Here is a 144,179-nt window from a genome sequence, read left to right on the forward strand (position 1 = left end):
TCTCTAAAGACAGTCGGCACGCCAACGCTTCAACCCCGGATAACTATTTTCTAACCCTGCTCTTTTATTTATCTGTTTATTGCATGCTAGCTATTTTTGTGCAAATACATTACTGTATTATTGCTTATAGAATATAACATTTTTAGAGAAATTTATCGCCTAGCATCGATAGACATGATGAATGATAGGGTAACGGGACCTGATGAGGCTAGTGCCAGACCCGAGAGATTTTTCGGGCAAAACTTCAGACGTTGGCAACAACGGATGAAATTTTGGCTTACTACACTAGGGCTATTCTCCGTTAGAAACAGACCCTCCTTCACCTAATGAAGAGGAACCTGCCCGTAGTGCTGCCTTAGAGAGGTTTAAGCAAAGAGATTATCTCTACCATGGGAGAATCCTGTCTACCCTCTCAGATGAACTATTTGATGTGTACTGCTCAACATCTTCGGCTAAAGAGTTGTGGAAATCTTTGGATAAAAAATACAACTCCGAAGATTCTGGATTAGAAAAGTATACTGTGGCAAAATTCCTAAAGAGCAATGATATGCACAAGGAAAAAAACTCAATGAAAACCTCAAGGATAGACACATAAAGTCATGGCCCACCATTTCACTTTTTGTGGGCCCCATGACTTTATGTGTCTATCCTTGAGGTTTTCATTGAGTTTTTTTCCTTGTGCATATCATTTTTCATTCCTAAACTTCAAAATGATTGAAGGCAAATTAGTGGTCGAGCAAACACATGAATTCCAAGTTCAAATTCATGGTCTTACTGAAGGAGATATGTCATTACCCGAAAAATTTCAGGTCTTGTCTATCATCGAAAAATTGCCTCCGAGTTGGGAAGATTTTGGCATGACTTTTAAACATCAGAGAGGTAAAATCTCTCTAGAAGATTTGATGATTGCCTTAAATATCGAAGAAGAACATCGGAAGCAACATAAAAATGATGATACAAGAATGCATATGGACTTTATTCCAAAGGCAAATGTAGTAGTCTCATCTGACAAGAAGAAATTCAAAAATCAGAAAATGAAGAACTAGATGAAACCCAAGCCAAAGGTTCAAAAGAAAAATGGAACCAAGCCGTGCTGGGCATGTGGGCAAATTGGACATTATGCCAAATTCTTCCCTAAGAAGAAAAACCAAAGCAATACGTCCAACACCAAGGCACAAGCAAATGTCGTGACTGCTAGTGACGACACCAGCAATAGGTTTGTTACCTTCAAACCCGAATTAAACTTGATCTATCAACCTAATGAATGGTTAGTTGATACAGGTGCTAATGTGCACTGTTGTGCTGATCGCTCTGCCTTCCTTACTTATCAGGTAATTGAAGGCACTTCCGTGACCATGGGGAACCATTCTGCAGCCAGGGTGTTTGGGATAGGACAAGTTGACCTGAGGTTCACCTCTGGAAAAGTCCTGTCACTACATGAGGTGCATCATGTTCCAGCGGTCCGTCGAAATTTGATTAGCGGGTCAAAGTTAGTTCATGCTGGTTATGAGCTGAACTTTAAATATAATAAAGTTGTAATATTACATTTAGGAACCTTTATTGAAAAAGGTTACCTTAATGAAGGTTTATTTAAACTCAATGTAAAAAATGTTACCTTAAATAAATTTACTGATATTGGTTGTTCATATAACATTGAGTCTTATGATATATGACATGACAGATTAGGACATGTCAATTTTAATACCGTGAAAAAGATGATGAACCTTGACATGATTCCTAAGTATGCTATAAATGATAAGAAAAAATGTGAAGTTTGTGTGCAATATAAACAAACCCGAAACCCTTCAAATCAGTTGGTAGAAATTCTGATATTTTAGAATTGATCCATACTAATTGTTGTGAGTTTAACGGTGTAATAACGAGAGATCATAAAAGGTATTTCATTGCCTTCATTGATGATTACTCTCGTTATTGTTATGTTTATTTGCTGAAAACTAAGGATGAAACTATAGATAAATTTATGATTTTTAAATCTGAAGCTGAGAATCAAACAAATAAAACTATTAAGAGGTTAAGGTCTGATAGGGGTGGAGAGTTTACCTCGAACCTGTTTCAAAAATTTTGTCAAGATACAGGTATAATTCACGAAGTAACTGCTCTATATAGTCCTCAATCTAACGGTATAGAAGAACGAAAAAATCGAACCCTTGAAGATATGATTAATTCCATGTTAGGCAGTTCTGGGTTACCCAACTTCATGTGGGGGGAGGCTCTATATACTGCATGCCATGTGTTAAATAGAGTCCCCATGAAGTCAAAGGATAAAAACCCATATAAGCTTTGGAAAGGCCGAAGGACAAGTTTGAAATACCTTAAAGTGCGGGGGTGTCTTGCAAAGGTACTAGTACCTGAACACAAAAGGAAAAAACTTGGTCCAAAGACCGTAGATGGTATCTTCTTGGGTTATGCTCAAAATAGTATTGCATATAGGTTTCTGATTATTAAATCTGAAATTTCTGGAATAGATGCAAATACTATTGTAGAACTTCATGATGCTACATTTTTTGAGGATATATTTCCTATGAAGACGAGAACACCTCAGTCTATATCTGGTAATCCAACTAGAGATATACCTACTTCCATAGAGGCCCCATTATCCGTAGAAGGTACACCGTCCTCAAGTCACTCTAGACTAGATGAATCTAGTAAGCATACAGAACTGAGAAGGAGCAAGAGGCAACGTGTGTCTACGGATTTAGGCCAGGACTTTATCACCTATAATATAGAAGGTGACCCTGTGACATATAGAGATGCTATGGCTTCTCCTGAAGCTAAACACTGGAAAGAGGCTATTAAAAGTGAAATGGACTCTATTATCTCTAATGTCATTTGGGAGTTGGTAGATTTACCTCCTGGGTGTAACACCATAGGATGTAAATGAGTGTTTAAGAGAAAACTAAAACCTGATGGGTCAGTAGATAAATTCAAAGCCCGCCTAGTTGCTATGAGATTCAAACAGAAAGAAGGGATTGACTATTTTGACACTTATTCTCCTGTTACCAGAATTACTACAATCCGAGTGTTAATAGCATTGGCATCCATATATCATCTTGAGGTCCATCAAATGGATGTCAAAATGACATTCCTTATGGAGATCTTGAAGAAGAGATATATATGGATCAACCTGAGGGACATGTAGTTTCTGGAAATGAGAATAAAGTCTGTAGGTTAGTCAAATCTCTTTATGATTTGAAGCAAACCCCAAAGCAGTGGCACGAAAAATTTGATAGAGTTATGCTATCGTTTGGCTTTGAAATGAATGACTCTGATAAATGTGTGTATGCTAAAATGAAAGGTGATAATTGTATTATCTTATGCTTATATGTAGATGATATTCTACTTTTTAGTTCTAACCTTTCTATTATTAATGAGACTAAGGCCCTCTTAATTGGTAAATTTGATATGAAGGATATGGGTTGTGCTGACATGATTTTAGGGTTAAAGTTGACTCGTTCAACTGATGGAATAGCAATTTCTCAGTCACTCTATGTTGAGAGAGTATTAGAGAAATATGGCTATAGCCAAGTTAAATCTGTAGTCACACCCTATGATCCTTCAAAAACTCTCCACAAGAATAAGAGTGGTGTGGCAGTATCTCAATTAAGATACTCACAAATAATAGGTAGTCTAATGTATTTAGCAAATTGTTCTAGACCTGATATTTCTTTTGCTATATCGAAATTGAGCAGGTTTACCAGCTGTCCGGATAGAACACATTGGGATACATTAGATAGAGTACTCAAATACCTAAAAGACATTATATCCTTGGGCTTGTGGTATGAGAGATTCCCTGCAGTCCTGGAGGGATATAGTGATGCTAGTTGGATAGCTGACATTGCTGAGTGTAAAGGCGTTACTGGTTATGTCTTTACACTTGGAGGCGGTGCAGTTGCTTGGAGGTATGTTAAACAGACAATTATAACCCGTTCTACATCTGAGGCAGAATTGTGTGCTTTGGATACCACAGTAACTGAAGTTGATTGGCTTAAGGGTCTTCTTTCTGAAATTCCCTTGATGGTGAAGCCAATACCTTCTATTTCAGTACACTGTGATAATCAAACAACAATAGCTCAGATTAGAAGCTCCAAGTATAACCAGAAACAGAAGAGACATGTACGAATAAGATTAAAGTCTATTCGTGAGCTAGTGTCTCTTGGAGTGGTGTCATTGGACTTTGTAAGTTCAAAAGACAATATTGCTCATCCACTCACTAAAGCACTTGATTATGAGAAAATCAAGAGATCTAGTAAGGGAATGGGACTGAGGCCTGTCCTGGTTTCATCTATAACGGCAACCCAACCTATCTGATTGGAGATCCCAAGAAGTAGGTTCAATGTGGTATAAACAAGTTATAAGGGTGAAACGTAAGCATCAAATTGATTGAGATGTAATCTCATAGTCTCTTCCCTGGATAGATGCTTTGTTGGTGCAATATCCCTTAGGTCAAGGTTGACTGGTTTGACCAAGCTTGAGTCTTGGTCATAGTTTCGATGTTTGACAATACATGTAGACACATGGACAATGCAGGTGTAGTTGTTCATATGGGGAGATTCTAATCAAGGACTGATCAATGTGAATGAAGAAGAGTCAAGTAGGTATACCTGACTGGAAGGAAACCCTGGTGAGTGAAGCCAGGTGAAAGTCCTAGTGAGTGAAGCTAGGCAGTATGGAAATCCTGGTGAGTGAAGCCAGGTGAAAGTCCTAGTGAGTGAAGCTAGGCAGATTGAAAACCCTAGTGAGTGAAGCTAGGTAAAAGTCCAAGTAGGTCAAGAGAGTGACCGGATACTTGGCATGAAAGAAAAGTCCAAGTAGGTCAAGAGAGTGACCGGATACTTGGCATGAAAGAAAAGTCCAAGTGGGTCAAAGGGATTGACCGGACACTTGGTGAGGGAGTCCTAGCAGGTCAAGGGAGTGACTAGATGCTAGGCATGACGTACCAACAGGTTAATGTTGACCGGATATTGGTTTGGGATGTTTGGGACTTGGTTTTGGGCAAAAACCAAGTGCTGGATCGATCAGTGGATCGATCCAGGCTCTGGATCGATCAGTAGATCGATCCAGACCTTTCCCAGCGAACAGAAAGCTTCTAGATCGATCAGTGGATCGATCCAGAGGTCTCAATCGATCAGTGGATCGATTGGGACGCTGCTGCTTCGCGCGATAAGCGATGATCGATCCGTGGATCGATCCAGGCGCTTTCACGGAGGCGCTCGGATCGATCCGTGATCGATCCAAAGCCTCCCGATCGATTGGGAAAAATCGAATCGATCGGAATCCCACCGCTGAGTCGTATTTGAGCCGCAGCAGCGTTGTCTTCGGCACTTCTTCACCGATTCATTTCAGATCTTCACCAGCTCCTCCACAGCTCTTCTCAAGCTCGAGATCGCCAGTTCTTGAAGGTTCTTGGAGGCTCTTCCAAGTCAAGAGGCGGATTAAAGCAAGAAGGAGAAACTAGGGTTAGGGTTTGTGCACTCATTGTAAGCTTGTAAGCTTGTATTTCTTTACTACCCTTTCTTCTTCTTGTATTGAGTCTTGTAGGGCTTCTCCGCCCTTGGTAGTTACCATAAAGGAGAGTTTCATTAGTAGAGGGTGTGTGTGTTGGTGTGGATCCTTGGACTAGTCACCTCTTGTGAGGTGGATACCAAGTAAACCAACCGTGTTAGCGTTGTGTGAGTTGTTTCTGTATTTTCCGCTACACATCTTCGAAGAAACAAGCAACGCCGAACAACGGGCACGCGACGAGCTATTCCCCCCCCCCCCCCCCCCTCTAGCTACTTTTGGTCCTAACATGCTTGACTGCTAGTAAGGATGAGCTTAGAAGCTCTTAATAAGTTCAAGGTCTTAATGACAGAATGCTCGCAGTACATCCTTGGAGAACTCACCTATGTAAGTGTAACTGTGTGGTCGCAGTGTGGGGGGTCTAGGCAACTCTCCTTAGCACTTATGAAACAAGATTCGGTGGCATGACCGTAATGCACCAACCCAGAAGAATTCAACCGTCGCCCATAATGAGTTGTTACCAATTGACTTTCACATATAAAAAGGTTTAAGTTCAAGACTTAGTTCACTTCAAACCTATGTGAATAAGATTAGTGTACTTAGGTGAAAATTCAAAGTGGAAGGTATTTTTCACTAAAAGCTCATTGCAACCAAATTTCAGGACATATTTTTGTTTTCGACCGAAATGATTTGAATTTGTGGGGGATTGTTGAATTTTGTTTTAAAAAAAAATATTTTCTTTTGAAAATTCAAATTATTTCTTTGTTTTTTATAATGCATATGTGTATGCATTTAGTCCCACATTGCTAAACAAAGAAGGTTGGAATGACCTTATATATGGAGTCATTCCATCCTTGCTTAGCAAAGTTGGGTGGACCTACACGCATGCGCGGGTCAAGCCCAATTCAAGTGGGTTTGGGGGATTCGAGCCGGAAATCCATAAACCGGGCGCGACACACGCGATTATCGCGCGCAGGGGGGGTGCAAATCTCCAGCTCGTGGGCCTCGCACTTGCAGGCGGCCTGGTCCGTTTTTGCCAGTCTCTGGTATGGTTCGATGAAACAGCGACGCGTTTGTTCGCTGGCGAAGTAGTGCTTCGAGTCTCTTCATAGTGAATAAAAGGGGAGGCGCTGTGCCTCTCTTATTCACTCAAGCTATTCCTGCTTTCTTTTCCTCTCTTCTCTGCGATCTGAGATCTTTTTCTGATTCCCGAGTTTTACAGTCCTGAGGCTTGGTCTGTGCGATCTGAGGTTGGGTTCGAGTGTGACGATCGTCTTGGAGTGCACCTACGATCGTCACAAGTGGTTGTCGGATCTTGGGAGGATTTTGCCAGAAAGCCTTTGCACCGTGAGGCAGCGATAAATTCTCTAAAGACAGTCGGCACGCCGACGCTTCAACCCCGGATAACTATTTTCTAACCCTGCTCTTTTATTTATCTGTTTATTGCATGCTAGCTGTTTTTGTGCAAATACATTACTGTATTATTGCTTATAGAATACAACAATTATCACTACTCATTGCACTCTGCGGCCTAGTTGGCCATCCAAGGTCGATCGGTCGCTCGAGCACCGATCGTCCATATGGCCCATTCAGGTGTGTCCTTGCTCCGGTTGGTGACTATGAAGTTGACCACTTTTTAACTTTAACGGCCTTGTCAGTCGATCTTCCCGACCTTAACCTGCCTTTTGGGTATTCCACCCTAATCACGGTATGACAGATCAAATGCTCGTTCTCCATCTCCAAGTTCTGAACACCGTATGATCTTTGATTTCCATCGCTTTCAATTCTATGTATTCATTAAACTGAAATGGTAAAATATAGCAAATCATGCACGGATAATTTGTCTTTTTGGAACTCTGGCTTCAATTAATTATTTCTGCTACTCTCTTTCTGCCGATTAACATGTTTGAGTGATGATGGTTCCCAATTCTTTGGAGTTTGGATAGATTTTGAACCGGAAGCCAATGCATGTGGATTGTGGATGAGATCACCTTGAAGGAGAAGCTTTCTCGAGGATTTTGTAACCAATCTCTTAACTATCTTTTCTTGTTCTTCTTCATGTTGTTTCTCTTTTGTTTTCGGTTATACCGGTTTTACTTGTTTGTGTTCTCTTTATTATCATCTGGGAACAGTCCTTTTTTTTTAACATTTATAATTCGATTCTTCCAGCTCTTTGTAAGCTATATCACCTTGACTGATCTATAACTTCACATGATCTCGGCTTATTTCATTGTGTTATCGCGTGTCAGGTCTACAGAAACAGAAATGTAGTCGTACAACTTGTGAGAAAAGCAGAACGAGCTGGGTTCAAGGCCATAGCCCTCACTATTGATACTCCAAGACTTGGCCTAAGGGAAGCTGATATCAAGAACAGGCACAGTTTCTAATATCGATTCACAGTTCTTATTTCAGTTTACAAAGTACACAAACAAACATTCTTAATATATTACTTAAATTGCAGATTCGTCCTGCCTCCATTTGTTGGGTGTGTTGTTGCAAATGCCTCTTTGCTGCAAACGCCAAGGAGACAAAGGGGCGTCCTTTCCCCTTCGTCTTCCTCAATCTTCCTATAAAAGGAACATCCAAGCAATGAAATTAAATACGCAGCAGAAGGTGATGCGAAGGTGATCAAAGATGGGCAAGCGAAGCTGTGAGATGATTTGGTCGAGCAAAGGAGAACGTCCAGAGGCTGAGATTTGGCTCGTGAATCATGAAACAATTTTCAGTTACTCGTGATCGTGTTTCCGACAACAGCGACATTCGGCGATTCTTCTGCGATTCCTTCAGGAGATCACTGTGAGTGGTTACCGCTTTGTTTTGTTTCTGTCACCTACTCTCAAATATACAACAATGGTATCAGAGCATAGTTTTGAAAGCATGAAAATCCTTGCAGCTGAGAAATCGATCGCTCGTGAAGAAATCGTGAAGTTGCGATTTCTGGGATCTTCTAGATCCCGTTTCTGCAATTTCCACCTGGAATCACGTAGTCCACGGCGGCATTGAGTCTCGACAGAGGAGTGCCGACGACCATGTTTTAGTACTGGTGAAAATCGACGTGAGAAAAGCTAGCATTTTTTTTTTATCACGAATAAGAGTACTGTTCTTCAATTAAATCGATTAATCAATCGGTTCAATTGAATTGAATCGATTGAAGTTTCATTTCAATTGATTCAAAATTACACAGAGTTCTTCAATTGATTCATGGAACCATTGAAGAGAAATTCAAAAATACAAATAGTGCAGTTTTTGACGAAGTCAGTGAATCAAAGTTTTTTTTTCTGGCATGCGAAACAAAGAAACATGAACAATTGTTAAAATTTAATTAATAATATATTTTTTTCTTGCCTGCGGGAAAAAAAACGTGAACTTTTGTTAAAATTTAATTCAATATATTTATTAATTAATTAAATACATAATGAAATGTATTATTAATAAATAAATAAATATTTAATTAATTTATTATTCAATTGACTAAAATAGAACCATACCAATTTGTCCGATCAAATTTAGATCTGGTTTAAATTATTAATTAATTTAAGCAGACCAGTTTGATTCGATGATACCTAGATCTAGTTCAAATTATTTGTTGGTTTAACCAGTTCGATTTATTATTGAATCAATTGGGGTGATCTTGATTACAAAAGTTGGGTTGATCAAATATGATCAGATTAGTTCTGTTGTGTCAGATTTGATAATAAAGATTATATTTGTTCTAATGAGTCAGACTTAATCAATGGGCAATTGGACGAATCAAACGGACCTAAGTTTGATAAATAAGTCTGAGATTGGCTCAAATGAGCTTAAACAATAACATAACATAGGTCAGAAATCCCTGTCCAATTAGATTAGTTCTAATGAGGATGATAGATTAAGTTTAAGATTAGGACTCCTGATTGACCGGTCCAATGGGTCAGTCGACTTAAACTCCTGGAAATCAAGAAGATTTGTTTTTCTTGATTTATAATGATGGTTTTACATCTGTATAAATTGAATTAAACTGGTTTTGTACTGGTTAGTCGGTTTTGTACTGACTTATTTAAATTCAATTTTTCAAATGGCACAAACTATTACCACATTGACTCGTCGCGAAGTGCGGCGAAACCAGCTCCGAGAGGAGATTCAGGAGATAGAGTATAAGTTTACTTATGGAGTCAACGGGCATGTTAGACGGTTTGATAGACTATTTTGGAAACTTGAGCAAGAAGAGTTTCCAGTCCTGGACAGTTATAAGATCTGAGCATTGATGCATTCATTGCCAGAGTATCCTAGGGTAATAGCAGACTATGTATGGGGACGTCATGAAGGGCATGTCACATATTCTGTGTGAGGAACTGCTTCACCATATGGGTGAAGAAGAGTCTGAAGAGGCTCAGGAAATATTCAAGGAAGATCTAGAAATGGATCCGATGGAGAATCCTGAAGCTGCCCCATCTGAGATTATCCTAAATGAGTCCAGGTTAATAGGGATAATGTTGGCCGCTACACTAGCATTTGTCCTAGTGGGAGCAGTATTGACCTATCTAGTTTATTAGTGTTCTGTTTACTGTCGTTATGTACGAACAGTGTTATCTCATTTAGTTTTTTAGTCATGTAATAATTTCTGTCGTTATGTACGAACAGAATTATATAATGAAAAGTTATGTTATATGTTAACAAACTTGGAAATGATTAGTTCATTTCATGACATGATTAGTTCATGTGAATATGATTCGTTCATATATCCATATTATTAGTTCATATGAAAAATGATTAGTTCATTTTAATAATGATTCGTTCATTAGATAGGATGTGTGTAATAAAATTGATCAATGTTGATTAGATTAGAACGAACGAATGATGAGTGGAAACAAGTTATCACTTGATTTTGTAAACTAATTCTAATTTACACTGAATCAATAATTAATTGCACATATATGAATTACACTGAAATAATAAATAATGTGTTTATTTATGTAGATCATGGCAACTAAAAACATCATAGCTGAACTCAATAAGGTTGAGAAATTATATGGGGATAATTATAAAATCTGGCACCTCAAGATACAATATGTTCTTGAGTAACAAGAAGTTCCAGAGGCTGTAAATCAATTCATGGAGGAACCGGTTGATCGTTCTACAGCACAGCACAGATGTGACCTTGATGTCTATAAGGCATAGAAAAGGAAGGACTTCATTGCTAAGGGAATATTGATTAGTTCAATGGTGGATGACATGGTATTTGAGTATGAGCCATTACCATCTGCTCATGTTGTCTGGGTAACCCTTAGAGAGAAGTACAATGGAGTAAGTCTGAGTAAGCTCCGTCAGCTAACAATTAAGTTTAATAGCTATAAAAAACGCTCGAATGTTACCATGGCCCAACATCTCAAGGAGATGGGTAACATGATTCAAGAGCTTAAGACTGCTGGTCATGCATTGACTGATGAACAACAGGTTCAAGCAGTCATCCGTTCCCTTCCTGATTCTTGGGAAACGATGAAACAGAATCTGATCCACAGTGAGAGTATCAAGACTTTTACCGATGTCTCACGCCATGTTGAACTTGAGGAGGAGAGGATTGAATCCGTAAGGATTTCTGGTCAAGATTTTATGGCTGAAGGTTCTGGTTCCAGGAATAAGAAAAGATGGTTTAAGAAAGGAAAGGAAAAAGAAGGAGGCTAGTGCTGTTGCTGTTAAAAACCAAATCAAGAAGAAAGGAAAGAGATATGGACAAAGAGCTATGAGCAAGTTGACTTGCTTCAACTGTGGTAAGAAGGGTCATTTTGCTCGGGATTGTACTGAGTCTAAAAAGGTAGATTCATTATTATCTTCTTTCCACGAGCAATATGTTGCAAGTACAGTGTTGTTAGTAGATTCGTATCCTTTGTGGATTGTGGATTGTGGATTCAGGAGCAGCGAACCACGTAACACGTGATCGAGCTACATATGTAGAGTACCGTCGGGTACCAACTGACAATAAGTGGATATATGTAGGAAACAATGCAAGAATTGAAGTCAAATGAATTGGCACTTGCAAGCTCAACCTACGTGGTGGACGCACCTTATTTCTACATAATGCCTTGTATGTCCTGAGATTCGACGGAATCTGGTTTCCGTCATTTGTCTTCTTGATTTAGGTTATAATGTAAATTTTTATAACCGTTGTGTGGAACTTCGAATTAACTCTGTGTTAATTGGTCATGGTTATGTAACAAATGGTTTTATGGTTCTTTATGTAGAACCAAATAATAATGATGGTTGTTTTTTAAATATTTCTCTTACTAGTAATGCTTATGTTAATGATGAAATTTGGCATGCTAGGCTAGGACATATAGGACAAGAACGAATGAATAGATAAGGTAAGGAGGACCTTTTGGGCGCTATTGCTAAGATTAACTTGTCTATATATGAGCATTATCTTGCTGGAAAGATGACAAGAAAATCATTTGATAAGGCTATTAGGGTTGAGTCACCATTGCAATTAATTCATTCGGATATTTGTGGTTCAATGAATATGAAGGCTAGAAATGGGAGTTCTTATTTCATTACATTTATTGATGACTTCACACGTTTTGGTCATGTGTATTTGATTTCTCACAAATCTGAAGCATTGGATTGCTTTATTCAGTACTTGAATAAAGTTGAGAATCAATTGGAACGTAAGATTAAAACCTTGCGCACTGACCGTGGAGGTGAATATTTGTCTGATCAGTTCAAGACAATATGTAATGAGAAATGGATTATTAGATAGCTAACTATCCCTGGAACTCCACAGCAAAATGGGGTTGCTGAAAGAAGAAATAGGACTCTTCTTGAAATGGTTAGGTCTATGATGGCGCAGGCTAATTTGCCAATCTCCTATTGGGGAGATGCATTATCAGTTGTGGCCTATATATTTAACAAAGTGCCTTTAAATTAAAGTCAGCTCCATTTACCCCACATGAACGTTGGACATACATAAAGTCAAATTTGAATAATCTAAGACCTTGGGGGCAGCTGCCTCCGTTCATGATAAGACTCACAAACATGAAAAATTAGGACTCAGATGTAAGAAGTGTATCTTTATAAGGTATTCTGAGACTTCTAAGGGTTATGTTTTTATTGGTGAGCGACAAGATGGAACCATCTCTGAAATAGAGTCAAGAGATGCTACTTTTCTTGAAACTGAGTTCCCAACACGAGGTGAAGTTGATAAGATAATTCTTCTATATGAGATAGAGGAGGAGGATAATCTTCCTTTATCAACAAATCAGGAGATGCCTGAATCTAGTCAACCTAGTGAGAGTAATTTGCCACTGAGTGAGTCAGTTTCTCAACAGTCTAACCTTCAAAAAATTAATCGTCAGATTATTCCTAGGAGAAGGTTTGATATTGAGAATGAGGCATTGATGATTCTCCCGATTGATGATGAGGAACCTCGAACAGTTGAGGAAGCTTTGAGAAGCTCAGCTAAAAAAGAATGGAAAATTGCAATGGATGAGGAAATGGAGTCAATGAGAAAGAATCAAGTTTGGGATTTAGTCGATCTTCCTTCGGGCCGAAGGGCTATTGGGAATAAGAGGATTCTCAAAGTAAGAGGAAAGCAGATGGATCGATTAATCAATACAAAGCTCGATTAGTTGCAAAAAGATATACCCAAATGGAGGGTATTGACTTTGAAGAGACATTCTCCCAATTGTGAAGTTTGTGTCAATACGTGTCATCCTAGCTATAGTAGCACAATTTGACATGGAATTACATCAGATGGATGTAAAAATAACTTTCCTTAATGGTAATCTTGACGAAGAAATCTATATGATACAACCAGAAGGTTATGTTGTTGAAGGCCAAGAGAAAAGAGTATGTAGACTTAGGAAGTCTATATATGGGTTAAATCAAACGTCAAGACAATGAAACATAAGATTTAATGAAGTCATTTTGCCTTATGGTTTCGAAATGATCAATCAGGATCATTGTGCTTACCTAAGAAAGGAAAAAAGAAAGTTTGTTATTTTATCATTATATGTTGATGATATACTAATAGCTAAAAGCGACATAAAGTGTATGATAGAAGTCAAAAGTTGGCTTTCATCGCAATTTGACATAATATATATGGGAGAAGCAGAGTACATCTTAGGAGTGAAGATCGTTAGAGACCGATCAAAAAGACTTTTGGGTTTGTCTCAAGAAGCTTATATAACTAAGATGCTACAACACTTCAATATATCAGATTACAACATTGAACAGATGCCTATAGCGAGAGGTACTGTCTTGAGCAAAAGTATGTATCCCATGACTCCTGAGGGAATAGCTGAAATGAAGAAAAAACCATATGCCAGTGCTATTGGTAATTTGATGTACACTATGTTGTGTACTCGTCCTGCTATAAGCTATGATGTTGGCTTAGTTAGTCGTTTCCAGTCAAACCCAGGATCGAGACATTAGAAAGCGGTGAAGAGGATATTCAGATATCTCAAAGGAACAACGGATTATTGCTTCTGCTTCCAAGGATCAGATATGAGCCTAAGTGGCTACACAGATGCAGATTGAGCAGGGGACCTTGATGATATAAAATCCACATCTGGCTATGCCTTCTTGCTGAATGGTGGCGCCATCTCATGGAACAGCAAGAAGCAGGCTTGTGTAACATTGTCAACAATGGATGCTGAGTATGTGGCTTGTGTCGCGACTGTGCAAAAGGTTGTCTAACTAAGAAGGTTCCTGAAGCATCTGAAGATTGCTGATGACAGTGAGAGTCATGTTACAGTGTACTGTGATAGTCAAGCTGCAATAGTTTTTCCCAAGGATCCCAAATATCACAGCAAAGGCAAGCATATAGAAATTAAGTATAATTTTGTAAGGGATATTGTTGACAAGAAAAAGGTGATTCTTGAGTACATCCCTACACGAAATATGCTTGCTGATCTTTTTACTAAGCCATTGACTAAAGAGTCATTTTATGGACATGTGAAGTCTTTGGGACTTCGAAGAATATAACTAATTGTAAAGACATTTTGATAAACGAAAAATATCATGATTTATTCAGTGTATATGTCTTTGTTACATTCGAATAAAAGTCTCGATAAGCATGTTGGCAGATTGAGATTGGTCCACTCACATGGGCAATCATCTCTATTTGTTAAGTACAAATAGATGTAAGACCGTTTCTTATGGGACAGTTTATGTAGTTGTGAATAGAGACATACTCATAAGTTAAGGTCGCCTTGATAAGTGTGTCAAGATGAGATCATTCGTGTAATGATTGGAGTAAATGCACCCACCATTTACTGAATCTGCTTAAAGGCCAGATTAGAATTCATATGTTGAATTCAGAATTAGACATTAGGTATGTCTAGATCAAAATCTGTACGATGTTAAATTTGGAAAAAACATACGCTCTTTTTAGTAAAGAGAATAACATCGTAGCATGTGATTCATACCTTACCACATGTGTTATGGCGACAAGTAGGGTAGTAAGAGAATGAATCTCTGTTCTCTACTATGTGAGACCCTTGAGATTATAAGTTAATCTCGATCTTACCCTAAGTGACTGTTTAGCTGTCTACTTGAAGTTCTGATCAGTGTCTGCTACTTTAGCATGTTTCCTATTGGTTATGGATGATTCGGTCTATGGAACATAACTAGGAAAACGACTGATTAGAATGAATAGATTTTATCTAAAAAGGAAGATTAAGATTGATTTACATCTGTGACTTTTATTCACTGGTACCAATTACATTTTTAGTTCAGTACATAAAATGTAATTGTGAATAATTTGTTTGGTTGGAGATGTTGAACATGCTCTTGACATATAGTCAATATGAGGGATTAAAGATGTTCATAATGATGTAAATAATTTAATCTAGGGTAAAGGCAAGTCATTTATGTCTCTGATTTGTTCTATGGACATTTATGTCTCCGATTCATTCTATGGAGCAGCTAAGTAAAGTGTGACAATCTTCTTAGCAGTTGAATGCTCAATGTGCTTGCTGTCGCACGAACCATTTTCTCTAATGTATGGAATGGATGTTCTTAGTTGGTCTTTATGACTAATTAATTTTGCTCTGGTCTTCGTGACTTGATCCTCATAAAGTCTACGTGACTTATTTGATCTTTGTGACTAATTTTGCTCTGGTCTTCGTGACATGATCACCTTGAAATCTATGTGACTGACATGATCTATGTGATCTTATGGATTGACTTGGACGAGTGGGAGATGTTGGGCGTTACAGGAGACGAAGGGGTTCGTCTCTCTCGTTGCTGCAAACGCCTCTTTGCTGCAAATGCCAAGGAGACGAAGGGGCGTCCTTTCCCCTTCATCTTCCTCGACCTTCCTATAAAAGGAGCATCCAAGCAATGAAATTAAAGACGCAACAGAAGGTGATGTGAAGGTGATCAAAGAGGGGCAAGCGAAGCTATGAGGTGATTTGGTCGAGCAAAGGAGAACGTCCAGAGGCTGGGATTTGGATCGTGTACCTTGAAACACTTTCCGGTTACTCGTGATCGTGTTTCCGACAGCAGCGACATCCGGCGGTTCTTCTGCGATTCCTTAGGAGATCACTGTGAGTGGTTACCGCTTTATTTTGTTTCTGTCTCATGCTCTCAAATATACAACACCATTTTTCACCTTGAAAAACTTTGAGGGCTTGGACCTTGGGAAGATGGATCAGGTGACTTATAAGTTATATAATCTTGTGTTCTTGGAAGAGTTTGATATCCATATTTCTTGTTCACAATGTCTCTAGTTGACCGCAGGCTACTGGAGTTTTTGAAGTAGAAGATGGCCAGGAAAAAAAACCTAGAAAATTACTGCATAAAACTGCATGTCTTCAGATTTCATCTACATATAATATGATACATGATTTCCCTACACAATAGGAAATTGCTCTTAAACTATCTACCTTTCTTGTGATCTGACAACTAGATTGGGAGGCCAGTGGTGTTTTCTTTGGCTGTTGAAGGTGAGGTTGGAGTAAGGAGAGTTCTGCAGATGCTTCACGACGAATTCGAACTTTACCATAGCATTAAGTGGTTGCACCTCACTCAAGGAAATCACACGCAACCACATTGTGACTGAAACAGACAATGGTCGTCCCTTCCCCAGATTATGAACGGTTTAGAAGACAGAGAGACCTGTCGCTCTATGAACTCGTGAGTCTAGATGAACCCGTTCATCTTGGGATGGTTTAAATTAAGAAACAAGTGTGAGAAAGCCATCAAACATGGGGCAAAGTTCTCCATTTAGATACGTTTGGAGCTTTAACTCGATCGAAGGTGGAATATGTTCAGATGAAGGTTATGTATTCTACATCTGTGGCGTCAAATTTATACACGCATGTATTGACTTAATGGTTCATATAGTTGTTTTTTTTGACAAAGAAAAGAATTGGTTCGTATAGCAATTAGACCTGACCCAGGACCGCGCCCCCAGGTTTGAACCGGACCTAGCTCAGGCTCGTAACCAAGTTAACGGGCCGAGTACTCATTGATCCGGTTCTAAATCAGAAACCATAACCAGCCTGACCCCGTCAGGCCCAATTACGGTTCTAGCCTAAAATATATTTATTATTTTGCATAAAATATTAATAATATTAATATATATTTATTTTCACAATAATAAAATATTTATATTAATATTTATGAAATTTTAAAAATATTTGATAACGTAACCCAACAACTTTTCAATTTTTTTATCCTACTTCTCATTTAATTTTAAGAAATTTTTATAGTGTAGTATTAGTTATAAATGAAAATAGTACCAATAATTTTTTATCTTCTTGTGTATTAGTAATGAAAACGAAATAGAAAATAGTATTTCATATTTCTAAAATTTATTTAGTTGTATTTACTTTAGACCTTAGATATATATTAGAAAATTTTACAAGAAATGTTAGATTTGCATCATGACACTTTAATTTCATTTAAATATTCTTCTCCTCCGGATCCTAATAATATTGTATATAATATTTAAAATGATTTATATGATATTTATATAGAATATAGTATAGAATATGGAATATAAACTAATATTGTTGAAACACAAAATACTCGTAGTAATTTAAAATTACAAATGGATAAATTTATTAAAAAAAAGATAGATCCGCTACCTTAGCGGCTCCCCTAGTGCCGGCCCCACGGATATGAAGGGAGGTTCATGCAGGTACACAGGCCATAGGCGCATGGCGGGATAAACCCCAGGTCGTCAGTTCCTGAGAATCGACCCCTGACCATTACGTCAAAGATACCATGCGCCCACCGTCTGCGCTACGCCCTGGGGGCAAGGATAAATTTATTAAAAGAATGAATAAAACGTACACAAGAATCTTCAAGTTCCACACAGGAATTTGAAAATTATTTTATAACTTCTTTTAATTTTAATAAAGCAGATACTAGTGATATCTTAAAATAGTGATCACAGAAGACTTAAAACTTTTCCATTTTATCCATGATCAACAAAAGAAATTTAGATTGTTTAGTGTCAACAGTTGCTATGGAACATATGTTCAATGCCGACGATAACATATTGGATGGATGACGATCGACTGTCTCCCGACTTGTTGGAAGACCAAGCATTACTTGACAGTTGGACCAAAGTCGAAAAAAAAAATCAAAGGAATGTAACTTTCAAATAACAAAATCAAAGAATTTGATACTGAATGAACAAATACTATGGGAACGAAAAATGAAAGTGAGTAACAACATCACTTCATAAAATAAAAGGATAAAAAAGTAAGAGAGCTATGTAAGCTTTGATTCTCCTATACTCTAAGGGAATAAGTAGACAACTTAAATAAGCATCAATTTTTTTTTTTATGAATTTATAATTTTATTTTATTTTTAATATAATAATTTTGAACTGTGAGCTAGTGGTTCTGAATCATGAATTGAAATTATCTTGGAGCATTAAAATTAAGGGTTAACCTCATGGACCGTCAAACTGATGATTCTAAACAATTGAATCATCAGTTCTAAACTACGATTGGGTCTAATACAACCAAGACAAGTTGGAAGACCTTGATAGTTGAGCTATTCGATCACATTTTGATTCAGACTAAACTAGCAACATACAATTATAATTTCATATGGGTTTTTTTATTTATAGCTCACCGTTTATAAAGATCATCTTAATATCTATCTAGCCCCCTCGGATGGGTCTAGTGGATAGCACATGAAGTATTGTCATCATGAGGTCTGGGGTTCAGTAAATGTCTCCCTTATGTGCTAGTTTTTATTCCAACGGCTAATAGTCACCCGTGATTTACCTCTTCCATGCTGACCCTGGGTCATATTAGCCCTGGACGGATTGACAGGGGCACTGGGGACAAACGTATTTACCTTTTGCCACCATCTTAATATCTATATGGTAAATCTCAAAATTGTATTTCTAACATAGTTGAAAGATTTGACTATGTAAGATTCTTGTTAGATCTTGGACCATATGTTTAATATTTACAATTTTATAAGTTCTTTTCTTAAAACTTATAATCTTCCTCTAATGATTATTATTCAGTTAACAAAATTTTGCATGCGATAACATTTAATATACAAGTTCCAATTAATCGATCAACAGTCAGTATTTTTTTTTAAGAAAACAAACTGTGCATACAAGAAAATGAAGTTCCTTTCCCAATTCTCTTCAAAATCAAATTATCCTAATAAAAACTATGAAATCTGGTCTGTACTATTTTTGTCGGATAGAATGATCCAACACTTTCTCATCTCCCTGGACTTCCTCCTTTACATCTGGTAAATCAATATCTGAATCTAATTGACAATATTTGACACCATCATCATCGTCTATATTCTCATACTCATTTTCCAAGCCACCATTTGCATCCTGTTCAACTACTGTATCAATGATAGATGGCTGATTGTTCTCGGAAACCCGGACACGATTGGCATCATAGCTGAGTGATTGCTTGTTGATCGATAACCGAGTGCTACTTTTGGCCTGAACCAAGTCAGTCACCCTAACCTGTTTAGGCAAAGTTCAGTTCAAGTTGTTATTATACACAAGTGGAGTGGACAACATGGTAAGAATGCAATCACCTGCATTGGCTTCATGATATCAAGATCACGATCTTCATTTCTGTTCAACTCTTCTTGGGCTTGTAACTCCATCGAATCCCTCAGGAGTTGACTCACGAAAGTCACATCATCCGACATGACACCAAACCCTCTCAGTAGCTTTGAGCCAAGCTGCAAACTTGTCTGTATTACAAGGATAACCATCAGAAGAATTTAGTTAGCATAATGCCTAACCATCAGAAGAATTTATCACAATGCCAACCACTAGTTATGTGGTCAGAACAAGGTGTTGCTACTTCTTTTGTATACCTCAGCATTCTCAAGAATAGCATCAGTAGCACCAGCTTTCTTTAGATCCAATAGATGAGAAACATCCTGAGCCCTTGCGTAGATTGGAATCTGTAAAAGCATGCACCATGAAGCTTGATAAACATGAGAAGCTGCAGCTTGTATTTTTTTACAATGGAAATAAAATACAAGTCCTCCTCTTTGAAATTATGAAAATGTGCATGCTCTAATCAAATAGGAAAAAAAATCACCGCAGGAAAAGCAAGTCTTATTCTTTGAACTGCATCAAGTGCCCTACTTCTTCCTGCATACATAACCATGACAGCTTTTGGGGAGGATATACCAGCAGATTGCAAAACTGCTGGTCGGGAACCATCTCCATACAGTATGGGGAAACCCAGCTTCCTAGCTTCCTGGTCGGCAGAATAAGATCATATTTGGTTTTCAACAATTAGATGCTAATTAGATGCGTATAAATGTCAACTATTACAATTGTGGGAATCATTGTTAGTGGAGATGGAAGACTAAGACCGCTTTGTACCTTAACAACCCTTAGATTAAGATCAAATGCAACATATGGCATACCCTCCTCTCCAGCCAAAGGGGTTGATAAAAAATTGGCCAGAACCTGCATAACTTGACGTTGAGTGTTTAGTGAAAAAGAAAACTGCATTTTGATACAAGTTTGGAACCAGTAGCTAGTAGAAACATTGTGATACCTGGCCCATTTGCTCAAACCCTAGAATAACTATTGGTTCACTTGCATCAAAGCTCACCATGTCAGCAACTTTCTGTAAAGTTTATAGCACTAAATTGAGAAGAGGCATATATATATATAATATAATATAATATTGTGCTAGCCCCAAGGACTTACCTCTGTTGCTTGAAGCTTCTCATCAATGATTTCAGCAGCTTTTCTTCCCATTTCATTTAGCAAAGGTGTTAATGCCATAGACAAGACGACGACTATTATGAGAAGTTTGTTCAACTCAAGTGGTAGAACTCCAAGCCTTTTAAAAAGAAATTTCTCTCAATCAGAAAATCTAAAGCAAAAGAAAACACCAAGCAAAGGTATTAATTGTATATCTTGCTGACAGCTGACCTGTTCGCTAAAGAAAACACCACAAACCCAAACTCCCCTCCTTGTGAAAGAAGTAGTCCTATTCTTACACTCTCTTGTAAGGTTAATCCAACACGAGGACCTATTGCAGTTATTATCAAGGTCTTGATAACAATTAAGCCTGATAAGAGGGAAAGTACATTCGGCCATTCTCGGAAAAGGAGCTGCATAACAAAAATTCAAAAAAAAGAAGGATTAATATTCATAGAGAAGTATCTGATACTCGTACATATAGAACAATGAGACAACGTGCACATATATGTAACCTTTTGATGATAGAAGCTGCTGGTGACAGTCTGGAATGTAACATCAATCTCCGAAATCAATAGAGGTGACAAGATTTATAACTTACTACTACATAGTTAGGCTATATTGCTCTCCTGAATTCAATTGAAATATCAATCATTGGATAGTTATGTTTCTAGAAGTAATTGTTAGAAATAATTTATTTTCTTATTATTAATTGTATTATTCATAGTGATGAATGTAAAAACAAAGCTCACTTTCATGGAATGTGAGAACGAAAGGCCCATTGGAGCAAAAGATGATATCACTCACTCCAATCGGTCTCCCGAGCCCCATGGCAAGATACAGGCAGGTCAATCACAAAGGGCATTTTGCCCTAGTGCGCATGGGGGAGGTTAGGCACCCAACAAGGCATTTTGCACTCGTTGAGAATTGACCTCAAGACCTATTGAAGCAAACACTCATGCAAATACCAATTGCGCCAACCAGTGGGGGCAAGAATGAAAGGCCCAATTGAGAATAAAGAGACAATTAAATGCATATATTGATGGAATGTGAAATGAAAGGTTGAAAAATTAGTATCTTTCTATCCATTAAATAGATCTTTTTCTCCATCAAAAAGATTAATGAAGAGGGAGAAACATCTTGAGAAGTTCTATTATTTTCTGTATAGTTGAAGATCAAGGTATCGTTTCTCCTAACATATTGTGTTGCGAAAATTTTGGGTATTAAAGCTTATGCAAATGTAAGACTTGATTCTCATATTCATGAAGCAAGTTTTAACACATATGTCATAGTGTCCAGGCATTCTAATTTTTGTTCAATTAGTTATTCCATATTAGATATTTCCATCTAGAACAAGCATAAAATCTTGAGGGATGTAAAATCAGTGTGAATTCATGATCCATCATTCAGAATTTCAGTTCAAAATAGTTTTTTTTTAATCTATTAAAGTAAATATATATATTCAACTGTGGAATATACATGACTGACTATAAGCCAACCCCAGTTAACCAAACAAAACAATTATAACTATTCACTTGGATAATTATATTTTGCATATAGAGCAAACCAAAAGCAGCACTTGTGAATCTACAACGTTCTTAGTGAATTGAAGGAAATAGATTTTTTTGAAAGTTAATGCAATCGTGGTTCATTGAGAATATGCAAAATTCAATTACATCTATCAATTAGCAATACTTCGCATGTTTATAAGAACTTCTGAACAAGCAGAAATCACATACAATCAAAAAGAATAGAATATGAATGTTTTGTCACTGGGTCAATCTTTATGGCTCATGGCTAAGTTGGAAGTTTGATTTTATTTTTCATCAATAATGATATGCAGTCTGTTTAAGAAAGTCTATTAGAGAATTGTGAAAGTTGACAATTTATACACTAAGAGCATTTGATTTGCATGAGGCTCCGTCATTACCAAGGGCATGTGAAAAAATCTACAATTATAGACTTTATCCTCAGCAAAGAGCCCATGCTGAGTGAATTCCCCTCGACAGCAATTGATCAGCAATGTGTGAGCTCAAGAAGTTAAAATTTTGTAACTTAACACAAAAGTGTACCAATATATTCAGTTAAAATTATTGATGGTCCATAAGTAACTAAAAATTTACTGAACTGAAACAACTTTTGCACATGCTAGACATAATTCAAACATTTGCAAGCACCTGCATGTCAATGGATGTCCCAGTGGTGACAAAAAATAGCCCAAGCAGTAAGCCTCTGAAAGGTCTTATGTCAGCTTCAATTTGTGTCCGGAAATTTGTTTCTGCTAGGAGTGCTCCAGCCAGAAATGCTCCTAGCTACATGAGACAATGAGAATAGTATTTGCAGACAAATGAATTCAGATAACTATAAATTATTCATAACCTACTGTGTCGCTGAAGCCTAACATTTGGGTAAGAAGAGAAGTCCCTGACACTGTAAGCAAACACAGAGCAACAAAAGCTTCTGAGCTCCTTGACTCAGCAACAACCTGTATCAATTAACTAGTCTGTGGAAGTATCCTGTTGACATGATTGGATTAACAAGAAAAAGTTGTGTATATCAATATTCATACTTCAAATATTCGCCTGAGAAGATATTTCCCACCAAGGGAAAGAAGACCAAGACCACCTAAAGCTTTCAAGCTCTCAGCTGCTAAAACTGGCCAAATACTTTCAGTTGCAAGGTTCTGAAATTAAATATCAAAAGAATACTTATGATGTGCATGTACTTTTATAGAATCATGTCAAATGAGCACTCAGTTTCCATTAGACAATATGAAAGAGATGACAATGATACACGATCAAACCAGGTATATAACAGGAAATTTACACAAGAGACAGCCTAAAGCTGAATAGATAATTTTTCTTTAAAAAAAGAACAGAATAACAGAACTCAATCTCAATATTGAAATTAAGATAAAATGAAATGTATGGGCAAGAGATGGCATTCGCCCATTTGAAAGTGAAGTAAATAATTGAAAAAAAATGGACTAGGTGAAGAAATAGATAAAAACTGAAAGGGACCAATTTGATAGAATACAATGGAGCAAATCATGTGGACAGGTTTATATTAGCAACATGAGAACAATATTTGGACAGAAAATCATCATCATCCAGCCAGTTTAGTCCCAACTATTTGGAATTAGTGATGCAACAGGAATAGATCGTGCTGCCAACAACTCAACTCTTGACAAATGAAGAGTGAAAATAATATTATTTAACATAAAAATTATCTTAACCCCTTTTAGAGGTAGAAAATATAACATATTTGTAAACTCACGACTAGGTTACTAAAAATAAAGCTAAACAACTATTTAAAAAAATTAGATAACAGAATCTATAAAAAAAACCAAGTGACTTATTAAATACTCTAATTACATTTTTCTCCTCATGAAGAAAAAGTAAACTCCATCGAGCAAAGGAGCAGGATATTTTGTCAAGTCATATGATGCCTCAGAGTGGAAGTTAGATGATGATCAAGGTTATCTCTATGGAAGATGGTTGTGGTACCTCTTGTTGAATCTCAACAAATAAGTCAGGATCACGTGCTATAGTTCTTCTTTGATCCATGCGCCTTCTATATCTAGGAGTTGTTTCTAGCAAACTAATTGTCTTTAGTGCTCTGATGAGGAGCTAGCACTATATGCATATCAATGACTCTCTCAAAAAAATTGGTCGACAATGACGAGGAAGAGCCGACACCAAAGTGGTCAGAGCACAACTTGTGCACAAATGATCAAACAAAAAACGGGATGTCGATTGATAAGAAATTAGATTCATCATATTAAAAATTGGACTAACGTTTAATTCAAGTGGTAAATCAACAACGTAAGCATTAGGATCTATTTTTCTCTCACAATACAGAAATGACCAAGAAATTGAGCATGAAGTTATCTATGGGAGTTTTTAGAAAATTGCTCAGGGTGAACGCAAATAAGGACATAATCTCCTATATGTATTTGTCTACAATGTGTATCTACTTGAATTTTATAAAGTTCATTACACATTAAAAGTTTCTCCTGATATGGATGTGTTTTTTTTAAGGACGTTCAAAAAATCTCACAGTTGACTCAAAAGAGTAGCAGGTAATGAAAGCAAATCGATGTCGCTTACTGGATTTTACCCATAGAACTATTTACAAACTCAACAATGGGTAAGATAGAATCCCAAATCTCTAGTTTTTCCCAATCGTGCATCTAAGAAGATTCTCTATAAGTTTGTGAGTGAAAGGCATATGAAAATTTGAGTTATGTTTTAGTCAATTCCTGAAGGGTATTTCAAAACTAATTTATCAAAATGATACATTTTGGCTATGTTGCCCAACATTGCACGAGATTTCAAAACATGACAATATAAAATACATATGGTTGTCAATTTTTTTGTGCCTTTGATCTACTTTTTTTCAATTGGCATGATAAGCTGATGGAAATAGCTACCCTTTTATATTGAAGAGGGGCTGCATGTTGATGAAAGTCGGAACACTAAGCATAGCCCCAATGATACAAGAGCTTTGCATCAGTAGTTCCTTTTTACCAAAACAACAGTAGTCACTCAAGAAAGCATGCATGTTAGATTGGTATGATCATTAAAGAGATCCAAGTTATATGTTTGAAGGGAAATCATAACTTAGCAAGATATGCTAATTTTATAACCATGACATGCATAGTTGACTACATGAAGTTGCTTATCCCAATAGCTGCAAGTCTTTTGGCAATTCAAAATTTAGCCACTAAGCTTTTTTACATTCAGTCAATAATCATAAATGATCAACCAACCCTTCACTAAAAGCCAAATAGAGTTTGGTGCAAAAGAGAACTTCATTTTCTTATAACGGTCCTTGGTAAAGTATGAAGAAGATAACAGCTAGAACATTAATATTGCTCATCTTATGGACATCTCCATGTAGCAGTTCTTAATCCTACATGAATATTAAGTATACCTGGCTCTCAAGCACCGGTAGAATCACCAGTAGAGGAACAACTGCAATGTCCTGAAATAATTGACAAAATGTAACATCAATTGAAACTGTCACCACATGATAAATAATAATGTTTTCCAAAAAGAGTAGATAGCCAAAACATTCATGAGAAGCATACTAAACCAAGGAAATGAATACAAGATAAGTTATACAACAGGAAGAATATGAACCTGCAGTAGAAGAATGCCTAAAGTTGCAGAACCAAAACGGGTTGGGAGCTCTCCTTTCTCTGCAAGAAGCTATGCAAATGAATTGCAAGATTAGAGAGATGAAAATATCTTAAGTATGCTAGCTTACATATAGAAATAGAATAATGTAATCTTTTATACATGCATTGTTATGCTTTTGTCGGGAAGCCAAAGGTGAGGTGCTTCAACAAGCATCATGTCAGAGGAGGAGAGTGAAAGAGGAAAGTTTTCGATGATTGGGGGGGAGGGACAGCGAGGTAATCAGACAATCATCTTGTTCTTATGCTTAGCTATGTTGTCCAAGTGGGAAGGAGAAAGAGGAAAGAGAGAGATTGGATTCATTAAGTGGACCACAAATCGCACATTAACTTACAGGTACTCTTTTTGGGTGCTCCAACTACAACAAATCACCCTCTTTATCTATGTACAATAGAGGGGAGAGAACTTCATAACTTGCTCAACCCAATGCTAGTGACCTATGCATACTTACTGCTCGTTTAACCCGAAGACCATTCCTGAGGTTCACCTCCTTGATCGTGCCTCTAGTCAACTCAGTCTTGGTATTTGATTTGCATGAAAGATATTTAGAACTCTTATCCCTGCATTCTCAACATACAATTTCATTCTTGTAGTTTGATGTGTCATCTTCCTTCGTAACGCTTTCTTTGTGATCTCCTTTTGACTTCTACCTTTAATTGATGTGGCATTGTCATATGCTAAACCCTAAAATTACTCCTGTTGGGGAAAGTGAACCTCTGTGAGCATGAAGGTAGAAAATTTGGACGAAGCTCAAGTATTCGTACCATGAGGCTCTTGTAGGAGATTGGTTTGACTACAACAACAACAACAACAACCAAGCCTTTTCCCACTAGGTGGGGTCGGCTGTATGAATCCTTTTACGCCATTGAGCTCTATCTCCTATTATATCATCATCTATATTTAAATAAATTTTATCTTGTTTTATTGTTGCTAACCAAGTCTTTTTTGGTCTTCCTCTTCCTCGTTTTATATGCATGTTTATCATAGTTTCACATCGCCTAACTGGAGCATTTATTGGTCGTCTAAGTACATGTCCGTACCATCTTAAACGTGTCTCTCTGAGTTTTTCCTCAATAGATGCAACTCCTACTTTCTCTCTAATGCTCTCATTTTTTATTTTGTCCATCCTCGTATGTCCACACATCTACCTTAATATCCTCATCTCTGCAACTCTCATCTTCTGCTCATGTGCTCGAGTCATAGCCCAACATTCAGCTCCATATAACATAGCAAGTCTAATTGTGATTTTATAAAACTTACCTTTAAGTTTAAGAGGTACTTTACGGTCACATAATACACTCGACGCTCCCCTCGATTTCACCCATCCTGCTTGTATTCTATGTAAGACATCTCTCTCAATCCCTCCATCATTTTGTAAAAATGATCCTAAATATTTAAATCTCTCGGTTCCGGACAACTCGTCTTCTCCTATCTTAACAATTGTTATTCATTACTTCTAATATTACTAAACTTAAATTCCATATATTCTGTCTTTAATCTACTAAGCTTAAAACATTTCCCTTCTAGTGTTTTCCTCCAAGATTCTAGCTTAGCATTTACTCTTTCACGTGTCTCATCTACCAAAATAATATCATCTGCAAACAACATGCACCACGGTACAGTGAGTTCGTCCATAATTAATGTAAAAAGATAGGGACTTAGAGCCGATCCTTGATGTAACTCTATCTTTATTGGAAATGCTTCAGTTACTCCCCCTGAAGTCTTTACTCTGGTCATTACATCCTCATACATATCCTTAATTAGTTCAATATATGTTACGCTAACACCTCTCTTTTCTAAAATTCTCCATATAATTTCTCTTGGGACTCTATCATATGCCTTTTCTAAGTCAATGAATACCATGTGTAGATCTTGTTTTTGCTCTCGATATTTTTCAATTAATTGTCTAAGAAGATGTATAGCTTCTATTGTCGACCTTCCAGGCATGAACCCAAATTGATTTTCTGTCACTATGGTCTCCTTCCTTAATCTTTTTTCTATTACTTTTTCCCAAAGTTTCATAGTATGACTCATTAGTTTAATACCCCTATAGTTTGCACAATTTTGTACGTCTCCCTTATTCTTATATAAGGGAACTAGAGTACTTATCCTCCATTGATCAGGCATTTTTTTCGTTTTCAATATCATGTTAAAAACTTTTGACTACTTGACTAAAAACTTTTGGTGTCTTTGGACCAATGGTAGATCCAAGAAGTCAAGGTAGTGCAAGAAGGATTGGATCGGTTAACTCCTTGAGCCATGGAACTTTTTGAGGATCTAGATGTGAAAGATGGCATGAATTTTAGAGCTTGGTGGTAGCTTGAAATCATAACTAACTACACCAATGAGTGGTGTAGAATGGCCTACAAAAGCAAACCATAACTTTGTGTTTGAATGATCTTGAATAGACTATTCGATTTTATAGTGCCTATTGACCACTGTCAAAGTGTGGTACCTAGATGTGCTGTAAAATACCGGAAAATAGGCGAATATTAATAAGGAAATTTTCCGGAATTTTTGGAAATTTTTCGGGAATTTTTCGGAGCTCGTACGGACGAGTTGACGGGAATAAAAACGGGGTCCGGAAAAGCCTGTTTAGGCTACCCCATTTAAATGAGGAAAAGTTGAATTTCTAAATTCCTTTTTCTTTATTTATTTTTCTTTTCTTTTCTTTATGTCGCCGTTCACTCCTTTTCCTCTCCCGCGAGCCGAGCCTTCCCCGACGCCGATTTCCTCTCAGCCTTTCTCCTTGCCCTAACCGCCGGCCAGCGGTTTCTTCCTCGCCGCCCTTCCTTTTCTTCTCCACAGCAGCGACGTCAAGCACAGCGCCGTGCCCTAGTTCCGGTCGACGCCTCCTCACCGGCAACCGAGTCCCTTTCACTTTCGGCTGCTACTTTTGCTGCCCTAGCCGACGCCTTCTCACTTCTGTGTTGCCACCGCCTGAAGCCAGGCCGGCCGGCCAACGGCCAACGTCACTGCTTCTCCTACAAGGCTTCTTCTAGATTCAACGAGGGACGAACCTTTGAGACACCCTCTCCTCTTCGGTATCAAGAGGAAGAGTTTTGTGTTCACTAAAACAGTACTTGGATCTAGTTCATTCTGGAGGAATTTCAGATTAGGGTAAGTTGTTTGAATTATGGGTGTGATCCTTGAGGAATTGGGTCTGATATTAATTTTGGTCGTGATAATTGTGATTTAGGTTTATCTGTTTGGGATATTGGCAATTTAACCTTGCTCCGACTGTTGATTTACAGAAACAACGTTTCCAATCAGATTTGGACAAGTTGTAGAGGTAATTTTGTATATGTACTATATTTCATTTTTGTTGTGGACTGGTTAGGGTGCCCTAATTCTACATAATCGTGATATGATATGTGGTTTGAGTGAATTTGGGTTTTGATCATTTGTTGATGATTGATAAATAGGTTAATAACTAATGTTAACCTAGGTATACGTGTTGAATTAAGGAATGGATAAGATTATTAAATAGGTTTGGAGATTTTTATTTAGCTATATAGCTAAATACCTTATCTGTTTGATATCACAGGACTTTGACTCGAGACGGTGTCTCGACGAGGGATCTATTTTGGATACGACCTTTCTATTTTATCGGAGGCGGGTACTTTTGACTTTTTGTCTTTGATATGCTTAGTAATGAAATTAACATATTGCATCAATTGTGTTTCTTATCTGTTTCGGTTAATCACTACCCAAATCTTGATATATGTTTGATTGATTGATTTGTTTTGCATCCCATGTATACTTTACCTGTCTATTACGGGTAGTGATATACCATGCTCACCGTTCGGGACCTAGGTTTTTATACCTTCGTACCTTTGATTCGATATGATTCGTTGACGAGGGTGCACTTTTCTATATATATGGATTAGGTCGATGTTTATATGGTTATTACCATGCATCATTTATGTTGCGCGATAGTCCGCTCCATTATTGTTGAGCACATCGCCATTTATGCACACACCACCACTTATGGGTTAGTGGTCGATTCAGTCAGTGTGTGTTGCAGTAGTGCTCCGCTGGTCCGCTCCTGGGTAGTGTGACACAACGTGTTATCCGTCAGGGATTCCTCCCGTCGGTTGAGAGCATTGAGCGCCCCCATTTATGATTTGGGGTAGGAGGATAGGTGTACTCGACAAAGATCCCGTCCACTCGGTCACTCATCGAGTAGTGACGACAGTGCAACCCCTATTCGGCCTCACTTTTGTAGATGATCGATCGCGCCGGGGTGACCATCATCGCATCATACGCATGATGCATTTATTGTTTGTTGTGCTGCATATTGTTTGGATACCTATGTTTGACATGATTCCTATACCACTTGTTTGACCTTATACTCGGGACTGTTAGTACTGATTCTCCTTTACTCGTATTTATATCTTTCTTATATCAGAGGTACGCATGATTAGTGTTAGGTGTTATTTCTTTACTTTGCATATCAATTGTACTGCCGAGTGTTAGACTCACCCGCCCATTGTTGTTATTTTCGTTGATCTTTGTCGAGAGAGTTCCGGTCCCCACCGCACGTAGTCTTCTCCTCCTGGTTTTGAGTTGTTGTTTCATTCTAGCTTTTCGCTATCGGACTTTGTGTTAGTTTTGTTTGGACTTACATATGGATATTGATGGAATCTTTCCGTTGGATGGACTTTTAGTATGATTTGGATTTACTCTACTACACGGCAGAAGAGGTAAGAAAAATCGGATTTGGGCTTTACGAGTGTAGTTGAGTAGGGTTGATTTCGAGTCAGAGTATTACTATGTTGTTTATTTTTATTAACTGCGTGGTTGTGACAGCCAGAGGCTGAATACATATATAAACTGCGTGGTGATTGATTTTATTTACTGTTGTTATTCCAGCCGCCTGTGGCTGAGGTATTTGTGAGATGTAGAAAAGTTTCAGATTGTCCACCGTACAGGGGAGATGCTGCCGAAATTTTCTCGGACAGGGACTCCTCTGGGGCGTGACATGTGCCAACCTTGTATTGGTTGGCATGAGTTGCACAACCCATGTTTCTATCGGCATAGATAGCAGTTTGCCAATTTCAATGATTCTAAGTCTATAAAGATGGAATATGGACTACCTTCTAGACTGTTAAAGTTAAGCACAAGCCTGGCTTGATTTTCCTACTAGAATCCGAACCTACCTATCTTGCCACAGTTGTGGATGGAATGACATTATTTTGTGCCAAGGCAATAAATGCGAAGCTAAGGAATGGAAGAAGAAAGAAATAAAAGAAAATATAGATTATTGACTTAAGATAAACCAAGATATAATTGAAATTTTTGACCTAACCACTAGATAGGTCAGATCACATATTAACACATCAAGTTGTGTTGTCAACGCAACAGACATTTTTTATTCCGTTCCCTCATTGAGAGGCGGAACGGTGTTGTTGTGTCCAAAGAATATGCACATATCTCCATAATGACATGATATTATCCACTTTGGGCCTAAGCTCTCATGGTTTTGCTCTTGGGCTCTACCCAAAAGGCCTCATGCCAATAGAAATATGTGCATATCCTTTGGACACAATAAATGGTATTAGAGTCATGGTCCAGACTAGATGACATGTGGGGTGACCTTGAACGATGTTGCAGGGAGACCTAGAGCAGGTCAGGGTGATCGAATGCTCGCGGGGAAGGCCCTGGTAGGTCATGGTGATCGAATGCTAGACAATTGGTATCAGAGCAAAGTCATGAGGGCTTAGGCCCAAAGTGGACAATATCATATCATTGGGGAGATATGTGAACATCCTTTGGGCACAACAAACGTCAACATAAAAATGTGTGATAAGCTTGTTTGCAAGCCTTGAAACTATAGTGGCCAAAGGTCCTTCGTGAGCATGAAGTTTTATTCCACGTGTTGTAGAGGCAAAACCCTAATTCTCTTTCGCTCCTTAACAATCGAAGGCTTCTACGGAGCAATTTCTCTTCTTCTCTAGCATTTGCAACACCTCAAATTAAGCTTCCGCTCCTCCTCCTCGCCCCCTCCTCTTCCTCCTTATTGGAAAAATTGGCATCCTCTTCTTCCTCGTCTAGTCAGTGTACTCTTATTCCACATTGAAACATCTTACACTCACTGTCGAAATGCCCTCTTTTTCTTCATTCTCCTCCTCTTCCTCCTCACTAGATCTTTGAAACAAGGGGCAAAAGGCACAAAACTATGAAACTATGTCTTGTTCTGTCCAGGGACCAAACCCCGGCTTAAACCATGGCCCAGATAACATTTTCCCAAAAGCATATATGTTTCGTCCAAAGTATACCGTTGTACACCAATACTACAACAACTTCTAAGCTAAATTACAACCATCCAAACTTTTCCCTCCTAAAATGTATCAAGGAGGAAAACCGAAGTTTGGAATGGGGCATGGAGGCTATGATAAAGAAGATAATTATTCAATAGCAATCCATCAAAATTCAGGCTATTAGAAAACAGAACATTATTAGCACTGCAATAAGTAACATGGCAAGTTGCATAAGTTTTATTTTATATGATTTCTTCGAACTAGTTTCCTAATGATAAGAAGGTCATCAACTCATCATCATCATCAAGCCATATTTATCTCAACTATTTAGGTGGGCTATGTGGAACTTATCCCTCCATTGAGCTTTATACGAGGTTTTATCTCCAATGTTGTGTTTACTTTTTGGTTGAAAGAAAAGAAAAAGAAGGGAATTAAAGGGAAAAGGGGAGGAAACCAATTCCTTTCACAGGCTTTGTATTCATAGCTTTTGCTTATTTTTGTGTTGAGTAAACAAGGGGAGTATTGTAGGCATGAAAATTGTGTTTCTCGTTTGGAAGTCATGCTCTTTTGCTAATTTTAAATTCATCTGCTTAAGTAAACACAACATAATACCAGCCATTTTCATTTTTATTACATTGATTGTTTTCTTTGTTGCCCTTCTAATCCTTTCATTTTTCCACTCTTAAGTATTGTCTTATACTTATAAAGCCCAATTTTCGTCTTTGAATGTACTCATATCATCTCAAACTATTTTCTCTCATTTTATTATTTATTAGATTTTATCATTTATTAAGTCTACAAGTAACTAATATCAAATATTAATATTTTTATTTAGCATTTTCTGTAACTTTTCATATAACATATTAGCATTCTTATCGTAGATTATCTTTTCCAATATCTGAAAGTAAAATGGCAGGCCTCTGATGACATAATTTATAGCTAAGGCATAAACCAACAAAAACAACAAAATATACATCCATGAGTTATAGAATTAATATGTCATTATAGCAATCCATATAGATAACTATGGTGATATTGCTCAACAACCATTGAATTTTTCCTATATTTGATTTAGGATTCACACATATGATGATGCATTAGTTTACCTCAACAAACTTATAAGCACACCTGTAGTACAAAGGCAGAAGAGGATAGTGAAAGGGCAGCTCCAATCACAATCGCTTCATCAATGCTTCGGATATTGACCTGCATTGGAAAAGAAATTTAGGGACCATAGAAAATCAAAGAAAAAGTAAAGCTAGTTGATTATGAATTACTAAATTCAATTACTGTTATATTCCACAAATTAATTAAGAATCAAACAAATATAATTAGTGATTAACTAGAATTTTGTGAGATTAAATTATAGTTTTACATCTGAACCAGGTGATATCAGAAGCCAATTTTTAGTGGCCTTTAGTGTAATTTTTGCATTTAGATGGGTTGATTCATGTGGGGATCAATTTTATTTTGCTTCAAGCTCAAACTATAATTGCATCAGGTTTAAATCAAAGGTTTTACTTTTATAGTTGACCACTAGTGAATCAAGAAAATATCCTTTATTTTCCTCGTCCTAATCCCAAGAAAAGTCTCGAACCCTCCCTCCTCTCTATTCATGCGACACAAGGTGGTTGATTTTTTAATATTATGATTTTAATTATTTTAAATATCCCTTTATTTCTCCTCTTCCTAATCCATGAAAAGTCAGGAAGCCACCCTTATCTTCTATGTTCACATGACATAAGGTGGCTTTCAACACCTTCTTTGCCCCTTTCTTGATTATTTTCGCTCGACCACCAGCATTGTCATGTAGGGCCATCATTCACATAGCAGTTTGTGTTATGGTTTGCCAGTCGCATTGATGCATGATTGTGAACTTTGATGTTTTTGAGTCTTATTATATACAACTCATGTTGCCCTTTATGTCTGCTTTGCACATTTGTGCTCAATTTTCTAATATTGCCTCCAGTTTCAAGTTATCATCCAAGTTAGTTGTGCTGGGTATTCTTAGATGATTGTTGCTTCTTGATCAAGATATTGATTTCTTACTTTGACATGGATTTAAATCACTTGGACCAAGGGAAGTCTATACTTTGATGGATTGACCTCGGACGGGGAGTAACATTTACTTTCAAAGTTGTTTTGGCTATAGTTTGTACTTTATACCATCAAAGCAGGTGAATTATATAAAAAAAATCACAATCAAGAAGACAACCATAATATGACTAAAAAAATAGAACATTATTTACAGAGGACTAATATTTGTACTTCAAAAAGAAATGTAGAGCTTTGTAGTATTCTTATGAATCCTTATCATATTTATGGTCATTTTTATATCAAAAGCAGCATGAAAGTAGCAACAATAGTTTTCATCAGAGATTAAAGAAATGATAATCAGTAATTTATTTACATAAATCATCTTAAAATGTCAGTTTACATTGAAAACCTATGACTGTCATGAGAAACAAGCTGTTCCAAGTTCAAGAACATGATCTAACTCAGAAAAGAAAGAAAGAGAGAATCCTCAAAGTAGTTTTTTTTTTCAAATTTCTCCCCGGTTGAATTCATCAAAAGTAGAAATACTCTGTTTTCCAAAAAAAACAAGTACAAAAAATCCCATTTCCTCTTTTATTCAGCTTAGAAGGAAAGTGATGCAGTTCAAATTTAGGGATAAAATTTAGGGCTCATTTCAAAATTTACAAGTTTGTTAAATCTTTAAAGTTCATTATATCAGTTAGGGTATGTTAGACCATTTCTTAGGAAAATTAGTCTTTATAAAAGGGCTTTGGATGCTTTTGTAATTCATCCTTCTTATGTTATGAAAATTTTCCCACTTTGTAAGTTTCTCTGCATGAGGTTATTGCTAGTGCTACATCAGAAAGTTTGGGCAATGTGCTCTTTCCGACAAAAGGAACTAAAGCATGATAATTCAAAAAAATTGCAAAATGGTCTTCATTAAACAATTTTATCTAAGGATATCTGAAAAGGACACCTCACCAGATCCGGCCGTGAATTGAAAAGAAACTGCAAAATCTTTGTTCCAACAGCTCCATTAGGAGGAAGCTCAAAAGCTGTAAATGCAAGCGTTGATAGTACAACCTTCAAGATATAGGATGGGAAATATGTTGGTCATCAGTACATGTTGATCTCCTTAGCTAATATTGATTTTCGAGTAATAGCATAAGAAAGCAATAAGAAACTATCATGAAACTAAAAAAGACCTGTCATAAGGACCATCTTACAATATGCTAACAACTAAAAAACAAATCACGACTCGAAAAGAATTTTAAATACAAATTTTCATAGCATTTAATACTTGAGGGGACTTAAGAAATGATGTCTTGAATATGATAGGAATAGTCTATTTCTAATAGGATTCAAACAAACCTGAACCAACTCAGCAGCTACAGAAACCTAAGTCCAGGAAGAGAAGTAGAGGAGAGAGATTTAGGAATTGTTCAAGGATGAGACCTTTTCTCCAAAACTTTCCTAGTTTTTCTAAATAAGTCATGCAAAATAGTGAAACCAAAATTCATTGCAATATTCCAAAATCACAGAAACCTCATGATCTTGAATGGACAAGCAAAACTTCCAAAATCAAATGAAGGCATCTTACAAAGGAACATTCCTCCCGATCAGTTCAAAAGAAAACAAAGACACAAAAGACTCATTCATTTACGGATAATTTCCAATGAAAGAAACGACTATATATTCAGGCTAAAACAAGACTACACCAGTGGCAAATACAAGTGACAAAGGTCTGATGCTCAGCCATGGTTTAAAATCTTATTCTACTTGGTGAAATAATTGAAATGTATTGTTGTGTCAATCATGTCGATGACTATTGTATTATGCCAACACTACTACGATACAAGCCAAGATAATTTGAGATAAATTTTTTTTGTAAATTGTCTTCATATAAGATAATGTTAAAATTGTACCATTCCCTAATTGTATTATCTTTTTTTTTCCATCTCCTTCCTCCTTCACATCACCGACACCATATATCAGAATGTCGGCACGATACCGAAACATTATTGTTCCCGTCAAAGACTTAAACTCCAGTACGGCTCGACATTTTGAACCTTGCAATCGACACATATTTTATGATATTTGATATTATTAATACACTTGTGTGGTTATCTCAAACCTCTGTACATATGCTAATTGATACACTCAAATAGACATGCTTTTAATTTATTTTAAGAGAAAAAACATTGAAATAAAAATAAAAATATCAAACTTTTATCTAGTAGAAATTTCCATTAACAACATTAATACTATACTTGGAAGGGGATAGGGAGGTGGAAGGACAATAAAATGAAGATATCAAAAAGTAGTTATTTTGTAGGAAATGAGAAAGGCCGGTGAGCTTACCATAGATGTATTAAGAGCTATGTACAAGGCCACTATTAAATCATCACCAACTCATGGAAGGGTCTAAAATTTTCTAGAGTTTACTAGAATTTTCCACAACCTTCTAGAGTATTGTAGGTTTCACTTGAAGACCTAGAAGAGTCTAGGTAATCCTAGGACAGGACTAAAGAAAAAAGAAAATATCTAGACATCTAGCTAGAATGATTCTCTAGAATGTTGTATAAAGTATCTAGCCACCATCCACTCCTATAAATAGGGATGGTAGATATGATTTGTAACCATGAAAAGAAGAACAAAGAAAGAAGAATAAAGAGAAGAGAAGAAGAAAGGCAAGTGAAAGTGTGTCAGATGCGGGAGTAGAGCTAGTGTGTAGATTCATCTTTATAAGCAATCCAATTTTATCAATAAAGTGATTCCAATTTAAAATCTTCCACTTCCAGTTTCCCGAGAGTCTCATGTTAGGCAATATGTACAAGGTTGAAAATGGGAACAAACTATTTAAAAGAATAAGAAATATGTCAATCTCTCCAAAGATTAAAAAATTAACATTAGCAATAGAAAGAGCTCCCCTTGTCAATGTTGACAACAGGATATTTGATTGTTTATTCTATTCAAATAGCCCAGCCTAGTAAGAAGCTTCTACTTATTATGACTGCCCTTAGCATGAGCAAACATTAAATTTGTGTGGTCTTCCACTATCAAGGTTGTCTAGTAAGATAGTAACATTTTACTGAATTTGTAACCCCATGCCCAGCCCCCCATTTTGAACTCACCAAAAAGATATATTTGATTTCAAATTTTAGATTGACTGAAAGATGTCTCCATTTCACGGTTCAGACATGATTGCTACATCTTAATTTTTCTTACTCCCGCAATTTCCTGCATGTAGTTGAATTTCTTCACTTTTACAATCAGAGGATTGGACAAAAATCGAACTATGTAAGCATCCACCAGAACCATCACAATACTTTGTTTTAATCAAATAATCAAATCCTCCTGGTTTGTATCAGTTCTGAATTGATCGTTCGACGCCCAAGGAAGTCCCCCTGAGAGGAACAATTCCCAGTTCGTCCCTCAGCCAACATGTAATGGCTCACTCTTTCTGCAAGAGAAGCTTGAGCAATTCACTAACAACCATGAGTTTGGGGTTGGAATCTGCATGCCTAATCCTTAGAGTCAATTCTTCTCAAAATTATAGATTCATTTTCCTAACCTCCCTTCCTATATTGTTCCACAGGCCAGAGATTGTCCACCCAGGAGACTTGATGTGGTTATCAGATATCTTATTGAATATTTAGCCTTAGTTTGTTTGGTCAATAGTCTATATAAACAAAAATTCACTTCTGACTTATTTAAGCTTCTTGATCTATCCTATTTATTTCCATTTTTGAGGCATTCTAGTTTAGGCATACAATTGTGTGAATAACTCTAAAATATAATCTCAGACTTTTCTATTTATATTTTTCACTTGCGTTTTATTAGTAGAGAACAAAAACACTAATGGATCAAATGCTAAAATAAATATGACTAATTCATAGAGATACAAATGTTTTCTTTCTAAGATATTGGCAAGCAATTTTCCATCCTTTCCCTTGGAAAAAAAGGAATATATGGATTGGTGGCTTAGTAAAATATCAAACATTAAAACTCGAAAAGAAATAACACACTATAAATTTTCATCAATATTAAATAGTGAAAAGTAGTACCCCACCTGTGTCAACCCCATTCCAAAAGCAAATTTTGCAAGAGCTTTCAGGCGTGCAAGTGAAAGTTCAAGGCCCATCTCAAACAACTGTAGGTACATGGAAAATAATAGATCACTATGCAGTAATGAATTCTTAATGATGAATTGAACATCAATACGGTGGAAATGGACTCTCCATGACTTGCTTAAATTCACTTTATTAACTATATATGTTCCTTAGTATGGCAATCACAACCTGAAAAAACACACTCCAAAACTGATGAGCCTAAGCAGGCAACTTATATCTTGTTTCCTAGGTACCTAAGCTAGTCAAGAACTTATATCAGGCATCTTTAGGTTCTCCATGCAAACATATTTTCCCTTAGAAAGACAATAAGTTCAGATATAAGTTTATATTCAAGAAAAGGAATGGGCATACCAGGAAGAGAATCCCCCATTCTGATAAAAGTTTAACATCCAGGAGATTTCTAATGAGACCAAATTGGTTAAGTACTACACCAGCACAAAAAAATCCAAGTATCTGCACATAGACACAAAGAACAATATTAAATATCTTGAACGTAAAGAACTAGTTGTATTTTTCAATAAGAATAGAAAATGAACAGGCATTTGATGATAGTCTTGCTGACCCTAATTAACCATTATTCCTTATTAATCAGGAAAAACTAATAACTAGAGAACAAACTCAGAAATCCTCTTGAAAAATGGTAGATAAAAACCTGTTAATAATCTTTTTAGTGTTTCCTGATTAACAAGGATGAAAAATCATCATCGAGAGAACATAAAGCAACAAAGATATGCATCTGGAAGTAAATGAGATTTTGAAAATAATTCTTACCGGACTAGCTTTAATGATCCTGAATGCAGGTACAACCAGAACAGTAACAGCCAAAAATGTGAGAGTATCAAAACCTAAATCATTTATAACATCAATAGCATTAGCAACCTCAAGCTGTGCTTGTATTTGAAATCTTAGGCTATAAGATTTTCTCCCAATGTAGTTGTAAAATCCTCCTAGGTTATCACTTTTTTGCAATGACAAGAAGTGGGAGCCCTGGGTTACATCCCTTTGTGTCAACCCTAGATGGCAATATGTGCGGAAAAATCTTGAGGACTGAACATCCCATTGTTTCTTGCAGTAGAGTGTATTCAGTCGGATATTGTAACTAGAGAAAGCTTTTATTGGATTTTTCCAAGATCCAAGCAAACTTCCCTACAAAATTAGGAGCAGATAGCATCAGAACAGTACATTTGAGGAAAAGTTTTATCTACACCATTACTGTAAAATGAAATTAAGATCCACAAAAAAGGAAGACAAACAAGCTCATTCATGGGAACCAAGAGCTAGTGTTAATTGTCACATAGACCAGTAGACAAACATAACCCCAACAGAACATGGACCATAAAAGAATTTGATTGCCTTCCAAATTTCAGCCATGGATGAACATCTTTCTGAACCATTTCTGAAAGTTAAGGATGAATGACCTGTTTGGACTCAGTTTTATGGCAATCAATAATTCAACAAAACCATAAAATAAACTTAAGCTTCTGGGTATCTAAGAATTATAACTAATAATTGTAAATGAAAACCTCCTAGGGAATAAACTTCTCAAACAATCTGTTAAATAGTACTAATCTTGCTCCAACAATGGTTGATTCATGCTATAACTGGTTCAGATCTCCAAATTATTTTCAACAAAATGCAGAGACCAAAGTGGTAACTTCTCAACTTATTAAAATTTTATGCTCATCTAACTTAATTATAGTTTGAGAAATTACTCGTATAGAACATCTAATACTGGGAATTGCCCAAATCTGGTCCTTGTGTTCCAAAATTCAAATGAGACCCCTCTGTTTCTGGACCAAATTTCCCTCTCTTCTTTCACCAAACATCTTGATTCCTTCAAAGCCATTTAAAAGTTGACAACTGTACTTAGTCAAAATAGGAGCTGATTAAAGAGTTGCAGAGAAAAAGAAATAGCTAAGGATTTTAATAATCTATTCTTGTGAGGAGGACTTGGTATCAAGAAAGAGAAAGACACTGAGTAAAGATTGACATTACCTTGAGAGGAAAGGAGAAAATGTTAGAGAAGGGACTGAAAAAAAAGTTCTAATATCTAGTCATCGAGTGAAGTACTATGTTTGGTTTGCTATGTGAGAGATAAGTTGGCAATATGAAAGAACAAGAATAGAATATTGTAGCTTGTTTTAATGTCGAAGTCGAATATAGCACATGAAGCTTGTGAGATGATATGGATCAAGACTCTTCTCAGCAATCTCAAGTATACAACTCTTCATGATGGTCACGCACTATGATAATCAAATTGATAATGTGCAAGTAGCTAAATTTTTTATGAACGCACTAAACGTACCAAAGTTTATAGTCATTTCATCAAATATGTTCAAGGAAATTAGTATTTCATACACCACTTCTTAGGAATGTTTCATCGAACCTATTAGTGGGATTGATCCTCTATTTTGTGCAACAACTAATGCATGATAGATATCTATGCTCAAGCTTTAGGGGAGAGAATAAATGATCTCATTATTCATATTATTTATTTACTTATTTAGGGCAATGCTTGGGACTTCATATAAATAGCAACAAGAAATTGACTGTGAATCCTAAGCATTTCAGATCAGGTCATATTTATTAAAGTTATATACTTATTGTTATCTGAATCTTTTAACTTTCAATCGTGCTATGTAGAGTTTGTTTTTTCTCCCTCTACCACTCAGCCTTCCTTATTCAACTTATCTACTTATAGAATTTATCAGCCTTTATGTTTGTACCATATTAATATGTTTTCTCATCGGGCATTCTATGTGTTTTAATTGTATTATTCTAATAATTCAAGTGCAACTTTCTTCTAGACTAAATCAAAGATCATAGCTGATTTAAAAGTAGCATCCTCCATTGAAGTAGAAACATACCGTGATGGTGTGATAGCATAAATGGTATACATGGAACAGAAGAACAAATGAGATGGAAAATAACCATCAGTTAGGATCAAAGTAGATAGTTGAATATTTTAATCAGGATGCTTGACATTAATTAGTACTTAGCACAGAGACAATCAGAATCACAGTAGTTATCTCTATGGATCGTTGTGTGCGTACGCATTCAACAAGTATTATATCTTAAACCAACAAAGAACTCAAACCTGTGCACCACTACTCAAAAGCATTATTCAGCTACACACACTAGAGAAACGTAACTAAGTGGGCATGCTAAAAGAAAGAAGTCTTGCATTCACCTTAATGTATTTAGGTTTCCATGTGATCATTCGCAGTACAAAACCTATCCTATCAAGAAAAACTCATGCAAACAACAATAAAGCGGCGAGAAACTTATCGAGGTTGGTACAAATTCATGCCTTCGCACATAGTTGTGAAAAGCGTGCGCCTGACTGCGCCTAGGCGCAAGGCGCAGCCAGCCGCGCCATTTGTGCCTGGGCAGTGACCCAAACGTAGTACTTGAATGAAGCGCGTGCCTTTTGAGAGGTTAAGGCGTGCTTAAGGAGAAATTTTCCTAGCCTTATTGAAGTTTTAATTTTTTTTTAAAGCCCAACTCATACCTTTAATTATCCTTTAAATTAATTAGGTTGTTTGCATGCATGCGACACATTTTTCTTGTGTGATTCTTCCTCTCCCCTAGAAAATGAACATCAACCTCCCTTAGTTCCTTGCAAACTTATTTCACTATTTTATCTCTATGTGATTCTTCCTCTCCCCTAAAAAATAAGCATTAACATCCCCTCCCCTCCCCTCCCCTCCCACTTATTCCACTGATTTTCTCTATGGTGTTGATTTTCAAAAATCAACACCACTGTGGCAATGGATATCAACACTACTTTGATGTTGTATTTTGAAAATTAGCACCACTGAGAAAATCAGTGAAATAGTTAGTGAATTTTATTTACATTATTGTTTACTAGTTTATGAAATTTTTGAATTTTGTTAGTGAAATGTTTTGACAATAATTTCTCATATATGTTTGAATTGTAAAAAATTATACTCAAAGTGCGCCTAGCACCTCAGGCCCAACAGCACCTATATGTGCTTTTGGGCGCCTCACGCCTTAAATAACTATGCCTTCACGTAACCAGCCAACAAACTCGAAAATGCTAAATAAAGGGAAAAAAAACAAATAAGTAATCAGAATGACCTTAAGGAAGTGGCAGTCGGTCATGGCTTCGAAGACTTGGCTGAAATCCAATCGAGAAAGAACAAGAAATTATCTCCGTTTAATCTTTTCGAAGAAGAATCAGTAGTAAGAAGAGGAGACGTCCTAGCGCTGCGGCACCATCTTCTCATGATTAGTGTGGCCGGAGGGAGGATATCTGACGCCTCCGTGGCTTCTCGGCCTCCGGTTCAAATAATCTGGCAGCGGGGGAAGAAGAGGACAAGAGGAGGAGGGAGAGGTGAGCAGAGAGCCGCGCCGCCATTTGATTGGTCGACTGTCACAACCAGCACGCGTCGATATGGGGTTCGTGGCTGAGGGCTCTTCTCGCCTCCAATTGATTTTTTTCAGTGCTATATCATTTATCCATTTATTATAGTACACTTATTTTTCAGAGCTATAAATAATTATCAGAAACAAATACTCAGATAATTAAAATTGTACAATAATAAATTAAAAGAATAAGGCCATTTTATATGATTTTTTCTAAAAAATAATTATTCAAAACATTCCAGTGATCTTAGAAAGAAGGTTTTTGTGTGCGTTTGCAAACCCAGATACAAATTGAAGGGTCTGAACTAAGGCTTCAAACATTACAATCAACGCTCGGATGTAGTTTATTGTCTGAAGCAAAATTATGTGTTTAATGAGTGCCGACTGAATCTATCAATTTACTGAAGTTGAGGACAGAGCGACTGCTGTGCTAGCAAAGGCGACAGTGGGAGCTTCACGAGGATGGTGCTATGTCAATGGTGGCTGTGACACTGGACAGAGAGGAGGAGCAAGTGGCAACTTACGGGAGAATCGCTGCTGAAGGTAAAGCAAATGGGCAGGGCAACACATGCATGAGGGAAGGCACCACGAGTGGATAAGACAACAATGTAGAACCCTTAGGACTGGGTGTGATGATAAACGGACAGCTGGCGGTTAACTATAAATTCATTCTGAATTTATTTTCCTTCCTATAATTTTGGGACGGATTACGAAGGATATTTGAGATGAGTATATTCATCTTTTATTTCTGTAATAAATTGATAAACAAATTTCCTAAGCAATAAAAAATTAATTTCCACCCATCGTAAAATAATGTTGGCACTCAAATTACTCGTGATACTAGACCTTTCCTATGGCTTATCTATACTCCTCAAATTTATGTTATGGTTGGCGAAAAAATCCAATGGGAACTAAGAGAAGTTTATTAAAAAAAGCATCAAAAGAGAAGTAAATTACAATATCAAACATTTTCAGTAGATATGCCTACAAGGGATGGCCGCGAGAGAGTTTAGCAATTACACATTGAGTTAGTAGGTTCAATTAGGGGTGTAATCGAACCGAGTTCTTGGATGTTTGAATGTTTGAGTTTGACTCATTTATAATCGAGCCAAGCTCGAGTTTTATTTAATGAATATATTTATAACTCACGAGTTTATTCAAGCTTTTATCGAGTCTAAACGAGCTTAATAAATATAAATTATAAATTTAAATATTCATTAAAAACTAAATTATATATTTTTAAAAAATTATAAAATTCTTGTTAAAATTTATAATTTTATTCTAATAAATAAATTTAATATATTTGTCTATGTTTTTCATAAGTAAAGTGTAAAATCTACAAATACAATATCAAAATTATTTTTTTTTTAATTTAAAGTTGATTCATAAACTTAACGAACATGTTCACGAACTAACGAGCCGAATATTGTGAAGGTTAAACTTGATTTGTTTATCTTAACGAGCCTCATTAAACTAACTCAAACGAACTTTTATCGAATCGAACTTCGAATAGCTCACGAGCAGCTTGACACATTTACACCCCTAGGTCCAATGAACATTAAGAAAATATATGAAATGTCTAGTGGAATTTTTTGCAACTTCACATGCGTAAAATAAAAATTTTACCAACAAATTAAGCACAAAAATGTAAAAGCTACCACTGTACCAAATTGCCAGAAAGAATATTAGTACAATTTGCAATAGCTAAGACTTGCAATTTGAAATGTGAAACTAAATAGCAAATAACCCACACACAATTATAATCACAGGCATAGTTACATCTCTAATAGAGTTAGCTCTACATCTTATGATCTGTGGCAATGTAGATGAGAACTAAATCCACCACACGGAGGCAGTAGAAAACATAATCTTATTGATGTTTGACGCACACAAACTCTTGTTGCATATGGATTGTCACTTCCAGCGTCTGTATTCTGTCTAATGTCACGGGACTTATTCTCATCGATTCTATTTCTTCCCTTGTCACAATGATCTGGAGGCCACAATATCACATTATATAAACTTTATCAATGATTCGTGTGTGACATTTGCTGACAATAAGTCATCTCCATTAGGAAGCTGAAACATAATTTCTACCCACTGCAGGCTCCAATATTTACCAAGTTAACGGCTGGCTTTTGGAACATTCAAACAACAGGCATTCAAACGTCATCGTGATTCACTACCCTCCAGGTGTATCTTTTACTTTCTGAGGCTTCTTATGGTGCTTAGTAGTTAGGCCGAATCTTTCTTTTTCACAAAGGCTGTGCTTTTAGATGTTGATGTACTGTTTAACTCAAATGAATCAAGGTCTTCGAGAAGATGACTTAGAGAATGTTGTTTGAAACCATCTTCAACAGTCATGCACTTGGCTTCAAAATCACAAGCATTTGGTTCATCATTGTCCAAGGAAGAATTTGGATCGACCATGTCACCTATTCTATTCGTAAATATATCTTCTTTTTCTCCAGGTGGCATTTCATAATGGGGAAGTTTCCCATCCACAAAATCTTTCAAGATTATTCGTGCAGCTCTAGTCTCATCTGGCAACCCACTTGAGGTAAAATAGCCACGAGATGTGCAATATGCTCTGAGCAACTCAGGAGACAAGGGTGGCCTTGATTTTTGCTCATATGCCTTTGGCTTTGGCAAGGTGATGTTGTATGTGCTTTCAATGACAGTTCTAGGAACTCTGTTAGCCACAACTTGCACTGCTTCTCGGTGTTCAGTCATCCGATCAATGGGAAGAACTCCTAATGCTATCATTTCATACCTAGAACTGGAAAAAGAAGGAAACACCAGACCAGGGCAGTCACAGAGCATAAGCTCATCTGAGATGATTAATGTCTGGAAATGCTTCGTTTTACCAGGGGTAGAGGTAACCCCGGTGCGCTTTTGTCCAACCAAAGCATTTATCGTAGAGCTTTTTCCAACATTTGGATAGCCAACAAAGCCCACAATAACTTGCTTAGATATGGGATTCATAGAACTAGTTTCCGAATATCTGCCTTCAGGAGTTTCATGGTTTTTGGACCTATATGCTCTTATAGCCTCTGCTTCAGACTGCAAACGAGCCAAAAGCTCTTCCCTGCCATATATTTTTGTATCCAACTCTGCCTGGATGGGTTCTTTCAGCACTTTCTCTTCTCTTAATTGGCCCACAAATAGTTTGCCGTCTAAAGCAGCAGAAGCAGCTTTAGCAGACCAAAATACAAAGAGAATCCCATGGCAATGAAAGTATTCTGCCCACCGATATCTGCAGAATTCAAATTAAACAGAAGAGAGAAAATACTTCAGTTTGATATCCCTGCAAGTATCTACAAAAATAAGGTCACCAAATCTCACCTTATACTGATTGGTAGAAGATCTGCTTTATTGACAAGCAACAGTGTTTTCTTGTGCTCATCCAGCTCCCGTGCATATTCCTGATCATTTAGAGGGGCAAAAAAATATATTGTACATCCGATTTAAAATTTAAAACATAGGTTTAAACTTTAAGCCTGTTTAGACCTATTGCATCAATCTGATAAGGAATGTTAACATAGCAAGACTGAAGCTATTGGTTGGTGGATAATAGGTGATATCAACCATCTAACAGTACCATAATTGTTTGAAATTGAATGGTATCTTCCATGTCTTAAGTATCTAATACTAATTAAATTATATCACAAAAAAATACTTTTAGTCTAGCAGAAGTATTGTTCACATTCACAAGATTCCAAGGGCAAGAATACAAAGAAAATTTCATCTTGAACGTGTAGTGATTTGAAGATCCATACATAAAAAAACCTGTAAAGTGGGAATAATTCAAATCCTCAGAGTCATTCAAGCTCAAGTGAGTATGAAAACTACTTCCATCTTACAACTTAGGAATTACCATTTCAAAAGGGGGAATGGCACACCTATATAGTGTGGACAGACCACTCTTCACATCCCTTTGTAATATTTTGATTGCTTTTTCTTACTTTTCAATTGCAATCTTACTGTAAACATCCATGATTATTAAACCAACTAAATATTCCTAGTTATTGTCATGGAGAGTCCTACCTTACAATGGCATAACCTTGCAGAATCGAGTCAACAAGCTTGAGACATCGGGTAAATTTTATTCTTAACAAAAGAACTCATTGGAGCCATACAAGCTAATTGAAACAAGAACAACGTGAAGCTTCAGGACTGAGATGTACATTAACCTTTGAACATTTGGAATAACTAGTTGCAGAGACGCTGCATTGTGGAAGAATATATTCCAAACAATTTTCTGTTTGATGCAGAATATCCTCTTTGGAAGATTGCACGTTGAAGGTGAATGTTTGGGGTTGAATGAGCTGATTAAAAGTCAGCGAATGATTATTGATGGATGGCTTTAGGTAAACAGAAAAAAAGTAAAATCGTTGGAGTACCAATTGCACAACCCATTGACTAATCTCCCTGTAAGTATAGTGTAGTTCATGGGTAAACTTTAGTGACCATGTCTGAGGTCAAGCAGCAATTTAGTATTCTTCACCTACCATCATTTATTGATTAAGGTATTTTTTAATCACTTCATTTAGAGCTAAGAATGCATCTCATGATCTGTCCAAAGTTGTGGCTTAATTTGATGTTTGCCGATGATGGATGTTTCAAAGACATGAGTAGATATTCTTGCTAACTTGAGAGGATTCCTGATAATCTGCATCCCAAGGAATGGTGTGGTTTTCTTTACAATTTTCAAGGAAAGAGCTAGTGTCTCACTCATGCAATGTACCACATACATGTTACAATGTGGGTCTCATTGTACCTCACACATCATTTGGTTTTAAACCATATGACAGAAGAATAACAGGTAATACTAAGAAATATCCTAATTACATTGAGATCCAAGGCAATAAATGAGATGGTTACTGAAGTAGACTTGCACTTGGAGTACAAAAATTTACATAACAAAGCCACATATGCATATAGTTTATCAAAAAATGATAAGAAATATGGTACTAAAGGATGGAAAATACCTCAAGGTCTGGACACCGATAAAATAGTGGATCCCGAGCATCAACCACCATGACTAGCTAATCAAATGTATTCATCTCCTTCAGACAACTCATGAAATATAATAACACTGGAAATAGATTCTAGAAAGTTGAAAATGTAATTGATTAACAAAATTCAACAGGATCTTTATAGATAAAATATAAAAATTGCAATAGTGCATAGTTAAAAAAACACCCAAACTTTCACTTTCCTAGCATACTTACACCAATTAATGAATTGTTCAGTGATAATTAAGTAACATGAGGATCATATTTTTCAGGAAACAGAAAGCAGAATCAAGAGTGCATGCTTAATATACCATCGGTCCCTCTCCTGGATTACTTAGTCAGCATGAAGTTTACTATAGAATACTTCTCACATATAAAGTGATTGTTTTAGAGATCCAAGTCCATTCTCTTTGATGTAGATGGTTAACAATATGCTTGAATGTTACTCATGGTATGAAGAAGATATACAACAACAACAACAACAACAACAACAAAGCCTTATCCCACTAGGTGGGGTCGGCCGGTATGAGGAAGATATAGAAACAATAAAAAAGTAGTGACCACACACATATGAGAAAGTGTGCATGTTCGACATGCTAGTCTGTTCACACTTCATATGAGGAGAAACATCATTACCTATAAAATTACAAAAAGAACTTAAGCTTTAGGGATAAGTGTTTACCCAATCAAATTTTACAAAAGAAATACCTTTAAGACCATCTTAAACTTATGTGAGAATGGCATAAAACTATGTGGGAAGCTTGTTATGATGAAGCATGTATATCATCCCAAAGAAGCAAAGCTTGTTATGATGAAGCATGTATATCATCTCAAAGAAGCATAGAACGGCTGGGATGTGATAACCACTGTTGGTAGCTTGAGATGTTTCAAACACATTGGAAGCCTTAATGAGTAGTTTGCACCAATGAGTATATGTGCATGTAATAATCAGTCTAGCAATGCTATGATGCCTTTGTAAATTTTAGCAAGGAAACTCAGTCTGCCAATTAAGAAATAAAAGCTAAACAACATAACTAATTATTTGATAATACATAAAGCTGCAATTCAATTCAAGGTAGGGTCACATTGTATGACACGTGACTGATGTCAAAAGGAAGTGACTTGTAAAATGATTAATAAACAAATTCTAATAACATATTAATAATGAAAATTGTTCAGAATTGTGTTTCCAGTGTTTCATCAATGATATTGTCAAAATCTATGAATTTCAAGACAAATTTTGACTACAAGCATAGGAGCTCACATGATCTGAGCAGAGAACCAGTACAATATAATGCTAAATTATCATTGATTAATCAAAGCACATTCTCTAATCAAATACACTTATGACACTCACTGCAACTTGATATTTGAATAATAAGTAAATAGTCAATTATCATTTAATTCTAGTCTTCAGTCACAGACCAGCATCACATGAATGGCATATATTCAGATGCAAAATAAAGCAGTTTTTGTCTTTATTAAAGGAAAATTTTGTCAAAAAAGTGAAACTGCAATAAAAGCCATATCAAGCACTGCCAATTATGCTATTAAATGTCAATTGAATGCAAAAAGGGCACACCAGATCACTTCTTTCAAGAACTCTCCATAGTTGTCTCCAGATGTCCAGGTTTTTCTCAAAAGGAGTAAGTACAAGTTTCCCATTCTCTTCTAGCCTGAAAAAAAAAATGCAAAGTGAGATAATAAAAGCAACTAAACAAAAACAAGCAAATTTCAAGGTCACCAAAGAAATGAGATATAACTAGGAAAATTTCATGCAAGGTTGAAAAGTCCATCTGGCATCTGTGGTACATTAAGCCTTGTCACTAGGTTCTATCGGTTGAAACAGAACTTTAAACCCTACTGCTTTTGTCAGACTAGTGCAGTAATGTGATTGGAGATAGGAGTGGCAACTTATGAAACAATGCTTGATCGGCTGTTTTTCCAAACCACTAAAATGGTAGGAAAGACTAGCCTTCTAAGATAAAACCACAGTATAATTCAAAATATATTCAATTATTCAACTTATCTAGAAGATGAAAAAAAAAAACGTAGGCAATACTGTGTTATAATTCTATAAAAATATAACCTGGCAAGATTTCTCCGCCACTCCAGAAAAGCCTGTTTTTCATTAGCATCAAGCTCCTCAATTGACATATGAGCACTCCATGGTGGCCTACAACCGACACCAACATTGAACATAAGCATACGCGTGGTTCAACCAAACATCACGAGAAACAAATAAAATCAAGCAACTGCACCTGCGAGGAACCCGAAGACTCCTAGCGTGCAAGGCTTCCTCCTCTTTCCGCAGCTTCCGCTTCTCCTCCTCCGTCATGCCATCCATGTCAGAACTAGGGTCCCTGTTCCGCATGATTGAACAAATAGTAAGTTGTAAGCAAAGAATAACAGGAAATTGAACTATCAGACAGAGATGCAAATCAAAATATAGACGGATACATCGAGATGAATAAAAACTGTGTTATTTGTTAAACTCTTATTTTTCCAAAAACAAAGAAGCGAAAATAATTAATGTAAATATCGAACAGTCAAAAATCTAAAGAAGGAAAAAGCGTACAGATTGATGAGGAGATTGGCGGAGGGATTATCGAAGGAGTAGATGTGATCTGCCTCCGCGGCCTTCTCGAGGATGGCGTCTATGTCACTGACGTCGATGACGGACTCAAGAACACGCCGCTGCTGGAGGTGGAGGGCGAGGCCCTTCTCCTTGGACTCCCGCACCATCCGTTTGTGTTTCTTGATAAGAGCACGCCCCAATCCATCCGATGGCCCCTTATTCCCTCCCATCTTCCTGCTACTCCCGTTTCGATCGACGCGTCGCCGGAGGTGTCCCGGAAGAGGAAGGTGCTAAGAAAACCCTAGAATTTCTTTTTAGTCGGTCGGACGGCAAACACGAAATGGTAACTGTGGTGAGATCGGTCTTTTCCTCTTATGACGCGCGGAGTGTTCTTTTCTTCGCATGAAATCAGCTTTGAAAATTTTTTAAGATACAAGAATTTTAAATGCCTATTTTAGGTCAAATAAAATAAATTATAAATAAGATTTTAAGTGAAAATATCGCCATAATTTTTTTTTCCCATTCTCTCGAATAATGCCAAAGCCAAGGGCAACAAGGCTTTCGCCGATGGCTGCTTCGACGGCCGTCACTTTTTCGAGGCCATCGATGTCGCTACTGGCAACCACGTCCTCTGTTCCAATCGGTTCGGTTGCATACGCCTCTCTGCTTCAAGGTCATCGCCATGGAGGTCTCTCTCTTTTTCTGGAGAGAGGCGTATGCAGCCGACCGATTGGAATAGAGGACGAGCAAGGTCGATGGCCTCGGATAAGTGACGGATGCGGCCATCGGCGAAGGCCTTGGTGCCCTTTGCTTCGGCGTCCTCGGCCATGGTGAGGGGGAGAAGAGTCGGGCAGATCGCCAAGTAAAAGCAAAATTCTGGCAAGGAGTTGAGAATCATAAAGAAAAAGTAGAAAGAAGGGGATTAACGAACTTCTATCTGTCAATAATCTAAAGCCGTGTAATAGAGCAAGGTTACAAAAGAGTGTTACTCCAGCGTCATGTCAGGGAGGATACCTTGGAGTACAATTTGGAGAGAGAGAGAGCCCTGCCTCAGATTGCACACCTCGTACCATGAATTGAGAAGAGTATTTTTCTTGAGTACGATCTAGTGGTTAATGTATAAGATATTTATAGTAAAATTTGAGATTCAAATTTTGATATAGTCGAAGTAAATGTTCTCCTCATGCGTTAGTTACTAGTACAACATTGTATAAAAAAATTATAGTGCTAAACATGCAGAAAGTACAGCGAAAAAACAAGTTCCTTTCTATAAGATTCATGCGAAAGGAAATCATATACTAAGTATTTGTTAAAGGAAGTTATCTTTGTTGCATAAACATGAACTCCCCGATAGTTTGGATCTCAGTACGATCAAGTGTTCGCGCCTCTTTCAGTATCCACATGAACAAGCCTTCCGTTCGTCTCACGAACTCACCAAGTGGAGAAGAAAAACAACTAAAGGTGCTAGCAACCCCTTTTGGTGGATTTCGACCAAGAGCGGAAGAAGGAAGAAAAGGAGCAAGAACACAAAAGTCTCTTCGTAAAAATGAATCAAAACCCCTTTTGTACTCATTCATGAAATTATCTTAATGTCAATTGTCTTAATTAACATTAATATTTGTTTTCATCCAATGCATCCAATACATGAGCAATTTAAAATTGATCATTCTTCCTCCAATGCATGATCAATTTTAAATTGAACACTTCTCTTCCTTCATGAATTCAAATTTATCAAATCATTCAATGAGTCTAACTCATTAATCACCAATCCAAATTGACTCAATGAGTCTAATTCGAATTGGACTAAATTCAATAGTGAGTCTAATTCAATAAGTCCAATTCAAATTAGACTTGATCCAATTATTCATCATATGAACATATCTTCAAATCAACTTGTTCTTTGTGTGTGACCCAATAGGTTCTCATAATGTTGACAATATCTCTAAAACTATTTTACATACATAAACAATAAGTAACATCTAGCAAGACATCATTGGTACCCAAGTGGCGAGAATGTCGAGATCCGACTTAACTTTTCCGTGTCTATTATCTTATATGACTCTATCCTTCTATTCTAGATATCTAGATTAATCAATAAGACATAGATCGTACATCCTCTTATCAATTTTATATTTCTTGATCTCTAAGTAGACACACTCCATCAAATAATCTCAATATCGCATATTGACTCATTTGAACATGACCATGCATTCTTGTGTCCTATTAATCAAAGCGCCCACAAATATCACTTCCGTCATATGGAAGGGATAGATCTCATCTACATCACTCACATCCCTTCTCATAACTTATTGCATACCAGTGATCGACTTTATAGTTCACCTTGTTATAGGTGACGTTTATCAATACCAAAATATACAACTCCTTATGTAGGAAACTGTAGTGACTTCAGGTCTAAGAATAATTCATACTAATAGTCACTTTGTGAATGTTTATAACACTTATATAACGATCCATGAAACATCTCATGGTGGGTCAATTCAGTACATATTCTCTAATATATACTCACGTGTCAACCTGATATTGCATATTCATGATTTATGAGATTAAGTCATCTATTGACCTACATGCTAGTCTCAATGCATTAATATTGTCCTTGTATATTAATGTTTGACTAGGAATTATTAAGAGTAGTATTTTATATATCCACAATATTTCACTATTAATTCAACCAATTGATATGTTGTAGACTAAAACATTCTACTCTATGACATTATTATACTTATTCATTCAATGCTGAACTAAAGTAAATATAATAACAAATTTTGTCTTTTATTAATAAATAAAATATGATAAAAAAATACCCTTGTTAATCATCTCATAATTAGTACATTCTTCTTATTACAAACTTGATTGTTGAGGCAAACAAAAGCTTGACTTTCCACACAAAAATGAAGAGCAATCATCTCTCTTCCAGTACAAGTTCTGGAGTGTGGCCTTATGGAATTCAAGAACCTATATATATATATGTGTGTGTGTGTGTGTGTGTGTGTGTGTGTGTGTGTGACACAGAGAGTTGCATCACAGATCACTGGGCTAGATATTGTCATGTTTCAATATTTTAGAAGTGGAAACATACCAGAGTAAAGCTGGTTACTGCAAATATACTGTTACCCATGAATATGGGAAAGGAATGACAGTGTATTTACGGCCAGCAAATGCAACTATGAATCCTCCACTATTAACCTATAATAGGTAAACTTCTTGGCTGATAACTGCACATCAATTCGCTCTGGAACTTATCAAAGAAATTTCTCCAGCTAAATCAAGAGGATTCAATTTTCTCTAATTTATTCTTTCCTATTTAATGTTTGATCTCGTCCAAAAATGAAAGGGTGGATATAGATCGCATCTCGCTCTACAAAACAAGCAATGTCAATGTCGAACCAGGGAAAGGATTCCCAGAGTTGGTCCTCTGACACTCAAGTCAGTCACCGGAAGTGTAGAAGAAAGCAGAGCAACAATAACGCAAGAGCAACAGTGAATAATGCATACCTCTGTCGATGCTTGAACCCCTTTTAAAGCATCTGCAATGCTGTTAAAGCTTCAACGTTAATATCTACGTGGTTGTACTGTTCACGTACTGTAGCATTACGTGGTTGTACTGTTCACGCACTGTAGCATTAACGCGTTCAACGAATTGAACGCGTTAAAATGGTTACAACGCTGAAAAATTATATATATATAATAATATATTGTCATTAACGCATCACGCGTTAATGGCGTTGTAGATGCTCTTATATAGAGCCCAGATGGGTGACGTGCACATTCCTTGAGGTATAAATAAGTTCTCTAATGTGTCATATGAAAATACCTGTTAGGAAAGTACCTCTGACACCATACCTTAACAGGGTATGCATATCCCTGATAGAACAGTAGAAGCTTCCACCGTACAATTTGCCTGTTGACCATATCTCATGTCAGCAGCACTATCTCCCAAAAGGATATCGAGAGATATAAAAATGATCCCGCTGCTTGGCCTAGGGGTAGCCGCTCGGCTCGGACTCCTCCGCTCTGTTAGTCTCAGTTGTTCTTCCTTGAGATGACTGGGCATAGTAGCTTGTCCCTCCTGATCGGATAAGCTCTTCAGTCTTCCCAACGTCTTGTCGCTCTACACTGAGCATCTAGTTGTCTCATCGTATTATTCCAAGTTGGTTGTGTGAGTCAGCTTTGACAAGTCTCTTGCCGATCGGACATTGATAGGCCTGATCGGTCGTTGTAGTCGTCCTCTGCTTGACCGCCGTGGGCGAGTCTTTTGACACCTTAGCATTGACCACCTTGACTTTGACATCCACCTTGGCATCTGACCCACGTCATACGGACCCTCCTTTATTGCCGCTATCACGCCCCGGGAAAGTCCCTGTCCGAAGAAATTTCGATAGCACCTCCCCTGTACGGGTGACAATCTGAAGCATTTCTACAGACACAATATACATCAGCCACATGCGGCTGGAATATATACACAACCACGCAGTTAATAATCTCAGCCTACACGGCTGGACAAATATAACAATAACCACGTAGTTATATATATTTTTATCAGCCCACTCGGCTGAAATCAAAACCAACACAGCGGAAAAACATAAATACAAACTCATACAAAACAAAACAAAACACTGCTAGCCGGCTAGGCTTACACCACACATCAACACAACACTCCGAAAATAAAATCGAAACACAAAGTCAAATACACACATATCATATACCAAGATAAAATAAACAAAAAGGCGGAGATATGTCTTCTGATGTGACGTGGGGACCGGCAGATAGGATACTCCAAGCGACTCTATAACGACCTAGTACCTGAAAAAAATAGTATCCACGGGGGTGAGTTCAACAACTCAGCAGATATCAGTTGACATGTATAGTAAGCTATAACAGACAGTAATAACTATGGAGTACAGTCTCCTGGACAAAAGCCAGACGATGCACAATAGGAAAAGGCTGAAGAGAACTGTACTCACCAGGGCCTCCTATCAGAATAGTCAGGTCGTTAGACCGAGAGTCTCATAAATCCTGTATGCATGTCAAACATATGCATCGATCCAAATGCAGCATATAAATGCAACAAACACAATCAGTAAATGCATAAATGCATATGATGCCAATGACATGGTCACCCCTGACGCCAGTCAGCCATGTCACACACAATGGTGAGACCGAGTGGGTATGGCTGTGACAACCGTGCACTCTGACATCACTACTCCTGATGAGTGACCGAGTGGACGGGATGCTGTAGGAGTACATCTATCCTCCTACCCCAAATCACAAATGGGGGAGCTCAATGCTCTCATCTCTCGGTACACGATGACGGAGAGGAAATCTCTGTCGGCTACCACGCTGCGTCACACTACCCATGAGCAGACCAACGGAGCCAAATAGAGTCCAACCGCCTGCCGCTACCACGCTGCTATACTAAACCAGCAGAGCCAAACAGAGCAGAACTGTCTGCCGGCTACCATGCTGAGTCACCAGACCAACGGAGCCAAACAGTAGAACTGTCATACACCTGTCTGATATACCACTAACCCATAAGTGGTGGTGTGTACGGATACATGTAACTGGCGATGTGCTCGACAATAATGGAGTGGACTATCGCACAGCATGCAATCATGCGAGATGATGCATGACACTAAACATGAAAATATCCTGAACAGCATAGCAATATCCATATATAAATATAAAATGTGTACCATAGGTCAATGAACCAAATCAAATGTACACAGATCAGATAAGGTATCAAAAACCTAGGTCCTGAGCACAATAAGGCATGGTATGTCACTACCTCTATGAGCATATATACAATCATGTGGGTACTAGCATAAAATGCATAACAGAGGAGCAAACAAGCATGTAACAGATTAGGTAGTGATCAACCGAAACAAGGATGAATATAATTATTACTAAAGGCTATAACCTACTAAACATATCAACATGACTTAATCAAAGATAAGTCAAGGTACCCGCCTCAAATAGCAGATCCAATCCAGTCAAATCCAACGTCGAGATGCTCATCTCGTGTCAAAGTCCTGTAATACATAGTATCCAGATTTAGCTAATTATATATAAATAAATTAGCTAAATCAAATCCTCGAGAAGCTAACATAAACCCAGATCCAATTATAAACCCTAATTGGATCATCTAACTCCTCAATCGACTTAAACTAATCCATACGAATTAGAACTTGCAATAAGCATAATCCATCACAATAACTTAATCTAAATCAATTCATAAGAACTCACCCAAATCCAGGATAGTCACTGATGGCTCACGGTCGAAAGGGTTCCCTGCCCAAAACAGAATGACCAGTGCTGTGGATCGCCAGTGAATAGTGCTAGCCAAGCTACAAAGACGGGTAGACAAACAATCACAACCTCCAACTCAAACCTACACATGATCATGTAATCAAATCATACCTAAATCAATCCATTATCCACAACACGTATCAAATCCCTACACTTACCTCAATTCATCATCAATTATACTAACAACCTAAATCAAATTTTTATTTTTATTTTTCTAATCAGGAAATCTAATAAGAAATAAGATTTTGTTACCCTATAACTCCTCAGCGGCAGTACAACAATATGATCAACACCCAAAAACCCTAGTAGTAGTGGTTCTTCCCTGCTCCAATAGCAAGACAACGGAATTAGTGACTTTTACCACAGTGAACCATCAATCGGTACATCACAGGAGCCCAAATCAAAAAAATCCCACAGTGAACAACCCTACCCAAAATCTGCCTTACCTAATTCGGAGCCCCTCTTTGCATCACTGTCGGCAACTGGTGGCGAAGAAGGAAGACCCGTTAGTGGAGTCTAAGGCATGACAGATGGTTGCTGGACTTTGGCGTCGGCAGTGGACATTGGGGCAGAGGGTAGAGGAAGAAGAAGGTGGCGTCGGCGCTGGCTAGGGCACGGATCGGCGATGGCTCGGCGGAGAAGGAGAGAAAGGGTGGCTCTCGTCGTCGGTAGCCTAGCTTCGGGCGGAGGAGACTGTGAGATCGGGAGAAGGGCTCGATGAGGAAAAAGGGGAGGAGAAACCTTGCGTTGCTCCCTGCTCGCCGGTGGCGATGAAGGCGCAGAGAAAGAAAAAGGAAATCGGGGCAGAGGCTAGGGCTTCGAGGAAAGCAAAGCAGTGCCGGCGCCGCAAATGCTCGGCGTCCTGGAAGAGAAAGAGGCTTCGACATCGCGGAGGTTAGGGCACAGGTGGTTCGGCGAGGAAGAAGAGAAGGAAGGGAACGACTCGGCGCGTGGGTTCGGCGGGGGAAAAAGAAAACGAAGCAATAAAGAAAAAGGAATTAAGAAATAAACATTTCCTCGCTAAAACGGGGTAGCCCAAACATGCTTTTCCGACCCCCATTTTTATCCCCGTAAACTCGTCTATACGAGCTCCGAAAATTTCTCGAAAAATTTTCAAAAATTATGAAAAATTCCCTTATTATTATTCACCATTTTTCAGTATTTTACAGCCGCATAACAAGTCTCCCCCTTAAATATAGTCGAAGGAGACTACAAGTCCAACTAACTAGACGAGTAGAGTCTTCGGTGGGTTCCATGTCCAATCAGACCATATACGCTACCAAGTTTCTGATCGGAACAAATGTCTACGTCGCTTGGCTTCCTTTCGCTAGTTTGGGTTTGTAACTGCCGCTCGGATCATACTTCCCAAGGCAGATAGTGACTCGGCCGCTCGGCTATGTGATAACCCACTCTCTGTGCCGATTGGAACGATGGACGACAACACTTGGCGAAATTTCTCCTTTCCCTGCGCTCCCTCGAATGAGCGTCCTTTCATAGTAGTTGATGTCATCTAAATTTCTTGAAGACTGTGCAAATCTCTGATCATTATGGCTAAGCAAGAGGTCATACCTTTTAATTAAGCCTCATTAATATCTTTCGATAGTTGATCGCCATGTGTCCCACTTTCTGTCGCCGCATGTTTGACGTGATAGGTGAATATTCGCTGGTGATGTGACAGACGTCTTTTCAAATTCTATGGTTGAATCTTCTCCTAGTTTTTTGAATCCTGTATCAGACGGTTCAGGGCGATCGACCACGAGATTTATAAGCCTCACTTCGCGTCGCCGTCGTCTTCATCCCTTGTGCTTTCATCTTCGAGCCTTCTCTGCGATGCTTCATCTCTTCTTCTTCTTCGGTGATTGTTTTTTGTAAGCTTCTTCAGTTTTTTCATTATCTGAATCCATTCGTTGCTCTTTCTCGAATCCTTTATTTTCAATGGTCGATTCTTCGCAACCCCTCGTCCCCATCCTTGGGATCTGGTATCTTCCACCGATTCTAGGTTCGACGGGGATGACATTGAAAATCTGAAATCTGCCTACCACTTCCCATCTGATTACCAAGTTGTCATTCCATCTGCGTACGACCAGTCATATAAGCCACTAGCGGGTTTTTTTTTGTGTTTTCTTAAGGATTAATTCACCACCAGTCTTTGGTTCCTCGTTCATCCCTTTTTTTCTGCTGTTTGTAAATACTTCCATATTTCTCTTAATCAGCTGGTGCCGAACTCCTTTAGACTGTTGTGTGGGGTCATAGTTTTGTTCCGTCTGTACGATATTCCCTTGACATCTCGGCTCTTCTATTATTTTTATTACTCTAAATTGTCTGAGCTGGGGACCTTCTTATTCCAAGCTCTAGTGGGGTTGGTCGCTGTTGATAAAATGTCATCCTCCAATAAGCATTGGAGGGACCACTACTTTCTTCGTTTTCCCGACCGGCCAAACTTCCCGACCGGCCAAACTTCCCGACCGGCTGGCAGATAGAAGTGATGAATCCCCCATCGCTTGGGAAGTATAGAAGCCGATCGAACTTCCTCCAAGCAGCTTCTAGTTTGGCCGGTCAGAAATACCACATTCACTGGTTGCTGTTGGAGGGCGTCCTTTACGTGTTCAGCTTGAGCTCGATCAGCACGCGACTTCCGTCCAGCCTAGGTATGCTCTTTCTTCTCTTCATCCTTGAATCAAACTAATTTTGCTTTCTTTTTTGTAGCTCGCATCATGTTAAGGGCGTGTCTGGCCAGCAAGAGCAAACTCACGGACGCGAAAATTAATGCTGCAACTGTGGCTGAATTGGAGAGTCGAGGCCTACAGCCGGTCGGCTCCCACGAGGATCCGATCGGTGATGCCGAAGGAGTGGAAGTGCCAGCCAACGAGGGTGGAAGAAGTCAGACTGCAGCTAGTGGGGTAGTCGTTACAGCGGACCTTCCTCCCAAATAACCCTCAATTAGAATGATAATTATTTTTGGATTCCGCAAGAGGGGGAGTGAATAGTGGTTCGTCGCGCTTGCATCGGTTTGCTTCATCTTGTTGTTGATATGCAGCGGAAATGAGATACAAGACTCACACAACGCTAACTCAAGGATTTACTTGGTATCCACCTCAAGAAGAGGTGACTAATCCAAGGATTCACACACGACACGCTATCTCCACTATGAAAACCTCCTTCTCGGTCGCAACCGGAGGCGGAGAAACCTCGTACAAACTCACACACAACACAAACACAAATACAAGAAGAAATTACAATAATACAAGTAAATACACCTTTCTTCTTGCTACTTGGTGTTGCCTCTTGAACCTTGGAGATGCTCCCCAAGTGCCTTCAAGAACTGGCGTGAGTGTTGGAGAAATCACTGTGAAGATCGCACAAAGCTCGCAGAAAATAGATCGCAAAAATCTGCGAAGAAAATGCTCCGCCCAGGCTTTAAACAGTGCTCCCAATCGATCCAATTCATCCTCAATCGATTGTCACATCAGCACCGCTTCATCGCAGTCATCCATCACCTGCATCCTGCGCAACGGTCACTTCCCAATCGATCGACCGATCGATTGGGACTTCTTGAATCAATTGCTCGATCAATTCAGCACCTTTCTGTGCTCTCGCGTTTATGCGCAAGCTTCTGCTGCCCAATCGATCGGTACGCGCAAGCTTCTGCTGCCCAATCGATCGACCGATCGATTGGGACTGCCTGAATCGATCACCCGATCGATTCAGAGCCTTTCTGTGTTCTCGTGATCGCGCGAGAACTTCCCTGCCTAATCGATCGGCTGATCGATTGCCAACTCCCAATCGATCACCCGATCGATTGGGAAGGCTTCTATGCTCGTGATTTCACCTCCCAATCGATCGACCGATCGATTGGGCCTTCCCACAATGGCAGCACACTCCAATTGATCGACTGATCGATTGGACCCTGGTTCAATCGATCGCCCGATTGATTGACCATCCTGGACTTGACTCAAAATCAAGTCCAAAGCCTCCAACCCAACTCCTGGTCAACCGTGACCTGTTGGGTTTTCATGTCTAGCATTTGGCTACACCCGACCAATCTTGAACTAGCCTTCTAACCTCCTCTATCAGCCTTGTGCCCCTCAGATATCTCCCATCCCTTACGCATTGCCTTCAGGAGCTTCCTTCGGCCTCATCCTAGTTGTCGGATTATACCACCACACTCGACTAACCTCGAACTAGCGTTCTAGCCTCCTCCATCAGCCTTGCATCCCTCGAATATCTCCCCATCCTTCAAGCCTCGCCTTCAAGAGTTTCCTTCGCCCTCATCCTAGTTATCGAGTTCTTTTTGCCAAGTCACACTAGGACTTACCTTGCCAAGACCACATGCTTGGTCTTATAACCTTTGCCAAGATCACACTTGGACTTTCTGTTGCCTGGCTCCTCACCAGGACTTCCTAATTGTCTGGCTCCTCACCAGGACTTTCTCCTTTGCCAAGATCACACTTGGACTTTCCAATTTGCCTAACCTCTAGTTAGAGCTTCCATCACTACCTAAACTCCAGTTAGGACTTCCAATCTGCCTAACCTCCAGTCAAGACTTCCACCACTGCCTAAACTCCAGTTAGGACTTCCATACGCCTAACCTCCAGTTAGGACTTCCATACGCCTAACCTCTAGTTAGGACTTTCCCAGTCAAGTCTTCTGTCAATGTTGACCTACTTGACTTATATTCTCATCAACCTGGTCAACCCTTTGACCATTTCCATAACCGGACGATTGCTCCAGTAATCTCCTTATATTGTCAAACATCAAAACTCAAATCCTGACTCAAGCTTGACCTAACTCAAGCTTAGTTAAACTTGCCAAACTTGACCTAGGGAAATTGCCCCAACAATGGGCACCTAAAAAAATGTCATTTTAAAAACAAATTATACTTAATGCAATAATTCAACACTTAAATCCTAATTTTTTTTATACTTAATACAATAATTCAACATCTAAATTCTAAAAATAAAACCCTAAATAACTTAACCACAAGTGAAATTTTTTAAAAAATATATAACTCAATCCTTAACCCCTAACCCTTTGTTTGAATGGGGTGAGCGAAGGTTCATTAACGGAAGGGAAAAAGAGTGGAAGAGAGGGAAAAGAAGGGAAGTAAAGTATTTATATTCTCCTTGTTTAAAATGAAGGAAAGATTTATTAACGTAACATATGTTACCATATTTGGGAAGAAAGTGAGAGTAATAAAAGTTAAATATATAAAGTTAACAAATTATCCTCACTTTTGTTAAAGACTCATGCGTTCAAGAACCTAGTGCATCTTGCATATATTTATTGGTTAAGACTTACACATTCATGTAATTGTAGCTCATTTGTTAAAAACGGCGTCGAAGTCGACATCGAATTTGGTGTCGGGTCAAAGTCGGCGTCAGCGTCGAAGTTGGCATCGACGTCAAAGTCGGCATCAAAGTCAGCGTCAACGTCGGTGTTGACATCGATGGAGTGTAAGCGTTGGGCGGTGTGAGTGTTTTTAGTCACAACACAAAAAATACCTAAAACAATGATTTTTTTTGAATTAATATAATAAAACAAGGATAAAATTGGAATATAAATTTTTTTAGTTATCCTTACCCTTCCTTACACTTCAAATCGGGGTGTAGGAAATTCTTTCGTTTTATATATAAGGAAAGTTAGAGCTTACCCTTGCTTATCTTTCATTTCTGTAGTTCACTTCCTCTCAAACAAGGTTTTAATTTTTTTTTCCCTTTCTTTACCCTTCCCTCTCCTTCCCTCACCTCCACTCAAACAATGCGTAAAGGTAAAATCCTAAATAGCTTAACTATAGCCCCCAGGGTGTAGTATAGACGGGTCGACAAAAAGGTAGGCCAAGGGATGGACCACTTGTAATTGCGGACGAATTATGGCCACGATCCAACCACATTTGGTTGTTATCCCTCTCTGAGTTCACCGTCCACCCAGGTTATAGTTTAGGTTGGGGCGGGTGGCTAGAGGCCGCCGACGGTGGGCAAGTGATCAGATTGTCGGGCGTCGAGTGGAGGGCAGCCGGGCGTCGAGCGAAGGGCAACCAGGCGTCGAGCGACTTCCGGTCATCCGCCTCGACCCAAACTATAACCTGAAGGGACGGTGAACCCAGAAAGAGATCGCAACTAAATGTGACCGAATCGCGGTCACAATCCTACCACAATTATAATTGGTTCATCCCCTGGTCCACTTTTTTTGGATCAAAGGATCTAGTTTCCAGATCTGTGAGTGCATGACATTTCTAGTATAATATCAGAGATCAATTCTTAGGAACTTACGATTTAAAATTTATCCCATCATACGCCTAATGTCAGTGTAATTATGAAGATAACGAATCTACCTTCTAAATGGCTAACTGCGAGAGAAAAAAAAAATAGGTGAAGCACCGACACTAAGCGTCGCTCACCACCACCAAGAAGCTGCGATAATTATTACCTTGAGTACTATCCTATGGATACATCATTTACAATAATTAAGACAATTCTAGGAAACATAAACAAGGTTTGTTACCTTATATATTAAAGTATTTAGTTCAAAATAACATAACAAAAATCTCATAGTGGTAATATCGATTAGCAATTAGAGAGTGAAGCATGTGGGTAAAGTTTGTGACCTCATCCAGGGTTGTTGCCCTAGGGGAAGCATATGTGTGTCAAGTTTTTCCTTGACTTCGTCCAGGGTTGTAATATCGCGCCTTAATTGGGCACGAATGAGCAAAGCCCTTGACCATTGTTTTAAATTAGCTCAAAACCGAGACTACACGTAACTACTTGGGCACCTAGGTAAGCCCAACTAAACAAGTCAAATGGAGTTACTTCAGCTGTACATGGGTTTATTGATTAGTGCATTAAATATTGTGATGATGAGATCTGAAATTTGAATATCCATAAAACTAAAATAAATTTTTCATTATGTATTAATTATTATTTCAAAGATTAATTATCGTCCGTGATTTATCTCTTCGATGTTGACCTTGAAATGGATTGACAAGGATATGTATTAATCATTATTCTAAAAACTAATAGCCGTCCATGATTTATCTCTTCAGTGTTAATCTTGAAACGGATTGACAAGGAGGTTGGGACGAACCTATTCATTTTTTTGCCATCATATACAGACATGAAATTTTCGGATTACCGATAAGGCAAGACAGCAAAGATCACAAACCCTAGTATCATATACAGACATGATAATCGCGTCGAAGAAAAATGCAACCAATCGGACAGGGAAGTGGAGATGCAGAACGGAGCCTGGCATGCCGGCGGGTTATTGCTGGTGTTGGTCGTCAGGAGGGAGATCTCGGGAACACCCCGATCTGAGCACTGCCAGAGTAGAGGGAGAGGCGGCTGTCTCAGGGAGACAGTTGGATGCCGTCGGAGTAGAACGAATCGCGGTCGGAGAGGCGATGCCGAAGGTGAACCCATCCCACCGCTGGACCTCGGAGTCGGCGCAAGGGGTGAAGGTACCAGCCTCCGCCAGTGCTGCCAGAAATGCCACAACGACTGTCGCCGCCGCATTCCTCATTCTGCCGTCGATCCCTTTCCCGTTTGCCCGAACCAATCGCGTCATCGCCGGGCGTGTGCTTTTCCGTGTGACAGCAAAAGAGGGTAGAGAATTATTGCAGCAGTCTCAAAACGTTAAGAATAAATAATTATCTTTATTTTTGCTTTTAAATTTTATTTTTTTTTAAAAAAAAATAATGACACTAGAAACAAAACAAAAAATTTATTTATTTTTTCTTTTTTCTTAAAAAAAAAAAGTTATCAAGAGATATGGTAATCCTCTAAGGAGTTTCTAGCCACTAAATACTATGGGATAGGTGGCATTGCGATGGGACATGTTGGGTTCGTTTATCTATTGATAATTGTATTGTCTCCGGACAGTAAATGAATCAAGTCAAGTCATGTTAAGTTAAATTTTATATTATTAAAATTTATTTAATAAGATAATGGGTTAATCTAAATCTTAATTTATTTGTATGAACTGAGCTTGATTTATTTAGATATTATCAATTTTTAAATTTAAATTAATTTAATTGTACAATGTTCTCTGTTTAAAAGGTTTTATTTTTTCATCTTTTAAATATATGATATTTTCATATATTTTTAATGTGAAATTTTGATTATATTTTTAATAATATTTACTTTATATAATACAAAGTTATTTTATTCATTTTTTTAAAAAATATTTATTTAGTATATTAATTTGAGTTCATTGGTTAATATTGTTTAAGATAGTTGTTCACGAACATTATTTATGAACATTAATATTATCGAACTAAGAGATAAATGTCTAAACCTTTTCATTTAGTTTAGTGAGTTGTTTAATTTTATTCAATTAATTGATCTAGTGTATATTAAATGAAGAACATAAATAAACTCTTATTAAGTAGAATATCAACTTGAATATTCACTAATATTCATATTCGGTTCATTTACCATCATAATTATCGGTGGAAAATATATTTTGAAAAATAAATTACATAAAATTAAATTATTTTCTATAAAAAATATCATAAAAGCTAATATTTTTTAATCAAGCAACTTACTACAATTAGCCTGCCCGACATATTTAACTAATTCGGCATACTTAACTTGCCCAATTCATTAGCTCATTTAATCCGATCAACTCACCTAATCAGACCAACCCAACCAATTTACTTGACTCATTTATTCTAGTCCCCTCGAGATGGTACTGTAATTGAGACATAGAATATTACCATATAAGATCTTAATAGTCATCCATGATTTACCTACTCTTTATTAATCTAGAAACGAATAATCTTTTTACCACTTACTCCTTTATTCCAAATGATCTAATTAACTCAACTTAATTACTCTCCAACTTGATCAGTCCATCTAATTTAATTTGTTTGAATCATTGACCTCCATAAAGAAATATAGAGTCCAGACTACCCTAAATTTTTTATCATACTAAACACGAAAAAACATTAAAAATATTTATATATTCTTCAAATCTATCAGCGCTATCATATGACATGCTTATATTAAACATAAGTTCCTTAAACTGTTTGACAAAATCTATTGTATATCAACTCTTACAATTCAATTAATCAGGAAGATAATTAATTCCGTCTCATAAAAATTTTATATCATTATCAAGATAAATCAAGAAATATAGATGGTCATAGAATCAATCTCCCATGTGCGCGCAATACCTTGTTGGTCATCTGACTCTCCATATAAAGAATTGTTGTGTTAGATGAATCCCTCGATAATTTACCTTCTTTCCAAATTATGTGAAACCGTCTTGAAAGGATCTAGAGTGAGAGTTATCCCTTTTAATATATATATATATATATTTTGTTAACATTTGGATCCCTGTATACAAAAATAAATACACGAATAATTTTTCTAAAATCAAATAATTTTTAAGAAAAATTAATAGGTTTGAAGGAAATTATCAGGTTACATAGCTAAGCCAAAGGACCACAGCTGTAACCATATCTCACATGTAGTGAGTTGTACCTTTTGGGTTCCTATCATTTCACGGATCCGATGGGGCCGGGGTTTGTTATACGAGGCTGAAGGAAGGATGTGTAGTATAAGCAATATGTCATATTATATTAAATTGGTAATGTTATAAAAATAATAATTTTAGTATAAGTTCAAAAAATATATAGAGAGAGACAATAAGAGATTACACTATATATATGGCTCATAGTGAACCCATTTTTATTTTCTTTATTTTTTAGGTTAAATTCAATTGAATGTATTAGATTATACCTTTAAATTTATAATTCGGTTTGTCTAGACTTTGCTGATCCTCTTGATAAAAGAGTTGGATTTGTATTATATGTCTCTTATAATTTCCTTGTAGTCATTGTTATAACTCCAAAATTGAATCATATATATAAAATTCTTCGTTTATAATGTTCATGTTATTTGTTTTTTCTTTTATGTTCATGATCTTTATCAAAAAATTTATTTTCTACTAACAAATGCATCTATCTTAGTTGCAATATTAACAAATATGAAGAAGGTCCGTCTACTTTTATTAGATTCCGCAATACATCGATAAGAATTTTGTAAAATCACAATTTAAATTTAAATACAAGTTTTTTTAATATTTGATATTGGTTTTTTATAATAAACTTTTAAGAAATATATACAAATTCAATTTTTTAAAATAGATTTTTAAAATTTCTAGATTTTAATTTAACGAGACTTTTTTAGATGCTAACAAATTTAAAATAAATTATTCTAAAATTTCAAATCTAATTTCTAGATTTTTTTTTTGTAAAAAATCTACAATTTTCAAAGATTTTTTGGATTAAAAGTATGATAAAAATGTTTGCAAAAAAAAAAAAAAATTCAAACTTAATTTTATAAGCTGCAAATCTTCTGAAGTTATGATTTATAATTTGTAAAACAACACATTATAAAAATAAATACTAATTTGTTTATTCTTTTTATAGAAATTTAAATCTTGTATCAATTTATTAGATGCTAAAGAGCACTTGAAAAATAAGATCACTCTTGATCAAATGATGCATAAATCATAGCAAAATAATTATTGACAGATATCAGTAGTTTCATAATACTTTGATTTGTTATTGTCCCCCGGGGCTTGGTGCGATAGTAAGCAATCAATTTTCACACGGTGCAAATAAATGTTTGCGGCACTCAAACCACTCATGATACTGAGCCGTTCCTCATGACTCATTTGTGCTTCCTAGATTTATCCTATGCTTGTATCACACTAGTTGGCTGAGTAAACGAATTATAAAAGTTGGCATATGGAACACATGCAACCCAACTAGGAACTACAAGTCTAGAATGCTACAAGGAACAAATTTACAATGAGTAATTCTTCTGAAATTCTCAGCTTAATAATTTCCAACAATTCAGATTATTACCTTGATCCATAAAATTTAACCCGAGTTCATAAAAATGGATTCATGGTGCTTCTGAATCTTGCAGATAAATTGCATGTGGTATGTGGAGACTAGCAGTACTTGAATGTAATAGTAGTAGTACCTTTGATCAGTCATCAGAATATGACAGAACTATATATATATTTGATTTTTCAGCATATATAAATCGAATGATGGAGACCTATGAATAAGTGGTCATGTTAGCAATCCTTGTGGCTAGATATGTGCAACTAGCTAGGTGAGTAAATAATGGTTTTACTGTGCTATTTTGTTGCTTAGTCAACAGAAGGATTTTGGGGGCAATGCAAGAACAAAATGGGAGCTAGGAGTTGGGCAAAACATGTGGGGTTGTGAATTGTGATAGATTATTAATGAGGGGACAGAGACTGCCACCCACTCATTTATTCAATCATAATCTTTTCCACCACCACCACCACCACCACCACCTCCTCCTCCTCTTCCACCCTCTTTTTTGCCTCTCCATGGTACCCTACTAATACAGAAAGATCACAGTTAATCAAACTATATATAACTGCAGGGACAACAATTAAGGACAAGGGAGAGAGAGGACCTAATCAGTTAATTAAAGCTCTTGTTTCATACATAGATATCGCTCTGAGCATATATAGGTTTGCACCGGTTTCATCATCTTCCTCAATCCCTTGGCATATGCAAACAGCTCCATCTCCAGATTGAAAATGTCAGCCCACATGATGCATGAGCAGGTTTGCTACATCCACTGCAACTTCTGCAACACAACCCTAGCGGTACTCTCTCTCTCTCTCTCTCTCTCTCTCTCTAGTATTCTGTATATGAGAAGACTTGTCATGGTTTCTCACTAGCAATTGGAATCAGCAGCTAGGTCATGTATTGGATCTAGAGCTAGCAAATTAAGGCAATTCAATTGCAGTAAAACTGGTTTCAACAAGTTTCTTGTTCTAATTTAATTTTGTTGGTTAAACAAAGGATGAAGTTAAACTGGCCAGTTGGATCAAGAACTCCATGCTGCAGGTCATCCTTAAACTGGAACCCTAAAGGAAAATATCTCACTTTTGAAGACCTTGTTTGTCTCAAAATTAGGTTGATTTATGCAGGGTGTGTTCTATGAATTCATCATAAATTAATACAAAAGACTAGTTGTTAATTGATTGATCAAGCAGAAACAAATTTTTAAGCGATTATAATCCTTGGAGCACTAAGAGCTACTCTAGTCTAGGGGTTTTGATCATCTCCATCCACATTAGCCCCTAAAATTTGGGTGGCCATTCTCTATCTATTGTCATGTTTAATCTGTAAGGTGTATATTGTAGAAGCCAGAATCATTATGCCATTTTCCTATAAATATCATGGTCAGTGATTTATTTACTTGCTTTCACTTAGCTTATTCAGAGAAAGTGTCAGCAGAGTGAATAAAGTGATGAAATGGCATGAGGCATTCGAGTCAAGCCTGCTTGCTACTTGCAGAAACAACTTTCCTTTCTTTTGTTCTCTAATATTATTCTCATAATTTTTCTTGGGTTTCTCCTCTTTCTGCTGTTCCACTTTATCTTTGAGAAAATTCTAAGAGCCATCCAGGTAATGACCAATGATCAGCTATCAAGGACAAACCTCAAGGAAAGAATTCCCTCAAAGAGTTATTTGAAATAATGCCACATGAAGAAGTGCTTTTCCAGTCCCTTTGTTACTGTGAAAGTATAAACCATAGGCGGCTTCTTTTATCCATAGGGCATTCTTCTTCTTCCTCATTCCTTCTATTGTTTAAGCTCCTTATTAATTATAGCTCACAATTTCCCCCTTCATATATATGAGCCATTACTATGACAAGTCAGTGAAGGGGAGTCTTGGCGCAACGGTAAAATTATTATCATGTGACCAAAAGGTCAGGGTAAGGATGTGTACAATGAATCTTTTCCCGGGACTCCGCATGACCGAAACTTTGTGCACGGACTATCCTTTTTACTATGGCAAGTCAAAGTACTGGTTGACCTTTTTGCTAATGTCGATGCAGGTTAGTATTCCTGGAAACATGTTCAACATTGTGACAGTGAGATGTGGGCGTTGTTCTTGTCTGCTATCTGTCAACTTGGGAGCTTTAGCTCAAGCCATCCCTCTCCAGGTCAACTAATCAGCCATCTGTATATATATATAATATATATATATAGATGTTCTTGATTCATTAGTTCTTGGCAAATGATTTATAATATATATGTTATTGTGATATTAGTTTCTTAATTTCGGTTAATTTTATTGTGCAGATCCATAACTTTGGATCTCAAAGTGAGAGCTTTGATCTTGGTTCCTCCTCCAAATACAGCAGGAATTCTTTGATGTACTCAATGAGGGATGATCAGCATAGTAAGCACCTTCATTAATTATTCTCTAATCCTAATTAAACAATGGCCAATTTGTTGCTAATGTATATTTGTCTATTTATTTATTTATTTTTATAAAAAAGTCATGTGTAATGATAGAATATTTCTGAAAACTACATGCAATCTAATTAGAGAGAAGAACAGCATTATAAACCAAACACTAAAAACACTTTTATTCCAAGAAAAATAATGAGACAAGTCTAAATGCCATTAAAACTTATATATATTTGTTCAATTTCTTCTTCTCTATCTTTATTCCTTGTTTCCTCTTAAATAGTTTGAATCAAGTGGTTCATGTTTATTCAATAAATCTCTCATTGTTAACAAATTAAAGCATATATTTTATATGACTAATGTTCTTTTTCCTCTCTTTTGCTATTGGCCCAGAGAAAAGACAACGTGTTCCGTCCGCATACAACAGGTTTATCAGGTAAGAAAGTAATGATAGAATGGTCATTAACTTGTTGTGTAGATTAGTTAATAATGTGCACTATTTTTATCAATAGAATTTAGTCTTATCCGATGCTACAGTTAAATAATTATTAAAGTCTTAATTAATTAAAGTGTGGTTATGAATGATTTGATTAGTACCTCATTAACTGTGGAAAACCCAAATGTCTATTAATTATTTTGCAAGGGAGGAGATTCAAAGGATAAAAGCCAACAACCCTGATATTAGCCATAAGGAAGCTTTCAGTGCTGCAGCAAAAAATGTGAGTATAATTGCACAGTGCTAGTCTTAATCATACTAGTTTTATCATGCATTTGATTATGATAAGATAATATCCTGATACTAATTTCCCAAAAGCATATATCATATTAAGCACTATTAAGTATTTCAGTACTATCTATATAAGTGAGGTAAGTGAAACCCTGTCTTTATCTTCTTGTCAGGTCATGTAAGTAGCCTGAGGTTCCCTGACAATCAATCCAACTCTTAAATTTATGTGATCATGATCAAATATTTTTGTGTGTGTGAAAATCTATCATTAATTTGTATTTCTTCTGATGTATGCAGTGGGCACACTTCCCTCACATTCATTTTGGTCTGAGCCTCGATGGAAGCGATAAGCAAGTAAAGCTTGATGAAGGCATAGGAGCACCAGGGGGAGGAAAAGGCCCGGGCATCTTCTAAGCATATACATGTATATAACTGATTAATAATATGATCAGTTCATAGTATTGGATCTAGCTAATTCCATACTGCAGTTTGATTATTATGCAATATGCCCTTTTATTATTGTCGAAAAACAGATATTTATTGTATGAATGCATGTCTTTTCATGATTAATTTTGATGGATCGAGGGTTAATTAATTGATAATATTGGATTGCACAAACCACAATAAAGACTAATTAATTAATGAGACGATAGTGATCTATAAAACTAAAGCAAAATGCTATAGTTGGGATAATGATCTCAGAAACAAACCTTTCAGATTTTGTTCGAAAAACTTCATCTTCATTTCCTCCTGCGGCTTCAATGAATTAATGGTGTTTTCCCTTGGCCAAGCTACACACAACTATATAAACAGAGATCGATGTTGCGCAGCAATGAAGTGTCGCTGTCAACAGTGATTCAGAATGTGTAAGCTTCACTACTGTAGCAGGACTCTCTCTCTCTCTCATCATTCCTGGCCTTTCAGATCCTTACAATTAATTAATTGCCTTAAAGCTGATGAACACTTTATATAGTCGATGTGAAGACCCACGGCGACTGTGTGTTTACATGGGAGGGTCCATGCTAATTATTTATTCTGTGGATTAATTGATTAAACAGTGAGTTATGCTGAAAATTAAATGGGGAAGGAAGGAAGGAATTAAGAACATTGATGGACATACACGCGGGGTCAGTGGCATCTGAGGCGGCACAAAGGTCGGGCTCCATGTCCCCACCTTAATGATAGTCTTTCGATAGTGAATCCTCATTGGATTTTATCAGCTTCTGCAGCTGCCTGCCTGTCCCCCACTGACACTGTTACAGATTACAGAACATTGAGTCACTGTGGAAGTGGCTAGCTCGGTTTCTCCTGTTCGATCCTTTTTAACTATAAATGCGTTTCAGTAATTAAATTAGTGATGAAATGAAACAGATTCCTGTTGGGGTTTGCATGAAGGGGCTCGTGATGAAAAAGGAAGAAGATGGGTGTGCGTGAGTGATCCTGGGTAGGCGCAAACTTCGACGTAAATCTGAAACGTCGTTTCGTGGGGTTGTTTGTTTTCTTCTTCTTTGCACAGAGCTGGCAGTCTGCCCACAGAGAAATGAGGGAGCGCATACAGCACTTGCCAAAGTAAAAAAGTTGCAGTCATTCTTTATCTCTTTGTGTGGTGTAAATCAGTTAAAGCACAGTTGAATAGAACGTGACTATATTTATATTAACATTAATATAATTTAATAACTGATAGATTAATAAAAATGCCCAGTAATTTATTATTTAAAATTTAAATGGTAAAAGTTAAAAGGGAGTTCTAAATATTAAAGGGAGTCTCTTTTTCAAACAAAAAAAAAAAAAGAGAGTAAAAGGGCACTTCTACAAAGATTTTATTTTGAAAATATTTTTGACATAATATTGTTACTGTAGTTATCCTTATAATATGTAAAATTTATCTAATAGTTATTAAAATATATTTAGTGTGAGTTTAAGGTTGTGATTTATATCGTGCATAAGTTACAAATAGTTATTATGATATATTTAGGGTGAGTTTAAGATTTAAAATTTAAAATATTTGAGCACTAGTATGTCAAAATAGTATATATCAATTTGGTCAAATTATTTAAATTTTATTAAAATTATTTTAAAATAGTTATAAAAGTTATTGTGTATCTACCACAACCTTTATTAAAATCATAAATACATTATAATAGTTATTAAATAAATTCTATACATTATAACAACTACTTAATAATTTTTATTTGTAATAGAATCTATCAATAACTGGTGCTGGATCACTGATGAGATGGCCATTTGATTTTTGTTTTTAATGGATGTTCATTTAATATTTCTCTTAATTTAATCTGAGATGCTTTTTTTTTAAAAAAATTTTGCCCAAATTTAAAAAGCATATCTATTTTGGCCTGTAACCGATAATTTTTTAAAAAGTTATTAGTCATTTATTTTATTGGTATTTTTTCTTAAAATAACAAAATATTATTATCAATAAATATCCGATAAAATTTTATTATTTTTTATACAGGTAATACTTTGTTTTTTCAGTGGTGTAAGAGTGTATATGAAAAGTGAGCAATTAATTTTTAATAATAAAGATGAGAAATGTAATAAAAAAAATTGAAACCATTATATCAACGCATACATAGCCGGCCTCACGGATAAAGAGGAAAGTAAATTATTTACACACAAGTAGAAGGTGCATAGTAAGGATTATCACATACAGTGACACTTTAGGGATTGACCCCAGTCAATCCAAATATATTATCATACGCCCACCGTCCATCCTACATGAGAAATGTAAGATTTCATTACTCGTGCACAAACGCGACACTTCATTCATTGGATTTTACTGAAGTGCTCTGTGAAAAAGGTAGGTTTAGGGTTTATCGTTGACGGTCTTTCCTAATGATTTCTGATTTTAAATGGCCATTTTTACGAGGATATAATTAATGCCACAACTCAAGCTGAAGAAATGCACAACTCTCAATTTTTTTTTTAATTAAGGGCATATTTGGAGGTTTTTAAAGAGATTGTGAGATGAAAAAGTTGTAGAAAAAAAGCGCTAATCATGAATATAAGGTTTGAAGTTTGGAGTTTAAAAGGGAAAATAAAATTTTAAATGCACTGTTTTATTTCAAAATTAATAATATGGATGAGACTAAAATTAATAATATATAAAAAAATAAAAAAAAGATTTTTAAATTGGAGACTAAAAAAGATTTTTTTTATTTCAATATAAGGTTTGAGGTTTGAGGTTTTTTTTTTTATTTCAAAGATTTTTATTTCAAAAAATAAAAAAAAAAAGATTTTTAATAATATATAAAAAAATTAAGGGCATATTTTAAAGTTTTTTTTTTTATTGAAAAGAGAATAATAGATTTTTATATTTTTAATGTGATACATTGGAGACTAAAAAAACTTGGAGATGCCCTTAGCACATTTAATTTTTAAATTTTATTAAAGACATATCTATTTTCTACAATAACTTTTATTCAACTTACTTTATTGGATCTCTTACCTTTTAAAGACATTTATAAAATACCTTTTATTCGACTTGCTTTATACGATCTCTACCTTTTAGACCGTCAATTGCCTAATCATTATAAAATATTTTCAAGTATTTGAGGACCAAATAGTTGTTTAGCATTGTTATAACTTTTGGAGTTTCGTCAAGTTTTTTTTTTTTTTAAAAAAAAAGAAATGCTCCCAGAACTTAACACCATTTTTATAATGTGTCGCATATTAAGCTGTTCATTCACTGTAAATTGGGAGTATTAAATAACCATAAGACATAATTTTTAAAAAAAGAGGAAAAAAAAAATCTTATTTTTGATACTCAACCAAATTTTCTTCTTCTTTTTTACAATGCTTTAGTTTTTTTTTTCTGACACATAATCAAATTTTTTGGTTAGATTATATATACTTTATATTGATTTAATAACATTTAAGTTTTTAAGCTGGTTAATTGATGGGTTGGTTAATTTAAAGTTATTGGTCCAAATCTCATTCTTTATAATTATCTTAATCTTTCAATTAAATATATAGGTTGGTCTTATTAGTTAGGGCAATTTTATATATTATTTTTTTTATTGATAAAAAAAAGACAACCCAAGCACACGAAGCTTCCATTATGCGAGGTCCCAGGGAAGGATCTATTTTACGCAGCCTTATCTTGTTTTTTTTTTTGCAAGAGACGGTTTAAACTTTTTTTTTTATTGATCACAAGAAAAAAATTTATAACCATAATTTTACATTGCACTGAATACTAAAAAAATCTATTAAAAAAATTATTTTATAAGATTAAAAAGCCTTCTTTGTTCTAACAAGTATCATTTTTGGTGGTCTTTTCGTTGTGATAAGAAGTTTCACTAATCTATCTTCTTTTGTTTACATATACACAACATGATTGAATTAGAGAGGAGAATTCCTTGCGTGCAAAATCCTTCAAAGAGAAAACTAGTTCTGTGTTGGTTCAGCCTTTCAAAAGGGAATAAATACAATAGAATTGAGTTCAAGGGTGGTAAATTGACAAGCAATCTATCAGATCTAACCCTGTGTTTGTTCTGTAGGCTATCGAAAAAGTTTTAGTATAAAGTTTCAGAGACATGGAATCTTGCAGTCACAGGGAAAGAAAACAAATAGAATAGGGTTCCTAGAGCATGGACAAACTCAGAATTCTTCTTCAGGTGTTGTCACCATCCAATTTATCCTATGGAGAATCACAACCAAAACTTTCATTCTGTACAAAAGAGGCAGATGGTCCCTCCATTCTGATAGGTTAAGTGGCATGAATCTAAACAATGTATTAGTTTTGGGGATAGTTTTAGTTTTGACATTTAAATTTCTAAAAGATTTTAGATTTTAAAATGTTTGTTAGATTCATCAGGTACTGCATCTTCTGCATTAGAAGAATGAGAAATAACAGATCCATGTAATCAGTATTTAAGTTATGTTTACTAAACCAACCAATATGCTTTGAACACAATCTTTAAATCGGTGTACGAGTGATTATATACAGTCTTCTGGTTTTCTAAAGAGGAATTCTACCAACAAGCATGTATAGATCAAAGACCTTTCAAATGGCTAAAACTAATGAGCTTATTATTATTATTGTGGTATTTTTTCAATGGAAGTTTAGGAATAGTTAAAACAAGCATGTCCAATATGCTAGTTGTCAATGAAGTGATAGGGAATCGAGTATAAGAACCCGAATTAACTTACAGTGAGTACATCCTTTCCCGTTTCAGACGCCATTTTGTTTGAAGGACAACACGAGCTAAATCTTGTTTCCCTTCTCTGTTCAGGCCATGGAAAACTCTTTGAAAATTGATTGAACTTGGAATGATACCGTTATCCAACATTTCGTGAAGAAGTTGAAGAGCCTCTTCTGACTTTCCGGATTTGCAGAGACAGCTCATGAACATTGAGTATGTCTCAAAATCAGGAAATGGACCTTTCAGCTGCATTCTACGGAAAATATTCCTTGCATCTGAAACCATTCCCATGTTCATAAATCCTCTAATAAGAGCTGAAAATGTAACGACGGTTGGCTCACAGCCATCATCTTTCATCTTGGTAAATATCTCGACTGCCCTAGCTATATTTTTCTCGCTGCAGAAATGTATGATTAAGGATGTGTATATGTGGGCTGATTGTGGAATTCCTGCTTCCTTCATTGCCTCAATCTTATCCAAGGCATCTTCAAAACGACCCGCTCTAAGAAGTGCATGAACAATACTTCCATATGTATACTGATCTCTGGTGCATCCATGAAGCCCCATTTCATGTGCTGCCTTAAGTGCCTCATCTACTCTGCCAGCTCGGCACAGAGATTTAACTAATGAGTTATAACCAGCTTGTTCATTGAACCCTCTACTAATCAGAGATTTCATAGACTTCTTTGCATTCACTAACTGTTTGGACTCACACAAAGAAGAAAGATAAATATCAAGCATCTCTTTGTCTGGCATGTATCCTACTTTGATCATTTCTCGGAATAATTTGACTGCTTCATTGATCTTTCGACCTTTCTTGGCACAGAGATACACGATAAGACACTTATAAGTACTTCCATTTGGCTGATAACCACTGTTTTTCATCTCTTGGAAAACATCTAATGCCATTTTAGTTAGACCTGCTTGGCCATACTGACATAACATAATTGTCCATGTATTAGATGTTATTTCCAAATTTCTTCTGTTCATTTCTCTGAAAAGATATCGCATTTGCTTAAAATCTTTCGCACTTCCCATCACTTTGATTGCTGTGTTGTAGGTTTCTGCAGTGTGGACATAACCGGGCTTTCCGCCAATCCATGAAAAGAATTGCAGAGCTGCACGGCTGTATCGTTGACAACCACAAAGAATGGCCCCAACTAGTTGTGGTGTAAAATTAATAGTGCATCTCTCTAGATCTTCTTGAATAGTGCTCCAGTCAGTGGAAGAGCAAATAATTCTGCGTACTTCCTTAAGATCAGCATCATCGACAATTGTTGCCTCAGAAGATGCAACAGACTCAGGTGAGTAGTTTGAAATTTCATGTCCATGATCAACGCATTGATGATCTGATGATTGGAGAGACAGTTCATGTTCTTGGTAATCAAGTTTGTACAATCTACATATCTGTTTCACTTTCCTAGCCTTCTCCAACTCACCAATTTTGTTTAGAGAAGCAATGGCCAAATTAAATAAAACATCACTAGCATTTACTCCGGAACTCGACATTTCTTCCAAAAGCTTAACAGCTTCTAGGGGCTTGCAAACTTGACAAAGTTCACTGACAAAGACAGAATAAGCTTCACTAGTAGGTTTTCTTCCATTCATCTTCATGGTCTCAAAAACTTCCCAGGCTTTAGAAATTTGATAGTGTTGAACATGACCAGCAACCATATCTGTAATTGTTGCACTATCTGGCTCGATACCATTTCTCAACATTTCTTCATAAAGTGTGCATGCTGTTTGATAATCACCTGATCTAAAGAGCTCTTGAATCATCTCAGTATAAGTTGAAAGCATTGACTGGCAATCAAATTTTCTCATATCTCCCAACAACTCCAATGGCTTTGTAATATCACCTTTTTTTAGGAAACAATCAATCAAACAGTCATACAACCTACCATTTGCAGGCGAATTTGGTTCAACACCCTTAACGACGTCCATGGTCTGATCCATCATTCCTACCCTGCACAAACCCTTCACTAAGGTTTCACAGGCATCAGAATCAACAACCAAGCTTTTGTTCTTGATATCCTCAAACAGTTGTTTGGCTTCTTCGATTTTTCCAGAATCACAAAAGCTCCTCAGGATGCACATATAAACCTCACTTTCTGGGACCTGTAACGTCTTCATCATATCAACTCCAACCAATCTAACTGAGGCCACATCACCTGAACTCGCTAAACAGTCCATAAGCATTTTATAGAACTTCTTCTTGACCACCATGTTCTTGGACGTCATTTCTTTGTAAAACTCTAATGCCAGATCTGCTTGATTTGAGTTACATAAAGTGAAAAGAATTGCTTCATAGATTTTGAGATCACCTTCGCAGCCAGATTTCTTCATTGCCTCAAATGCACGCAAAGCTTTGCCAATCTGCTTTGCTTTACCATAATGGGATATCAAGGCAGTCCAAGTCTTGAGGTTCTTAGGACACAACTCCTCATCCATTTCACCCACCAACTTCTTCACCAAATTGAAATCCTTAGCTTCTAAAGCAATGCAGATCATCTCATTGTATGTCTCTGTGTTATGGCAAAAGCCCGGCTGAAGCTTGACCCAGTTAAAGAACTGAAGAGCAAAATCCCCAAGTTTCAAGCACTCCTTCAACACCTTTTCTACCACATCTGAACTCCAGGACACACTCAACTCCTCCAAACGCTTTTCCATACGAACCCAAGATGTCTCCGATCGCACAATGTCCATGATCTGTTGAACAATTGCGCCTGTGTCTTCCAGGCAAGGATACTGATATTGCTTTTCTTCTTGCAAACACGCCCCGGGCGCAGTCCCTCCACCATTCGTATAACTCGTACTCTCGCCGGCAATTTGACAAACACCTGGTCGACGACTAAAAGAGCTTCCCCGTTGAGCAAAACCGGCATCAGCAACTTTCAAATACTCAGTAGGAGCGTCAGATTTGGGGGAAACCGCAGGCCCAACGATATCGCTGATCGCTTGGTACAACGGATTAGAAGAGCTCTGTTTTGGTCGGGCGGCCGTCTTCTTCTTCCGGCGAGGCGAGGACTTGTCGGCTGCTCGGGCGTTCGAGGATTTGAACCGACGCAGCAAGCACCGACAAAGCACCGGACCCGACGACGAGAAGAACTGGGAGAGGCGATTGTTCATTGGCTTTCCCGGTGGCGGCTGAAGGTGAGCAAGCGGCAATGTCGACAGAACGAAAAGCCGACCAAGAATTTGACATGCAATTATTTATTCACATTGCTATTTTATATATACACCCTCAGTTTTCCAAACAATATTGTAAACTTTCCACCCTTTGACTGTCAACGTTAATTGACTTTGACTTTTGTACGATTAATCTAGATCTTGTTTATGCGCCACTCCATGTTTTTTTAATTTTTCCGCAGGCTGTCCAATGAATTAGAGAGGGACCCATATGGCGGTAAACGACATGAGTCGAGCTAAGTTGTGTCAAATTTTAAGATGTTTAATTTTATTTAATAAGATAATTGAGTTGAGTCAAATTGAGTCGAATTTAAAATGAACTAAATTTTTAAAATGATTATTCAATTTTGACTTAGTTTATTTTTTACGAGCTTGAGCTTGTTTGAAGTTTAACTTGAACTTGATTCGTTTAGATATTATAGAGCTCTCAATTCAAGTTTAGCTTGGGCTCGATTCGAGCTTAGTTCGTTTAGATGTTATTGAACTCTCAATTAAATTTATTTGATTATTTAAAATTTTTAATTGTTTAATTGATTATTGAGTTTGATAATTTAAATTTATTTATTTATTTTATTTTATTATTTATTTTAACATATTGATAAGAATTTTATTAATGGATATAGTTTATGAATATTGTTCACAAATGTTATTCACGAATATTAACTAAACACATGTGTCCTAGTTTATTTATTTAGTTTAATGAATTGTCAAGTTGTTTGTTTAATTCATCTCGTGTATATTGAATTAATATAAATAAATTCTTATCAAGTCGAACACCAAACTTGTTTATAAATATTAGGTTCATTTACAACCCTAGGGACATAATTACTATAATAACATAGTGGATGGACATATATCCTCAGAGAAATACTTATTCCTTCTATCTCCTAGCAATTTGATGATTTTGATCCTATAATTTATTTTTGTTCATATAATCCGGAAATAAATTTAAGGGACGCTTAAAATTAACATAATCACCGGTACTCCAATTTTTGCTGCGATGACCAAGTGATATTTATTGTTGCCGGATTGATCGAATTCCAAACCCTCTTTTTCCACATCCGGAAATAGACTAGAAAACTCCTCAAATCCATACAATTAAACTGTTCTGTCTGAATAAATTGATAAATCACAGTTGACGTTCCGCTTTCACACTGATTTCATGATTTTAAAAGTCTTCAATGCCATTAGATAGGCTCCGTTGCAACAAAAATCGATTAATTATTATTTTTACCAATTCATTTCGATGACATTGAATTAATTGCAGTTTAGTTTGACCGTTTCGTTTATCACACTGTTTCATTATAATTTGACGACTAAAATAAACTGTCGACAACGATGATACACGATTAGAGTTCATATTATACGATCTCGACACCTATAAATATATTTAAAATTACTATCATTTTTCAACAAGATCAACGAACAAATTTCAGTTAAACTAGAACCCATCTGTCTTTCAACTTTAAAAGTCAACAGTTGTCCCACGACGTAGCGCAGACGATAGACGTATAATATCTCTGACGTAATGGTCAGGGGTCGATTCTCAGGAACTGACGACCTGGGATTTATCTCGTCATGTGTTTATGACATGTGTACTTGCATGAACCTCCCTCCATATTCATGGGGTCGGTACTAAAGGGGCCGCTAAGATAGCGAATCTATTTTTTTTTTTTTTAAGTCAACAGTCTTTATAGTTGACCAGGACTTTTGACTTTTCAATATATATCGTTGGAAGTAAGAGGAGAATTTGATAATTAACATTAATTTCAAACCACAACCAGCATGCCTTCCTCCAGAAGCGAGCTCCGAGGGCCAAGACCTCCTCCTCTGAGCGTGAACAAGGCATCATGGAAGGCAAAGAAACAGGCCGGCGGCGGCAGCCGAGACCGTATCGCCGTCTTCTACGTGCACTCGCCGAAGGTGATCCACACCAGTCCGCAAGATTTCATGAGCGTGGTGCAGCGCTTGACCGGAAAATCGCCACCGTCATCATCGTCCTCACTCCGTGGCTCCGGCCACAGCGCCGACGAGATCGGAGCAAGAGGAGGAGGTGCCGGTGAAGACCCCTTGCTGCTTACGCTGGGCTCATCATCATCCATGGCGTCGCCGGCCATTTCTCCGAGTGTGTTTTTCTCTTCTCCCGACTACACATCAGCCCTCTGTTCTAATCGGAAGGGGTTTTAGTTTATTAATCATGGACGTCGATGTTGTTGTAATTTTTCTTTTAATCCGATCCCTTCGGAAGGATATATAATTAGCTTTCTGTGTAGAAAATTAATTAGAAGATGATTAATTGGTAGTTGATTCACGGCCATTAATTGTTTGATACTTTAACCTTCAATTGACGTGTGAGAAAGAAGGAATCCTTATGCGAGCAGCGTGCGGCGAACCAGAGGATGAATGGCCGTGGGGATGGAGCCTACGCTATAAAAGGAGGAGCAATTGGTGCACCCAATTGCCCTCCTCCCTTTTCCACTCTCTCTCAATTCAATTCGATTCGATTCAATTTATTGGATTTTATATATATATAAAAAGGTGAAAGGATGGCCGCCAACATGCAGCTTCTCCCCCTGCTCGCCGCCCTCTGCGCCGTTCTCGCCGGCGTTGCTCTCGCCCACCCCGTCTCCAACTTCACCATCGAAGGCCGCGTTTATTGCGACACCTGCCGCGCCGGCTTCGTCACCTCCGCCAGCCAGTACATTCAAGGTATGCAAATTAGCTTCGGCAAAAATCAGGAAGTGTTTTTTTTTTGTTTTGAGTTTTGTTCGTATATTTTGACTGCTCCAGGTGCGAAGGTGAAGCTGGAGTGCCGGCACTACGAGACGGACGCCGTGAACCAGTACGCGGAGGGGGTGACGGACGCCACCGGGTCGTACCACTTGGAGGTGGAAGACCAACACGAGGAGGAGATCTGCGAGGTGGTGCTGGTGGGCAGCCCCCTCAAAGGCGACTGCGACGAGGTCAGCAACGGGAGGGACCGCGCGCGAATCCTCGTCGCCGGCCGCAGCGGCCTCGTCACCCCAGTCCGCTACGCCAACGACCTCGGCTTCCTCAAGAGCACGCCGCTGCCCCACTGCGGCGCCCTCCTCCAACAGTTCGCTCTCGGCGAAGACGACCACTATTGATCGATGGATGGATGGATGAAGAAATCAATTATTCTTTTCATGCTCGATCAATTAATTACTCTATGTATTCGAGTGGTGCGTGTGCATCGTGTGCATGTGAGGAGCTCTTATTGGCGCAATGGTAAAATTAGTATCGTGTGATCATATATTCGAATCGCGAAACAACTTTTTTATAATACAAGATCGATTCTTCTCCATAATTCTATATTGACGGTAACTTTATGCATTAAAATATATTGACTAATCGATCTATAGATGGCAGAGATGTGAGAGGTTTAAGGGTAAAATCACGATCCACTGTGCAAACTGAAAAAGTATGCCATATGATATGGTACATAACGGCGATAAGATTGTACAGAAGATTGAACAATCAGAAATCAAGGAGATGTGAAATTAAGGGGATGTGATAGTCAGAAGTTAAGGAGACGTGGTGGCTAGAAGTCAAGGGGACGGGGTAGTCAACGAGAAAGGAAAGAGGGAGTAGGATCAGGTGACGACGTCAGCAACTTAATTCTTGGTCGGGTTCGTACAGAGCGGAACTCCGGATTTAAGACACTTGGATAAACAGTCGGGGTGATACCTGACCTAGAGTTGACGGGTTGAGCTCTCCTGGCCTGGTTGTACTCAGGTCTAATGCTCTCAGTAAGCCAAACTCCCGGACAGCTAACTCTCGATTAGCTCTTGGACGATCTTTCCACGGCCCCCCCCCCCCCCCCCCCCCCCCCTTCCCAAGGTTTAGGTCGAGCGTTATACCTGACTAGTCATCCCGAGTTTCCCTATTCATACTTGGTCGGGACAGAAGATGCTACATGACAACGAGGTCAGAGAGTCGTAACCACCTGTCAGAGAATAACTGCTGAGTGTAAGAAAATATTCCAACGGTCTGTAATCACTTGAGAGTGGAACCTTCCTTCAGTTTATAGGAGGATGTCATGTGTCCTCTAGCACCAGACAAATCTTGACACTCAATATTCTCTGACATCAGTCAGCTCCAGAAGGTACGCACTATTATATAAAAAGGGAAGACCTCTCCCTTTCATAGGTACGCTTTCTCGTACATTCGCACTTGTCTTCTACTTTCTTTCTCCTTCGTTTACTGTTCTTTTGGGGAAAAAGTACCTGACTTGAGCGTCGGAGGGACTGCTCCAGGGACTTTTTCCCTGATTTTCTCGCCTCTAACACCCGTGTGCTTGTCTAAGTGTGCGTAGAGCTTAGGTACCGCCGGCTCAGTCATCGTCATTGTCATCCGTCAACACCACGTGGGAGTCCATTTTTAAAAGCGCATACGAGAAAGGTGTCTCGGTCACTCCTCCGTCAATGCCAACAACAATTCACTCGATTTTCATCCGACTTAGATTCTAGACAGGATCATCATCTTATCAAATTAATACCAAGCATGTTGATACTTGAAGTCTTACAGAAACAAGCATCAAATGCTGCAAAAGTAATGAATTCTCGGGGAGTGTTACCAAGCTTGTCATTGAGTTCATGCATTGTAGTGCCAACTTAGAACTCGAACATCAAACATTGAAAACACTCCCAAAAAATGGCGGCATAACATGCCAGAAAACTCAAAATTTTTGCAACTGCAAGTAGTTGTCTTTTTGCTAGTACTATATGAGACGACGAATGTCTCCAGAAAATCCTCATCACTTGTTAGAGTGAATTTGCAATATACACCATCTATTATTTTGTAAACATTGTAGCTTAAAGATTCCGAAAACTCCTCTTGAAACTTACCGAATGTGGCTCTTGTGTAGATAGCTGATGCTTGCTTCTCTATTGGTGAGGCAGTTTCAGGTTTGGCTTAGTGCATAGAGCATTGTAGTCTTCTTGAATTTCTTCTCCAGATCGCCTTTCCATAGCCGATTCAAACTGAGCAAGAAATGCTTTTAATGAAGTCTTTGTAACTATTGAAGAACTTTTTATAGAAGTCGTTCAAAGTTCCTAGCTTCTGAAAGGAAGACATTTCTCCAAAAAAAAATTATCCTTGAAGTATAATGGGATCCACTTTTGTCGGATGTTAAATACCATCTGAAGCCACGAATTTTTCCAGAGGTCATATCCGTCAATGATTGATGCCCAGCTAACTTCAAATTAAGGTTACCAGAGTTTTAAACTCGATGACACATTCTTCCAATTCCGCTCTCAAAGAAGTTATGTGTGGAAAATACAGATGGGCTAACTTCTGCTTGCTTCTACTTAAAATGAGCCACTTGCAAAATCGATGGCAGGTGTTGGGAATACTTTGGTAATTGCTGCAGCCATGGCCCTATTCTGATCAGTAACCAATGACACAGGAGGGCGGCCATCCATTGCCGCTAACCAAGTTTCGACTAACCAAATAAATGAGAATTCAGTCTCATCTATAAGCAAGGCACAACCAAAGATAATAGGCTGCAAATGATGGTTGATTCCAGAGAATGTCACAAAGGGCATCATTTACTTAAAATCTTTTTGTACGTTGTATCAAATGTAACAGTATGGCCAAAGTAGCTATATGAAGTTCTAGCTTTGCATTCCCCCAGAAGGCATTAGTCACACACAACTATTGTTGTCAACTTGGATAGAATAAAAGAATGCTGGATTGTCAGCTTGCATTCTCTTGAAGTAATCTAGAAGACCATGAGCATTACCTCCTTCACCAAAGGCATTTTGTCGAAGTAGAGTTGCAGTATCAGATGCCACTATACCTGCTTTGTCTGAGGCATCAATAAAGCTTCTTGCATGAAGGTAGCTAACTCGACTACATGTCCCAAGGTTATGATTATGAGCCTTCTCAAGCTTTGAGACTACCCATCCGCCAGAGTTACACAGGCCGTCTCAAGGTTCCATGAGACCCTAGGCAAAAAAAAAAACATTTAGGCTTTTAATAAATTTTTTTTTAAAAAAATTTCTCTCACCCTTGTTCATTCGGACTTGGGACCGACAATGGTGGGTTTAAAGTTTTTTTTTTTTAAAAATAAAATATTAATTTAAAATAAATTTTTATGTAAAATTTAGTTTTCTAACTTGTTGAGATGCAAAATTATTCATTAAATTTTTATATTCGAGTTTTGATAATTTTTTTTTCAATTGATAAAATTACTAGATTATTTAATCTTTCTTGAGACATTGTTGAATGTAAATAAGACTTTATTAATTTTAATTTTGAAAAACTTACAATAACAGGTATAGTTAATAATATTCTATAAACTATACATGCATTAGGAAAAGAATTTAATTTTTTTTATAAGGTTCAATACCAATTTTTTTTATAAGGTTCAATACCGGCCTTAAGTGCGGTTTTTAATTCTGGATTTATTATTTATTTTAAAACTTTTAATTCTAAAAAAAATCTAAACCATCAATATCAGATAACTGTTAAAAAGTTTTCAAGATTTAAATATTTTATTTTTAAAAACTCATCATCAAGTAATTTTAATTTTTCTACATCATATAAAAAATTAAAATTATCTTCATATATTTTAAATTGTTCAAATCTACTTTGAAGTGAGGAAATGACATAGTCAATAATATAATTAAAGTAATTAATTTTAAAAGATTATTCAGGTGAAAGCTTCACTTCATGAATTTTATTCTCATCAAATTGTTTATTTCTTCTGATTACACATTTTTCATGAAATTTTGGTTCTATATTCGTTTCATTTGCAATCTCTTTGGCATAAATCATAGTAGATATAAATCCATTTTCTCTATAATCATTAAAAAAAACAAGACCTTTTAATTGATCTAATGCAATAGCAATGTTCATATATTTATATTGCAAAAATTTACTAACAGTGTTAACTGCAAATAATATATCATACCAAATAACCATACCTAATAAAAATTCAAAATTTTCAAACTCATATATTGCTAAAGAATTTGCTTCACTTTTTGTTTTAGGATCATCACTAGTTTCTGCAAGTTTCTATAAAGCTTCTTTTATCTGTAGATCTTGATAGTTTATTGCTTTAACGCTTTCAAGATGACTTTCCCAACGTGTCTGTGATAATGGTTTAAGAGTTAAATTAGAAACATGGTCTTGTAAAATTTTCCATCTTTTTGTAGAAGAAGAAATAATGAGTAAATACGTTGTATCACACCAAAAAATGTTATAGCACTAGGACAAAAATTAACCATATCACATAGTACTAAATTAAGACTATGACAATCACATGGTGTATAAAAAGCCCTAGAATTTATATCTAGTAATCTCTTTTGTGCACCTTGTTGTTTACCTTTCATATTAGCCCCATTATCATATCCTTATCCTCTTATGTCATTTACATCCAGTTCAATTTTCTTTACTATATTAATAAGTGTATCAAAAAGACTTTTCCTGATGTATCATCTACTTTTAAAAATTTTATAAAATATTCTTCTATTTTGATTGGACTTGTTGAAATATCTACACACCTTAACATAAGAGACATTTGTTCTTGATGACTTACATCAGGAGTACAATCAAGTATAACTGAAAAGTATTTTACTTCTTTTATTTTTTTAATTATAATATTATTTTCTTCTTTTCCTAATATATTTATTAACTAATTTTGCATATTATGACCAAGATAATGATTATGAATTTAATAAATATACTTAACAAATATATAATAAATGAGATAAGTGCATAAATATATAATAAATTTTGTAGTGGTAGTTTTATATAGAATTCTAGGAGAATTATATAATTAATTGAAGTTTCGTTTTTCGTTGGAATAGATAGTTGTACAGTGCACTACTGTGCATGGAAATCAAAGCGGCAATCTTCAATAGATGGTTGTATGGTGTGCACAGTAGAAAATCGAAGCGGTAATTTCAATTGATGGCGGTACCGTGTATATTACTGTGCACGGAAATCGAATCGGAAATCAAAACGTGAATAGGAGTTCTAATTAAAATTAAATTTCAATTATTAAATATATTTTTAAAAAATTGGGGCCCAAGGTATAGATTTTATTGGCCTATGGCTTCAGTCGAACTTGGAGTTACGTATCACCTCTATCATTACCTTGCAACCTTCCCTCACCTCCATCATTACCTTGCAACCTTCCCTCATTGACATTCTTTCACATTTTCCCATCCCTTCACCTGAGGGTTTCTGCCATCGTACACCTTACATAGAACACACAAATCTCTTCATAATTCCTCAACACCCTTAGAATGTCGGGAACTGCCCACCCGGAAGGGGAAATTTAATTCGTGAGCATAATCATTGTAGAATGACTTTACAGTCTCACCATATTCAAATTTCATACCTAAGAGTATCCACAGTGAGAACTCCTTAACGTGACTCTAGTGAAGGAGCTCCTTCGTGTAATTACGAGGAAGCGGCTCACGGAGGCACTTCCTTGTTGTTGTTGTTTTTTAAAAAATTTTATTAAATATTTTTATTTCTAATTTAAAAATTAAAATATTAAAATATTAAAAAAACTGTGATTAATAATTTATGAATTGAAATTTTATTAAAATTTAATTATATATAATTGTAGAATAGAAAGGTGAGAAAAATATATATAATGAAAAGTGTGGGGTTCATGAAGGAGTTGTTGAGAGATTTTTTTAATAGTGAAAAGATGTGTGAGGTTTTTTTATTTTTAATGTTTCGTAGATGTGATAACGAAGGAGTTCATAAAGAGGTTCCATGACTATGGATGCCCTAATACGAGTTCGTTACTATCCTTCGTACTAATAGAAGCCAAATCCTTGATTGGTTGAATAATGATTCCAACAGAAATATTTGAGAGATCTTCAGAATGAGTTGCTAGGGATGAATTACCATTCTCACAGGGGTGAGCAGCGGCATCTAGTGACATCGAACATTCAACATAATCCTCTATCAATTTATCTCCTTCACTTCCGCTTTCCATGAATGTGTACAAAACTGCATAAATTCAACTGTTATAGCTACAAGAAATTATCACAAAATGTGTCAAGATCATCAATATGTTTTATTTTCTCAAGCAAATTCTAATTTGATCTTGAACATTAAGAAAATCCCAATTTGGGACCTGAAGGTCTAAGCATCTAATTTGATTCCTTAAGTTATCAAATGTGTATTGATTTCCCCCAAACACTTCCATACAACAACATTAACCAAGCTTTATACCATTAGGTGGAGTTTGCTAATTTCATATTGGTAATAATGTTTAATTTCATTCAACATATAGTTGACTTGTCTCTCATGTTACCGCAGTGTAAGAACTCTTGGAAGTGATCACCAAATCAAATCTTAATAGTATGTAGAATACCTCGGGTCGACAAACAATTGTGCGCCATGAAAGTGTTGAAATAGATAATATTGCAAACATAACACTTAAACATGATTTACAAACCTTCTTTGTATAACAATTTTCTATTAGTAGTTTACTGAGAAAAAAATAAAGCAAGAACATCAACGCCACCAACCCTATGTATGGTTTATAGTGTTTTAATTATACAACAGCAGCTACTAATCACTAACTCGTATCCAGACAATCCCCTCAGTTTAAATTTGTCTTAAAAGAATTAAATCATTTGAACTTATAAAGCAAATAACTTTTGTAGGTTCACCTCACATTTATTTGATTTGTATTAACTCGTATCCAGACAGTCCCCTCAATTTCACTCTTCAAATTTATTCCATTATTCATTCATTCATACATAAACAAAACAAGAAGAATCACAGACGCAAAGAAATGAAGTAGCCGTAATCCAACTGCTGATGACTGACTCAGGGTTTAGTGAAGGAGACTGCAAACGGAGAGGAAGAGGACCGAGACGATCAGAGAACCAGTGGTCTTGTAGCTGGAAGCAGCATTTGGCGTCGTCGCCGGAGTTACCTTCGATCCACCTCCTTCGCCTTTTACAGACATCAAGATTTATAGCTTAAAATTCTAAATTTATAAAACAAAGCATGGATTAAATAGAAGAGATCAGCATTGATCTAGCACCTGTCGCCGGAGGCGATGGTGTCGTGGAGGGAGTCTCCGGCGCCGTCGGTGATCCTGCTCCAGATATAAGAAACAATTAAGTACTCTAAGTGGCATGGACCAGACGTATAAATGTACCGATCGAAACAGAGCACTCACTGTTGCACTCGCTCGCCGGTGGAGTTTGGACCCCGCATGCGCCGGGCAAGGCCAACGCCCGGGTCTGGTTAACGGTGACACCGAGTGAGGAGGCGCCGCCATTGAGCACCGAGCAGAGACACGCCGGCTCGGACTGCACGACGGTGGCCAGCTGCGAGCAGCAGGAGGAGGAGGGCGTGGAGGCGTTGCCGGCGATGTAGTCCAGACAAGGCGACAGACTAACGATCGCGGTGGTGCAACCGGATTGCGCCGAAGCAAGCTGCACCAAGAGCATGGAAATCGCCAAGCCCACGGCGAGGCTGCCGGAGATCACCACCTTCCTCTGATCATCCATGCCGGATCAGTGTTTGATGAGATGAAAATCCATGCGAGTGTGCATAAATAGTGTTGCTAGCAAGTCATTGGTGGCCAACTCTTCCTACTTCGTATCATAATTTGGACCGTTGACTTGTGTTTGACATTTGGCCGGCTAACTTTTCCTACTTTTGGCCATGTAACCGTTGACTGATCGCATCCGGAAAACGGTTAGAAAATAGAATTAAAACGTGCGTTTACATTAGCATTTGGGCCTGTTATTGCAGATCAGGCCCGAAATTGGCCCATTTCATCCGACCCAAACTAGACCGAAAATTAAATTCGGTTCGGTTCGATCATCTGTAATAGACCGAAATAATGTAAGTGTTGAAAAATCTAAAAATAACGTGGAGTCCACGTGGCAGTACTAATTTGGCCTGTTCATGTGGAAGCCGGTCGTGCGCACGTGGATCCCCGTTATGATGATTAGAGGACACAAATTCAATGCGTGGATGACAAATCGCGATCACATCGAAATCTTATATCATTGAGGTGTCTGAGGTTAATTATTTATTTCTAATCATTTTCTTTAAAGTCGATATGGAGTTTAATCTTTTAATTGGAGGAAGATGAGATTCTATATTGACTAATGGAGAATTAGATTACAAAATTGAATAGATTAATTAATTCATCTAAAATTGAACTAAAAGTCACTTTTACTTCTATCATTCTATTTTATCAAGTTCCTCCTCTTCTGCTTGGAGGGGCCCATATCATCCTCTAGAAATCTTTTCTCCTATCGGTCCATCCGACTAGGTTGACTAGATGAGCTGATAATAAACTAATCAGGTGCATATACAATTATTTCATCAACACATCTGAAAAAGACATACAGGGAGGGGGAATGGAACCTTGTCGTGTGAGAGGACCTCCAAGTAAATGCCATCCTGTTGTCAGTTCCATCTCCAGCTGAAAGAAAAGGATGTGAGTGTTTAAGATCCACAAAAGCAAATGCATTATTGTCAAATAATCAAAGCACATACACCATCTCCTAATTGCATGATGTTCATGTTCATGTTCTCGGAGGGAATTGAAGGTCCCACCCAGTTGCCACCATCACACCATCTCCAATGGCTTCACTACTGTGGTCTGATTGCATTTGCATTAATGGCAAATTGACAAATCAAAACGATACAATCCCAATTTGACATGAAAGCCATTGACCAGGGCTAGCTAGCTGTTGGCACTTCACTTCACTAATTTGTGGCCCAGGTCCGAATGATTTTCATGATTCGGACAACAAGGGGGATCCATTTTGTTAATGTTTATGGTTATTTATCTTCGCCGTTCGAAGGTGACTTCGCCAGCTCTAGTTTTCCTCTTGTACTTCTTTACCGTTTATGATCGTTGCCCTCTCTGAGCCCCAACGGCTTCATGTTCTTCTCAAAATTTTGTACTAATACTTTGATTGAAATCTAAGGGCGATGAAGATCATTTAATTGATTTAAATGCAATTTTTCATGATAAAAATCTATCAATACTATGAATTTAAGTAGTAAAAGATAGACTATTCAATGATATTGACAATCCTTAGTAGATGGAATATTAGCATCAAGTGGAGGACATGTTAATTCCAATTGGGTCAAGAAGAAACCTATGGTGGTCCTCAATTTCAAGTGAATATGCAAATGGTGACACGGGTACTATATATGTATTGATCTGATCCGAGATCAAGAGATGGGATGACTTAGCAGAGTAACCACAATCTAGTAATTGTGGTCGGTTGGATGCAAGTTGGGTTGGTTTTTGTCAAGTCTATCTTTAGTAGGCCGACTTCCTTCTGGTCGAATTTCCTTCAAGTCAAACTCCCTTTGGCTCGGGCTTCCTTCGGGTCGGTTGTGTTGGGACCTTGACGTCCGCTGGGGAGAGGGGAGGAGGGGGAGGGGTGAAAAGCGTCTCACCCAAAACATCACTTCCTACATTTGTTAGTACGTAGCGGAAAACAAAATACAAACTAACAAGAAGAAAGCTAAACCCTATAAATAATAAGGAAGGAAAATAAACCAAAACAAACTGTAACATAAGGCGTTTATATGGTTTGAAGATTAGGGCTCATACTTCACGGCTGTTCGTAAGGTGGACGATTCCGATCCGTCGGTGGATGACTCCCCGAAAATCTTCGACTAGCTCAAACCTCCTTCTCGGTGAAGAAACCTCACCATAACCTTGATCCAAACACTCTTAGATCACAAGAGGAACTTGAAGCTTTGGAAGACTACTAATAGGGGATAACCACTTCTATTTCCTCAACCATGCCCAAGCACCCCGAGCTCTATTAAAAAGAGCTCGAGAGGAAAACACTAAGCTGTTTTCCTACTACCAGTCGACTGATGTATGCACCAGTCGATTGGTCCTTTAAGTGAAGCCGATCGTTACTCAACGGTCGGCTACTAATCAACTGCTACAGTGTACCAGTCGACTACTATAGTGCTGCTACATTGTTGCAAACAGTACTGATACAATATCGCTACAGTACTGTTACAGTAAATCCTAAATGCATAGAATTTTACCTTGAGTACAATCACTTAGCACTCGTCTTCACCCGACCAACCTAGATCTAGCCTTCTAGCCTCCTGCATCAGCCTCGCACCCCTTGGATGTCTCCCCATCCTTCACGTCTTGCCTTCTGGAGCTTCCTTCGGCCTTGTCCATATTGTCAGGTCTTCCTTTGCCAAGAGGCTCCTCACCTTCGGGACTTCATCCATTGCCAAGTCACACTTGGACTTACATTGCCAAGACTACATGCTTGGACTTACACCGCCAAGACTCATCATTGGACTTTCCTCCTTTGTCAAGATCACACTTAGACTTTCCTTGTTGCACCTGTATCCTGCATACTCACAATGTATATCAAATACAACAATAAACCTAACTTAAATCTTTGCTCAAACATCAAAACATAGGGTACTCAAATTGCTCCAACAGGTTGTTATTAAGATGACATCTCAAGAGGTCAAGCTTCTCAAGACGTTGGCTTTCAACTGCTGAGTACCATAGGATTCTTCAGACAGAGGTCTAGAAAGACTCAAAGAAGATGTTAGAAAGAGAGTCAAGGCAAACCTTAGCAAAACCCTTCCAACACTTAAATCAAACCTCAGAGAGAAGATGGAGAAAATGAAAGGAAAAATTAACAGTAAAGAGAGCAGAGAATATTAGAATTATTTGTCTTGATGCTGCAGCTGATTACCTTTAAATAAAAAGTGAAAAGATGTCCCTGATTTCCGAAGGGCACAACTCTATTTTTTTTCTTACCAAGAGACACATCCCTTAATGATCAGCGCTTTAACAACCACTATATTGAGTCAGAATTCCAAATTAGGATAGACCAAACTCAAATACGGGACCAAATTCAGATGCGATTCAGAAGGACTTGACTTGAGATCTTCTAACAAGGATTGATTTGACTCAAGCTCGATCTGACTTGACTTGAACTTGGTTTGAATTATTTTCCAACTCGATTTGATCGTTAACTTGACCATGACACGTGGTGTCGACTAGACTTGACCCCAGGCCGGGTCCAGCTCAGACCCGTAATCGGGTTAACAGGTCCGTTGGCCGTTGACCTGGGCCGTCGGGCTGAACCAGAATCAAACCGGTAAGATACCTGGTCAGTTCCAGTTCCAAGCCCCCAAAATCGACGGACCACCAGTTCAGCCCGTCGATTTTTTATTTTTATTTTAAGCCGTTGGAACCGGTGGTTCATAGCCTTTGGAACCGACAGTTAACTGGTGGTTTATAACCGTTGAGGGTGGTGGTGGTGTACTTTTGGATATTTTTTTCAACGATTAAAATCATTTGACCATTTTTTGATCAATGACTATGATTAGTATCCATTACTATCCAAACTCTATAAATAGGGAGTTCATTTCATCATTTTCACATACATATTCTCTGCTCTTATTTTTAATTTCACATTCTCTACACGTTTTTGACTCCAAGTTTTCATTTCTATGCACTTTCGTTTCAAATTTTCAACTACAATGGAAGGGGATTGTGGAGGTTCATCATCTCGATCTCAAAGGGGAAAGAAAATAGTGAATCTGCAGGAGGACCCATAATTCAATCCATCAATGATGAGACTGAGCACCTTTTGATTTCGACATCCGAAATACAAGAAAGTACCGATGCAATTACTTTTAAGGTTCGAAAAATTCCTCTTTTAAAATCTTCTATTTTCACTAAAAATTATGAGAATGTCACTCTTCCGTCGGGAGAATTGTGTGCAAAATATAAGCACTGTAATGCTTCCTACAAATTCCAAACCGGTGGTGACTATGGGTTGTTGAAATGACACATAGAAATGAAGCACCCGACGGAAAATGGACTCGACCGTTCTCAAACATAATTATTTAGTTTTTCTTCAACGTAGTGGTAATATTGATTCTAGTTTATTATTATATTCTGATAATAAATTAAGAGAATCATTAGCTAAAGTTATTTTCGTAAAATATCTTTCTTTAGGTTTTGGATCTAAATACACATTTGAAGATTTTTGTAAAGAATTTCTTAATTTATGTGCTAAATGTGTTCCTAGGACTACACTTACTATACAATTAAAAAATTAATAAAATAAAGGAAAAAGAATTTAATTGTTGAATTTAGTAAAATAAATAATAAAGTTTCTTTATGTTTCGATATTTGGAGTGATAATTGGCAAACACATTCATATATGGGTGTCCATTGAATTGATAACTCTTGGAATTTCCAAAAAAGATTGTTAGCTTATAGAGTTTTTGATGAATTCATAATATCACATAATTATTATGTTTAATTTTAGAAGAATATGGATTAACTCATAATTTTTTTAATATCATTAGATAATGCTAGTTACAATACCGCTTGTATAGAAAAACTAAAATTTATTTGTTAAAATGTTATTGGTGGTTTATTTTTTTCATATTCGTTGTTATGTCATGTTTTAAATTTATGTGTTCAGGATGGATTAAAAATTTTAGAAAATCATATTAAACTAATTAGAACTATAATTTTTTATTTATGGTTGCATCTATCTATAATGAAATAATGAGGTAAGTTTTGTAAAACTAATGAAATGAGACCTATAAAATTTTCATGTGAAGTACAAACATGTTAGAATGCAACATATCAATTATTACAAGATTCATTTCAATACAAAGAATTATTATGTTTACTTTTTTGTACAAAACACTAATATATATTTATTTTCACACCAATGGAATATTTGTAGTAATATTTGTGAAATTTTAAAAGTATTTAACGATACAATCGAACAACTTTTCGGTGTTTATTATCCTACTGCTCATTTAATTTTAGAAAAATTTTCTAGTATAGTATTAGTTTTAAATGAATATATTAATAATGAATCTTTATTTTCTTGCATAGTAGTTATGAAAACTAAATGGGAAAAATATTTTTATGTTATTCCTAAAATTTATTTAATTACATTTGCTTTAGATCCTAGATTTAAATTAGAAGTTTTATAAGAAATGTTAACTTTGTATCATGACACTTTAATTCTAATTAAAGATTCATCTTCTACTAATCCAGTTAATATTATATATAATATTAGAATTTATTTATATGATCTTTATAATCAATATTATGTAAAATATAGAGTACAACATAATATTTTTGAAATACAACAAACTACTAATAGTAATTTAAAACTTACAAAAGCACAATTTTTATTAAAAGAATGAACGAAATGTCCATGAGGATCCTCAAGTTCCATACATGAACTTAAGAATTATTTTATGACTTCTTTTGATTTTAGTGAAGCAAATAACGGAAATTTTAAAATTCTAAAGTGGTGGTCACAGAAGGCTCAAAGCTTTCTTGCCCTCTCCATGATCGCCAAAGAAATTTTAACTTGTCCAGTATCAATTGCTATTGTGAAGAAGACGTTCAGTACTGACGACAACATATTAGATAAACAATGATCGACTTTGTCTCCCGACTCATTGGAAGCTCAAGCTATTGGACAATCTGTTGCCGAAGATATTGGGAAAATTACAGAATTGAAATTACATAAAATCAATTCTAACTTATCTGTTGAGATGACCTGAGCAGATAATCTCAGGCTGCCAGTGGGGTTGGTTCTGCCAAGCTTCTGATGGTATGAGTTGTAGAGTGATGCAGTGTATAGTAGAATCGGGAGTTGATCATTAAATCAAGAAGAAAATTCACTGACTATGATACCGAGGCTTGCGTTCAACGCGATTTCCTTGAAACATATTCGTCCCACCTCCGGCTATGCTTCGAGGTTCTCTCAGGTCGTCTGTTTCCCAGGATACAACAGCAAACCACACACGCAACCAAGCATTAGTTGTTCGTGGCGAATTGAGAATGCACCCGAGTGCTATCATGAGTAGTTCAGTCGAACAGATGCATGACTGAGAGAAAAGAATAAGGGAACGAAGGTGGAGGAATTTTTTTACTTTCGCTTTCACTTTCTCTCTTTCTTTGCTCAAGATCCAGCCTCCTTATATAGGAGCTCTCACCTTGCCTATGATGAACGACCAAATTATGGTCATTTAATGTTGGGTTTAATGTCATCATTAATGGATTTAATGTCTTCATTAATGTTGAGATGTTACAAAATCATTATTAATGAGTTTAATGACATCATTAATGTCAAGACGTTACGAAGTCACCATTAATGAGTTTAATGTCACCATTAATATTTAGATGTTACAGAATTATCATTAATTTAATATTAATGCTTCCGTTATAATTTTGAGCAAGTAGTAAAAAGATATTCAGGTGGCAAAATGTTAGTTTATTCACTTGGCCAAATCTTGCCTCGATTGGTCTGGCATTTAATGTGTGTAGGTCATGTTGGCACACAAGTTAACCTTGGTTTAGTATAATCTGGGCTCTGGATTTGCACCCATCCCTACGCACCCATACGTGAGAGAGTCTCTCTCCATGCATATGTTTACAACATCAATGCATATGCCATAATTTAAACTAACAATAAAGGCAAGAGACTTTAATCTAGGACTAACAACCCATGCATAATAGAGTCTTTTCATCTCCACCTTTATATTCCATTTACATTTCTAACAATCCCCCACATGAATGGGATGCATGGTATGTGATAACATTCAACAGTTGAGTCAAGTGTATGATAGAGAGGTTTTACCCTTTGAACCTTCCCTTGTGAAGATCTGTTTGTCTACTGGCTGACAGTAGATATGATATCCTTGAACTATTCTGTCGTCTGTGTAAGCATTGACAAGTCTCATCCAAGACTCTCCCTGATATAACTCAGTTCTCATGAGTGTATTGCCTCCAATTCTCTTCGAAGCAGCCCTACTTCTTTCTCACATAGGTGATCTCTCGAGAGTAACTATCTACTCTTCTTGATCATTAAAAATCCATCATCTTACCCTGGTCTGGTCACTGTTTTATTGGGTTATTTCCTATAGTGTGTCTAGTCAATACAAATTAGTTGTCGCTTTAAACTTAGTCCTTGGGATCTCCAGTTAGTATAGGTTGGGTGTCCTCTATATTGATCACTGACAATAACATTAAACTCATTCCTCGTGATGAGCTTGCAACTAACTTTCGATTTAACCATTTAGTTAGCGGATCCACTAGGTTATCCTTTAACTTCACATAGTCAACAATGATAACTCTTGTTGAGAGTAGTTATCTAATGATATTATGTCTATGACGTATACTGTTATACAGATGGCTCTGTGCCCGACCAATTGCTGATTGATTATCGCAATATATGTAAATTGTTGGCACAGGTTTCAGCCATCTTGGAAGATCTTCTAAGAATTACCATAACCATTCAGCCTCTTCTCCACATTTGTCAAGAGCTACAAACTCAAATTTCATCATGGAACTGGTTATTACCATTTATTTAGACGATTTCTAGGAAATGACTACACCCCCTAGAGTAAATACATATCCACTCGCAGACTTAGAGTCTCTTATGTCAGATATCCAACTCACATCGCTGTATCCTTCGATCACAACAGGATATCTCGTATAGTGCAGTGCATATTCATGAGTATACCTCAAGTGCCTCAGTACTCTTGTTATCCCTTTCCAATGCTCAACACTGGGATTACTCGTGTATCTACTCAATATACTTATTGCGTATGCCAAGTCTGGTCATGTACAACTTATCAAGTACATCAGACTTTCATTCACTCAAGAGTACTCTATCTGAGAGATATTTTTATCTCAAATTTTTGATAAATGTTGACTCGTATCTACCGACGTTCGTGCCAATGTAGTATTACTCTTGGTGAAATTCTCAAGAATTTTATCCACGTAATGAGACTGACTAAGAATAAGTCCTTCTCTCATTCTACGGATTTTGATTCCTAGAATCACATCAGCTAGGCCCATGTCTTTCATATCAAATCTTGAGTTCAACATATCTTTAGTGGATTTGATTATCTTATCATTACTCCTAATGAAGTAAGTCATCTACATATAGGCACAAGATGACATAGTCATTCTCTGTGGCTTTCATGTAAACACATTTATCACACTCATTGATCTTGAATCTACATGACATTATCAAATTTCTCATGTCATTGCTTTGGTGCTTGTTTCAAGCCATATAATGACTTCACCAATCTACAAACCTTATTTTCCTATTCTGGCACAGAAAACTCTTTAGGTTACTCCATGTAAATTTCCTCTTCTAAATCCTCATTTAGAAAAGTTGTTTTTATATCCATCTGATGTATTTTGTGATTCCATAGAGTGGTTATAGCCAACAATACTCTAATAGAAGTTATTCTCGACGCTAAAGAATATGTATCAAAGTAATCAAGACATTCACATTATTGGTATCCTTTAATTACCAATATGGCTTTATACTTATCAATTGTGTCAGCTGACTTCATTTTCTTCTTGAAGATCCACTTGCAACCTAGTGGTTTACTTCCTGGAGGAAGATCCACAAATTCTCTAGTGTGATTTTACAATATAGATTCTATCTTAGATATAATTGCCTCTATCCAGTGAGGTCCGTTAGAAGAGCTTATGGCTTCAGAGTAACTTCAGGGTTCATTTTTCAATATGAAAGTGATAAAATATGATCCATAGGATTTTTTCACCGGAGCTCTTTTACTCTGTCTAAGTTCAACCTCAATTGGTTCATCATCATCTTCTCCACCTTATGTTTCATATGCTCATTTTGAGGAGTTAGTATCATCTTGGGTCTTATACGAAAATACATGTTCAAAGAAAGATGCATTTCTTGATTCTATTATCGAATTCTTGTGTATATCTGATATTTGTGACTCATACATAAAAAACTGATACACACTGCTATTATGTGCATATTCAATAAATATGCAATCAACAGTCTTTGGTTCTATCTTAATCCTTTTCAGATTATGCACCAATACTTTGGCAAGACACCCCCACATTCATGAATATTTATAGGACGGTTGTCTTCCATTCCACAACTCATAAGGGCTCTTATCTATCTTCTTTTGGGGCACCTATTTAAAAGGTAATTAACTGTTAATACAGTTCCCCCCCACATGAACTTTGGCAGTCCAAAGCTCAATAGAGGAGCATTCATCATCTCCTTTAGAGTTTGATTCTTCCGCTCAGCAACTCTATTTGCTGAGGAGTATAAGGAGCTATTATTTTGTGTTTGATCCCATGTTCATCACACAACTCAACTAATGATGATACATATTCACTGTCTCGGTCACTTTGAACTACTTCTTATTAAGTTGATTCCTTAATCTTCTTATTAAGTTAGTTTTCAACCTCATTCTTATATAGAGCAAATTTCTCTATAGTTTCATCCTTACTTTTGAGAAGATACACATAATAATATTTTGTGTTATCATCTATAAAAGTGATGAAGTATTTATTCCCACAACGTGTTGATATACCTTTGAGGTCACACACGTCGGTGTGAATTAGCCCAAGTGATTCATTGCTTCTCTCAACATGCTGAAATGATGACCTTATCATTTTTGCTTCAACACAAATTTCACACTTGTGCTTTAGGTCAAGGTGGAATATAGGTATGCTTCGCATATTTATTAATCTACGTAACACATCGTAGTTAACATGTCTTAATCTATCATGTCACAAACATGAAGACTCAAGCATATAAGTGAAAGAGCTTTCATCTTTATTTATCTTAGACCTAATGGTCATTATATTGAGCTTGAATAACCCATCAGATACATAACCCCTTCCTACAGACATTCCATTCTTTGACAGTACAACTATGTCTGACTAAAAAATAATACGAAAGCCATACTTGCTTAACAGTGATCCAGACACTAGATTCTTTTGAATCTCCAGAACATACAACATATTGTTCAGAGTAAGGTCCTTGCTCAAGGTCATTTTCAGCACCACTTTTCCTTGGTCCATGATGTCCGAGGTTGCTGAGTCCCCATGAACAGCTTGTCTTCATTGACTTCTTCAAAGTTGTGGAGCAGCTCCTTATTGTAGTAGACATGTCTAGTGGCTCCAGTATCGATCCACCATTACCGCGGGTTTGAACTGACCATGTTCAGTTCAAAGACCACAACGCAGAGGTCGTCTATTTTTTGGTCTCTCGTTCAGGTTGGCCTCCTGTTTCTTCTTCAACTTTCTGTAGTCTGAAGATTTATGACCAACTCGACCACAATTGAAGCATTTCCCAGAGAATTTCTTAATGTCTCCTCTGGGTCCCATTTTGAAAGTCTTTGGGTTCTTCCGCTTTGAGTTTTGATCGTGCTAGACTACGTTGGATTTCACAGTAGCCTGAAAAAATAACTTTCTCTATGAACTCTTGTTGTCTTTTTTTATGCGAAGTCTAACAATGAGTTCTTCTACATTCATCTTCTTTCGCTTATGCTTCATGTAGTTCTTGAAGTCCTTCCAGTTTGGAGGCAACTTCTCAATAATAGCAGCCACCTGGAAAGTTTCGCTTAGAACCATCCTTCTGAGTGCATCATGTGCAAGATCACCTGAAGCTCCTATACTTTGTTGATCACCTTCTTGGACTCAACCATCTTGTAGTCCAGGAATCGACCCACGATGAACATCTTGGCCCCTGCATCCTCCGTCTTGTACTTCTTGTCCAGGGACTCCCACAACTCCTTAGCCATTCTCTTCATGTTATACACAGCGTATAGTGAGTCGGTAAGGCAGTTGAGAATGTAATTTCTGTAAAGGAACTCAGAATGAGTCGTTGCTTCCACTACACTAATGGTCTACACATTAGCATCCTCAGCACACTTGGGAGGGTCTTCGGTCAAGAATTGAGCCAAATTGAGCGTGGTCAAGTAGAAGAACATCTTCTGTTGCCATTTCTTGAAGTTCACTCAAACTTCTCTGGTCTTTCCCCATGATTGATTGGCACAGTTCCAATCGGGGCGGAAGGGGCCTTAAGATGTTGAGTTTGTTGCACCTCAACACTTTGTTCTATGGCCATCTCAACATAACTCAAGTCTGTTTCAAGATTGCTGGATAATCTGTTGCCGGAGATATTAGAGAAATTATAAAATTGAAATTACACAAAAATTAATTCTAACTTATCTATTGAGATGACTTGAGCAGATAATCTCAAGCTGCCAGTGGGCTGGTTCTACCAAGCTTTCGGTAGTCCAAGTTGCAAAGTTGATGTGATGTGTAGCAGAATCATGAGTCGATCGCAGAATCGGGAAGAAAATTCACTGACTATGATACCTAGGCTTGCGTTCAAGGTTTCCTTAAAACAGATTCGTCCCACTTGCAGCTATGCTTCATGGTTCTCTCGGGTAGTCTATTTCCCAGGATACAATAGCAAAACCACGCACGCAACCAAACACTGGTTGTTCGTGGTGAACTGAAATGCACCCGAGTGCTATCACGAGTAGTTCAGCCGAATGGATGCACGACTGAGAGAAAAGAATCGGGGAACGAAGGTGGAGGAATTTTTTTGCTTTCGCTCTTTCTTTGCTCAAGATCCAACCTTCGTACATAAAAGGTCTCACCTTGCTTACAATGAATGACCAAATTGTGGTCATTCAATACTGGGTTTAATGTCTTCATTACTATCGAAATGTTACGGAATTATTATTAAGAGGTTTAATGACGCCATTAATGCTGAGACGTTACGAAGTTATTATTAATGAGTTTAATGTCACCATTAATATAGAGACGTTACGGAATTATCATTAATTTTATATTAATGCTTCAATTATACTCTTGAGCAGTAACAAAAAGATATTCAGATGGCAAAATGTTAGTTTATTCACTTGGGCAAATCTTGCATCGACCGGTCCAACATTCAACATGCGCAGGTCGTGCTCATACACGAGGCAACCTTGGTTCAGTACAATCCGGGTCCTGGATTTGCACCCACCCCTGTGCACCCACTCGTGAGAGAGTCTCTCCCTATGCATATGTTTACAACATCAATGCATGTGTCATAATTTAAATTAACAATAAAGCAAAGAGATTTCTAATGTGGGACTAACAACTCATACACAATAGAGTCTCTTTGTCTCCACCTCTTTGTTCCATTCACATTTCCAATACAAGTATTACTTGACGATTGGACCAGAGCCAAGAAAAGAATCCAAGGAATGCAACTTTCTGATGACGAAGTCGAAGAATTTAATATTGAAGGAACCAATACAACGAGAATGGTGAATAACATCACTTCCTAATATAAAAGAGTAAAAATATAAAAGAACTACGTGAGCTTTGATTCTCCTATACCCTAAGGGGATACATAGACAACTTAAATAAGTGCAACCCTCTTTTTTAAATAAATTTTAAGTTTTAAAATTTTTAATATAATAATATTGAACTGTGGCAAATCGTGAATTCTTAGTTCCGAACTATGAACCGTAATCATCTTGGGCGGTTAAGATTAAGGGTCGACCTGTTAGGAACCGTTGAACGTAACATGCGATTCCAAACCATCAAATCTATGGTTCCGAACTGTCGAATTGTTGATTTCCAACTGTAGTCAGGTCTAGTGTGGACTATCCTTGTCACATCATGTATAATAGAAATAGTTCTTATTACATAAATTATATGACTTAGCATAAAAAAATAGAAAATATATACAGTGTAGGGTATTTTTTTCCCGTAAGAAGTGTGTTGGGACCGAAAATGTAGCTAGAGGGGGGGTGAATAGCTCGGCGCGATCTCGTGCTCGTCGTTGCTTGTTTCTTCAAGATGATAGCAGTGGAAAATACATGAAACAACGCAACAATGCTAACTCTAGGGATTTACTTGGTATCCACCTCAAGAAGAGGTGACTAGTCCAAGGATTCACACATTCACGCACCCTCCACTATGTAAACACTCCTTTTCGGTAACTACCGAAGGCGGAGAAGCCTTACAAGCTCTCAGTACAAGAAGAAAGGAAAGGAAAACAAAATACAATAAGATCTTACAAGTTTGCACAAGAAACCCTAACCCTAACTTCTTCCTTGCCTCTTGACTTGGACGTGCACCAGCACAAGCCTCCAAGAATCTTCAAAAACTGGCGGTGAGAACTCTGTGGAGAAGATGTGGAATCGCTGGTGTTGCTAGAGAAGAAAGCCGAGAGTTCTACCGACGAAATCGCATGCCAACGTCTTTATCCAGCGCCAACAGTCCAATCCCAATTCATTGGATTGCTCCCAATCGATTGGGGAGGCTTTGGATCGATCGACCGATCGATCCAGAGCGCCTCTGTGCTCTCGGGAATTGCCTGGATCGATCGATCGATCCAGGGCTTATCGCGTGAAATCGCAGCTCCCAATCGATCGGCTGATCGATCCAGAGCTATTCTGTGTGATCACGAGCTTCTCCCAATCGATCCACTGATCGATTGGGAGGAGGCTTATCGCGGGGACTCACCCAATCGATTAGCCGATCGATTGGGCATGAGCCAATCGATCAGCTGATCGATCCAGCTCATGATTTTTGCCCAAAACCAAGTCCAAAGTCCCCTAAACCAACATCTGGTCAACCATAACCTGTTGGTACATCATGCCTAGAATCCGGTCACCCCCGACCTGCTAGGACTCTCTCACCAAGTGTCCGGTCAATCCCTTTGACACACTTGGACTTTTCTCCTTGTGCCAAGTGTCCGGTCATCCTTGACCCACTTGGACTTATCTCCACCAGGTGTCCGATCAACCTTGATTCACCTGGATTTCCCTTGCCTAGCTTCACTTACTAAGACTTCCCTTCTGCCTAGCTTCACTCACTAGGACTTCACATCTGCCTGGTTTTACTCACCAGGACTTTTCTTCTGCCTAGCTTCACTCACTAGGACTTCCCATCTGTCTGACTTCACTCACCAGGACTTTCCTTCTGCCTAGCTTCACTCACTAGGACTTTCCTTCTGCCTAGCTTCACTCACTAGGACTTCTCATATGCCGGGCTTCACTCACCAGGACTTTCCTTCTGCCTAGCTTCACTCACTAGGACTTTCATCTGGCTTCACTCACCAGGATTTTCCAGTCAAGTATCAAGTCAACCTTGGCCTACTTGACTTTCATTCACAATCTCCCCACATGAACAATTGCACCTGTAATCTCCATATATTGTCTACATGTATTGTCAAACATCGAAACACAAACATCAAGACTCGAACTTGAACCAATTCAAGCTCAGTCAACCAGGTCAACCTTGACCTAGGGAATGTTGCACCAACAAAGTGGATCTAAGAACACTCATTATTTTGATGGATCTCTATAAATACTTTTCGATTTATTCTAGTGGTTATTGGAAAATTTTATGAGGTCAGATCGATTAATTTTAGAATTAGTTAGTTCGAAGAGCTGTATATATATTGTGAACTAAAATTAAAATAAGTAAAATAAATAAATAAAAGAGACAATATATAGCAAGAAGCGTATTGAAGGAGATAAAGAGGAGAGCATCAGATCGTTTAGAAGATTAACCTCCACGATACTTTGAGGGATTGAAAGACTGGGTGGTGATGGTGCTTCTTATTATCCATATGGATAGATATACCATCAACGTTTTGAACAGTCAAGTAGGTAGTTTTATGCATGCTCAATATCATTGAGGACACCCGATCGATCGATGTCAATATTTTTATTTTACATTTTCCTTATTTTCTTCCAAGTGACAAATGATGACTATGACAATCCTTGTGATGCGCCGGAAAACTATCATATGGTTAGTTTCTTAAATTTTATGTTTTTTTAAGGAAGAAAGATATATAAAATTTAATTAATTAGATAGAATCACAAACACTTATCGGAGCATGTGTAGATTGTTAGGATGTACTCTTAGAATGATACAATGATTAAAATATGAAATATTGTTATATAAAATTTTGAAATTAAAAATCGACATGTTCAAATATGTCTTCTTTTTATGTTTTATTATCTGTATTAATGGTTAGTAGTTATTCATGTTGATCTAAGATAAATTGATAAAAATATTACGGTGTGAATTATTTATTTGTTGCATGTGTAGATTGTTAGGATTTGTCTAGATTATTAGGGATAGGATGAGATATCGTGCAATGTAACCCGGGGATAAAAAAAAACAAGGCAATCCTGTTAAGAATGATGAGAAAGGACATCTTAGTACTATTGTATGTCTTCTGTCACTTCTACATCCAAATAATAAAAGATCATTTCTTTTTTTATTTAGTATAAGCTGAAATTTTGGGATGTTTATGAAAAGCTATATATAACATGGAATTCCGAAGGATTTTAAAATTTTACAAATAAAAATTAAATTGTGTAGGATGTGAACGTAAGAGATTCAATTATTTCCAACATTTTTTTTTCTAAAAAAACGTTTCATTAAATCATAAACTTAATTTTGTAAAATCAAAAACTTGCTTTTTAAATTCTATTTCCTTATAAAAATAAAATTATTATTGAGAGATTGTTAGTACAATCATCCTCGGATCAAAGTTGACCAGTTTAACTAAGTTCGAGTGAATTTGAGCTTGAGTTTTGACGTTTGGACAATATATAAAAAAGAGATCAAGTATGTTAAGGTTGATCGAATACTTGACAATGTGTGAGACGGACGTCAAGTAGGGCATGGAGAATAGGATACTTGATTGGAAAATCCTAACTGGAGGTTAGGTAAGAACAAAGTCCTAACTTTAGGATTAGGCAAAGGTAAAGTCCTAACTATGATTAAGTAAAGAAAAGTCCAAGTGAGTCAAGAAGAACCATATCTTGGCTAAAAAAAGTTCTAACTGCAGTTAGGTAAAAGAAAGTCCAAGTAGGTCAAGGAGGACTACACGTTGGCAAAGGTAAAGTCCTAATTGCGGTTTGACAAAGGAAAATCTAAGTGAGTTAAGGAGAACCGTACGTTGGCAAAAGAAAATCCTACCTGAGGTTAGGTAAGAGGAAAATCTAAGTGGGTCAAGGAGGACCTCACTTGGTGATCGAAAGTCAAACGGGAAGTTGGCAAAGAGAAAGTCTAAGTAGATCAAAGGTTGATTGGATACTTGACGGTCGTAAGTCTAAAAGGGGTTGGCATGAAACAAGGAAGTTCTGACGTGACAAACTTCTGAAGGTTATAACTTTTGACTCGAATATCGGAATGAGGTGATCTCGGATGTGAAACGAAGCTTGTTTAGAGATCTACACATTTTACTATTACCAATTGATTAGGTAATTGATTTAGGGGGTTAATCAGGTAATCAATTGGTTTACGAAGCACAATACAAAAAGTGTCTTGATTGACTGGATGATCAATCAAGATCTTCCCCAATTGATTGGATAGTCAATTGGGAGAGTTTGTGAGTGAATAGTGAGCTTTTGAATCAATCAGGTGATCGATTGAAGCTGCGTAATCGATTAAGAGAGTTTGTGAGTGAACAGTGAGCTTCTGAATCGATCAGATGATTAATTGAAGCTGCGTAATCGATTGGGAGAAGTAGAAAAGAGCTGTTGCGAGATTTGAATGGACGAATCCGACGTGGTAATCAGTTGGGAGTAATGCCAATCGATTGGAAATCCTAGATCGCGGATAAAAGTCATTTTCGCAAAGATTCAAATCACTTCTTCCCTACTCTTCACCGCCAGTTCTTGGATGATTCAGGACAAAGTGTTGCTACACTTCCGAGTCTACAAGAGGCGTTTCCAAGCAAGAAGAAAGAAAGCAAGCTTGTCATTGTATTTGTGTATTCATTTCATTACTCTTGTTGTATTTTTCTTGACTTGTACAGGGCTTCTCCACATCTGGATTATTTCCGAGAAGGAGTGATTTTTATAGTGGAGTGTGTACACTATGTGGATCCTTGGATAAGTCATCTTAAGGAGGTAGATATCAAGTAAATATGGGCATTAGCATTGCTTCGAGTTTTTTCGCTGTAACAAATCAACAAGACAAAGCAATTTGAGTTAATTGTAAGTACCCCGAGTTAGTTTTGAAGTGGTCAATCAGGTTAAGTTAGATCCTACTATATTGATACCTTATGTCAAAGTATGTAAGAACTTAGGTACACAAGAAGTTGAGCAGAAGACATAGCGGGTGAGAAGGATGATATGGGAAGCGAGTCGACGGGCTTGATGCATCCGAGGGACAAGATATTGTGAAAGCGTACACCGGTGGATGAGAAGGATGTGCACGACGTTCGAGGGATGAGAAGTCAGGGAAGAAGTCTGCTCGAGGAGAAGGTTGGAGTTGGGTTTAGATGAGCTCAACTTCGGATGGCCAGAGCATCACCTAAAGAAGAGTGAATAAGAGTTAACCAATTTTGAAGGTTAATTGTTCGAGCTGGCTGGTGGAAGACACCCTCAAGATGATAGAAGGTGACCTCATGCCTTTTAATGGAAGGCACCCTCAAGGTGATGAAAGGAGCCCCCAATTTAGTTGGAGGCACCTCCAGTAGCCGTTAAGCAACCATTTGAAGAGGATAAAACTCTATCACGATGAGGATAAACTCTATCCTCTTAGAGGCGCCTTGGACCTCTTTGGAAGTGCCTTGAAGCGATGCATACCAATGACTATTTCATCCCAGGAGGCTATAAAAGCCCCCCAGTGTTAGGAATAAAGCAACAATTATTGTATTCAATCCCTAACTATTTTTGAGCGTTCAACGACTGTAAGAGGCTTTTCCGCATTCAACGAAGGAGATTTTTACTAAGCTTTTTCATTGTCTTGGATTAACAACTATCTAAGTTGTAACCAAGTAATTGCTATGTCTCTTACCTTTATTTTTGTTATGTTAATTACTTAATTAATTTGACTATCCTTTCTAAGCAAAAGCAAGAGATTTGGCTAACTTTATTTTTAAGCTATTCGTCCCCTCTAGCCGGCCTAACACGAACATACACTAATCACTCCCCTCTAGCTCCCAAAGTGTCCTAACACGTGGCATCAGAGTAAGATCACTCTTCATGGACTAATAGTCGAAAAAGCAACGAGCTAGAGAAATAAGGAGTTGAAGTGAAGCCCTAATTTTAACGGTTAAAGACTCATCATCAAGGAGCTCAACTTCAAATGAATTTACGAGACGAATTCAGATATGACACTCGAGCACCTCCACCATTCAGATTAGAAAGTTTCGATATTTGGAAATCAAGGATCAAAACCTACATCATAATTGAAATAGAATAATGGTTTGTTCTAATAGAGGGCTTTGAAGTTCCAAGAGGCTCAAAGAGAAAATGGATTGAGGAGCAAATCAAGAGATACAAGGCAAACGACAAGGTAACCAAAATTTTAGTTAATTTATTGCCGAGCTCTATTTTATGCAAAATTAGAGAATACAAGGATGCAAATGAATTATGAAGAAAATTTGCCAAGTTCCATGAAGATCCCTCCACTTTGCCAAATTAAAACAAATCCAAAGAGAGAGAATCATTGGATCAAGAGGAAGAGGATTTGGAAATTGAAAAATGTTCAATATTCGAAGAAAAAATTCAAGAAGCATCTACCTCAAGGATTAAGAGGGCGCATAGACCATTGACGTCGGAATAAGAAAAAAAATATGATCATTCGAAGTCAATAAGAAAGAAAAAAGTGCCACCTCTACAAGTGCAACTTGTGAATGTATTTTGATGTGGATATGCCTTAAGGGCAGAGGAGGAATTAGGAGAAGGGGGATAAGCATTTTGGTCATTTTACTGTAGCATCCCTTGTTAGGGCACTGTTCACAGTGAGAGAAGGGGGGTTGCGCTAGTTTTCTTCTTCGCTGCCAAGGACGCACAACCCTTCTTGGTGTTTTCTCCGTTGACACGGAGGAGGGGGCTGTTGGTTGCTACTCGGAAAACCTAGAGGTTCCACTGTACAAAAATTTTGTACAAAGGTCTGAACCTTTTCCTAGCTACCAAGTGTTCTTTTAAATTAAATTTTGGATCGCCTGCGGAACTTAACACGTTTGATCCAAAACTTAATCTATTCGTTCTTTTAGGTTTTGGCTTGGGTCTCCTGCGGAACTTAACACGTTCGACCCAAATCACCTTAAGTTATTAATTCTATTAAATATTAATTTCCATAATTGGTTCCCAGTACTGACGTGGCGAGGCACATGACCTTCTTGGATATGGGAGCAACCACCACCGACTAGACAAAACCTTTTATGGAAAGCTAATATTTAATTTCCTAAAATAACTTTAGGTTAACCGAAAAGAACAATCAAATCACAAGGGAAAGAAAAACAAAAGAACACTATATCGAAAACAAATTCGAAACTCTAGAATCGTATGCCTCTTGTATTTAGTATTATTTCCAAAAATAACTAGTATGATGCGGAAACAAAAATTACTAGTTATACCTTTTAGAAAGACCTCTTGATCTTCTACAGATTCCTCTTCTAACCTCGGACGTTGTGTGGGCAACGATCTTCCGAGATGAGAACCACCAAGCACCTTCTTCTTCCTTACAAGTTTCGCCCATCAAAACTTCTCCTAGGATGAAGAGGTTCGGCCACCACCACCATGCTCCAAGTGATGCTAGAAAAGAGGCTTCTTTTCTCCTTCTTAGATCCGGCCACCAAAGCTATCTCCACCATGAGAAGGTTTCGGCCACACAAAGGAGAGGAGAGGAAAGAAAGGGCCGGCCACACCCAAGGAGAAAAGAGAGGAAAAATAGAATAGAGTCGTTAGCCTTGAAGCCTCCTCTACCCCCTCTTTTATAATCCTTGGTCTTGGCAAATAAGGAAAATTTAATAAAAACTTCCTTAATTCTTTTGCCATTGAAAAGGAAAATTGATTTAATTAAAATAATTTTCTCTGTTCAAATTATAATGGCCGTCCACTCTTCCCCAAAACAAGGAGAGTTTTAATTAAAACAAAATTAAAACTTCCTAATTTGTTTCTAGAAATTTATAAAATTTCTCCAATAATTTTAATCCTTCATGATTGGTTAATAAAAGAAATTTTATAAATTAAAATCTTTCTTTTAAACATGTGGATAATTTCCAAAAGGAAAGTTATCTCTAAAATTAAAATCTCCTTTCAATCTACAAATAAGGAAAGATATTAAATCTTTTCTTAATCTTTTGTAGAAACTAATAAAAGAGAATTTTTAATTTTTAAACTTTCTTTTAAATCATGAATATAATTAAAAGGAAAGTTTTTACCAAAATTAAAATCAACCTTTTAATCTACAAATAAGGAAAGAGATTTTAACTCTTCTCTTAATCTTTTGTAGAATCTTATAAAAGGAAGGATTTAAATTTTTAAACTCTCTTTTAAATTATATTATCCACATAAGAAAAATTTTAAAATTAAAATTCCTTTTTATTTTAATAGGGCCGGCCACATGAATTCACCCATGGCCGGCCCTAGCTTGGTCTCCAAGCTAGCTTGGCCGGCCCCTATAGGATGGGTAAGAAGGTGGGTATAGGTGGGTATAGTACTCTATAATTAAGAGGCTACGATAGGGACCGAGAGGAGGAATTGGTTTTGGTCTCCCGATAAAATTAAGCATCCCGTGCTCGCCCCGAACACACAACTTAATTTTATCAATAATAATTCATTCCACCTAGAGAACTATTATTGAACTACCGCACCAATCCCAAATTACATTTTGGCCTCCTTCTTATCATGAGTGTGTTAGTCTCCCTGTTTTTAAGATAACAAATGCCCACTAATTAAGTAAGTTACTGACAACTCACTTAATTAATATCTAGCTCCAAGAGTAGTACCACTCAACTTCATCGTCATGTCGGACTAAGTCCACCTGCAGGGTTTAACATGACAATCCTTATGAGCTCCTCTTGGGGACATTCTCAACCTAGATCACTAGGATACAGTTTCCTTTTATAATCAACAACACACACTATAAGTGATATCATTTCCCAACTTATCGGGCTTATTGATTTATTGAACTAAATCTCACCCATTGATAAATTAAAGAAATAAATATCAAATATATGTGCTTGTTATTATATTAGGATTAAGAGCACACACTTCCATAATAACTGAGGTCTTTGTTCCTTTATAAAGTCAGTATAAAAGGAACGACCTCAAATGATCCTACTCAATACACTCTAAGTGTACTAGTGTAATTATATAGTTAAGATAAACTAATACCTAATTACACTACGACCTTCTAATGGATTGTTCCTTTCCATCTTGGTCGTGAGCCACTGTTTATAATTTATAAGGAACCGATAACATGATCTTCTGTGTGTGACACCACACACCATGTTATCTACAATATAAATTAATTGAGCAACTACATTTACCATAAATGTAGACATTTGACCAATGTGATTCTTATTTCTAGATAAATGTTCATACCAAAAGCTAGGCTTTTAGTATACACTCTAACAGGGGCCTGCTTCCTCCTCACGCTCCTCTCCTTACCGGTCGCTGTTCCCCTCCTTTTCTTCCTCTCGACGCCGCCACTGCATCCATGCGCACCGACGCCCCTCCCTTCTCTACACCGACGTCGTTGGGGTCAACAACGTCGCTGTGCGACCGCCTCCTCTTCATGCTGCGGGGATCTTGCCCACGCTGCTTCTCCCTCTCTCCAGTGGGACACGTCACCACCGTCGAACGTAGAGGAGAGATGGACAGAGCCTCTCCTCTCTTCCCCCTTTAGATTCACTCACGTTGACGACACTGACGCAGCCTTTCCTCTTCTCTCTCCCGCGAGATGCCGTCGCCTCCAGCGCCGTTGCTTTCGCCGGCCAGCCACTAGCCAACCATGACTCACTCCAGCGTAGTGGGCATTGCTGTCGCACTTCACTGCCCTCACTTTCATGCCAAGCCCCACTCCTCTTTCTCCCTCGTTGCCTTGTCGCCCACCGCAGCAACATTTTGGCCACTGCCACGAGCTGCTCGCAGTCCTCACTGCGGGTCAGGCCACTACCATGAGCCGCTCGTAGTCCTCACTGCAGGTCAGGCCACTACCACGAGCCGCTTGCAGTCCTCATTGCGGGTGAGGCCACTGCCACGTGTGTCGTCTCCTTCTCCCTTGGCACGCCGGCATTCGCAACCGCTTCCAGTGGACTCCGACAGACAAGCGCTACCTCCATCTTCGTCTTTTCCGACGTCCATAGCCGCCCATTGGCGATGTCCTCCAGGACACCACATCATCGCCTCTCTTGCCGCCTTATCGTAGGCCACCTCTGGCCATCCGCACTGTCATATGCCTTCGAGCCTCCGAATCATTGATGCCACTGTGTTATGATTTGACCTATTGTGTTCTAGCTTTATGCCGATGTGGTGTTCTGGCATTTGCGTCACTATTATTTCCTAACCTGTGTGTTGATATTTTATTACAGCTTGCATGCCGGTGTCATATCCCGGCCTGCATGTCGATGTTCTATTCCGATCTGTGTGCCAGTCTCCAATCTCGATCTGCGTGCCGAAGTCATATCCCGGTCTGCGTGCCGATGTCATATCCTGATCTGCGTGTCATCTTTCAGCCGGATCCAGGTCGTGCTCAGCTAGGTGCCGTTAGATCCAACTCTTCATCCGGCTCAGAGTCACCTGCTCTTTCGGGTTACAACAACTCAAGCAACATCCCGACCAGCTCATCGATCCACCCAAGGGCGCCCCTTGGGCCAGGGTACATTCTTCACCATGTTTTATATGCACTTCATTATTATATGTCTTAATTAGTTTGCTACTTACATATTCATTGGATCTACCTCGAGCATCGGGATACCAGGGACCGGGGTAACCTGGTCGCTGGTTGCAGGTAGCGTTGACCAGAGGACTTCTGACGACTTGGTCAACATAGAAGCCATCTTGGCATATCCTCTTCCGGGACGTCGCGATTTAGTCAACGTTCCATTCACCTTACCTGACAGTCCGTCTGATTCAGATTCCGGATAGGATCATATATCAATTTCAAATTGCAAAAATAAAAATGACATTATATGCTTTAAGTGTATGGAGAATGGATACTATACGAGTAAGTGTCCAAAATTGGCCAAGGAGAAAACTCAAATGACTCTCAAGACGAATGGGAATCCAAAAGAGGTCGGCCTCGTGATACAAAAAGGCAGGGAGTACATTATGTGATTTTCTTGCAATTAAAGAGGACATTATCGGAACCAATGTCTAAAAGGAAGAAATCCGACCAAAAAGAAAGGAGGAAGCTCAATTCAAGGGGGAGCTTCAAAGAACAAAGTTAAGGTACCATTAGTTAATGATATTTATTTAAATAATAATAATAAAAAATATGCTAGATCTAATCTTTATCATTTTAATATTATTTATCATAAAAATAGGAAGCATGAAAAACTTAAGGAAAATTATATGCTAGAACTACCTTCTTACCTAAGGATAGGAAGGTAGAAAATGATCCAACTAAGTTATCTAAGGTTTTTAGATATATGCTTAAAAAGAGAAACGTTCAATGAAATAAAAAAAATCTAAATCTAAGGATTTAATAATAGAAAATCAAGTCTTGAGATCAATACTTGATAGATTGAAAAAGACTCTTAAGAGAATGGAAAATAAATTTAAAGGGTCAAATGAATAAGATCGGAGGGTAGATATCATTCAATGTCAAGAGAGATTTGGGAGGGTAGATATCATTCAATGTCAAGAGAGATTTGGGATATAAACTAAAGGTCAAAGAGAATGAAATAAATCCATGCATAGTCATCTCAAGAAGGTAGATACCAAGTAAATCTAGACATTAGTATTGTTTCAACTTTGCTGACTACAACATATCAATCAGATGAAATAATTGGAGCTAATCACCCCTTTTAACTCTTGGAGTGTCCTAATAATTATGTTATAGAAATCCAAATTTGTTTAGGTAAAAAAAGATAATATATAGTGTCATTTGTATCAAAGGACACACCTTATATTAAAAGAGCGCTATTTTTTTTTTTGCTAAAAGGGGCAGATAAAATATTAGAGCAATTTTAACTATTGTTGTAGTAATTTTGATTAACATTAATAATTTTAGTTAATGCTAAAGTAATCTTGATTAAAATTATGACATAAATAAAGACAGACGTCCTTCTTTGACGTCGGACATCAATTTTTTAGCTGTCTAAAGCTAAAATTTAGCCTCTATTAAAAAACTAGAAAAGAAAAATCTTCTCCAGGATATTTGTTAACAAAAAGACATTCCTAACAAACCAATAATTAGTTCTAATATGTGAGACCAAACTCTCATAGAATCATCAAAATTAAAACGCCTCTCATTTATATAATATATATATATATGATATTGTTTGTGGCTGGGATCTTTCTATTAACATTTTGGGCCTTTAATAAATAAATGCTTATTAATTAATTAATTAATCCTAACATGGTATCCAAGCATATGTCTGAATCAATCTGATAATAAAAATGCTTTTTTGTTTGTCGAATTCTATGGACTAGTTTGGATTGAAGCGACTGGAAATCGACCAGCTGATTTTTTAGAACATTGAACATGATCAGGGACATGATTACGTTGGGAACCATGTTGGTGATGGGAGGCCATCACTTTTCGCATGGCCCAATGATCTTCCATTCCACGCCTCACCTCAGCCATCTATCCAGAGTTTCCATGTAGATATTGAATCGTTCATTGTGAATATTTCTTAGTTGATCGTGATGATTGATAAAATTTTTTTATAGAATCGAATTGGTCATCCTCAAAATTAGTAGGCAGAGATAGATACATGGATAATTCAGATAATTAATTGCTCGGTTTGCTGGCTGATTTTGAGCTTGCCGCAATTTAATTGCAGGATGGATCTTGAGACGGAGCGAGAATGCTGATTTGATCTAGACAAACCCTTCTTCTCCTGTTACGGAGCTATAAGACCGTCAACCAGCAGAAGAAGTCTACTGACAGGGGAAGGAGTGATTGCAGAAGTGGAAGCAATGTGGATTCCCCGCAGGAATGCATCTTGGAGCGCCAGAAACCAAAGCAAAGAATTGTCTTTATCTTTTTTGTTCTTTTAATTGCTGCTGCTGCTGCTTACTTTTGCCACGGTGAGGCTCCTGGCCTGTGGAGGAGGTGTACATCATGCTGACCTAGCAGGGCCGTACGCCGATCTTTCTTTCGCATTGTTTAATGCATTTCCCTGTTTTGGGTTAGCCTTCGATTGGGTCCATAGACTGCAAGAAAAGGTGGAAGGCAAGTCTCAATTTGTACCCGTCCCCTCCTCCCCCTGAATGGATGCTCTGTTTGCTGGGTTAGTGATTGGGGTTATGGTATCTGATAGAATATTCAAATTGTCATATTTTTAATTTTTATAATTTATGAACAATAAAATTTTTTTATAGGATTGAATCGGTAAATGAACTACATAATCGAGTGGTAAATGGATAAAAATCATTTACTCAGAGTTAGCAGCACCTGTATAATTCACCCCATCCAGGTCGTGATATCGTCGGATGAACTGGTAGGTGCGCCGAGACGAGTGCATTTTTTTTTTTTTCTTTTTTCATTTTGTTTGCTGGGCGTACGATTTGAAGGCGAAAGAGAGCGTCCTCCCTCACACGCTGCCGTTGCCTTCTCTTCCCGTAGTGCGCTGCTGCTATTTTTGAGCTTTTTGCCTGCCTGCCTGCATTGTTTTCACTCCCTGCATCGTCGGATTTTGAGCTTCTTGAACTTGGCTTCGGATTCAACCTCAGATTCTGGGTTGCTTTGCTTCAAGATCACGGTTTTAGATCCCATACCTTGTGAAGAAGGGTCAAAAGTCCCTTTCTTTTTTTCTTTGTCCTTCTCTCTTTCCTTCTGATTTGGGTATCCGACTGTGTCTTCGATCTGTTGTATGTGCGAAGCTCGTGAGTAATGTAGCACATTAGGAATATTACATCACATCTGCTTGTTCTAGCCCATGCATAGCTTTGTCTTCTTTCTTCTTTCTTCTTTCTCCTTGCGAGTTGGTATTTCTTGACCCTCTTTCTTCCCTAGACCTCTTCAATAGACCTCTTTCTTCCCACGAGGTTCAGATTGCCGCAGGTCCTTGGGAGTGTTTGGCGAGCTAACTTACAGTCACTGCATGAAGGAGTGCTGCAACGATGAGAGATGATGATCCAAAGAAAAGCAAGGTTTTTTTTTTTTTTTGGCAAGATAAAAAAATAATATATTTCTCTTCTTTAGTTCTGTTTTCTTCACCTCTAAGATGGTTGATTTGGGCATGCTTTGTTTCCTCACTTTCTTGGGAGCAGCTGTCTTGGTCCAAGGCCTTTGTTAAAAAATGGTTCAACATCAAGAGCAAAGGTCAGGATAACCATGTCGATGAGATTGCTAGCAAAGGTGTGCCTGATCTCTTCTTCTTATTCAATTCCAGTTTCTTTTGATTTAGTTTACCCTTGCCAAACTCCAATCCTGGAGTTCCGTACAGTATTTCTTCAAAGATCATAATTTTTAGTTTCCTGCTTCCTATATGTTTACAAGTTGAAATTCCTTCAGTGTTGATTGAGTTGTAGTGATGTATTTTCCCTACAAGGATCAAATCCTTCATCTTTTTCGTTGTGTGTTCTCTGCTGATTTAATTGATAGTGCATAAGCCCTTGAAGATGATGTGTTGAATTTAGCTGTAATTGTGTTTCCTTTTTCGTTATTATTGTTCTTACTTTGTGGATTTGTCATAATAGACAGCAGACAATGGAAGGCTGACATTTCGGAGAGGGAGGCATGTACACTCAAGAAAAGTAGAACAGGTAATAAATTAGTCTTGTTCATAGGGTTAATAGATTTTGGACCACAACTAGATAGCTTGTCTTTGTCTTTGACTCGGCCCTTTTCAACTTCCTTTCTACATAGTTATCCATTTGTATCTTCAGATAGATTGTTGCGAGAGATAGATCATGTTCGGCAAGGAAGGTTCGATCTACATTCTGCTCAAATAACAGATATTCAGGACTACAAGTAAATCTACTCTATGTTTCTGCAAAGATCCTCAACAAATGTGCTAAATAATCTTAGATTTACATGATCTTTTGTTCTTTAGGATTTTCGCGGCCACTTGGAATGTGGGTGGGAGGTCCCCACCAAAGAACTTGAATCTCTTGGATTGGATTCATGCTTCTTCTCCTGCAGATATATATGTTTTAGGGTTAGTTTTTTTGTATCGTTCTTTTAGCCATTTATCAAGGAATTGTAGCACCAAAGATCCATTATATAAATATACTTCACAAGAACCTGTTACTTCTATGTTTTCAGGTTTCAAGAGATTGTTCCACTCAATGCTGGAAATGTTCTTGGAACAGAAGACAACGGTCCAGCCAAGAAGTGGCTATGGCTTATTAGAAAGACTCTCAACAGTCCCGATACATGCGGCTCAGATAGCTACCATACTCCCTCTCCTGTTCCAGATCCTATCTTGGAATTAAATGCTGATTTTGAGAGGTCATCAGCGAGGCGGAAGACTTCTGCATTCCTTCACCGACGTTCCTTCCATTCACTCAGCTGTAGTTCAAGAATAGAAGGGGATACCATGTTTCCTCACCTCATGCAGGATCGCCGATTCAGTGTTTGTGAAAGAGTTAGTATTGGGAGCAGGCCAAGTGATTTTGATCCCAGTTCAAGGGGTGAAGGCCCTGAAGAATCATCTGGTGAAGAAAACATTGACGAGGAATCACCTAATGCACTCTTTGTCTCTCCATTTTATGGTTATGGTGCTCCTCCAAATAGCAAAGAAAGAGATAGGTTTTCTGCAAATTCCAGGTACTCACTTTCATAACTTTCTCATAGATCTTCTGTCTGAACAATTAGCCATCCCTAAGTTGACTTATTGAATGAATGACACTGATCTTTAATCCATATCAGTGTCAGGTACTGTTTAGTTGCAAGCAAGCAGATGGTTGGAATATTTCTTACAATTTGGGTGCGCAGTGATATTAGAGATGATGTGAGAAACTTGAAGGTTTCATGTGTTGGCCGAGGATTGATGGGTTATCTCGGAAACAAGGTAATGACATGCTTCTTGCTACATCAAGATGTTACAGTGTTACCATTTATCTCATTTGTATATGAAGTGTACATATCATGGCATGTATCGTTATATGTTTTTGACTTAATGAAAAATGACATTGGATTTTCATTTTCTAGCATCAATGCTACAAATTATTCCTTTTCTATTCCATAACATACTTGCTGTATTTTTTTTTGTTATTATTTTAAACTTTTTCCCTTAGCAAATTGTAGAAAAATCAATGCCCACTTGTTTATCTATTCTGCTATTTAATTATGATAATTTAAGATGTCGTTCCCTCTTACAGGGTTCTATATCAATAAGCATGTCTTTGCATAAAACAAGCTTCTGCTTCATCTGTAGTCACTTGACTTCTGGGCAGAAAGAAGGAGATGAATTACGCAGAAACTCAGATGTCATGGAGATTCTAAAGAAGACTAGATTTCCCCCAGCCCAGAGAGGTAATAATGAAAAGTCACTTGAAACAATTCTTGATCATGAGTAAGTTCATTCCCCACTGTTTACTCAAATCCTTCCATATATGAAGGCTGTGAAAAAGGCTTCGAATAAACTTGTTTCCCTTGCTTATCTTATCTCAGTCGCATAATATGGCTCGGGGATTTGAATTACCGCATTGGTCTTTCTTATCGATCGGTGAAGGCTCTAGTTGAAATGCGAAACTGGAGAGCATTATTGGAAAAGGATCAGGTCATTTACCAACTATTTTCAAATCACCACATTGGTCTTTATGATGTCTGTAAATTATGAAGGTTTGGTATCATTCTTGACTTGCCACTTTAAACAGCTCCGAATAGAGCAACGATGCGGTCGCGTATTCGAGGATTGGAAAGAAGGAAGGATTTATTTTCCTCCAACTTATAAATATTCAAACAACTCTGATCAATATGCAGGAGATGAAATGAACCCAAAGGAGAAGCGGCGGACACCCGCATGGTAAAAATTAATTAGTGTATAGGCATGAATATTTTCAGCTTCCGAACTCTTACTTCTGAGCCCATTTAAACGTTTTATGAAGGTGCGATCGCATATTATGGTTTGGCAGAGGTCTTAGTCAGTTGTCTTATGTCCGAGGAGAGTCCAGGTTTTCTGACCACAGACCTGTTTTCAGCACTTTCACTGCAAAGGTTGAAATGGCGAATTATAGTCAATGCAAGAACATGGGTTATTGTAGTTCTCGTGTAGAGGTGGAAGAACTCTTAGCATATTCACAGGGTTATGGCGGGCTATGCTAGTACTAAAGCAGGTGTAAGATCCCATTCAATAATTTAGGTACACTTTCATGCCTGCCGAAAGGAATGCATATTTTTATTTTTATACTAGATCGTTAAAACCTGACAAGTTTTTTGGATGCTGAGTTACTCTCTGTTATCTTTTTCATGGTATTGTAGATGTGCAGTAACATTTGATAAATGATCTAATATCCCGCCTTGTGAGGCAGCAAGCAGTTCTTCTGATCAAACAAATAGGTACTGATTTTATTTTAATTGAACTGTTAAATCATGCTTACACTGACTTGTTAGTGTATGATTAATTCCTTGCATTTGTTCATCAGGAGACAACATTGTATCTTTGAAGTTGATGAGATTTTTGTCCAAGAAGTTTCAGAGTTTCGATCCCAAACGACTCACTAACATCTATTAACCAGTTTTTTTATGTTACTCAAAATACCATGCATTCTCACGAGCAGCATATCGGTTTATAGTTCTCACTTCAACAAATGTGTTCCTGAAATAAAAGACGGTAGTACCAACACTGCAAAGAGAGGGGGGCTTCTGGCTCCATCGACAAGATGCAGAGTGGATGTCTTTTTTCACCCTGATTGTTTTGCATTTGCAGGAGTGCAGGAATACTTTTTGTAGAGTGAGAAGCAAAAATGTATTACTCCCAAAAATAATGATGTGCATAGTTCTTTTCTGTTTTCAAGGTGGAAAAGGATGGATGAACTCTGAATTCATACTCATTACAGTGATACAGAATGATACTACTGCGTTGTTCAGAGAGCATGGTGTGTGTTGTCTGCTGTGAAAGCTTGTGCTATGCATTTTCTGTGATGGGTCAGGGTTTTGAATGTTGTGTATACTTTACGTCTTCATTTAAATGAGAGGAATTCTAAAGGGCGAAGTTTAGTAGCCAGAGGAGGAACATGAATGATGTATCCTTGGAGATTTAAGTTTTGTCATGCTTTTACACTTTTCCCAGTTGGCTGATAAAGCTTAGAAGAAACTTATCATCCTGCCATGGTTTACAACCGTGTAGTGATGGAATACTCTTATCAAGGCAGAGCTACGATACAATCGTCTAGTGTTCGTGATGATCTTTAGCCTCGGTATGGAACTCTCTAGCTTCTTTCAAGGCTAGGATTTTGGTCTGGCCAATTCTTCAAAGGCAGATGAACACAACAGACGGGTTGCTACAGGAAAACATTCAGATTCATTAGCCACTTGACATGGAGTAGGGTGGGACAATTAACAAAAATGGGTAACACTCTTATTCATGCTTGGTTTTGGTTTTCAGTCGTCTTGAAAGCTCTAGGTATGCTGCTCGGAAACGAATCCTAGACCAATGATCATTTGTAGCGATACTATCTCAACGTGAAGCTGCAAAGGAGAAGAGAAACCTATTGAAGCTAGGAGTGTAATTGAGTTGAGCTGAACTCCTGAATGTTTGAGTTTGACTCGTTTATAATTGAGCTAAGTTCGAGCTTTATTTAACGAATATAATTATGGCTCACGAGCTTATTCGAGCTTTTATCAAACCTAAATGAAGTTATTAAATATAAGTTATAAATTTAAATATTCATTAAAAATAAAATTATATATTTAGTAAAAATTATAATATTCTTATTAAAATTTATAATTTTATTCTAATAAATAAATTTAATATATTTATCTATATATTTCATAACTAGAGTGTAAAATCTCTAAATTCAATATCAAAATTATTATTTTTTTATTTAAAAGTTTATTCATGAGTTTAACGAACATGTTCACGAGCTAACGAACCGAATATTGTGAAGCTTGAGCTTGATTTGTTTATCTTAACGAGTCTCATTAAATGAGTTCAAACAAACTTTTATTGAATCGAGCTTTGAATAACTTATGAGCAGTTTGGTTTATTTACACTTCTAATTGAAGCTGATGCGCTCTTCAAGAAATTGATGTTTTGAATATGACATATGCAAATAATATTTGAGAATATAAATATAATTAGGAAAACTAGACAAATTTAGAAGACCTAGTTTTATATTATTCCGATTTCTCTAGGTTCATCAGTCGGTATATTGAGAGAAATAATTTTTTAAATATGAATTAGAATTTTTAGAAATATTCACATTTAAAAAATTACTATCCTCAATATAGTGTGTCTAATTGATGTTTGAAGGTATGAATATAGAACATATAAAACTTAGTTTCATATTATTCCAAGCTCTTTAAGTCCATAATCAGTTTTGGTCAAAATCGACGAATGGATCTAGAGAGCTTGGAATGAAATGAGATCAGATTCTATGTATTTGTCTAGTTCTATTATATTCATATTTTCAAATATCAATTTGACCCACTATATTGAGAATAATGATTTTTTTTTAACACAAATTAAATTTTATAATTTAGAGTTTAGGGTCACAAAATTATTCCTAATCGTAGATTTACTAATTGATTACTATATTATAACAATTGATTGGTAAATTAGAAACACTAAAGAAGAGTAAAATGAGCATGAGGTATATGATTTGATTATTTTAATATTTGAATCCATGATCTGAATATTTTAAAATTTTAGTTACGTGGTTTGATAATTTCCTAATAAAATATTCTTATTTTGAAACGTCGGCCTGCTAATTCTAAGGGTGCGTTTAGTTTAAGTTATCGCGTATAGTAATCACATAACCAAGGTTATAGGGAATAAAACATAATCAAATATTGTTTGGTTCAACGTAGAGGTAATGTAACAAAAACATGTTTGTTTGAAGATTTTAATGAATAACCTAATTTAATATTTTACTATATTACCCTTAGTTACAACATCAATCATATATATCTTTTGAACTCTACGTTTTTTTTTAATTTTTTCTTTTTCACATTTTTCTTTATTTTTATGTTTTTTTCTTTTTTTTTTTAAATTTTTTAATTTTTTAAAAATTTTAAAAGGTTTTTTTTTTTAAATTTTTTACGTTTTTTTATTTTAAAATTTTTTTAAATTATTTTCTATTTTTTATGTTTTTTAATTTTTTCCCTATTTTTTTCTATATTTTAAATTTTTTTTACATTTTATTATTTTTTATGTTTTTTTAAATTTTTTTACGTTTTTCTATTTTTTATGTTTTTTTATTTTTTCCTTATTTTATTATTTTTACGTTTTTTTCTATTTTTTAATTTTATAAAATTTTTTTTATGTTTTTTACATTTTTTTGTTTTTTTTAAAGTTTTTTACTTTATTTTTTATATTTTATATTTTTTTCTTTACATTTTCCTTTTTTATCATTTTTTTTATTCGAGGGTATTTTGGATAAAATTTGGTTGTTAACTCTAGAATCAAGAAAAATCATAGTTTTCCGAGGTTTTTTGATTCTGGGTTGCATGCCTTTTTTACTGACGTGTCGGACATGGAATATTATTCGGGAATTATCGATTATTTAAATCAAACAGAATTTTTGTTGATAACTTAGATGAATAACAAAGGTTATTAAAAATAACCTAAAATTAAACGCATCCTAGACACTTTGGTTGGACTATAGATATCTTTTTCAAAGTTAAAAAAAAAAAAAACTAGGACCGGATTATGAGTTTGTAAAAAAAAAAAATCCAAAAAAAACTTGAAACGGACTATAAGTAAACTTTTTCAAAGATTTTCTTTTCTTTAATAAAAAAATTGGACCTAACTTCGAAGTTACACATTTGAAGTTCTTGGTGATAATTAATAATTCTCCAATCATGCCAAAAATGGTTTACAAACCTGCAAAAATCCCAGCCTTTTCAAGGAGTGTCTTCGTCGGAGAGTAAGCATTGTAGGACTAGATTGTTTGTGTTCGATAATTTATCAAAGGACGCATGTAGAGATCTGAATTTATCAAAGGGCGCACGTTACTTTAACATTTACCAAAACACGCACCTTTTTAAGTGCATTTCATATTTTACCCTCATGATAATTTAACTTTTTCTACCACTTTTCTCCACTATTTTTCTCTCTCTTCTCTCTCTTTGCTTTTTTGTATCGGCATGCAGAAAAAAAATATGAATAACAATAGTCCCTGAATCTTTTAATAATATTTTAATACATTTGAAGAAGTCAAAAAAAAATAATGGACACCATATTTGAAATCCTTGGAACATCAGAAATCCGTAGGAACTAAAATGGGTCCAATCGGAGCTCTCTAGGTCCATAAGTGGGTTTCGGTCAAAACCCACTGATGGACCTAGAGAGCTCCGATTGGACCCATTTCAGTTCCTATGGATTTCTGATGTTGCAAGGATTTCAAATGCGGTGTCCATTATTTTTTTTTTGACTTTTCATAGATGTTAATATATAAAATCAAAGAATCGGCAAAAAAAGACCACTTTGGGCCTGATATGAGTCCATATTAGGCCCACGTTGGGCCTGATATGATTCCATATCAGGCCCAACATGAGCCTAATATGGAATGAGCTAATTGTTGGAAAATTACTTCAGGTGTCTAAGAAAATAATGCAAAATGCAAAGAACATATATCCACACAACACACCAACCACAAAAGAAGCCTGCTACTACAGAATTATCTTTGAAAGGTTCTTCCCACAGGTATAGAATTGTACTACAAACCCAATTATGGACTCTCCTAACTATTGTCATGAGCATTGTCGAGATGTTGAATCCATTTATATGTACAGAACTCTGCAAGGTTGACTGTGCCTGGGGGTCCTAGTGTTGATTGAGCAGAGTTAGCTCATTCCATATCAGGCCCACATTGGGCATGATATGGAATCATATCAGACCCAACGTGGGCCTGATATGAGTCCATATCAGGCCCAAAGTGGTCTTTTTTTTACCGATTCTTTGATTTTATATATTAACATCTATAAAAAGTCAAAAAAATAATGGACACCATATTTGAAATCCTTGCAACATCAGAAATCCATAGGAACTGAAATGAGTCCAATCAGAGCTCTCTAGGTCCATCAGTGGGTTTTAGTCCATATCAGGCCCACGTTGGGCCTGATATGGAATGAGCTAATTGTTGGAAAATTACTTCTAGTGTCTAAGAAAATAATGCAAAATGCAAAGAACATATATCCACACAACACACCAATCACAAAAGAAGCCTACTACTACATAATTATCTTTGAAAGGTTCTTCCCACAGGTATAGAATTGTACTACAAACCCAATTATGGACTCTCCTAACTATTGTCATGAGCATTGTCGAGATGTTGAATCCATTTATATGTGCAGAACTCTGCAAGGTTGACTGTGCCTGGGGGTCCTAGTGTGGATTGAGCAGAGTTAGCTCATTCCATATCAGGCCCAAAGTGGTCTTTTTTTTGCCGATTCTTTGATTTTATATATTAACATCTATGAAAAATAAAAAAAAAATAATGGACATCATATTTGAAATCCTTGCAACATCAGAAATCCATAGGAATTGAAATGAGTCCAATCGGAGCTCTCTTGGTCCATTAGTGAGTCCAATCAGAAACCCACTAATGGACCAAGAGAGCTCCGATTGGACTCATTTCAGTTCCTATGTATTTCTGATGTTGCAAGGATTTCAAATATGATGTCCATTATTTTTTTTTGACTTTTCATAGATGTTAATATATAAAATCAAAGAATCGGCAAAAAAAGACCACTTTGGGCCTGATATGGACTCATATCAGCCCACGTTGGGCCTGATATGATTCCATATCAGACCCAACGTGGGCCTGATATGGAATGAGCTAATTGTTGGAAAATTACTTCTGGTGTCTAAGAAAATGATGCAAAATGCAAAGAACATATATCCACACAACATACCAACCACAAAAGAAGCCTACTACTACAGAATTATCTTTGAAAGGTTCTTCCCACAGGTATAGAATTGTACTACAAACGCAATTATGGACTCTCCTAACTATTGCCATGAGCATTGTCGAGATGTTGAATCCATTTATATGTGCAGAACTCTGCAAGGTTGACTGTGCCTGGGGTCCTAGTGTGGATTGAGCAGAGTTAGGCCATTCATTAATAGTGACTAACATTAAATTCATTAATAGTAATTCCGTAATGTCTCAACAATAATGACTGATATTAAACCCAACATTGAATAACTATAACTCGGAATTTCTTTTTGCTACTTGCTCAAGAGCTTAACAGGAATATTAAGCTCATTAATGGTGATTCTATAATGTCTCGATAATAATGGTTGATATTAAATTAATTAATGATGATTCTGTAATGTCTCGATAATAATAACTGATATTAAATCTATTAATGACGATTCTATAACGACAATAATGACTAACATTAAATCTATTAATGATGATTGTGTAATGTCTTGGCGATAATGACTAACATTAAATTCATTAATAGTAATTCCATAATGTCTCAACAATAATGACTGATATTAAACCCAACATTGAATAACTATAACTCGGAACAACCATTTGAGAAGAATCATTTAGGTTCAGAGGAGACATGTTTGGAACAACCGTTTAAGTGAGAGTTAATTGAGAAATTAACTTAGGATTTAATTAAATTCAACCCTAAGTATTTTAATCAATGCTACTCTAAAACGTCGTTTTCTACTCTCCTCGTTCCCGATTTTCTTCCTCACGTACGCCTCCGTCCCTCACTCAAATAACCTCTCTGCTCTGCACTCGTCCGCCTCCCTTCTCACGATGTCGATTACCTGACGCTGAGCCACGTTGATCTCTTGGGCTAGCCTCTCCTTCCTAGATGATGGCCTCGACCAGGAGCTGACCCATGTGGCGGCAGCCCGCAAGCTACATCGAGCCGTGCCCTAGCTTTGGGTAAGGCCGCCATCGCCATTCTCTTCACTCCGCCTATTCCCTAACCAATCTAGTCAGTCATCGTTTCCATTCCCCTCTCTATTGCAGGATGCCACAACCCACATCGCTGACTCCATTGGTCGCAGGTACCGACTGTGGAATACCCGACGGTTGCCACTCATCCGGTCACGAGAAGGTATGGTGTGCCACTTTATCTTTGTTCATTTCTCTTCATGACCGCCGGCCATTGTGTTCATCCGATCGGCTTGCTGGTTGCAGATCTAGGGCTCTAGAGACCATCTTCTTGACAGAATTCCGAACACCACAGTAGGCCGGTGATCCCTGAGGTGTCGTGTGCTGCTGGGGTCAGATTGGAAACTGTCGGATCCAAGCTTTGTGCTATTGAGATAACAAAATTGACTCTAACTAATGTTTTGAGTGATTAATCTGTACTCAATGATGATTTGGGGTTAATTGGTTTGGGGGAAGTAGTTTCATCTAGTTTTAAACCATCATATCTGACAGTGAACTTCTCCGACCGTGAGTCTATAGCCGTGCAATCGGATTTAGGTGAGTTTTAGGTTAATTCGTGCTTAAATTAAATCCAATTTGGTTGTTGACTCGTTAGGGTTACCTGAAACCAATTGGATTGTGAGTAATTAGGGTTAATTGAGGATTAAATCTAATTTAATGAAGAGAATGGGATTAGAGAGACTTAAACAACTATTCGGGGAGTAAGTGAAGATCGTTTTGTTGATTAGGGCTACCCTAACTAGTTTAGGAAAAATTATTTCAGCTATTTAATTCGTATAAAGATAGCTAAATTGCATATGCTGATGTAGGACACTGATTAAGATGAGAAACATGACGTGGGAGTTATCTGGCACGGATTACGCCCACAGAGGTGGGTACTTCTTTCCATGTTTCTATAGTACTTTGACCTTAATATATGACTTATTACCTAAATAGGTAGTTTTATTTATAGGAGAATTGGTAGCCGACTAGAAGAGGGGTTAAATAGATTGGACACCCCCAAGTCGATTACTTTCCTACAATTGTTAGTTTGCGCAAGCAGAAATATAAAAACAATGAAAACAATTAAAGAAGGAACACAAATGCTAACAAGCTTGATGTAACGTGGTTTGGAGATTGCTTGCTCCTACTCCACGTCTTGTCCTTGAGGTGGATGAACTCTTAATCCTTTGGTGGATTAGTCTCTGGCAATATCCGGCTAGAGCTTTCTCCTTCTCGGTGGAGCAAACCTCTCACAAAGATCTCTTCCTCTTTCTATGATGAAACTTAGGTTTGGAGAGGAAACGCGGACTTGGAAGCTTTGGGCAAAGACTTAGGAGTTATTCAATAAGCATGAGTGACCTCCTTCATGTCCCAAAGCTTCCTTTAAATAGGAGGAGAGAGTTGATCAACAAATCAACTCAACTCAACGCCAGTCGACTGGTCCATGGACCAATCGACTGATGTAGCCGTTAGACACAACCAACGACTCTCTGCAGAACTCATTTTCTGCCAATGACCATATACCAATCGACTGGTCCCAGGACCAGTCCACTGGTCTTCTCAGCCGACGAGCACAGAACCTTTTTGTGCTCTTCATGAATTTGGACCAGTTGACTGGTCCAAGTACTAATCGACTGGTACTTTACATTCACTCACACTAATCCTTTCCGGAGTTGCCATTGAAGCCCTCTTCTTCAGCTTTCGTCCCTCAGATGCACCCAAGCCCTCGGCTCCTTTGCATGCACACTTCGCATTGCCTTGAAGTCTATTTCCCTCAGCTTCACTCCGTTGCTCCTCGTCTGGCGGTCCCTCGGATATCTTCCACTATCCTTCACCGACTCAAAGATCCGAGCCCTAGGATGAGCTTCCCAAACTTGGCCGCACCAAGTTTCTCATATGTTTCACCAAGTCTTGCAAGACTCAAACACATATGAAAGCCTAACTTAAACTCTTTGATACACACATCAAAATTATGATCATACCGATCAAACCTAGGTTGATTGCACCATCAATCTCTCCCTTTTTGATGTGTGACAATATGTTTAAGTTAGACACAAATAATAACTTTAAAAATTACAAGCAATATGTAAATATGAAGTATAAAACCCAAGCTCCCCCTTAACATATGCTATGAACTTTAATTTTCAAGTTTTGCACACAAGTATGGGAAAATAAAGGTTTCTAACTTAAACTACCCATTTCTCTCTCTTTGACATCATCAAAAAGATTGTACCAAACAATCATACACTATATGGCATCAAGTCTGACCAAATTTTGACCAAAAATTTGATTTTAGAAAGCAAACAGAATGCTGGAAAACTGGTACCAGTCGACCGGTACACAAGCAACCCGAATTTCAACCTTCTGAAGTCAACTTTAGAAATGCATAAAAAATTTCAAAAAATTTGAAAAATCATGAAATTTGGAAAACATATTTCTTGAAATGTCCTTTAACTAAGAAAAATATATTTTCATGAAAAGTCAAAGTATCTTTGAAATTTTGAACAAATCTTAAAAATCTAGAAAACATGCAAGTTTGTATCAAATTAAACCTTAGTTTTGAATTCATATGTTTCAAAATAGCTATTCACTGTAAATAAAATATAGAATTATTTTAAAAATATTTGAAATGTCCAACTATGATATATAGGCAAGATGTCCATTAATTAAACATTTACTTTCCCCTATGATTATTAAAAAATTGATACATTTCATAATTCATCAAAATGCTATAAGCATAAGTGAATTATTTGTATCATCCTATCATCTCACATTTATGTTTAGAAATAAAATGCAATTCATTGTGAGATAAAATGAAGGTAACCTCTACTTAGCCTTTATGAGGTTATATTCAAGGTTAAGTGCTCCCCTTAAGGTCTCAAGTCAACCATATAGAAAAAATTGGAATTATGACTATCATGGTTGACTTGACCCAAAATCCTCTAACCCTTAGGATTGATTTTGGCACCCAATAGAGGTTCTTTTTAATTGAGTTGACCAAATACTCCTTGGGGATCCATTTCCTATCTATGATTTTTGTTTTTGATTGCCCCTTAGCAAGTAAACAATGATAGACTTTCTAATTTTTAGGTTCATTGTATCCTAGCCCTTTTTTGTTAAATCTTACCCTTTGACTCCCAATAATCATGCTTAGGGTATTTGAGTCAATTTCAAATTTTCTAAGGGCTTTGCTAAGGTATGCTACCTTTTCCATTAATTCCCTATTTTCCTCTTATAGACCTGAATCATTTAAAATTGAGGAAGAAGAAGCATGCACATCATTATCCTTAATAAAAATGGATTCTAATTTTTCCTTAAGCATGCAAATACCATTTTTCAAAGATGTGTTCTTTCTTTTTTCCTTAAACAAATCATCATTTGTACTAGAAATAATTTTAATTAAAACATGGGGAGGAAGATTATATACCTCACTTACCGAGAAGTCTGAATTCAAAGTTTGACCTCTCCCTTCACTTGAGCTCCCTTCTTCATCTTCACTTGAGCTCTTTCCCTCTTCATTTTTGGATGAGGTGGAGGCTACATCATTAATTCCCATTAGAGCAAAATGGGACACATGGTACTCTTTTTCCTCCGATGACGATGGATCATCCCATATTACTTTTAGGTTTTTAACCTTCTTCCCTTTTTCTTTTGACTTCTTCTCTTCTTCCTTCTTCTTTTATTCCCTCTTCTTCAAGAGGGGGCATTCATCCCTTATGTGCCCTTCTCCTTGGCAATTGTAGCACTTTACCTTCCTTCTACTTTTGCCTCTTGAACTTCTCCTAGCATATTATTTGTTAGAATTAAAATATTAAATGCTTTTCTCATCTTTTTTACCATATATGCCTCTTGATCACTATCCATTGAGGCACTTGACTCCTCGAAATCGGAAGATGGTGGAGATGGAGATTTCTTCTTCTTCCCCTTTCCCTTATTTGCCACAAGGGCTACTCCTCTTGATCTATGAGTTTCTCCATCTAATCCTTCAACTCTTGTTTCATGGAGCTCCATTATTAAGAAGAATTCATCTAGAGAAGATTTCTCTAGATCTTTTGAAATGTAGAACGAGTCTACAATTGAGATCCATGTTGAGGTTCTTGGGAAAGCATTGATGGCTTTCATTATGATGTCTCGGTTTGTAAGTGCCTCACCTACACTTGTTAGTCCATTTAAAATTTTCTTAATTCTAGAATGTAAAATTGATACCTTTTCTCCTTTTTCAAGATTGATATTGGTGAGTTGAGTTCGAAGGAGGTCTCTTCTTGCTAATTTCACTTCCAATGTCCCTTCATAAAGCTCCACTAGCTTTTCCCATAGTTTCTTGGCACTTGAGTAGTTTCCAACCCTTGTCACTTCTTGTTGAGAAAGAACATTTAGTAAATGATGTATCGCTTTTGAATTTATTAAATGTTCTTCCCTTTGCTTCTTGCTTCACCTTATTTTCTCGAGTTTCTCATTGTTGTGATCCCTAGGTATTTCAAAACCATTTTCCATGATTAGCATAATATCAAAATCGGTTTCAAAAAATACCTCCATTCTCTTCTTCCACCAAGATAATTCTTCTTCGAATTTTGGTGGTGAATGTTTGAGCCGACCATTTATGATGTTTCTCTTATTGGCGATTAGTCCATTGAAGGGAATCCTTGATCTGATATCACTTGTAGGAGGATCAGTGACTGGCTAGAAGAGGGGTTGAATAGCTTGGACACCCCTAAGTCGATTACTTTCCTACAATTGTTAGTTTACACAAGCGAAAATATAAAAACAATGGAAACAATTAAAGAAGGAACACAAACGCTAACAAGCTCGATGTAACGTGGTTCAGAGATTACTTGCTCCTACTCCACGACTTACCCTTGAGGTGTACGAACCCTTAATCCTTCAGTGGATTAGTCCCCGACAATTTCCGGCTAGATCTTTCTCCTTCTCGGTGGAGCAAACATCTCACTAAGGTTTCTTCCTCTTTACAAGATGAAACTTAGGTTTGGAGAGGAAGAGAGGACTTGGAAGCTTTGGGCAAAGACTTAGGATTTATTCAAAAAGCATGAGTGACCTCCTTCGTGTCCCAAGCTCCCCTTAAATAGGAGGAGAGAGTTGATCAACAAATCAACTCAACTCATCATCAGTTGACTGATGTAGCTGTTAGACACAACCAACGACTCTCTGCAGAACTCATTTTCTGCCAACAACCATATACCAATCGACTGGTCCCAGGACCAGTCGACTGATCTTCTCAGTCGTCGAGCACAGAACCTTTTTGTGCTCTTCGTGAATTTGGACCAGTTGACTAGTCCAAGGACTAGTTGACTGGTCCAAGTACCAATCGACTGGTCCAAGTACCAGTTGACTGGTACCTTACATTCACTCACACTCATCCTTTCCAGAGTCACCTTTGAAGCTCTCTTTCTCGGCCTTCATCCCTCAGATGCACCCGAGCCCTCAGCTCCTTTCCATGCACCCTTCACGTTGCCTTGAAGTTCGCTTCCCTTAGCTTCACTCCGTTGCTCCTTGTCCGGCGGTCCCTTGGATATCTTCCACCATCCTTCACCGACTCAAGGATCCGAGCACTAGGATGAGCTTCCCAAACTTAGCCGTACCAAGTTCCTCATATGTTTCACCAAGTTCTGCAAGACTCAAACACATATCAAACACATATGAAAGCCTAGCTTAAACTCTTTGACACACACATCAAAATCATGATCATACCGATCAAACCTAGGTCAATTGAACCAACAATATTTACCTTGACTCTATTCGTATTATTTCATGAGCTTGATACTTGGCTGCTTGATCTTTGAGATGATTGATTTCATATCTATATAGTCTCTCATTACTATCTATGATATTTAGTAGATATTGGATATCTTTTTTTTTTGCATTAATTGCTTTCTATATATGTACTCTGTTGGATATGCTAGTTATACTATGGCATAGTTGTTTGCTATATCTATGGTGATGATTATTTACATCTTACTCATCATAGCATTACATGCATGCCAGCGACTATGTTTCCCTTGTGGTTGAAAGAGTCATTGGCTATTACTACTCACTCAACCGCTCGGGGTAGTATGCTTGGAGTAATTGCAACTTGTCTTGACATGCCCAACTCTATTCACTTAGGGGTAGTGTTAGCTGGAGTTGCGAGCAGCAGGGACCTTGTTGCTATGTAGCTAGATAGCTACTCAGCAAATTGTCCACTCGCACCACTCAGGAGTAGTGTCTGTTAGTAGTGTGTATAGTTATCATTATCCGAGCCTCTCAACCATACAGGAGTCATGATAGTTGAAGGGTGGGTGAGAGTGACCATGTCATGCATATACATATAATATGTGATTGCATATGCTCGTGATTGATTATATCCATATATCTGTGATATATTTACATATGATTGAAATATGTCAGTTGCATGTACTTGACATTGGTCTGCTTATTGGTAGTTGGATAGACTATATACGATACTTTAGTAGATACAAACAGTTCTATTGTAGCTCTCTTGCACTTGCATTTATTAGGTGCTTGACACATCGTTCAGGTATGGACACTTATTATGACATTACTATTATGCTTGTTGCTTACTCACTATGATATTGTATACCTTTGGATCTCTAGTTATATTATGTTCATATGTTATCTGTCTTATATCTGCTGAGTCATTTGGACTCACCACCCCTTTATTGGTTTTCTTTCGCTAAGGAGCAGGTAGGGGATTTATGAAGTTGCTTGGAGCATCCTGACTACCAGTCTCATCAGTCTCACGCCACATTTGAGGATGGTTTTTATCTTTTTATCTTCTGCTTTATTTCCCTTTTGGTTTATGGACTTGGACTGGGTCTTTAGCCTCGTGGCTTCATTTTATTATTTTGGTAGTTATTGTGTAAGCTAGAGTCGGCTCACAGTAAGTTGTTTTGTGGATTTGTGTTCGTTATTTCGGGACTTATGTTGTGTTTTGTTTCAACCGTGTGAGCTGTTTATTAGCTGTGTGGTTGTGTTTACTTCCAGCCATATGAGCTACTTATAAATTACGTGGTTGTATTTATATCTAGCTGTGTGAGCTGTTGATATCTTCTGAGTAGGCTTTTGGCATTGTGTACATGTTTCAATTGTCACAGTTACAGGGAGATGCTGCCTGATTTCTATGACAAATACCCTCTGGGGTGTGACAAATTAAACTTAACTTAATACAATTAAAATTATTTAAAATTTAAATTAATTCAATTAGACTTAAATAAAGCTTAATTAATCTAAATTTAAGTTAATCCAAAATTTAAGTTAATTAACTCTAATTTAATTAATCAAATATGTACTAAATTATTAAATTGAGTTAAATAAATAATAGTTAATCAATATTAATAATAATCAATCTAATTTACTTTTAAGTAAACTATTAATCTAAAAATTACTTATTTCTTAATCAAATTAAATGTACAGTAACTTAAGAATTTGAATTTAATTAACTTGATTCAACAATTTGAACTTAATTTATTCTTAACTTAATTAATAAAATTTATTAGTAACCAATTATTTCATTTAGTCTTAAATTTAATTTTAATTTAATTAACTTAATCTGAGATTAATTTTTCAGGAATAATTGATTAATGATTAATTTAAATGATTTTATTTTAATTAAACTTAATTAACAATTAGAATGGGCGAATAGAAAATACTAATTTTTCAAAATAATATATTTTTCTGAAAATCATTATTCCCAACACTAAGTCTCTTAGACACTTAACTAGAGCGCATTGTAGGCAACAAGGGTTACTAGAGGTATTAACTTAAGGGGGAGTGTTAACTTAAGATAGAGAGTGTAGGATTGATACGCTAGAAGGGGGGGGGGGGGGGGGAATAGCGCTCGTGGCTTTTCACGTTTTTTGGAAATCACTATCGAGTAAAAGTACAATGGAATAGTAGTAATGGAAATCAATCACTAAAACTTTGATTTACTTGGTTTATAGCTTATGATGACTCCTACTCTAAGGCCCGCGATAGTCGATTGCTTTCATTGGGCAATCCACTAACAGTTAGAAGTATTACAAGGGATATCTCGATTACAACATTAAATGCAAATATATAAAACTTACCGATAACTAAAGATGTGGAGACTTGAGCTTTTGGTCATCGGAGTAGCGTTTGGGCATCATAGGGTTGTTTTCAGAGCAGCTGCAAGAGTGAATGTCATTCTAATTGTTGTGTCCAAGCTGTTGGTTGAACCCTCTTTTTATAGCTCACTCCGGGCGCCCCCAGGTGCTTGGAGTGTGCTGACATGGCGTGCTCTTGTCGAAACTTCATTCGAGAAGTTTATCCATGTCCAGGCGCTCGAGCCCCCTTTGGGTGCCTAAACCACTGAAGTGGGTCAGCTAGTCAACGCGTGACACTGTGGTGTGAAGATGAATTTTTAATGGTCTAGGCACCTAGAGCAACTCTAGGCCCCTGGACTGTCCAGGTGCCTAGATGACGAAAGCACCTGCTCGAGCGCTCCCTCATCGCCACTGACCCGGGTGCCTGGAGTAATTTCGAGCGCTTGGACATCCAGGCACCACTACAAGAAAATTGGGATTTTACAACACTTAAAGACAACGTTTTTTTTAAAAGCGTCGTCTTTTTCTTATTAACAACGCTTTTAGTGAAAAACGTTGTCTATTTCTTTATTTTCTTACTAATAGACAACGTTTTTTTAAAAACCGTTGTCTATTAGTGATTTTTATGGGTCAAACACAACGCTTTTTGAAAAGCGTTGTTTATTATCATTTTGTTAGTGTCTACGACAACAATTTTTAAAAAGTGTTGTCTATTATCAAGCCCTCATCTAAATCTGGGATGATCTGAACCGTTGGATGCAACTAAGGAGTAAAAAAACCCTTAGGTTTAACTCGCACTCACCTATCTGTTAGTTAGAGCCCTAGAACCAATCATTTGATGATTGTATTATGGACTGTTGTATCATATTCTTATATAAATAAAGGCATTTGATTTTTGGTTATTATACTTACTTGTATTGGTGCCAAATAAACTAAGTATAATAACGTCCTTGAGTAGAGAATTCTTACCTATATCAATCGGTTAGTTGAACCGATAGTGAGATGATATAGGGAACACTACTCTTAATCATTCCTAGTCGAGTATTAACATTCAGGGACAATGTTAATGCAATAAGACTAGCATGTAGGTCAACTCGATGACTTGATCTCACAAGTCATGGATATAGAGATATCAAGTTGACACATGAGTATGCATTAGAGAATGTATATTGAATGACCCGCCATGAGAAAGTATCATGGATCGTTATATGAGTGTCATATACTTTCTCATGTGGCTATTAGTATGACTACTAGTCCTTAGACCTGAAGTCACCATGGATCCCTACATAAGGAGTTATGTACTTTGGTTTCGTCAAACGTCACCCATAACTGGGTGGACTATAAAGGCGATTACTGGGTATATAACGAATTATGCAGAGGGATGTGAGTGATGTAGATGGGATCTATCCCTCCTATATGACGGGAGCGACATCGATATTCTTGATAGAGTGAGACCACGAAGTGCATGGCCATGCCCAAATGAGTCAATATGAGATATTGAACTCATTTGTTTTAGTGAGTCTACTTGGAGTTCAAGATTTAGATTGATTAGAGGATGACACGGTCTATGCCTCACATTGATCAATCTAGATGTCTTGGATAGAAGGACACTTGTCATATATTGTGAGGAGTCACAATTAGTAGTCACAAGGTGATGTTGGATCTCAACATTCTTATAACTTGGGTAGTAATGATGTGTTGCTAGATACCGCTAATTACTTATGCTTCTAAATGGGTTTAGGAGCATTGCCAACGTTATAAGAACCTATAGGGTCACACACAAAGGGCAATTAGATGGAGATTAGGTTCATTTGATGAACCTAAAGGATTAGGTTCATGTGATGAACCAAATTGGATTAAGAGTAATCCAAAGTAGGCTAATTGAGTTGGACTCAATTTGGTTCATGTATTAGATGAGTCTAATTTGGACTTAGACTCATTGAATTAATTTAATTTAATAAATATAGATTCATTAAATTAAAATTGACTTAAATTAATGGTTAGATTAGATCAACCAAGAGAGAGAAGTGGTCAAGTTTGACTTGACTTGAGAGGAAGATGAAAGGTCAAGTTTGACTTGACCATTTGCCACCTCATTGGTGAGTTGGCATTGAGTGGGCCAATGATGATGCTCCACATCATCATGGTTACTTAAGTGAGATGTCACCTCATGGGAGTTACCAAGAGTTGTGACTGTTGGTATCCCATGGAGGTTACAACCTCCACTAAAGTGGCCGGCCACTTTGATTTTCATAGTGGAGAGTTTCATTTTTTTGTGGTAACTCCCATCTTCTTCCTCTCTAGCTTTCTTCTTGCTCTCCCTCTCCTCCATTACTGATCTCTAAGGTTGCTAGCACATCCTTAGAGATTTTTCTCCATCTCTTGCTTGTGTGGATACACATAGAGAAGTGTCTACTTTGACACTTTCGAGATCCGATGAACCGAGGACAAGCGGGATTGCGAAGGGCTTCGCATCAAGGGTATATTCATTCTCCTTTGTAGATCTACTGTAGATCGAGGTTTAGAAACTCGTACTCGTAAGTTTTTCGAAAGTTTTATCTTCGAACGGATCCGGTGGTGGGGTTTCGGGGTTTTCGCGACGCGAAAAAGCGGTTTTCGCCGCCCGAAAAACCCAACAGTGGTATCAGAGCCACGTGCGAAGACTTGTACGAGTTTAATTTGATTTTTATGAAAAATATAGTTTCTGTGATTTTTTGTAAATTTAAGTTTTTATGGTTTTTTATGAGTAATTTTCTCGTAGAAGCGAAGCACAAGTGTTTATACACTTGTAGGCTTCGACTACCAAGAAGTTTTTCCGAAACGGCAAGGTTTCGCCCCAAAACTTTTTGGGACAGCGGGCTAAGGCACTGTACGATTGCTTAGGGACACTCGCGATGGTTAGATCGCGGGTAGGGGCGCTGCCCATGGCCCCGCAAGGGGATTCGTTTCGCGATTGTGCCCGAAAACCGCTAAACGGGACTGCCGAGAAATTTTTCTCGTAAAAATTGTAAAAATTAGCATTAAAATTACAGAAAATTATGAAAATTACATGATTTAGAATTATGTATAATTTGTGATAGTCATGGCTCAAAAAGACCCAATCTGATTGGATTTGTGTTGTAATTCATATTACGGCCTGCGCGCCGTTATTTGTGTTGTGCGTGTTGTACATTTGATTCGCGACCTGCGCGTCGTGCCTTTCTCTATTTTATATTCTTGTTGTAAATTAGTTTATACTCGAATGTAACTCGAGTTTCAAAATTGTAATGTACAAAATTGGAGCCGTGGAAGGTCCACTCGAGACGGAGTTACGAGGAGGGCACGAGCAACACAAGGTGGTCAAAGGGAGGAGCTTGAGAAGCTGTTGACCTTAGGTTGACCATCCGATCTTCTCATTGGCTTGAGAAATCGTAGTAGGGCCATGACTAATCACAAATAATTTAATTAATTGCTTGTGTGTATGTGATGCATAATTAGTAATTAATTAGCGCCTTAACGATTCGATTCGATCAATCGCGTATATGATACACCTCGACGATTAGATTAGATCTAAATCGCGTACATGATGCGCCATAACGATTAGATTAGATCTAAATCGAGTATATGATACACCTCGATGATTAGATTAGATCTCAATCGCGTCAACTCGTAATGCCTACCATGCCGTGATGCCTCCACTACCTCGATCGCATGTTGTTGTTGAATCTGCCAAAGCAGAGCAACACATACTATCTTGGTAGGGTACGGAGGGACAATCTTGGTCCCGCCTATCAACGCATGAGTGAGTACAACTCAATTAGATTGAGTAACTAGTTAACTCAATTGAATCGAGTTTAACTATAGGCATTATCCAATGGTTGGTAGATATGTCAAAATCACGTTTATATTAACTCTTGGGCGTATTAGCCAAAGCTAACTCGAGTTTTAATATAAATGCGGATTTTGATCCTATAAACAAGAGTTGCATAGAGATGTAATTGGTAATTAGTTACCTACCGATCATACTAAGTCTTGGGCGATTTAACCAAAGCTAACTCAAGGCGTAGTATGATGTGGATCTTGTCCCACACGAATTATAGCTAGTTGGTTAGAATCTAGTAAGTGTGGTTTGACCACATCACTCACTTGATTCTACAAAAATTATATAATTCAGTGGGAGCATCATTTAGTTAAATGCCTAATTAAATGATTTAAAAGAATATGATATTCATTTTCTGCATTTATCTGTTGTAGATAACCATGACGTCGAATACAAATTCTTTCTCCCTGCGTTCTGTCCTTAAGAAGGACAAGCTCAACGAAGCAAATTTCCTGGACTCGTACAGGAACTTGAGAATAGTTCTCACCCAGGAACGTAAACTGTACGTCCTGGAACAACCCATTCCCGAGGTACCTCCTGCCACTGCCACGCGAGCTGATCGTGACGCTTACAAGAAGCATCAAGATGACGCATTAGATGTGTCATGTCTTATGCTCGCAACCATGAACTCTGAGTTTCAGAAGCAACATGAGTTGATGACTGCTTATGATATAGTTGAACATCTTCGTCAACTGTATCAAGGACAAGCAGGGCACTGGAAGAGGAACTTCACAGGATACCTGGAAGATCTTAAGAAGAAGAGAAATAAGATTTCTACTTCAGGTATAAATGTTATAGAAGTCAACCTCTCTATTTCTTCATCATGGGTATTAGATACTGGATGTGCTTCTCACATTTGTACTAATGTACAAGCGTTGAGAAATAGCAGAGCATTGACAAAGGACGAGATAGACCTATGAGTAGGCAATGGAGAACGGGTTGCTGCTGTTGCTGTAGGAACTTACTATCTATCTCTTCCCTCTGGGCTTGTATTAGAGTTGGATGATTGTTGTTATGTGTCTGCATTAACTAAGAACATAATTTCAGTTTCTTGTTTGGACAAGAAAGGTTTCTCTTTTATAATTAAGGACAAATGTTGCTCTGTTTATTTAAAAGATATGTTCTATTGTAGTTCACCTCTGATGAACGGACTCTACATTCTAGACCTTGAAAGCCCTATCTATAACATAAATACCAAAAGATTCAAGTCAAATGACATGAACCAAACCTATCTCTGGCACTGTCGCTTAGGTCATATAAATGACAAGCGCTTATCCCAGCTCCATAAGGATGGTTTGCTGGACTCATTTGATTTTGAATCTTATGAGACGTGCGAGTCATGCCTACTAGGAAAGATGACCAAGACTCCCTTTAGTGGGCACAGTGAGAGAGCGACTGACTTGTTAGGTCTTATACATAGTGATGTATGTGGCCCTTTCAATGTCGCTGCTAGAGGCGGTTATAGGTACTTCATCACATTTACTAATGACTTTAGTAGATATGGTTATATGTACTTGATGACACATAAGTCAGAATCCTTTGAAAAGTTCAAAGAATTCAAGAATGAAGTACAGAACCAGTTTGGCAAGAGTATTAAGATACTTCAATCAGATCGATGTGGAGAATACCTTAGCCATGAGTTTCGTGACTACCTAGCTGAGTGTGGGATTCTATCCCAACTCACTCCTCCTGGAACACCATAGTGGAATGGTGTATCCGAAAGGAGGAATCGTACCCTATTAGATATGATACGATCTATGATGAGTCACACAGATCTTCCGACATTCCTTTGGGGCTATGCTCTAGACACGGTAGCTTTTATACTTAACCGAGTTCCATCCAAGGCCGTGATAAAGACACCATATAGGATATGGACTGGGAGAGATGCCCAGGTGTCTTTCATGAGGATTTGGGGTTGCGAGGCTTACGTTAGACGTCAAGTCTCAGACAAATTAGGACTCAAATCCGACAAGTGCTATTTCATTAGATATCCCAAGGAAACTAAGGGATATTACTTCTACATTCCCAGTCAGCACAAGGTAGTTGTGGCAAAGACTGGAGTCTTTCTAGAAAGGGACTTTGTTTCTAGAAAGACTAGTGGGAGTACGTTCGATCTTGAAGAAGTTCAAGATGCGGACCATAGCACTGAAGTCTCGATGGAAGTTGAACTGGAACCACAAAGTGTTGTGGATGTTGTTGTTCCACAAGGAGTTGAGGAACAACAACCAGTTCAAGTAGACATACCTCTTCGCAGGTCTGATAGGGTACATCATCAGCCTGAGAGATATTCATTTCTCTTGTCTGACCATGATGACGTTGTGCTCATAGAGGATGAGCCTACCACCTATCAGGAAGCTGTGATGAGACCAGATTTCGAGAAATGGCTAGAGGCCATGAGATCCGAGATGGAATCCATGTACACCAAGTATGGACTTTGGTTGATCCACCTGAAGGGGTAAAACACATTGGGTGTAAGTGAGTCTTTAAGAGAAAGACTAACATGGATGGACTTATCTATAAGGGTCGCTTGGTAGCTAAAGGTTTCAAGCAGATTCATGGTATTGACTATGATGAAACCTTTTCTCCAGTAGCGATGTTTAAGTCCATTCGGATCATGCTTGCTATTGCAGCTTACCATGACTATGAGATATGACAGATGGATGTCAAAACCACGTTTCTGAATGGAAGCCTGCTCGAGGATGTGTACATGACACAACCTGAGGGTTTTGAAAATCCACAGCATACTAGCAGAGTATGCAAGCTGCATAGGTCTATTTATGGACTAAAGCAAGCTTCTCAGAGCTGGAATATTCGATTCGATGATGCAATCAAATAGTTTGGTTTCATCAAGAACGAAGATGAGCCTTGTGTCTACAAGAAGGTTGAAGGGGATATAGTTGTCTTCCTCATATTATATGTGGATGACATACTACTCATTGGGAAGGACATCCCTTTGCTTCAGTCTGTCAAGACCTGGCTAGGGAGTTGCTTCTCAATGAAGGACTTAGGTGAAGCATCCCGCATTCTAGGGATACAGATCTATAGAGATAGATCTAAGAGATTGCTTGGCCTAAGTCAGAGTACATATATTGACAAGGTACTCCTTCGGTTTGCCATGCAGAACTCCAAGAAGGGATTTCTGCCGATGTCACATGGCGTGAGTCTTTCGAAGACTCAAGGTCCCTCTTTTAGAGAGGAGAGAGACCGCATGGATCAGATCCCTTATGCCTCAGCCATAGGATCTATCATGTACGCCATGCTATGTACTCGACCTGATGTCTCGTATGCTTTGAGCATGACGAGCAGATACCAGTCAGATCTAGGTGAAAGTCACTGGATAGCGGTCAAGAATATTCTTAAGTACTTAAAAAGGACTAAAGAATATTTCTTGATATATGGAGGCAATGATGAGCTAGCTGTAAAAGGTTACAGTGATGCTAGCTTCCAGACCGACTAGGATGATTATCGATCGTAGTCAGGGTTCGTATTTTGCATAAATGGTGGTGCTATGAGCTGGAAGAGTTCGAAGCAGGACACAGTAGCTGATTCTACGACAGAGGCCGAGTACATTGCTGCATTAGAGGCAGCAAAGGAGGCAGTTTGGATCCGCAAGTTCATCACTAAACTTGGGGTGGTTCCCAGTATCGCTGACCCTATTGAGCTCTATTGTGACAACAATGGAGCTATAGCACAGGCGAAGGAACCTCGCTCACACCAGCAGACCAAACACATACTACGGCGCTTCCATCTCATTCGAGAGATTATCGAGAGAGGAGATGTGAAGATATGCAGAGTACCTACAGAGGGTAACATCGCAGATCCCTTGACCAAGGCTTTGGCACAGAGGAAGCATGAGTGTCACACTAGGTCATTGGGGCTTAGAGCCTACACTGATTGACACTAGTGCTAGTGGGAGATTGTTAGTTAGAGCCCTAGAGCCAATCATTTGATGATTGTATTATGGACTTGTTGTATCATATTCTTATATAAATAAAGGCATTTGATTTTTGGTTATTATACTTACTTGTATTGGTGCCAAATAAACTAAGTATAATAGCGTCCTTGAGTAGAGGGTTCTTACCTATATCAATCGGTTAGTTGAACCGATAGTGAGATGATATAGGGAACACTACTCTTAATCATTCCTAGTCGAGTATTAACATTCAGGGACAATGTTAATACAATAAGACTAGCATGTAGGTCAACTCGATGACTTGATCTCACAAGTAATGGATATAGAGATATAAATTTAACACATGAGTATGCATTAGAGAATGTATATTGAATGACCCGCCATGAGAAAGTATCATGGATCGTTATATGAGTGTCATATACTTTCTCATGTGGCTATTAGTATGACTACTAGTCCTTAGACCTGAAGTCACCATGGATCCCTACATAAGGAGTTATGTACTTTGGTTTCGTCAAACGTCACCCGTAACTGGGTGGACTATAAAGGCGGTTACTGGGTATATAACGAATTATGCAGAGGGATGTGAGTGATGTAGATGTGATCTATCCCTCCTATATGACGGGAGCGACATCGATATTATTGATAGAGTGAGACCACGAAGTGCATGGCCATGCCCAAATGAGTCAATATGAGATATTGAACTCATTTGATTTAGTGAGTTTACTTGGAGTTCAAGATTTAGATTGATTAGAGGATGACATGGTCTATGCCTCACATTGATCAATCTAGATGTCTTGGATAGAAGGACACTTGTCATATATTGTGAGGAGTCACAATTGTTAGGATCGACGGTCGCGGCTAGAGAGGGGGGGTGTGAATAGCCGACCCCAATTTCACTTTTCTTCCTACGAATTAGGTTAGCGCAGCGGAAATAAAATAATAGAAACGAGAACGAGAAGATCAAACCTTAGACGCAGCGATGTAACGAGGTTCAGAGATGATACTCCTACTCCTCGGCGTGTCCGTAAGGTGGACGAAGCCTATCAATCCGTCGGTGGATGAAACCCCGGAAAACCGGCTAATATGAACTCCTTCTGGGTGGAGAAACCTCGCCACAATAACTCTTGCAACAGCAAGATAGAAGTACACAAAATACAAAGAAGCACAAAACAATATGAATGTAAAACAAACAAGCTTGCCTTCTCGTCTGGAGATCCGTTGATGAAGCAGCAGCTTCACGGATGCCAGCAGCAGGGAAGCTCACGCGAAGCTTCAAGAAGTACGAGCTCAGCAAAGCTCTTAGAAGGAACCTGGAAGAACTTGCAGAAGCAAGAAGAAGAGCCTGTAGAGTCGCTTGACTCTTTATATAGCTGAACCTGCAAACCTGTGAAGGCAGAAGAAGACACAGAAGACCGAGATCTAGCCATTGTCACTCACAACGGCTAGTCCTGGACCGATCAGGCTCCAACCTGATCGGTCCACACTATCCCTGATCGGTCTTGGGGACCGATCAGGCTATGTCCTGATCGGTCCAGGAGGAGTCTGATCGGTCCCTGGACCGATCAGCCTTTCTCTTTCTTCTCTTCTGTTTGCTTCCTGATCGGTCTTCAGACCGATCAGATAATCCACAGAACCATTCTGTTTGGTTACTGATCGATCACCAGACCGATCAGCCGTATCACTGGATCGGTCCCCAGATCGATCCAGAGCTTGGTTTTTCCCAATACCAAGTCCCAAGTCTCCCACACCAACATCCGGTCAACCTTGACCTGTTGGTACATCATGCTTAGCATCCGGTCACTCCCTTGACCTGCAAAGACTCCCCACCAAGTGTCCGGTCAATCCCTTTGACCCACTTGGACTTTTCTCTTCGTGCCAAGTATCCGGTCACTCCCTTGACCTACTTGACCTTCTCAACATCAGATGTCCGATCATCCTTGATCAATCTGGATTTTTCCTTGCCCGGCTTCACTCACTAGGACTTTCACCTAGCTTCACTCACTAGGGTTTTCACCTGGCTTCACTCACCAGGATTTCTAATCTGCTTGGCTTCACTCACCAGGACTTCCAAACTGCCTAGCTTCACTCACTAGGACTTTTACCTGGCTTCACTCACCAGGATTTTCTATCTGCCTTCCTGGTCTAGAGAACGAGCTACCGAGCCCTCTCTGACCTAGTCCGGAGAACGAGCTACCGAGCCCTCTCCGACTTTGTCCGGTCCAGAGAACGAGCTACCAAGCCCTCTCTGACCTAGTCCGGAGAACGAGCTACCGAGCCCTCTCCGACTTCCACATCCGGTCCAGAGAACGAGCTACCTAGCCCTCTCTGACCATAGTCCGGAGAACGAGCTACCGAGCCCTCTCCGACTCCATCAGGTCCAGAGAACGAGCTACCGAGCCCTCTCTGACCACAGTCCGGAGAACGAGCTACCAAGCCCTCTCCGACTTCCACATGCCAAGCTTCCATACTTGGACTTCTCCGTGCCAAGTCCCTGCTTGGACTTTTCCCATGCCAAGCTCCCTGCTTGGACTTTTCCGTGCCAAGTCTCCATACTTGGACTTTTTCCGTGCCAAGCTCCCTGCTAGGACTTCTCGAAATAGATCAACTCAAGTCGGGTCAACCAGGTCAACCTTGACCAAGGGT

General features: G+C 37.5%; 8 protein-coding genes, 1 long non-coding RNA gene and 1 pseudogene across 12 annotated transcripts; 5 read left to right on the top strand and 5 right to left on the bottom strand.

Moving 5' to 3' along the window:
• Positions 1-19,033: 19,033 nt before the first annotated feature.
• On the bottom strand, positions 19,034-42,735 carry LOC121991755 (K(+) efflux antiporter 3, chloroplastic-like). Its single transcript, XM_042545782.1, has 19 exons — positions 42,380-42,735; positions 39,050-39,424; positions 38,630-38,731; positions 38,218-38,298; positions 35,127-35,228; positions 33,258-33,335; positions 25,810-25,878; positions 25,601-25,651; positions 23,235-23,348; positions 23,049-23,150; positions 22,843-22,977; positions 20,897-21,078; positions 20,669-20,804; positions 20,514-20,585; positions 20,336-20,422; positions 20,046-20,207; positions 19,816-19,905; positions 19,528-19,689; positions 19,034-19,453 (listed from the first exon to the last, which is right to left on the bottom strand). Exons 1-19 carry the CDS (start codon positions 42,401-42,403, stop codon positions 19,160-19,162), a joined length of 2,418 nt encoding a protein of 805 aa, XP_042401716.1. The 5' UTR covers positions 42,404-42,735; the 3' UTR covers positions 19,034-19,159.
• Positions 42,736-44,313: 1,578 nt separating this feature from the next.
• On the bottom strand, positions 44,314-50,637 carry LOC121991756 (GTPase LSG1-1-like). Its single transcript, XM_042545783.1, has 7 exons — positions 50,264-50,637; positions 49,947-50,048; positions 49,775-49,861; positions 49,268-49,361; positions 47,659-47,715; positions 46,013-46,092; positions 44,314-45,923 (listed from the first exon to the last, which is right to left on the bottom strand). Exons 1-7 carry the CDS (start codon positions 50,491-50,493, stop codon positions 44,903-44,905), a joined length of 1,671 nt encoding a protein of 556 aa, XP_042401717.1. The 5' UTR covers positions 50,494-50,637; the 3' UTR covers positions 44,314-44,902.
• Positions 50,638-50,849: 212 nt separating this feature from the next.
• LOC121990060 lies at positions 50,850-64,473 on the bottom strand (annotated as a pseudogene).
• A 3,419-nt stretch (positions 64,474-67,892) lies between these two features.
• LOC121991757 (protein YABBY 2-like) lies at positions 67,893-71,138 on the top strand. The gene is made up of 6 exons (XM_042545784.1): positions 67,893-68,242; positions 69,484-69,591; positions 69,731-69,830; positions 70,235-70,277; positions 70,485-70,560; positions 70,866-71,138. The coding sequence occupies exons 1-6, from the start codon at positions 68,174-68,176 to the stop codon at positions 70,980-70,982; spliced, it is 513 nt and encodes a 170-aa protein (XP_042401718.1). The 5' UTR covers positions 67,893-68,173; the 3' UTR covers positions 70,983-71,138.
• A 4,440-nt stretch (positions 71,139-75,578) lies between these two features.
• On the bottom strand, positions 75,579-78,936 carry LOC121991758 (putative pentatricopeptide repeat-containing protein At5g06400, mitochondrial). The gene has a single exon (XM_042545785.1). It carries the CDS (start codon positions 78,857-78,859, stop codon positions 75,734-75,736), a length of 3,126 nt encoding a protein of 1,041 aa, XP_042401719.1. The 5' UTR covers positions 78,860-78,936; the 3' UTR covers positions 75,579-75,733.
• Positions 78,937-80,704: 1,768 nt separating this feature from the next.
• LOC121990061 (VQ motif-containing protein 20-like) lies at positions 80,705-81,106 on the top strand. Its single transcript, XM_042544310.1, has one exon. The coding sequence runs from the start codon at positions 80,705-80,707 to the stop codon at positions 81,104-81,106; it is 402 nt and encodes a 133-aa protein (XP_042400244.1).
• Positions 81,107-81,457: 351 nt separating this feature from the next.
• LOC121989880 (pollen-specific protein C13-like) lies at positions 81,458-82,199 on the top strand. The gene is made up of 2 exons (XM_042544182.1): positions 81,458-81,628; positions 81,710-82,199. Exons 1-2 carry the CDS (start codon positions 81,466-81,468, stop codon positions 82,045-82,047), a joined length of 501 nt encoding a protein of 166 aa, XP_042400116.1. The 5' UTR covers positions 81,458-81,465; the 3' UTR covers positions 82,048-82,199.
• A 6,228-nt stretch (positions 82,200-88,427) lies between these two features.
• Positions 88,428-89,442, bottom strand: LOC121989881 (non-specific lipid transfer protein GPI-anchored 5-like). Its single transcript, XM_042544183.1, has 3 exons — positions 89,103-89,442; positions 88,965-89,018; positions 88,428-88,873 (listed from the first exon to the last, which is right to left on the bottom strand). Exons 1-3 carry the CDS (start codon positions 89,434-89,436, stop codon positions 88,752-88,754), a joined length of 510 nt encoding a protein of 169 aa, XP_042400117.1. The 5' UTR covers positions 89,437-89,442; the 3' UTR covers positions 88,428-88,751.
• Positions 89,443-115,166: 25,724 nt separating this feature from the next.
• On the top strand, positions 115,167-119,714 carry LOC121991759 (type IV inositol polyphosphate 5-phosphatase 7-like). 4 transcript variants are annotated; one of them, XM_042545788.1, is made up of 13 exons: positions 115,172-115,822; positions 115,943-116,030; positions 116,372-116,437; positions 116,561-116,645; positions 116,728-116,832; positions 116,940-117,443; positions 117,546-117,687; positions 118,073-118,191; positions 118,290-118,398; positions 118,496-118,644; positions 118,727-118,980; positions 119,100-119,177; positions 119,264-119,714. In XM_042545788.1, the coding sequence occupies exons 1-11, from the start codon at positions 115,793-115,795 to the stop codon at positions 118,941-118,943; spliced, it is 1,614 nt and encodes a 537-aa protein (XP_042401722.1). In that variant the 5' UTR covers positions 115,172-115,792; the 3' UTR covers positions 118,944-118,980; positions 119,100-119,177; positions 119,264-119,714. The 4 variants fall into 4 exon arrangements, with proteins under 4 accessions (XP_042401724.1, XP_042401722.1, XP_042401723.1 ...); XM_042545787.1 differs by having other exon boundaries at positions 115,177-115,822; positions 117,998-118,191; XM_042545790.1 differs by lacking the exons at positions 118,727-118,980; positions 119,100-119,177; positions 119,264-119,714 and having other exon boundaries at positions 115,167-115,822; positions 118,073-118,151; positions 118,496-118,536.
• Positions 119,715-125,487: 5,773 nt separating this feature from the next.
• LOC121989882 lies at positions 125,488-126,180 on the top strand. Its single transcript, XR_006114355.1, has 3 exons — positions 125,488-125,692; positions 125,780-125,867; positions 125,951-126,180. It is a non-coding gene; the product is annotated as an uncharacterized LOC121989882 (long non-coding RNA).
• The last annotated feature ends 17,999 nt before the right edge of the window (positions 126,181-144,179 follow it).

Source organism: Zingiber officinale, chromosome 6B (genome assembly GCF_018446385.1).
Source record: "Zingiber officinale cultivar Zhangliang chromosome 6B, Zo_v1.1, whole genome shotgun sequence".
Lineage (NCBI taxonomy): Eukaryota > Viridiplantae > Streptophyta > Magnoliopsida > Zingiberales > Zingiberaceae > Zingiber > Zingiber officinale.

What these genes read in the sequence shown, in the direction of transcription:
- LOC121989880 (XM_042544182.1), top strand. Translation starts at nt 81,466, where the DNA reads ATGGCCGCCAACATGCAGCTTCTCCCCCTGCTCGCCGCCCTCTGCGCC. An exon ending in CGCCAGCCAGTACATTCAAG is followed by an intron (nt 81,629 to 81,709) that starts GTATGCAAATTA and finishes TGACTGCTCCAG; the next exon opens with GTGCGAAGGTGAAGCTGGAG.
- LOC121991758 (XM_042545785.1), bottom strand. Translation starts at nt 78,859, where the DNA reads ATGAACAATCGCCTCTCCCAGTTCTTCTCGTCGTCGGGTCCGGTGCTT.
- LOC121990061 (XM_042544310.1), top strand. Translation starts at nt 80,705, where the DNA reads ATGCCTTCCTCCAGAAGCGAGCTCCGAGGGCCAAGACCTCCTCCTCTG.
- LOC121991759 (XM_042545787.1), top strand. Translation starts at nt 115,793, where the DNA reads ATGAGAGATGATGATCCAAAGAAAAGCAAG. An exon ending in ACAGATATTCAGGACTACAA is followed by an intron (nt 116,646 to 116,727) that starts GTAAATCTACTC and finishes TTTGTTCTTTAG; the next exon opens with GATTTTCGCGGCCACTTGGA. An exon ending in GAAACAATTCTTGATCATGA is followed by an intron (nt 118,192 to 118,289) that starts GTAAGTTCATTC and finishes ATCTTATCTCAG; the next exon opens with TCGCATAATATGGCTCGGGG.
- LOC121991757 (XM_042545784.1), top strand. Translation starts at nt 68,174, where the DNA reads ATGTCAGCCCACATGATGCATGAGCAGGTTTGCTACATCCACTGCAAC. An exon ending in TCTGCAACACAACCCTAGCG is followed by an intron (nt 68,243 to 69,483) that starts GTACTCTCTCTC and finishes ATGTCGATGCAG; the next exon opens with GTTAGTATTCCTGGAAACAT. An exon ending in GCATACAACAGGTTTATCAG is followed by an intron (nt 70,278 to 70,484) that starts GTAAGAAAGTAA and finishes TTATTTTGCAAG; the next exon opens with GGAGGAGATTCAAAGGATAA.
- LOC121989881 (XM_042544183.1), bottom strand. Translation starts at nt 89,436, where the DNA reads ATGGATGATCAGAGGAAGGTGGTGATCTCCGGCAGCCTCGCCGTGGGC. An exon ending in ACCGGCGAGCGAGTGCAACA is followed by an intron (nt 89,019 to 89,102) that starts GTGAGTGCTCTG and finishes TATCTGGAGCAG; the next exon opens with GATCACCGACGGCGCCGGAG. An exon ending in ACCATCGCCTCCGGCGACAG is followed by an intron (nt 88,874 to 88,964) that starts GTGCTAGATCAA and finishes TGTCTGTAAAAG; the next exon opens with GCGAAGGAGGTGGATCGAAG.
- LOC121991756 (XM_042545783.1), bottom strand. Translation starts at nt 50,493, where the DNA reads ATGGGAGGGAATAAGGGGCCATCGGATGGATTGGGGCGTGCTCTTATC. An exon ending in TTCTTGAAAGAAGTGATCTG is followed by an intron (nt 47,716 to 49,267) that starts GTGTGCCCTTTT and finishes ACATTTGATTAG; the next exon opens with CTAGTCATGGTGGTTGATGC. An exon ending in CTTCTACCAATCAGTATAAG is followed by an intron (nt 45,924 to 46,012) that starts GTGAGATTTGGT and finishes TGAATTCTGCAG; the next exon opens with ATATCGGTGGGCAGAATACT.
- LOC121991755 (XM_042545782.1), bottom strand. Translation starts at nt 42,403, where the DNA reads ATGACCGACTGCCACTTCCTTAAG. An exon ending in GGTTTGAGCAAATGGGCCAG is followed by an intron (nt 20,423 to 20,513) that starts GTATCACAATGT and finishes CAAGTTATGCAG; the next exon opens with GTTCTGGCCAATTTTTTATC. An exon ending in TTAATCTAAGGGTTGTTAAG is followed by an intron (nt 20,208 to 20,335) that starts GTACAAAGCGGT and finishes TCTGCCGACCAG; the next exon opens with GAAGCTAGGAAGCTGGGTTT.